This window comes from Argopecten irradians, chromosome 16 (assembly GCF_041381155.1).
Source record: "Argopecten irradians isolate NY chromosome 16, Ai_NY, whole genome shotgun sequence".
NCBI lineage: Eukaryota > Metazoa > Mollusca > Bivalvia > Pectinida > Pectinidae > Argopecten > Argopecten irradians.
Genome location: NC_091149.1, coordinates 8,304,175 through 8,434,964, shown reverse-complemented (window position 1 = coordinate 8,434,964; position 130,790 = coordinate 8,304,175). Strand labels below are relative to the sequence as shown.

The 130,790-nt window shown below is 36.4% G+C and overlaps 7 protein-coding genes across 8 annotated transcripts; 1 reads left to right on the top strand and 6 right to left on the bottom strand.

Moving 5' to 3' along the window:
• Window positions 1-9,382: 9,382 nt before the first annotated feature.
• On the bottom strand, window positions 9,383-41,002 carry LOC138310444 (outer dynein arm-docking complex subunit 2-like). 2 transcript variants are annotated; one of them, XM_069251666.1, is made up of 21 exons: window positions 40,852-41,002; window positions 40,010-40,273; window positions 39,474-39,646; window positions 38,574-38,826; window positions 38,256-38,362; window positions 37,633-37,775; window positions 36,907-37,020; window positions 35,651-35,883; window positions 35,045-35,098; window positions 34,498-34,654; window positions 33,971-34,117; window positions 33,240-33,449; window positions 32,439-32,672; window positions 31,837-31,947; window positions 31,418-31,633; window positions 30,663-30,844; window positions 26,911-27,025; window positions 23,820-24,008; window positions 16,592-16,621; window positions 11,412-11,633; window positions 9,383-10,738 (listed from the first exon to the last, which is right to left on the bottom strand). In XM_069251666.1, exons 2-21 carry the CDS (start codon window positions 40,237-40,239, stop codon window positions 10,625-10,627), a joined length of 3,234 nt encoding a protein of 1,077 aa, XP_069107767.1. In that variant the 5' UTR covers window positions 40,240-40,273; window positions 40,852-41,002; the 3' UTR covers window positions 9,383-10,624. The 2 variants fall into 2 exon arrangements, with proteins under 2 accessions (XP_069107767.1, XP_069107768.1); XM_069251667.1 differs by lacking the exon at window positions 16,592-16,621 and having other exon boundaries at window positions 40,852-41,001.
• A 3,203-nt stretch (window positions 41,003-44,205) lies between these two features.
• Window positions 44,206-45,971, bottom strand: LOC138310446 (protein N-lysine methyltransferase METTL21A-like). Its single transcript, XM_069251669.1, has 3 exons — window positions 45,648-45,971; window positions 45,005-45,116; window positions 44,206-44,607 (listed from the first exon to the last, which is right to left on the bottom strand). The coding sequence occupies exons 1-3, from the start codon at window positions 45,915-45,917 to the stop codon at window positions 44,207-44,209; spliced, it is 783 nt and encodes a 260-aa protein (XP_069107770.1). The 5' UTR covers window positions 45,918-45,971; the 3' UTR covers window position 44,206.
• Window positions 45,972-46,127: 156 nt separating this feature from the next.
• Window positions 46,128-56,091, top strand: LOC138310445 (uncharacterized protein C7orf57 homolog). Its single transcript, XM_069251668.1, has 7 exons — window positions 46,128-46,277; window positions 48,674-48,856; window positions 49,678-49,801; window positions 50,556-50,858; window positions 51,558-51,782; window positions 53,636-53,755; window positions 54,531-56,091. The coding sequence occupies exons 1-7, from the start codon at window positions 46,241-46,243 to the stop codon at window positions 54,601-54,603; spliced, it is 1,065 nt and encodes a 354-aa protein (XP_069107769.1). The 5' UTR covers window positions 46,128-46,240; the 3' UTR covers window positions 54,604-56,091.
• Window positions 56,092-56,762: 671 nt separating this feature from the next.
• Window positions 56,763-64,788, bottom strand: LOC138310447 (uncharacterized). The gene is made up of 5 exons (XM_069251670.1): window positions 64,397-64,788; window positions 59,994-60,162; window positions 59,320-59,456; window positions 58,104-58,257; window positions 56,763-57,080 (listed from the first exon to the last, which is right to left on the bottom strand). The coding sequence occupies exons 1-5, from the start codon at window positions 64,443-64,445 to the stop codon at window positions 56,906-56,908; spliced, it is 684 nt and encodes a 227-aa protein (XP_069107771.1). The 5' UTR covers window positions 64,446-64,788; the 3' UTR covers window positions 56,763-56,905.
• Window positions 64,789-66,483: 1,695 nt separating this feature from the next.
• Window positions 66,484-68,883, bottom strand: LOC138310703 (uncharacterized). Its single transcript, XM_069252035.1, has 2 exons — window positions 67,975-68,883; window positions 66,484-66,944 (listed from the first exon to the last, which is right to left on the bottom strand). The coding sequence occupies exons 1-2, from the start codon at window positions 68,447-68,449 to the stop codon at window positions 66,529-66,531; spliced, it is 891 nt and encodes a 296-aa protein (XP_069108136.1). The 5' UTR covers window positions 68,450-68,883; the 3' UTR covers window positions 66,484-66,528.
• An 18,052-nt stretch (window positions 68,884-86,935) lies between these two features.
• On the bottom strand, window positions 86,936-91,617 carry LOC138310563 (uncharacterized). The gene is made up of 2 exons (XM_069251832.1): window positions 89,241-91,617; window positions 86,936-87,374 (listed from the first exon to the last, which is right to left on the bottom strand). Exons 1-2 carry the CDS (start codon window positions 89,710-89,712, stop codon window positions 86,959-86,961), a joined length of 888 nt encoding a protein of 295 aa, XP_069107933.1. The 5' UTR covers window positions 89,713-91,617; the 3' UTR covers window positions 86,936-86,958.
• A 362-nt stretch (window positions 91,618-91,979) lies between these two features.
• LOC138310971 (nicotinamide N-methyltransferase-like) lies at window positions 91,980-101,770 on the bottom strand. The gene is made up of 4 exons (XM_069252347.1): window positions 101,168-101,770; window positions 98,639-98,788; window positions 97,562-97,763; window positions 91,980-92,506 (listed from the first exon to the last, which is right to left on the bottom strand). The coding sequence occupies exons 2-4, from the start codon at window positions 98,772-98,774 to the stop codon at window positions 92,077-92,079; spliced, it is 768 nt and encodes a 255-aa protein (XP_069108448.1). The 5' UTR covers window positions 98,775-98,788; window positions 101,168-101,770; the 3' UTR covers window positions 91,980-92,076.
• Between the last annotated feature and the right edge of the window lie 29,020 nt (window positions 101,771-130,790).

The following is a 130,790-nucleotide window of genomic DNA, read 5'->3' as shown; positions in this document are numbered from 1 at the left end:
GTAGAAATGCCGCAATCTGTAATATATTTCCCCATCTGGTCCATATCGGGCAGGTCTTCAGTAGTGTACTCTTCGTCTTTGCCATGACTCCTACAGAATACAAATGTTAAAATTTCTTTAATGTGGTGTATATGTACAAAAGGTATCATGATTATATATATCTGACCTCATTTCATAATGCTGGTAGACGCATAATGTGTACTCTGCCTTGTATTCGCAGGGTTGGGGACAACAGAGTCTTTGGAAACGTGGGCTCGAATCCCACCGCTACCACCAAATTTCTGTAACATGCCGGCAGAGGGTTCGTACCAAGATATACTTGGGCCCTTGTTATGAATCACTTACTATACTAAATCAGTAAGGTTACCACCAGTAACACTACACAGAGCTCTATAACACTTGTTATATATACGTTTGATGGTAGAATACTTCTCTGAGCTACAACTAAGGACATACGTGTAACTGAGAATAGCGTGTTGTAATGAACACAAACTACTGAAATGGCCATACAACTATTCAGTGCCAACGTAACACGAAAATCTTTTTTCACTGGTTGTGATTTTCAAATAACTGTTGCATACATCATTTGACTCGAAGAAAGATTTATTTTATTACATGTCATTGATTAATAGTCAATTATTTTCTTTTAAATACATTCTAGTATTATAATCATCCTTAAAATTAAAATTCCTTAGAAGGAATTCTGATGTCTTCCTAAATCTTCGCGCGATATTTATGAAGAAACATAAAGGCACCATTCTTATGAAAGAATATATCTCAATTGTGTCGTATTTTTTGCATACGTAATGTATTACACCAATTATATTATCTATTGATATCAACGACAATTTCCACAAGGAAATCTTTGTGTTCTTCCTCTTAGGAATATTATCAGATATACGTAGAATCAAACATTCTTTAGAAAACAAAGATCCATACCTTGAACGCACGGAGAACGATAATGAATAAGTGAGAATAAATGATGATAATATATTTCGTTATACTGTAAACGAACTTCTTGTCGCGTGCGATTAAATTCCACGTGTTGCGCGTGCGTTTAGATTTCCACGTGTTGCGCGTGCGATTAATTTCCACGTGTTGCGCGTGCGTTTAGATTTCCACGTGTTGCGCGTGCGATTAATTTCCACGTGTTGCGCGTGCGATAAAATGTAACTTGTGATTAGAGATAGCGATGCTATTTGTCGCGAAGATGTTTCAAGCAAAGATAGAGTAAAGTTGTACGAGTCTGAAATCGCGAAAAAGAAACTCGCCACGAAGAATCGCGACATTAAATCCCCACGAAAAGTTTATTTACAGTAACTACTAGATTTCATATAGCTGTAAAATTGAGTTATAAGTATATTCTGTAATCAATCCCATTGAACCAATCTTTCTATTGAGTACAAATTGATAGTTACCTTTAAATTTCTTGTTGTTATGTTTCCCTGTTGTCATTGTCTTTATCTTGTTTTTCAATGTTACATATATAAATATATATAATTAAATAGTTAATCCTCTAAACTATTTTAATAATTATAATAAATTTGCTGTTCTCTTTATATCGTCTTATAGTTTTGTGTGAAGGACGGAATGATATTTTATAGTCAAGACAGAAATAAGAACAACGGCTCCTCCACGCTGCCATCCTCAAAACTCCAGGGGTTACTATTACTATCGTAATATCCACCCCGAACTTTGTCATAGCAAAACTGAAGACCCTGTCTGCGACAAAGGATGAGCAGTTAAACTAGTCCTTTGATGCCCATCAAAAGAATCGAAAAATAGTGCACTCTGGTAAACTCTGTAGCTCTAAAGTTGGGCGTCGCTCTCTAATATTCAATGGAAGTTTCTGCTGGCCTGTTATTTGTCAGTTTTTCTCCTTAACTGCCTTCAATTGTACTATGAGATGGTCCAAGAATTGATGTAACGACATTTATAGCACCCCTGGAGTATGGCGGTTGGTCCAGGGGGAGATATAACGATAATGAAAATAACCTGGAGTATCAACGATGTTTGGCTGAACGACGCTTTTGAAATAAATTTCGTACGATGGAAATGGAACTACGAACTGTACGGATCCACTTCAGGATCATTAGAAGTGTGTCTAAAACTGGAATTTTCGTAAGGGTCTCCCGACGCGTTCTCAGATTTGGTCTTTTAGGTTCATTTCGGAAAGAAATGCCTCATTTTGTTTCCCGACATGGACCATTCCTTAACAGTACGGAATTCCCCCGAACTTATATTCTTCATAGAAAAGCATTGCAGTGGTTAAAGAAGTCTCATTAATAAATAACATAAGAAGTTTTCCTTAACTTCTGTAATACTTTACTATGACAAATTTCAAGTTCAGGAATATTTCTGAAACTGGGCCCACGATATCAACACCAGTCTAAAAATCGATTACTTCACCTGCTTAGTTGATGGGTTATACTTATATGTAGTTATAGTGCCAAAACTTACACAGTGGTATCGAGGTACAGTGTCTATATATAGAAAGACGTTGGTGTTGATGGATGTGAAAACGAAAGCAAATACTTAAATCTTCCACGTTTTTACCGAGTTAGTCACCCCTAATCTTATATCTTCTGTGAACACACCTAAATTGAGGGAAACATTTGATATCAATACCCTAGATTTGATATACAAGATAATGTCTGATCATGTTAGGGTATTCGGACAAGTTAATCATATATTTATTACATTGTAGTTCCTAATAATAAAAACGAAACCAGAATTTTTTATAAGCCAGACTGTCTTTACACCTACACAATTATGTAATCTGGTTTTCAATGTTTGAATAACGATATCTAAGTATGCTTGTGTACACCTTGTAGGCACAGAAGGCTTGTTTACACTGTTTATTTAATTCAGTGTATTGATTTACCCAAATCTTACAAGTACGTAGGTGCATTGGGCAGCAGGTCAAACCGGATGTCCTGAACATGACATCACTATGACTATATAGGAGGCTCCCCACAGGGCGCAGCAATGAAAGTTTAAAAATTACAAAACATTTGTTGTTTACGCAGATATTAAATCATTATGATTTCCCGAAAATTTTTGAATTAATGTTTCTTGTTCATATCAACCAGGGCACACCATTTGACCTATTTTCACCGAGAATTGCTTGACTCATTGGCCGATGACCATGCAGTGTTCTTTGACAATAGGATCATTGCATTGTCCCTAAATCGACTAATCAACAACCGATTGTTGACGTATAGATCAAGAAATACTGTATATCTAGATACACGGACGAGTGAATGGACAAAACAAAGTGTTTTCCAGTTAGATCACAACGTCGACCTTAAAACTTCCACATAGTCTCCAATAACCTGTATTTCTCAAACGTCTTTATGTCGACCACATGGAAGACGAGTCTCTGACTCAAAGTGTTATCGACTCTAAATAAAGTCTATTATTATTATCATTATTATTATAACCTAATATCTTTCATGTTTCTTTAAATCCGACTTTCCTAAAGGGGGAGTGTCAATTTAGGCCCTCTGGTGGCTATGACGATAAGCATTATTTTTGTTCACAGATACCCGGGGGTTAGGACATCATGATATGACCAATGATTAAGGTCAGGTAGGATTCCCTTGTCAGTTATGTGGGGTTAAACAGGGAGGTCAATTTTCTGTTTTGTCCAATTTTGCTGGAACCAAATGATATTTTTGAATGATTTTATCATGAATTATAATGCATTGATATGTTGATAATAAAACATATCGGAAAATATAACTGAGTGTTAAAAATAGGTCACAGTGACCTAATTTCGTAAAATGACAATTTTGCAAGAATAAATAATTCGCTGTTTTGTCTCTATGATTTTGGTGATTTGTATTTACATGTCTTGGTGGTAACGTGAAGGGATGACTAGATTCCTACATTGGTGACTGTACTACATTCGATTGTCGATCAGTTGTCTGTGAAGTTTCTGTACAGCAAGTATTAGTATGGAATTTTAAATGCTAAAACAACAGTATTTACATACACTTAAAACATGTTTACATTTGTATAATGCTAGGTCTAAAAATAGAAACCAATTACACTGGTAACATATTGTTTAGGTTTCCACTTGGCCAGAAGCGACCTTCACAATAATTTATAAATGCAAATTACTTTCACTTGCGCCCTTCAACTATTGACAAGTGACAGCACAATTGCTGTATACCTTCAACAAACGTTTGGCGTACATGGATAGTACAAAGTATAAGTAGACAATTGTAAGTAATGCTAACCTAGCAAATGCTGAGTCACATGTATTGATTTCCACTGTATAGCCTGGCAGCTATGACTGCATTTCATATTTATTTACCGGTATTAACTACAATTGCTCCGAAATGTCGACGCACAAATCTAAAAACAAAGCGATAGAAAACCAAATGTCAAACGTTGGGGATTCGTCAAGGTTAATTAGTTTACAATAAGTGGCCAATACGAGTGTGTAGAACTCCGAGAATGTCTGTCGGTCTGCTACAGACACATGCTGGTATAATAATGTTAAAAGGGTCAAGGACAACGATTTGATGACTTATCAATAGAATTTTATGCAGCATTTGGTGGTTGTGTTGGTTATGCTTGGCGTTTTATTGACTGACAACTATTGTCATTTAAAGCTGCCTTCCAATGTGTAACGCATATGAGTACTTGTGTATGCTTTAGGAGGCTGCAGTATATTCATGTTGTGTCACCTTGTATAAGCAGGACTTTCCTCATTTTATAGTGTCTACAGCACTGCAACATGCCGCCAGAAATACCGAATAACACACCAATCCGGTCACATTATAAAACGATCGAACCAGTCGTTCCACTCCTTTTGTGATGAGCGTTTTTATAGACTATGGTGTGTCTCGTCAAAGGGACAGAAACCAAAGCTTCATCTCGAAGTCAAAAGTGAGGCTGTGCTAAGGGAGACATAAGAATGACTTAATCCAGGTAGAACGAATAGAAGAGATCCCAGATTTAGTCGCCTTTACGGTTTAATTAATGCCTAACATAAAAAAACGAATAAAAATGCTTGTCACTTGACTAAATATGTTGAATAAATCACGAAAAAATATAACAACAATCATAATTATTGATCCGTAGTAATCATTAAGAAAATAATTAAAGGGATTTTGATTGGATGAGTGATATTTGCATGAAATAGAACAATTCAATACATTTTGTTAGGTTAGGTTTGATTGGTTGAAACTGAACTAGTGAAGTGAAATTTCAAAGGGTGCGTCCTATATAAAAACACTTAACATCATATTTTATTTATTTTCATTACGCTTGTGTCATATGGCTGTGGCATAAAAAGTTATATCAAAGCCTTGGTCATTTCATTTTTATTATCTGTATGATAAAAATCATATAAGATAAATATACAAGGTTATACATATATTCATAACCTGTTTCAAGCATACACAATATTAATATTTTGTTGCATATTTCAGTTGTTTATCACTTTAGACGTTATCATTAATTCACAAAACAGTCTGGATCGTCATCACATCATCTCTATTATCTTAATGATAAAATTCTTTGAAATGAATATATAAATCCACATCCTGTTTCAACAATACATAATATCAGTATTTTGCACTCTCGCATATTTCAGTTGTTTGTCACCATAAGACCTTATATTAAAATAAGCTAAGTAACCATTACATATCACATTACACATAATGTCATCAACAGGACAAGACTGACATTATCACTGCAGTCCAGTAATTACCAACTTTAAAGTAAGTGGACTTTTCTAGGCGTGAATTTACTTCCGAGATAAAAATCTCACCCATGTCACTCCTATAATGAGGGTGTGATTTTGCTTCAGGAGAAAAAAGTACATCTCATGCATATCACACTATCATATTAATAATTATGCTTTGTTTGATGTTAAGGATGATTAACATGTATTGTATAAAGCAAATAAAACGAATTATAATAACTTATAAAAGCCATCGCCTCAACTATTTCTAAGTATATAACAAAATATGTGAAAGAGACGTATAAAAGTTGCACAACAAATATTATATTATAATCAAAACGTAGATATATAGAAAAAAACAAAAGACAGTGAAAGTGAAATTAAAGTTTGATATAATAGAATGAACATTGAAGTCCTTTTGACATTTAGATGTACATATTTACTTTTTGTCCTTTACAGATTTTTCTAAGCAGCTCAACTAATCACGTAAAATCGGTAAAGCATACTAATGATTGATCAAAGTTCTGTTCTTCAAACGCACCAAGAAATCAATCCATTAGCATTCAAAATATTACAAGATTTACACTTCATATGCACCTTAAAAGATATTCATATACAGTATGTAAAGTGAATATTCTGTAAACCAACTTATTTTTCGCGTGGATTTAATTTCACGTTTACAATAATCAACTTTTTTCACAACAACTTAATTTCGCGATCTAGATTTCTTTGGAAACCTGCTTTAAAATCTTTTCGCGGATAACTGTTTTCGCGATTTTGCTACTGCCCGCGGAATACGTGAAAAAACCGTACACGATATGTTATACATATACAATAGATAACCGAGTCCGAGTGATTGCATAAAAGTGTTATGTGAGTGGAAATACCAGGGATAGTGGTATAAAGCCAGTTATGATTTGACAAACGAGTACCAGTGTAAAATGAGTACCAGATCTAGAGGTGGTAGTATATTTAGGCAGATTTGCCGTTTGTAAAGCCCTCCGGATAGATAACCGAGTTCAATCGATGAAATGAAAATGTTAAATGAATGGCAATACCAGGGATGTTGGTATAGAAACCCCTCTGAATAGATTACTGAGTCCAATTGATGAAATGAAAAAGTTAAATGAATGGCAATATCAAGGATGTTGGTATAGAAACCCCTCTGAATAGATAACCGAGTCCAATTGATGAAATGAAAATGTTAAATTAATGGCAATATCAGGTATGGTAGTATATATAGGCAGATATACCGTTAGTGAAACATTTCTTAATAAAAGTGTTAAATTTGTGCACCAGAGATGGTAGTATATAGGCAGATTTAGTGAAACCCCTCTGGAATGTCGCTATACATGTATATTGATTGTATGGCAATCTCACAAAAGGTCAGACTATAATCTGGGATAGTCATGTTCGGGTCTTTATAGTAGAAATATAATCCCGATTGGCCACCAGCCCTTGAAATATTCTACATAATTGGCCAGCTGAAAAATTCTATAATAGCACGCTACACCAAACAGACCAGCCGTGACGTGTCACTTTATTGTAATCTTACATGGTGGGTTGTGCGTTTATTGGAAATTTATTATGACGTCATGTCTTGACGTCAGTAAACAATGACGTAACGTTTGGATTTAGGACGTCGTGACAAAATGGCGACCTCCGCTTGATTTTTGCAACGTATTTTGACGTCGAATTTCATCGAAATGCAGGTTGTTGTAGATATGTGATAAAAAGTATCTGAAATTTGTGTTCTTTTTATATAAGCTTTTATGAAACTCGTGTCGAAGTTCCTAAAATTAGGCCTAATCGTGACACGTGGATTCACAGTTCGGAAAAATATTTTTCATATCCCGATGAAATTAACAAATAGTGACATTAATACTTAACTCGATATTTCACGGATCTTTTCGCGATCATAGCAGTTTCCGAATATAATCGGTTATTCGGCGAGCTTAACACTACTACTGATTAACTTATCATAACCAGTTGACATTTGACTTTTTGACTCCACTTTGTATTGACATTTTCATCTGACTGTAGTTAATATGTAATGGTGAAATTGTCCCGACGCCATGTAGATGAACAAGAATAATTCAATACATGTATCAGAATTTAGAAAGTAAGCAGAACACTCTACTGTTTACTAGTCATAAAGAACAGAATGTAGTTTAACGAAGCAAACAACGACCATTGTTAAGGCATTTTCAACAGCTGAATAATTCCAGAGATAGGGAATTGTCAGCATGAGTCTGAATAGACTGAATTATTTACGAGATAGTGAATTGTGAATATTAGACATAGGTATTTGTTCTAGATGATTTTATATGTAGCCTTGTTATAACCCACAAACTATACAAAGCAATAATTTACCAAAGGGATTTGGTTCTATTCATCGTACTAAAGACATGGTGCAAACAAATATGTACAATGTATATCGTTTAAGTCAAATAGTCCTTTTCCAAATACATTTCAATGCTGTTTTTTTTTTGAAGTTTTCCAAGCGAATCGTTCTGTTACACCTCAACGTTCCATTACGCTTCTTGTCTTTACGTCACGGATCACTGAACAAACCAAGGTAAGGCACTTTTATGGACACAAATGTACATTTACCCTATTTATTGAATATGGTCAGCGTATACTGATCTAAAGATCTAACATTCAACTATGACACCATCTTATTTTTATAGATATACGTAAATATTTTCATTTGCTCGGAACTGACATTATATAACCTTTTCAAACTAAAGTCATTTCCTTAATACATTTCAATGTTAATATTCCAGGCGAATCCTTCTGTTAATTCAACGTTCCATAACTATACTTGTCTTTAAGTCACGGATCACTGAACAAACTAAGGTAAGTCACCTTTATCTACACACACTAACCCTATATATGACACTCGTTTCAGTTTTGCTCAATATACATACACGTATAAATTATAAGCTATAATTTATTAGCAATTATAAGCTATATACCACTACAAAACTCCCAGGTAAAAATTAACTATTCTAATAGTTTTTGACAATTTTGTTAATTACAACATACTTGCTGGTTTCGGAAATATATTGATTGATATCATACAGCTGTATCATGGAAATGTTCGGTAAAATAAATCCTGTGCTGTTTGTTGCCACTAAATAAATATACAAAATCAAAAGGTTTGTCCCCAACATTACTTGAGAAGTAATTTGTTTGAAGGTTCCTTGTTGTTGAATGAAACGTGTGGTCACTGTAAATGTGATGCGGGGTTCATAGCTTATACAATCAACACCTGAATGGAAGTTCACATTTCTCACATCCGTCATATAACGAAACATTTCTCGTAGTTGGTCAGCAAATTTTAGTTTATATACGATGTTGAATTTGCTGATATCGAAGGTCACCTGTAACCTGAAAAAATTCCTAGTATATTGGCGTTTTTGATGTTTTTTGAAGGTCAATGAAATCTGTTCAGAGGTATAAGATCTCAGTAATTTTTTTGTGTAACAGACCCTTTTACCTACAAATGCATGTTTGGTTTAAGAAACGCATGTCATGCATATTCATGAATATAAAATACATAGAAAGGGTACAAGTGATATTACGTGATAGACCATGACGTGATGTGAACGTATCTTCTTTTTGCAAATTTTCGGCCTCTTGACCATCTTCTGGCACATGGAAAAGTCAACATAACAAAAATTTTATATCGTAAAAATAGTCTTTATTTCGTTCGGTGTCAATACATTCGCAGATAAAAATTCTTTTAATATAAAACATGAACCAATAGACTAAACAGGTGTTGTTTTCAAGTCTATTAGTAAAACATATAGTTTATAATTTGATTTCTGAACTATATTCTGAGGTTTGAACTTCTCATGGAATATGTAATCGATCTTTCCTACTATTGTTTTAAATATGCCACGGAATATTGTTGACTACGTCACAATAATTTTATAAATAATTTTCAAAATAGAATAGCTTTAGATATCGACTTATTTCATCTGATATATGAAAGTACAAGATGTAAACATTGTATTTAAAATAATCTAGAGTAGTGACGTTTTATGTCTAAATTCTCTCCTTTTAATTGTTTTTACGTAATTGGAATATTTTTTGACTTATAACTTATTGATTTGACTCGTATTAACGGTACAACTTTCGATACCTCTCGTGTGTTTACCATTGATTTTACTCGTATAACGGTACAACTTTCGATACCTCTCGTGTGTTTACCATTGTATCTGTTATTACTGATTATTCAAGTATTGTACCGATGATGTCATAATGCAGTATCTAGATATTGCTCGTGACCAATTTATACCTTATATATATAACATGTTCTTAATTGCATGGTCACTCGTATTTTGAAAGTAAGTTCTCTTCGAAAAAAAATAAATAAAAGAAATAAAAATAAACTTCTCAATATTTAAAATAAGTACATAGATTAACAATTGATACATCAGAAATGTTCGCAACAAATACTCCTACACATAAATATAAATATCCCCCTCCCCAACCACAATTATTATCAATCTAATGAATAGGATTTGACTTCTGACTTGTATTCTGAGAATTCTTTATAACTTAGATTAAAGAACTGGTGTTAAGAGCTACATTTGTATACATGTATGTATATTGCGGTTTTCGGTCTAAAATTAATAAGCGTTTCTTCACAAGTAAACAAGCAATTACAATACACAATTAGGACGGAAAGATGACCACAGATGAAAGTCTTTTTGCAATGACAAGTAAAACGAAAACAACAGTTATCACAGGTATTGGAAGTTCACTTTTGTCACTTTACCGAAAAGGATTTCGAAAATCGCTTTGAAGCTGTTTGCTTCTGTCGTGTTTTGGCTTCTACTTTATAAATGTATCAAACTTCATGTTGCTGCCCGAGTTTTGTTTCACACTTTGGTCCATTGTTTATATTATTATTGTCTATGAACATCTAGCTTTTTCGTTGGCCAGCGCTAATCGTCTGATGTTACCGATACAACCGGCAGCCGACTCCTGAAGATCCTCATCGCTCGATCCAACCATTACCATCAGAGGCTGCAAAGTACAAACATTTTGGCTATGAGACAATGCAATTAAAAAGGTATAACATAAAAAAAACTTCATTTCAGAACAGGTAAGCATACATTGTATTGGTGATTTCAAAACGAAGGCAAAAATAACTGTAGGTTTATCAGTACCAAGATACGGGTTGTTTGAACACCTTAGCAAATAACTACATGTAGAGTCATGAACACAAAATCACGAGTTGCAACGTATGCAAATAACTGGTTTTATGAATACAAAGTCACGACTTTTTTGAAAACGAACGAAAATACAATTGTAACTACATTAATCACCGTAAAATCGTGGGTTGTTTGAAAATGTAGGCAGATAATCAGGCGCTAAGTATTCTATTAGGATTAAAATCTATACACACAATGCATTACATTGCATGATGATATTGGTCATGGGTTGGGAACAAAACATTGTTTATTAAACATCAAATGAAAGCCGCACTAGATTTTCATCTTTCACCACTATCGTTTTAGTATAATGATGACCAGATATGACGTCACAGTTACCAGTACTAGTTTTTTTCATCTTTCACCACTATCGTTTTAGTATAATGATGACCAGATATGACGTCACAGTTACCAGTACTAGTTTTTTTCATCTTTCACCACTAGCGTTTTAGAATGATGATGACCATATATGACGTCATAGTTACCTGTACAACTCCCGCCTCGTGCATTGTGATACAGTTCTCTGGAGTTTTGGAGAGCTGGAACAACGCCCTGGCCGTGGATCTGTGTACATTTTCATCCTGTGACTTTAGGTATCTCACTAAAGGTGCTACCGCCTTCTCCCTACCAAATGCTATCCTGTTGTTCCCCCAGTTACAGCACCTGGCGATCGCCTCCGCTAACGTTCTCCTCAGCTTATCATCTGTCTGTAATCACAAAATCAAATAAAACACGTTCAAATTCGTTATCAAGGAAACGTGTACTACATTTCAATGTTTAAAATTAAAAAAATACCAGGTACATGACATTCCGATCACAAATTTTAAATAAGAAAAAATCAAATAAAAGAGGTTTAAATTCGTTATCAAGGAAACGTGTACTACATTTCAATGATTAAAATTCAACAACATCAGGTAAATGACATTCAGATCACAAATTTGAAATTACCAAATTCAGCTCTTCAAACGAATTCTTTATTTCATTTTTTTTTCGTTTTCAAAGTTGCTGCACGACCAATCAAAAGGTAGGCAAGGTATAACATAGAACAGTAAGGCATGGAAAGGCAAATTATACATATATGATTGATACAGGTGTCTAGAATTCAAATACATATAGAATGAGGTCGTATCAATTGCAAGTATCTCAATTTTCAATTAATGGGTTGAAAGTCCATTGATCTTTTTCATCACTGATACAGTTTGTTTTATGCCATGCACGTTACTGTCGACAGTTACTGATGAATAAGGTCAATAATATCCCTTACTAACACACAGTAGAGATATGTGAAACACACAAACACAAGTGTTCAAACTCGCTCTAGTGAGAAGAACATCTCTTGTTACAACACACGTGACAAAGACACATGATATACATTTTTTTCGGTTCCAGAAGACTGAACAAAAAAGTAGTGCAAACCATTGTTGAGCCTTTGGTTCCATTACATCACAAAACATTCTATATACTGAGACTGGAGGCATGTTGAATAAAACATTACCGATTGTCCTAGATAATGTGACATAGGGTCTCGTGCTTATATTGAGCCAGTTACTGCAGGTAAAATAACGTTATTCTATCAAACAAAAGAGAATGGCAAACTGATGACAGTTTTAACGACTCGATTTTACCTGACTATCTAGCGCAATATTTGGATCGATACTAACTGAACCTTTTTCTCTTCTGAAACATACATTTCCTATATTTTATGGAAATTAGCATGCAGTTCAATAAAGAAAGAGCACACAGTACGGCCTATGGTTAGCAATGATGCACATCAACAATTGTTCAATTTAGTTATGTTTCACTGTACAACAGATGTGTCCTATAGGCATGCACTATAATAAATGAATCACGAACTCAATATAACGTCGGGGTAATACATTTTATGAAGGGATTGATAATGGTTCTGAAAAGATCCATGGTTTAAAATAAGTTATGTTTATATGTTAAGTTTTACACGGCCAATAAATGTTGTATGTCACTTTCATTGATTATATAGAGGAATCTTTACTAAAACAGGTGGTATCAATGTTTATGAGATATTGATCACATACATACACATGTACATGTATCCAGTCATGCGTAAACTGGCTATAATTTTAAATATATGTAATGGCTGTCATATTACGTAATCAGCAAATCCAGTCATAAATTAACGATTATAGTACACGGGTTGTCGTTTAGAAATACTGCTGATGTAGCTTTTCCTTTCCATCATATTTTAATGTGTTCTAGATAACGCAACTCTTAACGCCTGATAGACACAGTCACGAGACATTTATCACAAACGTTTACCGTCACCATGCTGTTCCTAACCACAACGTCCGGACACCCTTACACTTTTATTTATACGTATTGATAAGAAGTGTCCCTTCCCTGCAGACCATTACACTATCTAGTACCAGTATTGTCCAACACCACACCCTGTATCTAGTACCAGTATTGTCCAACACCACACCCTGTCTGAAAGTCGCAAAGCTTACACTATTTAGTACCGGTACTGCCCAATACCACACCCTGTCTATAAGTCGCATAGCTTACAATACAAAACGTACCGATAAGAGGTGGTCCTCCCCCGTACACTATTCTTCAGTTCCTAATACCTTAATGTCTAATACTATAGCCTGTTTTGAATCATTGTAGATTACATCATACTATCGCGATTTAATTAAAGCTGCTTACTCATGATGTTTTATAAAGTATCAGGATAAGTTAATTGATGAAAATGATAAAGTGTTTAACACAATCAGATTAAGTTTATAAACTATACTTTCACGTTGTATTAGCGAGGTCGCAGACTGGAAATTCTCAAATGTAGGGACCAAAACGTTGATTAAACATGAAAAAGATAACCATAAACAATTGGTATCAAAATGGTAAATCGGGATGGGCGATATCGTTAGATATGAGCCATACAGCCAATATATGAGCAAAAACGCTGGAATCTAATAAGTATGGGAGATAATAAAAACAAGAAGTATGGGGGGATACTTGTCAAAAATATTCAGGTATGAAAAACTAGAGGTTTTTAATGTTAGGCTAGTAAGTTATGTAGGTCAGGTGAATAGATAATAAAGTCTGCAAAAAGACCACTCAAGAGACAGACAGCGGGAAATAGGCTTGGATATTATTCACTGCCAGGGAACCGTTTAAGAGGTGGTCGCTAATGAAGGTTTTACAATATGTTGTGGAAACCAGAGGTTTGAGTGGTCGTTAACGCAGATTTTACTATATGTTGTGGAAACTAGAGGTATAATATGTTGTGGAAATCAGAGGTATAATATGATGTGGAAATCAGAGGTTGTGTGGTCGCTAAGACAGGTTTTACTATATGTGGTGGAAATCAGAGGTTGCAGGGCGTCGACAAACAATATGTACCAACACATCCTACACAGGTTTTATGCGGATCTATAAATACTGTCACTGAGCCTAACGTTAGTCATACTCGTATATACTGTTGTTTATGCCAGTCCCGCGGTATTCTATTGATTTTTTAACATTTGATTTCCACTTTGATATGTATTCAACTGTGTTTGATCAGTCACAGCATCCTCACATAGTCAAACAAACAGGGCTAAGTACTACAATGTTTATGTTTTTGTATTTCACAATGCCATAAAAAACTTTATTAAAGGAGTTTTTGTCAAACAGTGGTTACATTTGAATGATATGCCAGGTATCGAAAACATTTGCATCACCATTTATGTTAGCGGGTTCTTTGATGCAGTATCTTTAATATAGTACCTATGAGTTCTGTATTTTTTGGAACTAAAATAAATGCAGATAATTTTTTTTTCATTAGAAAAAAGTTTCTGATTCGGCAAAGCCAGACAAATTATGTTAATATTATCAGCGTGGTCATCTGTACACCTGTAGGGAAAAGTGGCAGTGACTTGATATTAAACACATTGTAGGGTTGCATGGGAATACATGTCACGTGAGTTATTTATTGTACTGCACTCTTAACGAGAATATATCTCATGATGACTGCTTGTAGTACCTGACTTAAAACAAGCTCATTGAACAGGAAAGAAAGTATTAATCTGCACAGCAGTCCTTAACAGCTGCATGACATTTAAGATTTATAAATGGTTTTGCTGATAAAAGTAAAGTCTGCATGGGCTTTTAAAAGGAAAATTAACAAGACGGATTGTCAATCCGAAGCTAATCCGTAAAATCAATCTATGTTACAAGCTAACAGGTAGTTAAAAAGACACTATTGGATGATTGCTATCCATTGAAATCACTAATGATTCAGTTTTACCTTCTTCTGAAATCAGACATTCTTACACGATGTACACACTTTCAGTCTAGGAATCACAGTCATTTTTTCATTTCTACTTTAGTGAATTTTATCTTACGATCTTACGAACGTATTTTTTTGGGAAATCAAGCGGATGAAATTAACAGCAGAATAAAGGTATGGGATACCCATGAAGAAAACAAAGAAAATAAGAAAACTTTTAGATAAATGAGGAAGAATGTAGATCTCTGACATCGTTTACAGGAAGTTTTGTTTCAAGTAGTTGTAAGGGTGTGTGTCTAAACACCAGGAAATCGTACAGCCCAGCAACGCAGATAGCTGAACAGTTCGAGGTGTACTGCGTCTGCTATTGTCTATGCTTTCTTAGGTTTAATACCTATCTATTGTATATTTAAATAGTGAATTTTCATGTTAGATATAATTTTTTTTCCATTCCTTCTTTAAATAATTCGCTTCCCTATTTGTTTCTCATGTATCATTTATACTTTTACTCAATTTTGCAGGATAAAGACAGAAATTCTAGTAGCTACATGCAATTTCCTTTCCACAAGGAATGCATTAGTAAGTATCAAAATGCATATGATAGCTTATGTGATACAAGTAAAAGTCACATAGAATGTTAATATAACAATAGGCAAAACTATAATCTACTTAGAAAAAATATCTAAACAGAAATTTTAATTCCATGATGCATGATTGTATATATTGTATATTTCATATTTTTCTTGGCTATGTGTGTAAGATGAGCTGCTAAATTCAACATGTAATCAAGTTTAAATAAAGTCTATTATTATTATTACAATGATGATAATATAAATAAGTTGTATTACGTTGTTTTACAATTTTTCATACAAATGCAACCACGCGTATTGATTATAGAGAACTCTATATAGGCCAAGTGTATTATATAACATTATATACTTATGTATACATATCATTATTGTAATGATATTCGTTACAGGCATGATTACCAACCATGTGAACTTCAGCAACTGGTGCAATCAAAATGCCTTAATTAATTACCATAATCATGAATATTCATGAGCAAGGAAAATAACATGCATACAGAAATTAACATTTAATGGTATAATCAATGAAAATTGACAAATTATTTATTGTTATAGCTTTAATATTATGTTAATGAATAACTTTATAGCTATATGGTAATTTGAAATATAGAATATTGAATTTAATATCTTTCATAACGATCAAGAATGTTACATCAATACACACTGCATTTTGTTCAATCATTGTTGGATCTGGATTCGAGGAGTTTGGGTTTAAAGGTATTATGCAACAGTGTAGACATTAGACTTCACCACATAACTCGTGTAAGGTGTTTCTCAACATATTCTGTGAATGTTATGAACAACACAAACAACATGATCAACAGTCATTGTTTACCGGTTGTGCCTTTTTCCCTCTCATGGAGTACTGCAATATGTATAGCAAAAGGGGTAAATAAGGAAAATCATTTGCTAGAAAAAGCGAGTTACCAAATTCTGTATTTGCATATTACAGAGTTATCTGCCCTTGCGGGTAGGTATCGATTGTTACGTCATGTGTTTGTGAGCGTAACGTCATACTTTTCGGAGAAAACGACGTGAATTGCGCTCACAAAATAATGACGTAACAATCAATACCTACCCGCAAGGGAGCTAACTGTGTAATGTGCAAAGACGGAATAGATATAGCAAGAAATACTACCAGTACTTAATGTAGTGAAGTGTTCATGGAGTACTGGAATATAAATAGCAAATGTGGGTAAATAAGGAAAATCATCTGCCAGAAAAAGCGATTTACCAAATTACAACAGGTAGAATGACTAGCAGTAGTGAAGTGACATTTCCATCATAGCGTAAGTAATTCAGAAAAAAAACACCTTTACATATCTTTATCTTCTAGAAAAAGTTGTTTGCCAAACGGCAGCATAAACATAAAGAATGACACCAGTTGTTAATGTGATGTGATTCTTTTCTCTCACAGTTTAAAATATCTTTATCAGGAAACTATGTTTGTTTATTAAGGAGAGGGCTAGCGGAACTAGATTTGCTAGTGTGTAAGAAAACGAAACTTCACGTACAAATTGATATTCACAAGTAAAATGAATAGCGTATACATAGGTATCTGTGGCCTATGGCTGTAAAATGAAATGATATTACTAGGTATCAATCACATGTACAGCTGCACGGATTTCACTGTCCATCACATGCACAACATTTATGTAAACGTGACTTTGTAATATATATAATCTTACTGTAAATATACAACACAAACATTCAACACTATATACAGATCTACAGCAAATAGACATATGTCTAAACCAATGTCACTATAATAATATCACACAAATACTGAGCTCAGCAAACAAAATAAAAGTTTGAATAAGGAAATTCAGAAAGTACGATTTATATAGTTTTACATGATTACTGAGCTCAGCAAACATTAAATAAATCGGTTTGAATAAGTAAATTAAGAAAGTCCAACTTAAAGCTCCATATCACTTGCAATAAAGCTAAATCTGATTTTTTTTCTCTCTTTTTTTTAAGGCCTGATGGTGTTTTATTAATTGGGCAACAGTCAAGGGTAAGAATAAAGATAAACAGAAACTTTTCAGAACAAGTCAATCGAGATTTTTATAAGTTCATCATGATTAAAGACGAACACTAGATCATGTGTCGTTCACCTCGTAAACATGGAAGTTCAGAGGTAGGTCATAATGAGGTGATTAGTAGACAATCAGTGTACATGGGTCAAGTTACGGAACTCGCCCTCTGACGGCCTCACGAGACTTCCGTACACGTGTAGGGATATCACACATAGTCTGTCCAGTACAATGACGTTGATGGATACCATATTTGACCAAATTAATAATAGTTTAACCCGTTGACCCCTGAAGACGCATTAATAGTCCATTGATGTAAATAATGGTGAATTGATATACCCACTTATCTTCCTCATTCAATGTCTAAAAGGGCTAAATCTTATCACATTTGATAAGATAGAAGTTTTTTTGTTGTTTATTATACATGTAGTATCTATCAATATCATAAACACACATTTGTAGGGGATACATTGTCATCATACATGCATGGCAGCATACACCAATAAATCATAAAGAAAGTACAAAGTACGCCAAATTTATTCTAAACCGATTTTCTCTGACTTCAGGAATCTAAGAAAATATATACATGCAGACCCTTAGAATACTACCATCTGAAGGATGTCACAATAGAAAGGCAAAGTGCTATAACTCATTCATTGCTTTAAATAAAATTAATACCAGTGAAAATGGAAAATCCCACTGCGAGTATTAAGATATATCTTTTTTCTTCTTCTTCTCATAAACAGTACATTTAACCATTGAAAACGTATGAAACATCTTTGCACACAATAACAACCTACAGTTGTTGTCCGAGGTTATGTACCGTATATGATGAACTGTTACCTGTATATATACTGCTACAGATCTAGACGTATATATAGGGGACCATGAGAAAAGCAGACAGAACCTTTTTCCTATCAATCCTGTGTATAATCAGTCTATCTGGACAACAGGTGGACGATAATAAAACTAATGGAAAAGTTGAACTGATAACGTCATTTGCATATATTATAATTAGTGTTCTGATAAATTCATTTATATATGATAATTAGTGATCTGATAACTTTAGTTACATATCATTAATGATATGATAACTTAAGTTACATACTGTATTACATTTATATATATATAGTGATCTGATAACTTTATTTACATATTATAATTGGTGATCTGATAACTTCATTTGCATATTATAATGAGTTATCTGATAACTTCATTTGCATATTATAATGAGTTATCTGATAACTTCTTTTGCATATTATTATAATTGTATATATACATGTATATAGTGATCTGATAACTTCATTTACATATTATAATTGGTGATCTGATAACTTCATTTGCATATATAATGAGTTATCTGATAACTTCTTCTTTTGCATATTATTATAATTAGTAACTTCATTTGCATATTATACTTAGTGATGATAACTTCATTTGCATATTATAATTAGCGATCTGAATACATATAATAGGTTCATAATGAAATCATGCTTAATAACATTCATAATAAATGTTAGAAGTTAAAACGAGAATGTAGTACTAATTGAATTACAGTACTGTAAATTCCTTTGCCTTAAATAGTATTTGTAATGTATATCAAAATATGGTTGAAACTTTAACACTTGAGCAACTGATACCAGCACTACAAGTAAGTAACAGCTGATATTGTAATTGTTATATTATATAGCATTAATTCTAAAAATAACCACTGGTAATAAAAATTTAAAGTAAATAGATTATATCATAGGTAACATACATTGTAGATATAGATATCTGTGTTTGTGTAAGGTAACATACCTCCTTAAGTCATCTGATACATAAACTCACCTGTATGTTACCTGTTGTCAAACTACATCTATAAGGACCACCAAAGGGAGCAAGAAAACAAGGTCTATAATAAAGTGACATTTATACCAAGGACAAATTGACCATTTGGAACCCTGAGGAAATGGTATGTCTTATTACACAGGTGGTCTTTATACAGAAGTGGTCCTTAAGTTAGGTTTGACTTCATGTATCATAAAGTCAATAAAGTTTATAGTTCATATAGCCTTAAACCCTAAAACAAACCATAGGTATTGTTTATATGTAGGTACAACACATTGGTACCATGTATACAGGTGTGATTGGAATATACATGAATATATCACACACAACATATGTCTATCTTTAACATCAGTACCAATCCTTACCTATATATATATATGAAATCTACATCTCATGATCATATCAGGTTTACAGCACAATAAAATCAGGTGATGAATATTGAAATATCAGCTTATTTTCAGTTTGTTTCCACAAGTAAGAGGGCCTATTTTCTGACCTCTTTGGAGTTATTCTCAAAAACCAATCTGATGAGTCTTGCTTATTATAAGCTTATTTTGTTTGGTAGTCATTTGATTGTTAAAAGCTTATTGAGGTAGTAAGAGCAAGTCTTAATTTTGATCAGTAAGGACAGAACTCTGGCCTTTAAGCTTATTAGAATATTATTTATATTATCTATTTTGGTAGTTATTTGATAATTTTGGCTTATTGATGTGGTAACAATAAGGACTTATATTCACCAACATTGTCTGTCTACAGGCCGAGTGACCAAGTCATATACAGGAAGGACTGTGATCTAGGGACAGCAGTTTATTACCATCAGATAGGAAGGATGTATATGTACATCAACATTATAACTTTATTTTGTATTCAGTTAGATTTAAATTTTACTTTCTGTTCAGTTGGAGGATTATTTTCTATTTTAATTATAATAAGCTTATTTTCCAATCAGTTATAGATATAGACATACCTAGCTCCTATAAAGGACACTTTATAATAATCTTATTTTCCAATCAGTTATAGATTTAGACATACCTAGCTCCTATAAAGGACACTTTATAATAAGCTTATTTTCCAATCAGTTATAGATTTAGACATACCTAGCTCCTATAAAGGACACTTTATAATAAGCTTATTTTCCAATCAGTTATAGATTTAGACATACCTAGCTCATATAAAGGACACTTTATAATAAGCTTATTTTCCAATCAGTTATAGATTTAGACATACCTAGCTCCTATAAAGGACACTTTATAATAAGCTTATTTTCCAATCAGTTATAGATTTAGACATACCTAGCTCCTATAAAGGACACTTTATAATAAGCTTATTTTCCAATCAGTTATAGATTTAGACATACCTAGCTCCTATAAAGGACACTTTATAATAAGCTTATTTTCCAATCAGTTATAGATTTAGACATACCTAGCTCCTATAAAGGACACTTTATAATAAGCTTATTTTCCAATCAGTTATAGATTTAGACATACCTAGCTCCTATAAAGGACACTTTATAATAAGCTTATTTTCCAATCAGTTATAGATTTAGACATACCTAGCTCTATAAAGGACACTTTATAATACTTATTTTCCAATCAGTTATAGATTTAGACATACCTAGCTCTATAAAGGACACTTTATAATAAGCTTATTTTCCAATCAGTTATAGATTTAGACATACCTAGCTCCTATAAAGGACACTTTATAATAAGCTTATTTTCCAATCAGTTATAGATTTAGACATACCTAGCTCCTATAAAGGACACTTTATAATAAGCTTATTTTCCAATCAGTTATAGATTTTGACATACCTAGCTCCTATAAAGGACACTTTATAATAAGCTTATTTTCCAATCAGTTATAGATTTAGACATACCTAGCTCCTATAAAGGACACTTTATAATAAGCTTATTTTCCAATCAGTTATAGATTTAGACATACCTAGCTCCTATAAAGGACACTTTATAATAAGCTTATTTTCCAATCAGTTATAGATTTAGACATACCTAGCTCCTATAAAGGACACTTTATAATAAGCTTATTTTCCAATCAGTTATAGATTTAGACATACCTAGCTCCTATAAAGGACACTTTATAATAAGCTTATTTTCCAATCAGTTATAGATTTAGACATACCTAGCTCCTATAAAGGACACTTTATAATAAGCTTATTTTCCAATCAGTTATAGATTTAGACATACCTAGCTCCTATAAAGGACACTTTATAATAAGCTTATTTTCCAATCAGTTATAGATTTAGACATACCTAGCTCCTATAAAGGACACTTTATAATAAGCTTATTTTCCAATCAGTTATAGATTTTAGACATACCTAGCTCCTATAAAGGACACTTTATAATAAGCTTATTTTCCAATCAGTTATAGATATAGACATACCTAGCTCCTATAAAGGACACTTTATAATAAGCTTATTTTCCAATCAGTTATAGATTTAGACATACCTAGCTCCTATAAAGGACACTTTATAATAAGCTTATTTTCCAATCAGTTATAGATTTAGACATACCTAGCTCCTATAAAGGACACTTTTATAATAAGCTTATTTTCCAATCAGTTATAGATTTAGACATACCTAGCTCCTATAAAGGACACTTTATAATAATCTTATTTTCCAATCAGTTATAGATTTAGACATACCTAGCTCCTATAAAGGACACCTTATTATATAAGCTTATTTTCCAATCAGTTATAGATTTAGACATACCTAGCTCCTATAAAGGACACTTTATAATAACTTATTTTCCAATCAGTTATAGATTTAGACATACCTAGCTCCTATAAAGGACACTTTATAATAAGCTTATTTTCCAATCAGTTATAGATTTAGACATACCTACTCCTATAAAGGACACTTTATAATAAGCTTATTTTCCAATCAGTTATAGATTTAGACATACCTAGCTCCTATAAAGGACACTTTATAATAAGCTTATTTTAATCATTATAGATTTAGACATACCTAGCTCTATAAAGGACACTTTATAATAAGCTTATTTTCCAATCAGTTATAGATTTAGACATACCTAGCTCATATAAAGGACACTTTATAATAAGCTTATTTTCCAATCATTATAGATTAGACATACCTAGCTCTATAAAGACATTTTAATACTTTTTCCAATCAGTTATAGATTTAGACATACCTAGCTCCTATAAAGGACACTTTATAATAATCTTATTTTCCAATCAGTTATAGATTTAGACATACCTAGCTCCTATAAAGGACACTTTATAATAAGCTTATTTTCCAATCAGTTATAGATTTAGACATACCTAGCACCTATAAAGGACACTTTATAATAAGCTTATTTTCCAATCAGTTATAGATTTAGACATACCTAGCTACTATAAAGGACACTTTATAATAATCTTATTTTCCAATCAGTTATAGATTTAGACATACCTAGCACCTATAAAGGACACTTTATAATAAGCTTATTTTCCAATCAGTTATAGATATAGACATACCTAGCTCCTATAAAGGACACTTTATAATAAGCTTATTTTCCAATCAGTTATAGATTTAGACATACCTAGCTCCTATAAAGGACACTTTATTATAAGCTTATTTTCCAATCAGTTATAGATTTAGACATACCTAGCTCCTATAAAGGACACTTTATAATAAGCTTATTTTCCAATCAGTTATAGATTTAGACATACCTAGCTCCTATAAAGGACACTTTATAATAATCTTATTTTCCAATCAGTTATAGATTTAGACATACCTAGCTCCTATAAAGGACACTTTATAATAAAGGACATGTGTCTGTAAAAGGACAGACTCATCATCCCAATTTGGTGCCATTTGCTTTATAATTAACCTCTGTATAGAGACCCTTCTCTATAAGGGACTTTTTTCTATGGTCCTTTGGCATCTTTTATGGAACGGCTAACCACATTTTCCAGGCCGTTATTAGCTTATTTAAGTCAGTTACAAACTTATTTGGAGACCAGTAAGACGACTTTACATAAAATTAAAGACTTACTTTCTTTTCCCACAGCTATATTTAGTCGTTAAGTACAAAGGGCTTAGGACCACTGGGCACCCATTCTGATCTACCAGAATTACTTATCTTTATTTCATTCTGTCAGTACTGAAGAAATGCAAAAAGGGAAGTAACTCTGAGAGATCAGAATGCTGGCCTCCTGAAAACTGCAGGTCGAATGGAAACTTACCGTATTTGTTAGTTTGGCCAGCATCGGTACCACTCCATGATCTGTGATGACAGCTAAATTTTCTTCGTCCTTGGCGATATTAGCTATGGCAGCACATACACTAGCTAGCACTTCCTTATCATGTGACTTTAGCAGGCTCACTATCAACTCCAGACCACCGACAAACGATCTCACCATCTCACCCGCGTCCTGTCACAAATAGATGGCTCAATTAATTATAATCAAAGAAACTTCTATTCCATTTGAGTTCTGTTTGGATTGTTAGTGTTCACTGGAAAAAAATTAATTTAATTGAACAAAACAACCATAACCTGTTATTTGAAATATTTTTATTTCATTTTCACGGTCAGTTAGGAGATGCATGGCAATCGTTGATTTCTACAATTTTATTTATACAGTGTGTTAAAAATGAAGAAATATATAGCATCTACCGTAATAGAATGAAGTAAGTTTGTAATCTAATAGGTATGATTTGCACTAGAGAAAGAGTATAACTAAACTTTTACTGTAAATGTACTTAATATAATGAAAATTTAAAAACTGAAATATCCTTTAATAGCGGAGATATAAATTAGGGCAATTTGTTGTTCAATACCGGAGATATCCTTTGAAAAAGTTTAACGATGTACATGAATTAGCGCTTCAAAGCTAGACGCAAAACCCGCTAAAATATAACAACCGCTTAAAATATATATTTTAAGTACATTTACAGTCGCTACCTATTCAAAAAATACATTTTTGAATGACTCATGGTAAATTTTGACCTCAATATTTATTATTATGTTATAAGATAAAAATAGCTGATTTCAGCTACATAGCTGAAAAATACCATGTCTGAATTTTAACAAAACAAAGATTAGTTTGAAATAAGATTATTGGATTGTATCTTATATTTAATGAATCTATTTAAAGGTGTGTATGTGTGGTACAATGTCTATCAATATGTACAATGTTACATGCATGCAAAGCCAACATAATGTATGGAACTGCTTGTTACGTAAGATTTACAACAAAAGTGCCCTGATATCTGTTACAGCCCTATTGTGACACATGCATTTAGGTGGGAGTGACATTATACTGAAGCTGTTGCTATTTGCATCAATATCTCATTTATTTCCTGAATGGTAAAACCTATACACCACAATTACATACAGATCTACCTCGAATCATTGTCAACAAGCTGGTCAATACAAAGTAGTCTTCCAATTACATGAAAAAGTATACACAAAATTACTGGGGAAATCTTTGATATGTTGCAGTTTGATTTTGATTCGAATCTAACAGGAGTACAACAGGAGTACTGGCAATCTTGTTTATCAATTACCCTATTCGACCCAATAAGCACCTGGGTCCAGTTTCATTCCTTAAATTTAAGGAATTCCTTAACTTAAAATTCTCTATAGGAAAGCATTACGGATTTTAAGGAAGACTCCTTCACATCTGTAATGCTTTCCTATGGAGAATTTGAAGTTAAGATATTCCTTAAAGTTAAAGGATGTTCATGAAACTGGACCCAGGGGAATTAAGAAATTGAAAAAAATGTAAAGGTGCTTAATAAGATTAAATTATTGCAAACCTATACAGTTTTGTGTAGTTTATGCCCAGAAATTTGAAATTGAGGAATGTAAATGATTGAAAAAGAATTGTAAATTGTGCAAAAAAAAATTCAAAAAAAAAAAAAAAAAATAGCAAATTTAATCTTAAGAAAGCTGATAACATTTACATTTATTTGCATATTACCTGATTAGAAAAGATAATTGAAAAATAACTGTGACCAGATGTGGTCCATCTTGTGCCAGAATGTAGGGGAGACATAAATACTTAACACAATTTCATGTACAAATAAATGACATTGCAGGTTTCCCATGAAAACCTACTGTTAAGTAGCCCTGTGTAACGACATAATTGTGTTGAACGCGTTATCGACGGATCTGCGTGAACGCGTTATCGACTGATCTGCGTGAACGCGTTATCGACTGATCTGCGTGAGAATATATCCGCTGTGACACATGCAGACAGTAGTCTACTTACCACCTCTTCCTCCTCCTCCTCATCCTCATCATCTGGGTCAGGCTAATATTTATAACCCATACATTGGTTAAAAAAAGGGAGACAACCCATACATTGTTAAACAAAGGGAGATAACGAACCAAAGAGAGGCAACCCATACATTGTTTAAACAAAGGGAGACAACCCTCAAATTGTTCAATAAAGAGAAATAACCCAAAGGAAGAGAGACTGTCCAAACCTTGGTTAAACAAAAGCGAGACAACCCATGCACTGGTTAAAAAAGGGAGACAACCCATACACTGGTTAAAAAAGGGAGACAACCCATACACTGGTTAAAAAAGGGAGACAACCCATACACTGGTTAAAAAAGGGAGACAACCCAGTGTCAAGGGAGACAACCCATACACTGGTTAAAAAAGGGAGACAACCCATACACTGGTTTAATTATTGAGCTAAACTGTACATCTACTAGCATCCAATCATTGTTAAGGATATAGATATTAATTTATCTTAGAACTTTGTTTTATAATTCAATAATAGTTACAAAATGACCCGACTTAAGTACGATTTATCATCAACTAGTCCAACCTTCCAGAGATTGTGACGTCACAAAAATCACTTCAAAATATGAAATCACAAACAGAAGGTGGGACGATATTTGATGGTAAATCTTACTTCACCCACGGTATATCTCAATACCCTGTATTGAATCTTTGACAGAGAGCCAATCATAGGGTAATATTGTACTACCAAATCAGCTCTCATGAATATGAAGCCAACGACAGAGCTTATCCAATCAGATCTTACAGTCAGGCTGAGCAAATAATTATTAACTAGCTGTTTTCGCAAGATGACACAATCTACCGCTGCCTAACTGCAGTTTATAGGAGCTTCAGATCAAGATTAGATATTTTACCCAAATAACTGTACTTTTTATTTTGTGATTTATACAACCTAGAAACAGTAAGTTTATTGAATTTGTATGGTATCAAACCAGATTTACAGGGGTATTAGTTTTAATTGTTCAATGGAATTTATTTGTACCTCGAGGTCCGACTGAGAAAATATTTTTTTGGCATACCTTAGCTTTCTCTATACAAGGACAGATGGCCCAGGCAGCACTAGCTTGGACTTCAGTATTCTGGTTCTTCAGTAGAGACCATAACAATCTCACACCATCCAACTTCTCTATGATTCTGTACAAATGAAAACAAAAGAAAGTAGACATTAATTTAATAAAATAACAAATACATAACCATAAAAGGTTTCCAAGACATACCGAGGCACTGTGGACCAACTGATTTTCACTAAATTTCATATTCTTATGTCTTAACAACTTTTTCACAGCGATTTTAATTTCGCGATTTAGAGCAATATGGCTCTATTTCACATGTGCTTTGAACATATTCGGGGTGAATAATTGTCACGATATCTTAATGCTTGCGAAATAAGTGAAATTTAATCGCACAAAAAAAAAAGTTGGTTGACAGTAAATGGCTCCGCCTTTCTGAGGGACATGATGGGACAAGATGGTACAGGGCATAGGGGATGGATGCAAGTATCATCATCCCCCGCCCCCATCCATCTTCCCTTCTCCCTCCCCACCTCCTCCTTCATCAAATTAACATCGGACCACGTAAACTCAAGACCTGCAAGGACAGAACAGACTAGGAAATGTGCCAGGTTTATTAGGTGAAGGAAAGCCGGAGTCCCTACAGAAAACCCATCGTCCAGAAGCGAGTACATGGCAACTGCCCCTCCTGGATTTAACACTTTTGTTACACAGATAAGACATTGGAATGCATTTCCCTCATTCAGCCCTGAAGACACATTTAGACTCTTCTAAATCAAAGATTAGACCAGTCCATTATAAAATTTCAGGGGTGAATGAGTTAATTGGCATTTTTTGATATACATTTCACAACCTGTGACTATACGTGAACCCATCCTAGTAGACCGATGTCATGTGCTACCTGATCACATGAGAATTTGTTCCAAATTCACCTTGACACTGACTACAGGTGTGTTATGACAACAGACTAGTAACAATCTTGGTTTGTAAACAAAATATTTCAGGCACATGACTAGAAATAAAGGATCTGAAAAATTTATGAGACAAAAATATTCTAAAAAATTCTAAATAAATGATAGATCACAGCACAGAAACCAGGTCAAATATGTCAGGTGCTCACCTGTAAAACTGAATTTAATTCAGACATAATAACGCCTAATGTTATCATGTTGTTATCATTGAGAACATATTGATTGTTTATTTGTAGCCTGACAATGAAGGTTAAATCATTAGAACTTTTATCAAGTTCATACACTGTTATCAGCACAATATCAGTATGGAGCTTGTTGATTAACTACACGGCATCAACTTATCTAAAATATCTGATATATATCAACCGAATGACAAATAGTCTCAGTGTTTTGAAGCTAAAAAATACACCCCAGAATTGCCAAATATATATATCACTATGTGAACTGTGCATGTACGTGCTTCCCCCTCTTCTACTTTTAAGCCAAATTATTTATTTTCTTAAATTTCTTCTGTAAATCAACAAATTGTAATTTATTTGAATATCAAATGATTTCATTTTCAAGATCATTCTGAAGGTCATAAAGTCATGATTTAATAAAAACTTTTGAATTTAGACTAAAACTTGAAAAAAGATAAATGTTTTCAATGAGGAAATAAGTGCTGTGACAATTAACACTAGACCCAGCGGTATCTGGAAGGTAAAATAATAAATGTAATTTATTCGGATATTAACTTATTTCATTTTCAAGGTCATTTTGAAGGTCACAATGTTGTAACTTAATAAAAAAATATATAACTTTTTGAATTAGACTTACACTTGAAACTAAGATACATGTTTCTAATGAGGAAATAAGTACTAAGACTAAACTAGACAATCTAGCCCAGTGTTATCTCGATTGAATGATATATAATTAAAACATTAAACAATTAATCCTAAATAAAACTATAATCACACCTATCAATCATCAGATTAAAACCCAAAGTAAAATCACTGATTTTAAATCGAGAATCAGGAAGTCACAAGTCGTATCGAAACGTGATAGAATAGAAACGTTAAATAGTGTTGACAAACTACCAGGCAGTGTCATGATTAGTCATTAGTCGGGGAAATGATGTCACTCTGACATCAATATCTTATCATCACGAGGGTAAAAACACGGGTGATATACTTATACATACATTGTGTATATGATCAGGTTTACAGACCTATGATCTTCATACAGGGAAGTTACTGCATAGATTCTACCATTTTTTATTAAAAACTTTCAAGGTTTGTGCAGGGTGTTCCAAAAATGAGGTCGGCCGCCTCATAATAAAATGGAATCACCTAAAGTTATTGGAATGGAGTTTCAGAAAAAAGTGAGGTCAATCATTTGATTATTTATGTTTATAAAAATGATATATGGGGACAGCGTAAACACAAACCCTAACTATGATAAAATCATACAACTGACCACTGTCCACATCATCTGACCACTCTAACGCATTCTTATAGATTTCTAATTTTCAAGCATGTTAACAAACAATAGGATACACAACTGAACACATAAAAGATCAAAAGATAAAATATATGTTTCTAATGAAGAAATGTGTACATTTTGAGTAGTAGTTGATGTCGGCCCAAGTGGAATAAAGTTGGTCTCAAGTGGGTAAAAAGTCGGCCCCAAGTGGAGATAAAGTTGATCCAAAGTAGGGATAAAGTTAATAGTCCCAAGTGGGGATAAAGTCGGCCGAAAGTATAATAAAGTCAGCCCCAAGTGGAGAAAACTCGGTCCAAAGAGGGGATAAGGTCAGCCCCAAGTGGGGATAAAGTCAGCCGTAAGTAGAATAAAGACAGCCCCAAGTGGAGAAAAACTCGGTCCCAAGAGGGGATAAGGTCAGCCCCAAGTGGGGATAAAGTCAGCCCCAATTGGGAATAAAGTTTGCTCCAAGTGGGGATAAAGTCGGCCCCAAGTGGAGATACTGTTGGGTCCAAGTGTGGATAAAGTCGGCCCCAAGCGGAGATAAACTCAAGTGGGGATGAATTCGGCCCCAAGTGGAGATAATGTTGACACCAAGTAGGGATAAAGTCAGCCTTAAGTGGGGATGAAGTCAGCCCCAAGCGGAGATACAGTTGACACCAAGTGGGGATAAAGTCAGCCTCAAGTGTGGATGAAGTCGGCCCCAAGTGGGGATACTATTGGGTCCAAGTGTGGATAAAGTCGGTCCCAAGTGAGGATACTATTGGGTCCAAGTGTGGATAAATTCGGCCCCAAGTTGTAGGGATAAAGTCAGCCTCAATTGGGAAAAAAGTTGGCTCCAAGTGGGGATAAAGTCAGCCTCAAGTGTGGATGAAGTCGGCCCCAAGTGGGGATACTATTGGGTCCAAGTGTGGATAAAGTCGGTCCCAAGCGGAGATAAAGTTGACCACAAGTAGGGATAAAATCGACCTCAAGTGAGGATAAACCAGTTTTCAAGTGTAGATAATGTCAGCCCCAAGTGGACATAAAGTCGGCTCCAAGTGGAGATAAATTCAGTGAAGATCAAATTGGCCCAAAATGGGGATAAAGTTCCATCCAAGTGGGGATAAATTTGGCCCCATGTGGGGATAAAGTCAGCCCTATGTGGTTAAAGTTGGACCCAAGAAAAGATAATGTCGGCTCCAAGAGGGGATGAAGTCAGCCCTAGGTGGGAATAAACCCCTTTCCAATGAAAACTTAGAAGAAATGTCACTATTTTCACGAAGCCTTTTATCCAGTGTTATCTTGAAGAATCTTACAAAAGACACAAAAGACACTATCTGAACTCACCCCATATTGTCCTGCTCCTCAGCACACTGACCGACAGCCTTGGTTACATTGACCAGCAGGGCCTGGTTTGTACCGGTCAGTAAATTGACCAAGGATGGAATTCCACCGGACTTTCTGATGGACAGTCGGTTTGGTGGGTCTTTCGCTAGTTCACCTAAAGCACCTACTACATTTACTAGTACCTGTGGGATAGACAAAAATTTCAATAGAAAATCATGTTATTTTTCATCAATTGGCAATTCGTTATACTTTTGATGTGACCATGGGCAGTAAATCTGATTTCAAATACATCGTTATACAATTTTTAACTTTAATATTATAAGTAAAATGATAACTTATTTTACACAAAATATTTTCTTTTTCATTTATTTCACATTTTCTTCCTATTAAAACAAACTCATTTAAATACATAAGTACTTGCTAATGCAAAAATCTGTTTTGATTAAGAATACACCCGACAGATCTTTAGGAAAGATTTATCTTCAAAATTTCAACATATATATATACACTTTCACTATAGTTATTTTCGCAAAAAGGGTCAACAATGCACTTTATATTTTTTGAAGGTCAAAATACAAAATTAGAATTGGATGAGATTTCATTTCCAAATTTTGATTCCAAATTGCAAAATTTTAAGGAAATGTACAATTTAAATTGCTTAAAAATTTCATTTTCAAAATCTTATTCCAAATTGCAAAATTTAATGAACCAAAAAAATATTCAAGTTAAGTAATATACTGTAAGAATATATTTACCTCCTCTGGTTGATCGTTGAGTAGAGCTACAAGCATCTCAATGGCTTTCAGCTCCTGGAATCTCTGTACATTTTCAGGACTAATGGCACATTTCCAGATAGCCCCTGTGGCTGCTGCAAGGAGCTCCTTATTTTCCGTCTTTTGTAGTAAAGAGACAAGCGGGTCTAACCCGCCATACTCTCTCACTAAATCTCTCGTCTCCTTCTCCTCGGCACACTGGAGGAAGGGAGATAATCCAATTAATTTTTCAAGTTTTCATTTGACAGAATTTACCGGTATTAAATTGTCTATGCCTTCTTGTAAGATTAACTTTTTTTTCTTTTGATGCTCTTTTTATCTCTTTATTTATATGACTGGACATCAAAACATTTTTTTAATTTTAAATAAAATTCATTTAAAAAAAAACCAAAATAACATACCTTAAATATTGCTGAAGCACAATGCATTTGTAGTTCATCTGTTTCACTTTTGATATTCTTCACTAAATCTTCAATCATACCTTCCGTACGAATAGCTAATCGATAGCTCGGCTGTAATATAAAAAAAAAGAAGAAGAAAACATTATAAATCATAACTTAGAATTAATGATTGCCTAATAATTAAGAAAACTAAGTTATAAGGGGAAAACTATAGCAAATCTATTGATTTAATTTAATAAAGACTCATGGTGAACTTAATTATGGAAGCATTGAGCTTCATTTATTGATGCAGTTGTCACATTTAAAAACGAGTCACGAGGTAACCCAATAAAAACACTAGACATAGATTTGTTTGCTTCTTTGTTTAATGGCCGATCAACTGCCAGGGTCATTTCAGGTCCAAACTTAAAAGTAAAAGGCAACAAAAATGAAAACATAATACTGAAAATTTGACAGGTGGAAACAATTTCTGTGGTAATGAAGTGGGAAATGGATGATATGGAAAGGGATAAAAACAGGCAGCACAATTCGCAACATCCTTCGTGTCATATCAGAGACACAAAAACAATTTCTACTTTTCGGCATATTGTGGCCGTGCTTACCTCTGATGCACATTCCTGAAGAGTTCCTACGACTGGGATGAGCATGTCTTCATGGACAGACTTGAGGAGTTTGGCGAGGAGTGGGATGGCGCCCGCCTTCCTCATGGCCTCTTTGTTTTTCTTACTCTTACTACAGCTCCACAGGGCCAGGGCACCACACCGCGCGACCTCAATATCCTTCTCAATCTCAGGGGTCATGTGACTGGTCAGTGACGCACAGTCCAACAGTCCAACCTATTACAGAGAAGGTCAAGTCAGTACTGTCTTGATTCGCTAAAATCAGGATTTCAGGATTTTTTATGTATTTGGACAATATTTGTTGACTTAAAATTTTTGATATCTATGTTCAAGGCCTTAAAACTGAACATCTATTCAAGTAATGTTGAAATAATTATAGCATGAATTTCATTTCAAAATATTTTATTAAACAATACAAGTTATACAGGAATTACAGAGAAAGATATTATATTATTGTATTGATAAATGGATTAAGACAACAGGCAAAGCCTATATAGGTTCTCTCCAGTAGGAATAGCATGAATCAACTGATAGACAAGATAATTCATAGGAGGCATTTTACAATTCTGCAGTGTTTTGTTGATTTTGGTTATGTCTTGTTGAAAGTGGGATGAGATACCCATAAATATAAAGTAGTTATAGAGGATTGGCAATTTTTTCATTACTAATCAGCAGACTATAATTTGTAATTTTTACTCAAGTTTCATCTTAAAAATTCAAGTCATTAACCATAGAAGTTACAGAATTACTCCTGATAAAATTTTGTTTCTAAACTATAATTACCAGTTTCTTTATTCCTCCATGTTGCCTGACTGTCCGTCGCGCACGGCGGAATTTGGCTACATTGGCAATGGTTTCGGCAGCCAAACATTTGAGATCCTTGTCAGGGTCACGGAGAATCTTGACCATGGTCTGTAGCCCTCCGAGATCAGCTATTGCACGACGAATTTGGGTATTACGTGAAATTTCTTTTAATATTTTAAGAGAACCAATCTGTAAAAAATAAATAAATAAAAAATATTTTAGTGATTCCTGAAAACACAGACTAAAAAAATCCTTCATCAAGATATGATGTCTACATTACTGGAGGGTTGGATAAATCAATGGTATTGTACTTTAACTGCATCATTTTTGGATTTTGAAACCCTTGTGTCACAGAGTGAATTTAAATGGAGATGTGTTTGATATTTTCCATTAGCTATCAGTAAAGACTTCAGTCTTGTCTTGGAAGCTGTGGGAATGGCCTGATGAAATTGTTGAACTAAATTTTTTGTAAAAGTTTTAAATTAGATATTAAACAAACTCTTAAACTAAAATGATCTCCCCCTAGTTTATATAAATATAGAAATGACAAAGCCCATTTTTATTGATAATATGAATCTGCTGGCCAGTATATAGCTATACAAAAAGCTTATCAATCTAATAACATAAATTAGAAATAAAAATAAAATAACCGACATTTAAAGAATGATATACGGTATACAATATGTATGTGACAGTAGCTTATATCTCACCTTGCATTTGATATCCTCAGTGTCCAAGAGATTGATGAGTACTTCAAGTCCTCCAACGTCCCTAATGGCTAACTGACAGGTTTCCTGAGCCAAGTTAAAGTCCCGCATGGCACATAGAGCGATGATGGTGGCAGTTTGGTTACCTCCCTTTAACAAATAAATAACATTATGAAGCAAAGTAAAATAACTTTCCCCTAACAAATAAATGTGAAACAAAATGAAGCATAGGCAATGTTACATCCTTTAAACAAATAAGTTGATGAAGCAAAGTAAAGTTACCTCCCTTTAACAAATAAGTAACGCAACAAAGCAAGGCAAGGTTATCTCCCTTTAACAAACAGGACCACACTTTCTTTTAATAAACAAATGGCAAATTTTATCACAAGTGATGAATTTCTTCCCTTTAATGATGAAATAAGATTTTTGTTCATACAATAACAATATATGACATTGGATAGACTGACAATAAAACAAATAAGATTAAAAAAGAACTTTAAGAGACCTTAAATCTTATCAAGCTTATATACCTTGAGATACTTGACAAGTTTCTGGATCTGCCAGTATTCTGATGGAAGGTCGGCGTTAGTCTCGCTCCGTCGCTCTACAGCCTCTTCCTCTTCTTCGCTCTCAGTAGAGCTCTCACTGAACGAGTCCTCGGCGTCAATGGGGGTCTTGGTTTTCATCCTACAAAACAAGGCCAGATATATGGAGATATGTTATCATCAAAATATTGGAAGTATATTTCATTGAGCTACAGTCAAACTTGCCTTACCGACTACCTCTGTATAAAGACCACTTGCTTAATAAGACCACTTTCTCACTGGGTCCCAAATGATTATTTTCATTACAATTTGGTTTTATAGACAGTTTTAACTATAAATAAATAACTACTACAGTATAAAATGGTTTTCGATCTAATAATTTTAAAAACATGATTCTTAATTTGGCTATCCTTTTTCGTCATATTCTATTGGTCTGAGAAAAAAGGGGAAAGTAAGGTCTAAATCCAAGATTATAAACGTGGAAGGCACACTACCCTAAATAAGGAGAAATGGGAATCTTTTTCACTCTTACCTTGGAGTTGTTTTCTTTTTCTTGAGTCTTCTGTTTGGATCACCTCTTCCCTCACTATAAATATGAACAAATCATACATGTATAAATGAAAGAACACAACTACAGCAGCACAGACTGTTCTGTTCCTCATTGTTCTGAGATATGATTCACAAAAAGCAGCACGGGTAGGGAGTGATGCAAGTGCAACATGCACATATTATATGAATATTGTTAATGTATATATGTTAAATTAATATATATATTAAATATTGAGAAATTAAATTAAATTAAATATTTGTTGGTACATTCTTTAATATTTTACTGTAATCAACAACTGAGTCTAATAATAATGAGTAATAGATACGTTATATGTAAATATATTATGAAATTGTACTTTCCTGTTATTTATAAGTCAAAATTCTGTTATTTATAAGACAAAATTGCAATTTTATAAACTCACAGAAAATAATTGACTGTAAAACACCACTAAAAACTTAATACTTTTCATTAAAAAAGCAATTTAACTACAAAAGGAACAATAATGGCCTTTTAGAACTCTTTCTATATTTTGTATTCTTTCCAGCTTCTGTACCAGAATTAGTTATAAGTCTGAATCTATATACTTACTCAATTTTGTACTCCTCCATCCCCAAGGCTTTCCATTTGAGTGATGGTTCCAGACGTTTTTTCCTCTGTGTCTTTTGTTTTGTTTGTTTCTCTTTGTCCTGCTCGTCAGCTTCTTTCTTCCTGCGCTGCATGTCTGTTCTCTGAGTAGCCTGATCCACTTCATCATCCATTGTATCTTCATGGCGATGGTCCATAAACTTTTCCTTCTCATCCTGAACTTTTAGGGAGAAATCCTGCAAAAAAAAAATCCCATTCCATAACAGAAATATAGCTGAATTTCAGTAGTTGCAAAATGACTTTTTTTTTAATTTGGATTAAATGTTAAAAATAAGAATTTAACCTGTATTTAAATGAACAGATGTACAGTGTGTTTTTTTCATAAAGATTCTCCATCGCTGACAAATGATGTTTTTTCACCATCAAAAACAGGAGCAGACAATTTAGTATTTTTGTTCAGTTACAAATGTTACTTACTTTACACCATTACCACCATTGAAAAGTTTGAGCTTCTAATTTTACTTCAAGTTAAAAATATGAAAAAATAATTAATTGCATCCAAAAAAAATGCTGTGGCACTATATCCTATATGGAATTAAGTACTGATTACACATGCACCGAAGGCAAAATAAATAATTTGATACTAATTTTTGTGTTAATTAGACATAAATATACATGATTAAATACCAATTAATTACTGTTCAAACGATAAATATCATTTATGGTGTGTCGGCGGTGGAGCATCTTTTAAATATCATATTTAAGAAAATAATCAGACATAGAACCCAAATAAGAAAATTCTTTGAAATTTTCCCTCTCCACATCAGGTCAATATATTAAACAAATAAAATTTCTCAAACATGAAAATTACTGAAGTCAATCAATATAAACCAGATATAGGAGATATCATTGGAAATTTGAGGTAAAGTACAGTTAATCCTGTCTATAAAGGCTATCCAAGGTCGAACCAAGAAAAATGATCTTTATAACATAGTAGTCTTTATACAACGAATAGAGCAAATTGTGTTCCAATGGATCATTTCAGACCCTGAGAGGGTTTTATTAAGCAGGTGGTCTTAAAACAGAGGTGGTTGATAAGGCAGGATTGCAGACTGTATATATGTATTTTGTTAAGCACCTTCATTATTTTATTTTTATTTTTATCAAAACATACCAAACTCTGTTCATATGATACTGGAAAGAAACTTGATGAAAGATCCTCTATTTATGAATATGAAACTCTTTTATTAATACCGTACCTGGTTATCAATCATTTCTGCAAACTTTGGACTTTTCTGTTTGAGAAGCAGAACAAGCTCACGGCATGGCTCTCCCTCCCTATCGTACTGCATCTCACCTAAACCGTCGGGACCCTAAACACCAAAGGGGAATAAATATAATTAACTATTCATATTGTCATAGTTCCAACTTTGCATATCATGAATTTGTAAGAAAAATGTACATTCTTATCTTATTTCTAATTTTCTCATTTGATTTTTTATTTGATTTTTTTTTTTTTAACCAATGCCGCTATCATCAAACAATCATGGTTTATCTGAAATTTATCTGTTTAAATATTATAGTAGTAGTCAAAAGTCAAAACCTAAAGGTCATCAGTCAGAATATATAAAATGAACATGTACTACCATATATATTTGTATTTCGACATGTTCAGTTGACAGCCAAAATTATTTGTTAACATTAGACTTCAAATCTATCAATTGTAAATAAGAATCAGCAAGTGTTATGTAAATGTACTTATTTTAGCGTAGTCAAATTTTAATAATGCAAAAAAAACCCTGTAGATTATGACTCATTAGTGCAATTTGATAGTTCAATAACAGAAATAGCATTTACAAAATCTTGAGGTGTACATGACTTAGTGCCTCAAAGACAACGTGAAAAGTGGTAAAATAAAACTACCGCTAAAACAAATGTGTTTACAGTAAATATAATCTAATAGATTGAAATGGTTATTTTCTAACCTTGAAAACATAATATCCAGATGTGTTAGCCATGATGTAGAGAACGCCTGTATCAAATGGCTGGGCCTCAATGTAGGCGATATCACCATGGAGTTGTCTGTGTGTGGGGGCACGGCATCCGTTCTCAAACACAAATGTTGGGCCTACAAGGTCGCAAACATAAATAAACTTATACATTAACACTTCAGGATGTGAATTTTGTGAATTTCATTCTATAGAGATTTATTCAAAACCAATCACATTGGCCAGATTGTTCAAAAGGTGATTAAGCTTAATTATTTTATTAGTGAAATTTTCATTTCTTGTTTGTGGTGTGTGATTATAACTTTAATAAATTCAGCAAGTAAGTAAAGTAAGATGTTCTTAATAATCTTATAAAACTGTATAAAGTTGGTATATAACAAGAAATTATTTTACCTTGATTTGTAAATTTATCATCATTAAACTGTGATAAGCTTAATCACCTCTTGAACAACAGGGCCCAGGTTTGAAGCAGAAGCTTTGGTTTTGATTATACTAGAGAAACCAAATTAACAAAATCTGGGAATTAATTTGAAGAAATATAAAGGCATGCAGTTACATGTAAATTGTTCTAGCTGCTCTGACTCACAATGTTTACTTACCATAGAAGTCAATGCTTTTTAAGACACAAGTTTCCTCTGATGGACCGGATAGATCTCGAAGGTTTTTGACTTCTCCATCAACAGTGGATGGATTAAGACGAACTTCTCTGGAAGTGACATTAAAAATAAACATTTCAAAAGTTTGCCATAGAAATAAATTCAATATCATATAAAAAAAATGCTCATGAATGTATTCAAATGTAACTTCAGGCTGAATTCAATGTATTTTCTTTAAATGACCTAGTATTACTGTTAGTCTTCGACCAGAAACAAATTTAGTCATCAAATTCTGAATACTCATTCATGCGTTAGACTTACTTTGATATGAGAGAGATGCTCGTGTTCATCAGATCCTGATCAAGTTTAGACAACTGTAGTTTCAGTTTGAGTGTGGCTTTTTTCTCCTCGATCTCAGCCGACCTATCCTCGTTACCTTCTCCCTCACTGCTCTGCTTGCTCAGCTGTTCAATCTCCTTGGTGATTTCTTCTGTGAATCTGTAGATAGAGTTGTCTTCCCCTTCCACCGTAGCGAATCTGTCACCAAGTAAGTTTGCGACTGGATCTCTGTTGGCTGTGAGGAATAGATGGATTGTTATTGATATAACTTTCAGGCAATAATTGAAAAAGGTGAATGCTTAATGTTATATTTCGACTTAACAGAAAAAAAACATACAATAATTTAGCAGCTGACTCAACTTTTGTACATTCAGAACATTTTTTGTGACATTCTGACATGAATTCTCTATCAGTACTCGAGTGACTAGTAAGAAGCCTGAGCTTCAAATTCTTGTTGCTGTATAAAATGCACATGTTAATTTAGAAAAGAATATTAATACACAGATTTATAGCGATATTTCCTTATACATAATATTTATGTACCATGACATGAATGCTAAATTGTAACTTGATCTATCTTTACTATGTCCATATTTATCAAAACTCTCTAACTACATTGTGATCATTTCTGGCCCTTTATTATAATGTTCTTTGATATTTTCCATGTATTTCTCTTCAACATTTTTAAAGTTCATCTCAAAATTAAGAAGATTACAATATATGTCAATTGACTTAGTAATACCCACATAGATCAGTTTACAAGTACATGATGTTGTTTAAGAAAAATTCTCAGAAGCTTCTTCAAACGATTAATAAATAAGATCATTAATAGGTGCCAAATTCACTCTACACACTCACTGTTGATATATTTTGTATAATTACCTTCCAGACAGGCACGGATTTCATGTAGTTTCTTGTCACCAGCTGACTGAGATACTTTCTCCGCCCATTCCAGACTCATCACCTGACATTCATAAGATGAAGCATTCACCTTGATCAGTGAGAATAGATGGTTCTCCTTATCAGCCATCTCATCTGACACCAAGTCGTCTCCCCTAATTGAATAAAAAATAATCAAAATGACTAAGCAGTGGAAATGATGTTTAAACAAATTAAAACAAAAATTATTAATAATAAAAAAAAAACAAGAACAACAAACAAAGCATACACAAGTCTCCATATTATTTCAGATAAAGTGATAAATTATAAGTTATTTCAACAAGGTCAATTTTTCTGGTTTTTCTTTTCATTCAGAATAAAAGAATTTACGTCACTACCAAACTATATACTATATAAGCTCTCTTCCTCAAAAGTATTCACTAAAATTGAACCCAATAAAAATGAATTAATTTACAGTACATGTACTTAGTCTGGTTTATTTCTAGGAATAAGATTGATTAACAAGACAAATTTTTTACCTTTCTGAACAGCCTGCTGCTGAGAACTGACTTGGTTTTAAGGATGATTGCCATTTTAATGGTTTCTTGAACACAAGTTTTGATTCTGAAGGAAATTTGCTGCTGTATCCATCGATGAATTGTACAATGCGGTTCAGTAGTTCTTCGTTAATTTTTGTGAACTCTAATTTGCCTCCTGTTCCATCTTTAGCGGAGGTCCACTGGGCCGCTCTTGTGAATGCCTGACCCATCTTTGTGGTCAGTCAATCAATCTGCCTGGTAGACCTTTTCAACATAATTGACAAAATAAATTTCAATTTCAATTTTACACTAACATCATCATTTTACAACGTGCTGGCATCCATTTAAGTACATGAATATTATATGACAAAGTAATATGAAGTTGTTATAAAATATCAGTAAGCAAGTGCATACACTCAACAGAAAGTTTGGAAAACACTTGCACTCAACTTACTGTGACAACAATTCCAGTCATGCATAGACAAGCAAGTGAAGGAATTTTAATTGAGATACATATTGTACAACGTTGGGAAATTGTTCCTTATCTTCAATAATTATTTGCATAGCCACTCAAAATCGACTTGGCTAACAAATTGTTAGCATAATTGGTATCTGGATTACATTATCATTAGAAAAGAAAGGATCATAAGACAATATGACCTCGTAGAAAATTCGACAATAAATTTTGCACAGGCAGCCTAAACAATATTTTTTCTGTGATATTTTGCAAGAAATATGTAAAACTGTATGAACATATTGAATCCTTTGCTGTTAAAAATCTATTTAAATAAGAATGAGCTTTTGTTGTCCCTATAAAACAGTAGACATAGGTCGTTGCTTACCTTTTCTTCTTTCGTTAACTCTAATGCAGACAGCTCTAATAACAGGATGCCGCGTCGTTGCTAAGGTCATAACGCATGCGTTACCGGAAATCCAATATAGTCAGGGGAAGGAACTGTGACAATTTACTTATAGGTAGCGTGTATGTAATTCACAGGTATTTAGCCTTGTCGGATGAAAAATAAGTGTACATGTACATTGTATGTATTTTAACAGTTAGACGTATATTGGTATAAATTATAATGATATGTGTCTACTGTCAGATTATAAAACAATTATGAAAAAAAAATAAAAAAATTAACAACACCTATATCAAGGACTATATCACTTATAAATCCTTGACCTTTATTAATTCACAAAAATAATAGAAACACAGACTTATTTTTATTTCAATAAAGCACATACATTTTTACATGACATTATATTGCAATGTGGGCCTATGAGTTCAAATTAAAGTAAGTAAACAATACTTATAAGAATCTGATTCCTTAAAAATATAATGACATGTGGATGTACGTGAATTGTAACGCTACCCAAATTGAACCAGTTTTGGGGGACATCATATGCAAAGTAATTGTTTAAACATCTTTGTTGTAGTTGAATCAGGATTTTTATCCGATTTTTATCAAAAAGACGCCTTCAGTTTTCCGTTCGTGATTTGTTTAATTGTAAGAAGATTTATATAAAGAGAAATTTTAAATGCCCGGTCCATCAAATCAGTACATGTAATATGTAAATACCGAGATTTTTGGCGACATCCAAAAATATCATTACATGCCTATATATATATGGTATCAAGTGCAGGAATCAATATTACTGTCATGTGGAAAACGAGTTGAGTATTTTTTCAAATTGAAATAAGGATACATTGTAGTATCGTTTTTCGCGCACTTAAAAACTTTAAAGTCGGTCTTTGTAAAATAAAGAAATAAAAGAAATCACAAAACACATACATTAATTCAATGCTGAGGATCAAGTTAAGGTGATTTTAATACCTTCCCTTGTCCTATATACATTGTATCTGGCTGACGACTAACATGATACTTCAAACATTGATGACCGTAACATACATGTATATTATACTACGGTCACCAGTGTGTGCACATGTACTGCGGTTGCCGACGACATAATTTTTCTCGCACCTCACACATTATTTAAATATCACTTTGTTTTATTGGTATTATCTATGAAAAATAGATTACTTCTAATCAAATTAAGATAAGGAAAATGGCCGGTGATACGTGATTTTATCAGTATAAGTTTTTTTTTTTATTTTTTTTTTTTACCGTTTTCAGATATTGTTTTAGTAAAATGGCAAACAATTGTCAAAATTCAAAAATGTTGAAAGATGTGTTTTATTTTAAATGCAAGACATTCCATGATTTGGATAAAAGCAAAACAATAATGCTAAGTTGTAAAATATGAATTTTTGAATGATTTTAATAAAATTTACTGATAACAAAATATTGCCTTTAAAAACAATTTCTCGATACAATCGTCCATTTAACACTTGACCCGAGGTGTTCCTGACATTTCTGCATATTATAATGTTGCCGATAACGTCTTGCAATTATTTTTAGGACTGAATACTGATATTGGGCCTATGGCATATGAGCGAATGGGGAGCTACCTAAGTGTTCAAATGAATGACCTTGACATGCATTCAAGGTCACAGAGGTGAGATAAACTGAACTTTAAACTACGTTCTGTCAATAACTAAAATGTATAGAGACCTGATATGGGATTGTAGCATGTTGGGATGTAGGCCAACTATTGTAAAGTTTGTTCAAAAGAATAAACTTGACCTACATTCATAAATGTAGGTCACAGAGGTCAATAGGCTAAAAATAAGAAAATGACTTATTACGAACAAATAAGAGATCTAGAGATCTGATAATAATCCTGTAGTATGTTGGAATGTTTAATATATACATCATGTTTGACCTGTAATTTGCTTGTATGGGTGAATAATCTTGTCATATTGTCATTAAGTCTTTCACGTTCAGAAAGGTAAAACAGGCTAATATCTTTCAATGACTTCTAGTGAACAACTACATGTACATGTAGTAGACATAAAATGATCTGATATTTGGCCTTTAGCAGGGTGGGTAGAAGGATTAACAATTCATTGAAACTAATTACCTTAACCTTCATTCAAGAGAACAGGGACAAAAAGGACTTTAAATAACTTCTTCTTGGGAATAACTAATATAAGATCAGGTCTAGAGACTTGATATTGGGCCTGTAGAATGCTGGAATGAATGGCTACCAAATGAATGACCTTTTAAACATTCATTCAAAGTCAAAGGGATCAATTACCTAGTAACAAAAATCTTAAATGGGGAGCTAGAGAACTCCCTTGTAAAAGTTACCTACTTTTAGAATTGCTGACGTGTTAATTTCGTATGCAATGAGTCCTGTAGCATATATCATTTTTGAACAATGAAACGCAAAACAAATCTGTATAATTACTCCCCAAATACTATTGAGGATAGAAAGTGGGATTTTGTACATCTATCTGGTTGCATTGACACAGGCTTTATTTTAACGTAAATTTTCATAATCTACAAGTACTGCAGGTCTTGTGCTGCAAAAACTGTGATTATCTTTAAAAATATGTGTGTGTGTGTAGAAATATGCAAAGGTTCCTTGCGGAGATAAAAATTTAAATTAATTTTTTTATTTGTTTCCAATTGACCAATGTACATTTATGTAGCTGCCATATAGTAATGATTGTTCAAGTCCGGGGTGGATGAGTGGTTAAGATATGTCACGACATATTACAACAAGCAAAACAACCCTGGCTCTTAGCAGGACTTTAAACTAATTCAATAAGAGTTGTTCAACGTCGGAAAATATCAAAACCTTTTTTGATTGTGGACTTTTCGTCCTTTACATCTCTACTAATGTTGTCAGCTCAAAAAAGTTTCAAATGTTTTTTTCCAGAATGGCAGTTGTGAGGGCAATGGGCAATGTTGGAGACAGACTCACCAAAACCAGGATTAGTTTAGGGCAAGTTTCGGATTAATCCATCAGGTGAGCAGTACATAAAATGTGAAAACTATAAGGATGACTAATTCAAAAGTCTGATATGTTTTTTTTTGGTTTTTTTATGAATTTAAAACGAAATATGTTTTTGGAGGTGATATGTGGAGGCCATCATGTATTTTGGAGAACTAGAAAAATAATAATATTTGAAAATGACTAGCTTGTGACATTATCATTTTAGCTCCAACCAACATGTAGAACTTTATGAGAACAAATGTGAAAAATTTACAGACAAAGCATGATGGTTATAGGTCTTCCCGATCCTTTGAGTCAAATACGTATCAAACAAAACATATTTAAAGCATGGAATTATTTTACTTTCTCTTTATTTTTCTGTATGAGTTTCCCAAGATAGATCTTCACATCACGAGATGAATCATAAAATATTTCCTCTAAAGTGAAATGTTGTCTCATCATTTCGAGGAACTGTTTATCCCGATCATACCTGTAACGCCAGGACAAAAGCACCTTGGTATTTTCATGACAAACTTGTAAAAAAGTTTTCAAGAGATCATCAAACAACTCCTCGATGTAGATGATATCTGCCCCAAGCACAATATCATAGTCTGCTGAGTAATCTGGCCAGTCTTTAGTCCAGTCAAGGCTTTGAACACGTACTTCTAAACCAGGAATGCTCTTTATGTTATCATCCACAACTTCGTTTATATAATCCAAGGCTTCATCTAGATCTGTAATTGTCACTTTTCCGCCTATAAAACAAAAGAATTTATGAAATTTTATCTTCATTGTCATATAGTGATGATCATGTACAGATAATCACTATTAAGGTTCATTTGATTACAATATGCTGAGAACTGAAAAATAAAATGAGATTCAGTTTGAAGCATATTTAAAAAAAGTTCCATGTCAACAAAATTAACTAGAAGAAATAATTATCTTGACAATAGCATGATAAAACAGTATGAGATATACAAATACCTGAGCATAACAAATCTGCATTATTTTTTCTTTATAAAAATTGACTCCATATTTTGGTAGAGAACTCACAAATTTCAATTTTTTGAGTCCCAGAGCTCTTTAAGTCAAAGCTGGAGAATGTGATGGTTTTGGATTTATTAATGAAACAGAATGAAAAAAAACACCCACCTAACAACGCTGCCACTATTCCAACAATCCCAGATCCTGCTCCAAGCTCTATGATAAGTTTGCCATTGACAATATCCTTATTCTTTTCCAGATACTCACACAAAACGACCGCCTGTCAAAGAATGTCAGGGTACAAATAACAATTAAAAATTAATACACATATATATCAATATAAATGTAGATTGCATAAAGTCTATAAAACCAAGGAATGAAACACCCAGACTTATCTAACTAATAGGCTTGACAAAACTTTAATACAATAATTAAATTAGTAAATAATTAATTTAGTGTTCAGAGGTGCTGGGTTAGAATTCTGGTCTGCCCACTTCATTTTCTCCATGAGAAGCATTGAAATATATGTATTGGTTCTGAATTTTAATACAAGAAAGTGTATATATATATATATACTCTATATTACATTCGTGTTGACTCACAGTCCGGCCCAGGACTCAAACTCATCAGCTATACATAAAATGTATTCAGTCTCCGGCGTGAAAAACTATGGCTCTACGGACTGAGCCAAAGACTCAGACGACCATATTAATTTTAACATTGTTAGGTAAATAAATAAATAAATAAATAAATAAATAAATAAATAAATAAATAAATAAAATGAGTCTTTGATTATCTTTAATATACTCACAGCATCCCAAACAACAGCTGCAATGCCCAAACCTTCCCAGTCTTGTTTTATAACTAACTCCTTGCCTACAAACAAGAATTTCCTGTTTGGTTTGTGGAATGGGGATATCTTGCTTTCATCATAAATAACTACCGCCTGTGACGCCATGCCCTTCTCTTCAGATACACACCTATCTGCATCACAACTACCGTTATCGGCACAAACGAGTATAATCTGAATCAAAAACAACAAAAAACATCCTAATGTTTGCCCGTAAATATACGTGACCATGTGGTAAAATGTACAATGTACCTATCGAGCAAAAGTGAAAGTAGAACAAACCGGAAGTAATTTGTAAGAATTAGTTTCGTAACAAGTTAATGTGGCGAAACGTTTCTAAATTTTAGTGGTCATATTATTTTTGTAGTCTTTAATATTATCTTATCTTTGGCTGTTCCTAATCTTTGTGTTAAAAGTGTAATTGATCAACATATTGAGAAATACGAAACTAACATACTGCTGTGAACGTCGTTTCCATGGAAGCATGTACACGAATCTGACGATTGTCAACATTGTAAGCACACTATAGACAGTCCACGGTACCATTAAATACAATGGCTACAACAACAGCCAAGAAAATAAAGGAAGCTGGTAAGTTATTTATTTATCTCTAGATTGTGTCGCTGCATGATAAGTAAATTAAATAGTCAATGGAATAAATTACAGACAAAGTCTAATCATCTGTACAACTGTACAAATCGACTTGTCATGCCTGTCGCGAGTCCGATCTGTTGATCCATCTGTAGACACATCTATCTACCAGGTACAGCGCAGATGACATTGTTATACAATACCATAACCCTTTGCAATGCATTGTAAATGGGGCCATTCTAATAAAAAAAATGGCGTCCCTCTGCATCATGGACATTCAGAAAAAGGAAGGGAGCCCTTTTAATTTCTGTGTTTAAAAAGGATACTGACAGCACAATCTACTGTATGATACAGTAAATTAAGTCTACTGTAGGGACGGTGTAAACGCAAACCCTGTTGTAGTTTAGTTACGTCAGGAGTACCTCAAGGAACCTCTTTGGGCCCAATACTCTTCCTTATATACATAAACGACTTCCCAGAATACATCAAACACAGCACCCTCAGACTCTTTGCCGATGACAGCATATTATACAAAACCCTGCATAACACACAAGATGCACTTAAATTACAAGAACATCTAGACGCAGCAGGTAGGTGGGAGGAAGATTAATTGGTTAATGTCCTTCCACCCGGACAAGTGTAACGTCCTCAGCATCTCAAACAAACGCACATTACCACAAAGACCAATTATACATACAAACTCCACGACCATGGAAAACCTCAGCTGGACCTTACTACAAACCTGCAGAACAAGAACACGTTTAATTTTATTTTATAAAATCATACACCATCATGTGGCAATAAACTATATTCAAATTCTTCATCTGACAGACTACAGGACCAGACAATCACACCCATTCACATATAGACTTATATAGTTGCCACCAAGGACATATTCAAACATTCATTTTTTCCACACACAATTAAACAATGGAACATCCTACCGGTGGCTACTGTACACTTGATGTCTTCAAATCACATATCCTAAAAACAGAACTTGAAGACCTAAACCCCACTCCCTAAAATTCTATCATATTTTTATCTTATAAGTATACTATATAAAAATAATTTTAAATTATTATAAATTTGTTAATTTGGCATCAGGCATGAAATTAAGTTTACTAATTATTATGACTTCATCAATGTTCAAATATCTTAAAAAGATTGTTTTCTGTGAATGCTGCTCTCCAGTTTGTAAATTAAGCAAAAAAAAAAAAAAATTAAAAAAAAAAGGAAATAATATTTATAAATTATATTATTATACCTCATGTTTATAACACTGTCTTTGGAGTCCTTTTGTATCTCTGTGCTTATAAAAAGGATATGGAGAGAACGTAAGTTACGCAACCCTGAAAGTGACATAAATAAAACCTTAAAACATGTGCAGACATGGACAGCGCTTAATTAATTCAGTACATGTACAGAGCCTTCAGTAAATAATTTCTTTCTTCTTTCCCAAAATTGACATACATGTATCTATAGTCACTTGAAAAACTGGATTAACATATTGTTTATAATTACAGATATCGTAGGTATTTTGTAACTGATTATCATTGATAAATGAAATGATGACTTCATACACTATATACCTACATGTATTCAAAATAAAGGGCGATGACAAATAGAGAGAGATATGTATCTTAAGAAGCATGTATCCCTACTAGTTACATTATACTGACAGTAAACACACTGAATCTCATTAAAGATGCTCCACCGCCGACAGAGCATTAATGATATTCATCAATTTAACAACAATTGCTGTTTAATCGTGTATATATACCGGTATGCCTAACAACACAAAAAATGATTTATTTTGCTTTTGGTGCATGCCCAATCAATACATCATTTCATATTGAACATAGTGCCATGGAATTTTTTCGGGATGCAATTAATTATTTTCAATAATTTTGTCTTGAAGTAAAATAAGAAGCTCAAACTTTTTAATAGTGGTAACGGAGTAAAGTAAGTAACTTTTGTAACTAAAGAAAAATGCTAATTCCTCTGCTCCTGTTTTTGATAGCGAAAAAATGTCATTTGTCAGCGATGGAGCATCTTTAAGCAATAATGAATATATATGTATATCTTTGGTGTGACTTAACCAGAGGACAGAACCCAGAGCCTTACCAGATAATTTCTCTCAAAGGCAAATGTTCAACTCAAGGCCAAAAGTGAGGCAGTATAAAAAGTGATATTAGGATGAAGGGAAACTTTACAAAGAACCCAAAAATTAAGTCACCTTTTACAATCATGTAATTAGGCAGATGACACAACTCAAAACTTTGCCTAATATTCATTTACAACCTGTGTATTTACTGTTTACAGATATCACAATTCAAAACTTGGTCTACGTTCATTTACGATGTGTATTTACTATTAATTAAACCTTGTTTCTATAGGCTGGTTCTACCATGCCCCGGCCAGGAGGAAGAATGTTGAGCCAGTGTTGGTGCCACCGACCTCCCAGATTCCAGGGCTCAATGATCCTATAGAAGGAGAAATGGCCGGAGATCAAGTGAGACCGCTGTACAGAGACACAGACACAAAATATATACGGCTGGCTAAACAAGGCGGCAGACAGAGTAAGTTTTAAGGGTAGATGTTGGCTAGGTATTCAATTTGTTTTAATACCTGGAAGACATTTTGAAAGAAAAAACATGAATCATCTAAAAGAATGAATTATACATATGATTGTAGAATAGTGATGGAATCACTAATTCCCAGTTCTTATTTTGAAGCACTGCAAAGGACTAGGTATGGTAAGGGTCTTTTGTGGCCCCCAAATCCGCTATTTTTCAAAGTCTGTTATTTTAAGATGTTAATCTTGCATTTGAAATATTAACTACATACCTGACATATTTGATAGTGCTATTAGGTAACATAGCAGTTCTAGTTGGCATAGCAACCATTTTTATTATTCATAAATTATGCAAAATGTGAAAATTTCATCGAAATTGGCCTTTTTTATGCAGTTTTTCATCTAGTTAACATAGAGCGCATTCTAGAACAAACTTTATATTTCTCTAAATGATCTATTCTTTGTGTCTGCTAATTCCCTTAAAATATAAAGATTGTTCTAAGTTGCGCTCTATTGCTTTTAAAAGAAAAACTATCAAAAATATGCCAAAATTGACCAAATTTTCAAATTTGCATAATTTATGCAAAGTTACCATGGTTATATAGCAAAAACATACTTTCTGTCAACAAAAATATTGTGAAGTTTTTATCGGGGGCGTATTCAATATTTCAAACGCAGTAACTTCATTTCTAAATACTTAATTTGAAATTTGGTAGATTTAGGGGCCAAAAACAGCCATTACCATACCTAGTCCTTTGGTGTTTTCTTTTCTTGTAATTTCATTTCAAACTGAATAATATTTAATTCTTTCACCTGCAATTTCAGATTTGCTACAGTTTAAAGAAAATCCTAAAATGTCTGAGAAGCCATGTGTTGGATACCCACGATCAGAATGGTTCTATCTGGAGGACAATGCTATAGAGGACGCTGCCACAGAGCCAGATACAAAGTAGGTAGCCAAGCCAATTTTAAATTTATTGAAAGCAAGAGTTGTTTTCCATGAGTCTTCATTTTCATCTATAATATTAGGGACTAAACATTGTGACCTCTAAAGCTAGCAAACTATATAATGCATGTCTTCACACTTGGAAAATCAAGAAGTTTTTTTTTAGCTCAGAGGTATTTGTAGCTATTTACATCAAGGTCATAATACATTTACCCCATCCAGGAAAAATTCATCCTCAATTTTTCTAAAGTTAACAGCCTTGCCCCTGTGGCAAGGCTGAGTATCATCGTAATAGACCATATGATTTTACATGAATTTTATCACAGTGTCAGCTAGAGAATCAAACTTAGGAATTCAGCCCTGCTAGTCTTTACAATAATTGCCTGATTAGCTTTAAGTTAGTTAGCCTTGAATTGGTATGTCACTTGTATATCACCGGCTTCACAAAACATGTTAAAGTTTAATTATAAGTAAAATCATATATACACTTTATAATAAGCCGCAGTCTAATTCCTAAAACACACACAGCACTTCATACACGCAACACACCCAATACATGGGAGGCCATCCTTACATGACCTTAGTTGTTGTTACATGTAGGACGTTAATTAAGTCAAACAAAAGGACAAACAATGGATATTAGGATTCTCTTTCTACAGTTTGATCTTTGACAAACATACAGAAAACACTATGTACATGATATTTGATAAAACTTAAATGCATACTGACAATGAATGAATTTGCATTTTTTTCTCAGTAAGTATGAGTTTCGTGTCCCTGAGTATATGGCCCATGATGTCCATCAGCCATCGACAGATGATGGCTCCCTTAAAGGACGCACACCATATGCGTATGATAGACTGTCTGCATATGACAGAGAAGGCAAGAGTCTGAAGGACAAGACTCTGAAGCTACCAGAGGTCAAAAGGTCAGGGTATGGGGTGAGGATAGCCAAACCCCCCAGAGTAAAGTCCCAGCACCAGGAACGTACGAAACCTTCAGATGTAGCTAAGATATCTCAGCTGGAGAGAGAAAGACCACATCTTAAATATCTACCTCTGTAAGAATGAACTTTGTAGTTGTTTTTTTTTCTTTATTAAGCATTACAGTAAAACACGTTTCTAACGAACATGCTTATGAAGAATTTTCATTCCCCATCAAGGTTTCTGTAAGTTATTACCAATATATGTGTAACAAACTTTGTTTATAGCGAAGCAATTTTGTTGGTCCCCAGAGGCTTGTTAAACCATGTTTTACTGTTTCTAACAATACTATGTATATTAATGAAATGTATGTTTAAAGGGAGGATGAATGTCAAATGGACAATATAGCAAGTTAAAGCAAGCGTGCTAGCCATTATTTTTGTCGAGTAGATAGAAGGTTATGATTGACCGGAGAAAAAAGCTCCAAATTTTGTACATCTCTTAAAAATGATGTAGAAGAAATAAGATGTGGTCACTATAGTGGCTTAGTTGTTCAAAGGTTAGTAAAATTTTCAGTTCTCATTTGCTGCAAAATTTGTGATTATATATGTTCTAAAATCAGCACGTAAGTAAAGAATGGAGTTCTTAAGAATCTTATAAAATTTTGCAAGATTTGTATAACCAGAAATTATTTAATATTAATTTGAAAATTGTCCCTAAACTGTGATTAACCTGATCACCTTTTGAACAACTGGGCCCAGCCCTTTTAATCAGGTTGTATATATTTTGCTTTATATATGTTTCAATAGTTTTTCCTTTGACACAAATCTTTTCAGACCAGAAGAAGAGAAGGATAAAGCCAAAATGTCCAAACTCTTGTCATTTGCATATGACAAAGAATGGCAAGACAGGATTACTAAATGGCAGGCACAGCAGGACAAAGTTCGAGACAAACACCGTGCCCTCGTGGCAGCGGACACTCAGATGGACAAAGAACCAATCAACACAGAGTACAGAACAACAATTGGCAAACAGCTAGGCAGTTCTTACAGACGTTCTGAGTAAGTGGACATATCTATGCAAGATATTTAGTAAGAAAGTGTCTATAAAAACATAAAATTCCTAAATTCAGAATTTGTTTGCATTTCCTACACTCAGGTATAGCTAAGTATTAAGTGTCAATTTTAAGTTTTGGAGTTCTGTGTTCACTTTTATCACATAATCCACCTGATATCCAGTGATTTCTCCCGTGTAATATTTTTGCGTATGTCACAAGTGTGATATGACCTGGAGTAATTTTCATTGGCTAGAAATTCATTCATTGTGACGTCAGACAGAAACAATAAAATGATGTCAGGATTACGATGACGACGGATCAAAATGGCGGCCTCTGCTTGATTCACCAAATACTTTTTGACGTGAATTTCTTTGTTATGTAGATATTTGTAGTTATGTGATGAAAAGTATCTTAAATTTGTGTTCATTTCATAAGAGATTTTATGAAACTCGTCTCGAAATTTTAATTTTTCCTCGCTGAGGCTCGCAAAAATTAAAACCTCTTACGACTCATTTCATAAAACCTCATATGAAATGAACACTCATGTAAGATCCTATATGTGAAAAGACTTTTGAGGATAGGAATTCCCTCAATCATTTGTAGTCGATAGATACTGGTCCTGGTGCTTGAGATTCTTCTCCTTTCTTCACTGTTTTACCTCAGTCAGAAATTTACCTTCCATCACTCACTGAGTTGTCGCAATAGTTGTTTTGGCGACCATAGAGTTATCTCCCCTATATCAGGCAACAACCAATTGAGTTATCTCCCCTATATAAGGCAACTACCCATCGAGTAATCTCCCCTATATCAGGCAACTGCCCATTGTGATATCTCCCCTATATTAGGCCACCATCCATCGAGTTATCTCCCCTTTATGAAGCCACTTATTGAGTTATCTTCCCTTTATCTGGCCATCACCTATCAAGTTATTTCCCCTTTATCTGGTCATCATATGTTAAATTATCTCCCCTTTATCAGACAACCACCTGTTCACTTTTCTCCCCTTTATCAGACCACCACCTATTGAGTTATCTCCCCTTTATCATATCACCACCAATTGAGTTGTCTCCCCTTATCAGACCACCACCCATTGGGGTAGATCTCCCCTTAATCAGGCCAATCTCCCCTTAATCAGGTCAATCTCCCCTTAATCAGGCCACTACCTGTTGAGTTATCTCCCCTTTATCAGGCATTTATGTATTGAGTTTTCTCCCCTTAATCATGCCATCACCAATTGAATTATCTCCCCTTACCAGCCCCCCAGCCATTGAGGTATCTCCCCTATTTCAGGCCACTGCCCATTTATTTATCTCCCTTTTATCAGACCTATCAATTATTGAATTATCTCCCCTTGATCAGGCTGCCACCTGTTGAATTATCTCCCCTTTATCAGCCCACCACCCATTGAGTTATCTCCCCTTTATCAGACCACTACATGTTGGATTATCTCCCCTTTATCAGATCACTTTTCATGGGGTAGTGATCTTTCTGTTGGTCTTTACCCAACAATAATATCAATCTTTTTGCAAACTAAGGAGCAAACTATCTGATGTTTCATGTACAAGATGTGGTTTAAGATTTGTGTCAATGTCATTGGATACTTTAGTTTCTCTGCCAAGAAATAGATGGAACACAACACAAAAGTTACTTATTGTTTGTCCTATCAACCTATTTTGTGCTATCATTTTTGCCCAGGCATGTTTCACCTATATATACAGTGCTTTTAGGCATTTATATCTTAATATAACTTTTCAATTTAAATAGCTGATTCCTGCATGTGTTGTAGCCTTACCCTACTCTACCATAATTTTACTGGTTCTGCAGCTTCCAGCTATTAATTGTAATGTTCTGTTTAAGGAAAGGGAAAAAACAAGGTGAACAGTCTTATTCTACACAATCAAACCCAGAACAACAACCAAGTGATCGCAGTACAAAAGGAATGTCAAAGAAAGAAAAAGAATTGTTTAAATTGTCCAGGTCAGTTGTTATTTCAGTCTTAAATGTTCACTGATTGCATAAACGATACAGTATAAATAGTGTAATATTAATACGTTAGATCATTTACTGGGATTTGTGACAATGTATGTGGTATTTATAATAAATAAATTACATAAATAGTATACCATAAAAAGTATAATATCAATATATTATATCATTTATTGGGTTTCGTTGCACAATGTATTTGTTATTTATTACAAATTATTAGTATTAACTTAAAGTGAATAGTCGGGCAATAAAACCAGTCTAAATGCGTTCATTGGCCTTCCAAAAGTTCTCACATATGAATACAACGGCCAAGTTCTGCTTAGTTCTGACCATTAAAGTAAAAAAAAGTTGAAAGCATTGAAAGCGAGGCTGCGTGGAAATGTAACAACGGACATAGTGAACCGGGAGGACGTTTTAGAATTTCCATACTTTAAATTAATTTCTTCGTACGCAGACAGATTTTGACGAGAGATTTTATTTTTCCATTTCATAAGAAATTATACTGGATACATTCACACCATTTTTACCGACATTAGCCATCCTTGCCCGACTGTTCACTTTAACTTATCTATGTAAACCAATGTTAACATTACTTTATTACTATGATGCTATCAATTATCTGATCTACCTGCAGTACAGATAAAAAAAAATTCTCGTCAAGCTGCCCTCTCAATTCTGACCCATAATGTACCATGAACATGTTTAGAATGTCACTGATTAGAGAATTCTCCATTTTTATAATTTTTTTTTCTGAATTTGCTTTCAGATTCAAGAACGTACCTTCCAAGGTTGACTCATATAACGCTGTAAAGGACGTGCCAGTGGTCACTGCTCATTAATCTTATTAGAAACCAACATAAAAAAATAATAATAAATAAATGTCCCTTTAAAAACAAAATGTATAATAATGACAATGTCAATACACTGAAGAAGGTAAAACTTTGATGAAACTGAAGGAAAAAAACTATTTTTATTACTTTTACCCCATTCTTTTACTTCCATTTTTTTACTAGAAATATTGATTCTAAAGAATTGATGTTTACATTTAACATAAGTGCAATATAAATGAGGTAATTTTCTGTTGTCCCATTTGTAAGCCAGCTGGTATTGTAACACATAAAAAGTCTTCTAAATTCATGTTTTATGAAGAAAAACATTGCATTCTTCCTTACAATAAACCATCCTTTTATTTTATTCGTTACTTTGAAATTCATTGAAAGAGAATAATAGTAATAATATGTATTTTACGCTCCTTAAAACATATTAATTACCTTTCTGGTTATACAGATTGTGTTATTACTCATATTTTACTCAGACTTCACAAAGAAGTGAAACGTTATACTTATATCTGTTAATTAAGAACTTACATTTCTGTGTGAGAGACGACATATGTGAAAAGAATGAATGGCGAATGCGTGTGCTATATTTGTAGGAAATTTCCAACATAGTAAATTTCAGTGCTATTTTCTATATTCATAATTTTGCATAAAAATGTGAGCCTACATGTATATAATGTTTAACATTTTGTAAGTTAAACTTGATTTCAAGACTATTTTAGTATAGACACAGAAAAGTAATGTCTAATGTAGGGTATATTAATTTCATGCGTCGCAACTACCAAAATGGAAAAATACCAAAAATTAAGTCTCTGTCAAAAATTTCCTAAAAAAAATTATGTGGTAGAAAAAGAATCATCGCTATACAAAATATTGTTATTAATTGTCTTCCTTGTGGTTTATTTCATTCTTCTTTATAGTACTGATTTTGCGTTTAATTATTAAAAGCATTTTATTTGAATTTGCTTTTAATTGTTGTTAGTGACAATTGTGTATTTTTAACGCTCGTTACTCGTATCACATTAGATGAAATTATGAAAATAAATTGTGAGTAGATGTCAAAATATTTGCTTAACGATATGAGAGATGAATGGAAGGGACTAAAGATATACTGATTACTGACATACATTTAGTTAAAAAAGGAAAGATAATTATATATGAAATAGAAAAGTATAAATTATTAAGCCAAAACCGGTTTGATATACAGTACAGTATATTAATTTTATTATATTTCAAGCCAAAGTCCATGCTATTCTTTTTAGAAAACATAAGTATTACTGCTTGTTTTAGCCAAAAAACATGCTCAATTTCTGAATTGAATTTTGCCTCCCATCGAACGGAATGGACAGTAAGCGATTTAACTGTTATACTGTTTATCTTCAGCATAATGAATTAAGACTTGTAGATGTATTTCGCAATGTCCAAACTCGGTATCAATGTGAAGAACTACGATCCTATGAGATGGTCAATAAAATTGAATATATATGAAAATTTCAGACAAATTTTTGTATTTGATTTTTTTTTTCAAAGGGACATGGTTCAGACAATCCGTCATGACATCTTTGATCGTTCACATGGACATGGCTTTCCTTTTAGCCGTCAATGAACGTACACTTCTCACTGAAAAGTCGACTTTTATGAAGTAAAGTGTTTCTGGATTATATCCCATTAAATGACATAATAAACAATTCTCAACTTTCAAACAAAAATCATATCTTTAGGTCTTACGAAACAAGCATCATTTCCAATATATTTGAATGAAGCTTTATTGATTTTATCTCTAACTGTTTCAAAGCAAACACCATCTTCTACAACATTTTCTCATTTAGAAGTTAATTTCATAGCAATTGTCAAAAGCTAAAATGCTGAATATTGACTAGTATTCCTTAAATAAATCATATTATGCCTCTTAACTTTCTAAGTTATCATGACTTTTTACCTCAGGAGAATATTGATAGAATGTGTTAGTGTATTCATATTTTAGAAGAAAAATAAATCCGCGCGTTATTTGATTTTAACCTTGTAAATCCTTTGTTTTAAGATAATGATGCATCACAAAATAGTAAGGACGCTCTGGAGTAAGTAAACGTACTGCAGTATCTGCCAAATATGATAAGTTTATCTACGAAATATTTCTAAATAAAACAAGAACTACACGTAGCCTGACTTCAATGGACTTTATTTAAACGATACATTAGGAGTACACGTAGTGCATTTCAAAGACGGAAATCCGTCTTGATGGGGAAACAAAATCTTTGTATACAAGAACTGACGAAAGAATAATATCACCATCAGCGTTCTGAAGTTAAATCTGATCGAGAAACTCCGATATGTTGACGTGCGCTCCAATACCGTAGGGTTCTGACCAAAGGTTGTCGAATATTGCGAAGATTTTGGCATCTGTGACAGTTCCTTCGCAATTTTCTGGAACGGCTGGTGTCGCCATTTGTACGATGCATTGAATAGTTTCTCTCCTCCGTCTGCAAATGGAACACACGTTATAAGGATCCTAACAAATTCACATTAAATATTTTTTTGTTATATAAAGATGGTACACTGCTGACAAATGGCATTTTGTCTCTATCAAAAACCGGAATAGACGAATAAGTATTTCCCTTCGTTTACAAACGTAACTTACTTTACACCTTTACCAAAAGTGAAAAGTTTGAGCTTCCAATCTAACTTTCAAAATAAAAACATTAAAATTAATTAGTTGCGTCCGGAAAAAACCCCCATGGCAGTTTGTCCAATATGGAATGGCGTACTGATTGCGCATGCATCAAAAGCAAAATCAATGATTTTAAACATGTATTATTCTTGTGCTAAAAAGACATATATACATTCACATGATTATACACAAATTATTGTTCCAAACAATGGGTATCATTATGTTTTGTCGGCAGTGCATCATCTTTACAGGAGTTGTGCCATGAGTTTTTAAATTACTTCCAAAAGCAACAGTTCATTCATTCAAGCCTGGCGTCAATCTATCGACAGTCAAAGTTGACTCCAGATTGTTAATGGAATTTTGTCGTTGAGGGAACATAAAACTAAATGAAAAAAAGCCCAGGATAGAATTTTGACCACGGCGCTGATTGGCTGGCTAATTATGAATTTCAAAAGTAAAAAAGTTTTCTTACAGATGATTATTCCTAGATAATCATGATATGAATTTAGAAATTCAGATTTAGGTTCAAAATATCATATGATAATGAATAGGTAAAAGCATTAGAATTTCAGGATTTTTTAGTGCAAAATGCGCATGATTTCAAAATGGCTACACTGGTTGGAGTTTGAATTGAAGGACCTTAATATTTTTACTCTATCTAGTGTTATATGAGAACCTAGACTTTAATTACAGAACACAATAGCTAACTAATATTCAGCTGTTTTATGATACATTACAAAACTTGTAACAAATTTTAACACTGTGGTCTAAGTTAAATTATTTAGTTCTCTTGATAGGGATTTAACGAGTCAGCTTGAATGGTTATTATACGCACGCTGTCCACCACTCGATGCCCTCAGAGATGCCCAGTGAAGGATTCGGTCTGTCTGGGGTTTCACTGCTTCCGAGTGGATAGCAAGAATCAAAGGCGCTGTTCCAGAACTCGGCACACTCCCCACTGATGGCTCGGCGCTGGAATCTCTGTAAAACTGACAACAACACGGATACTGCTATAACGATAGTAGGTATGAAATCAAAATCAGTGCTGAGGTGTTACTGTTATATCTAAATATACAAATATGGTTGGATATTAATGACACAAGCCAATTATAGAAATATATAATAATATATGTAGGTAATAATTCAGGTTTCGAAATACAACGGAAAAGTAGTTTTCCAACTGTATTTACAAGCATGCCCGTGTTGGCGACCCCAGTACTGTAAACAGCCAACTAACAGGATGTCAAACTCCATGGATAACATGAATACTATATAATTAATGTAGACCCTGTTATTTTCGCACGGATGGTATTTTTTCGATTTCGCGGCACATTGCTATGATCTCGAAAATTTGATCCAAAATAATGAGAAATGGTTGAATCGTATGCACCCTGATAGCTATATAATTTGATTCATTCGATTTTAACCGATTTCGTTAAAATTTTAATCCGCGTAAAAAAACAGCTACACGGTATTTAATTTCGCAGGGGAACATTTCTCATTGATACTTAGTCATGGAGAGAAATGTTGGCGCATTTAATACTTCACAATGTTCAGTGATGAGCTATGCGGGTTATCTTATTTTCTACTTATGCTATTCGCGGGTATTTAAAAATGCCCCACCGCAGGCAGAGCATAAACGATACTTATCATTTGACCAATAATTGATGTTTAACCGTATGTACATATGTCTTATCAATACAAAAATAATTTAAAATGATTTATTTTCAAATGCAGTTAGAACTTCATTCCATAAAGGACATAGTGCCATGGATTTTTTTCGGGACGCAATTAATTACTTTTAAGATTTTCAATTTAAAGTAAAATCAAATGCTGCTCAAACTTTTCAGGAAGTAACCTTTGTAACCGATGAAAAATACCAATTCGTCTACTACTATTTTTTGATAGAGAAAGAATATCATTTGTCAGCAGCTTAGCATCTTTTAGTTCGAGGAAATGAACTTAACCGTTAAAAAGCGAAATTTAATACTCAGTGCATAAAACAATTATACAGTACCAAGACTATTGTTTTGATAATGAATACGTATTACATGGTGTAACTTGAGGGTCGATCTGCCCGCCCGCCGTACACAATCCTCCGTTCTGCTGATGTAGCTGTCGCAGTTCTACCTGGTTCATGCAGTGGTACGTGTTATCCGCTATGCATTGTTCGTACTGGAGCAGTGAACTAGATTCAATGTACAAAATGAGATAGATATTGATTTAAAATGCAACTACGTATACCGGTAAACCATTTTCACCAAGTTGTTTGTTTTTTTCTAGCATGGCTTATTTTCGTGAATGGCTTATTTTCGTGAATGGCTTATTTTCGTGAATGGCTTATTTTCGTGAGTTTTTAGTGAATTGCAGGATGAGATTGTTACACATGTCAAAGCGAAATCACGGACCGTTATGAACTTTAGAACACATTGGCTTTTTGAAGTAAACTAAAACATTCGAATAATATAAACGGTTCCGTTTACTTGTTTGTTTGACTAATTAACGTACTATTAACAGCTATGGTCATGTAAGGACGGCCTCCCATGTATGCGGTGTGTTGCTTGTATGTTGTGCGAGGTGCGTGTTTTGGGAGACTGCGGTAAATTCATGTTGTGTCATCTTGTATAGTGGAACTGTTGCCCCTTTTATAGTGCTATACCACTGAAACATGCCGTGATCCGTTGATGCGATGACTTCGATATAATGAGGCCTTATTGTGCCTTACCTACACCAGATATGAAGAAAAACTGCCAAACCTTCCCTGGTGAAATAGCCATTGCCGAATAATTTTTCTGCTTCGCTTGGTGTAGGTTGTCTAATCTCCAAACAATACAGTCTCTGTATGGCTCTGTACGAGTTACATACAGCGTCTTCTTGGGCAGATCCCAGTTCCACTGGTTATGAAAAACAAAGTTTAAATGTTATCTAATAAAACAAACATGATTAGTCTCGAAACAAACATTTGGAAATCCTGAATGAAACTTTATGGAAATTATCCAATCGAAGAATTTGAATTATGGGCCTGTGACGGCCGTCTCCATTAAGATGTATTGTCTTGTTTTAGACACCTGGCTCCAGGATCATGAAACAATCTTAGATTTATGTTAAGGATTAGCCAATCAGAAATGACGTAACTTTTTGTAACGTCATCTTTGATTGGCTAAGGCTAAACTTAAGACAGGTTTGGACATAAGATTGTTTCATGATCCCGAGGCCTGGCCACAAGATCATGAAAAGGTCTTAAATCTAAAACAGTCTTAAGTACAGACTTGGCCAATCACAGATGACGCTACAAAAAGTTTGTCAATATTTGATTAGCTAAGCAAACACTAAGACTGTTTCATGATCCTGGGGCTTGGAGTTACATGGTCATGGTATGACATAAAATGAAGGTAAGGCCGGAGTTCCGATCGAGTTATGAGGAGTTGAAAAAAGAGGATAATGTCCAGCTTTGTGAGACAAAATTATACTTTTATTTCCTTTTTCCTAATAAGAATAACCTACAGTCGACAGGCTACATCGATTTAATTTTTCAAAATGTCAATTATGAAATGATAGTTATATAAAATCAATAAAAAAATGATATTTCTAAACTTAAAGGCCCACTCCCTTTTGAGAAACAAAAAATTAAAAGTTTCATAAAAACAATAATGATATACGAAAATGCATATGAATGGCCTAAGAGGATGTTATAACACCGACCAAATGCTAGATTCCCTGCGTAAGGTATGTTAACAGTGAAGATCCATTTCGCTGTTTCGCCGTCTGCCACAGTGATATTCAACCGACGTGCTGTAATTAGGACGACGGCGGGAAACATAAAACGACCCGCGTTATGAAAATTCACATGAATTTATCTAAATTAAACTGTTCAGAATGTAATGGTAAGTGGAGTATGAACGGTATGTTAATAACTTTAGAACCTATAAAAATATCAATTTCGTTTTACAATCCCACTTGAAAAAATAAAAAGTGTTTCCGAAAGGAAATTCCGTGAAAATTACTGAGGTCATAAAAACACGAATATTAAGTCGCAACAAAAATAAAATCGTTTACAGAATTCGTTAAAGTCCCACTACCTTTCCAAAACGGCTTTTGATTTTTAAAATTTGAATGTAAAACGAGATAATTTTGCAGAGTCGCAAAAGTTCTTAGCTAACCATTAATACAGCACCTGTCACCACAATCTGAATAATTAAATTTAAATAAATTGAACGTTCATTTTCATAACGCGGGGGGCCGCGGTGGCCGAGTGGTTAAGATGTCCCGACATATTACCACAAGCCCTCCACCTCTGGGATGCGGGTTCGAATCCCATGTGGGGCAGTTGCCAGGTACTGACCGCTGACCGGTGGTTTTTCTCCGGGTACTCCGGCTTTCCTCCACCAACAAACCTGGCACGTCCTTACATGACCCTGGCTGTTAATAGGACGTAAAACTAAACAAACCAAACCAATCATAACGCGGGTCGAATTATGTTTCCCGTTGTCGTCCTAATTACCGAGTGTTAGTTGACTATTACTGCGCCAGACGGCAACACAGCGAAATAAATCTTCACTGTTAACATAGTGAACACAGGAAATCTTAGTTGGTATATTGTTATATCATCTTAGGCCATCGATATATATATTTTCTTATGTTATCAATGTTATTTTTTGTTTCGGAAAGGTATTGGGCCTTTAATGAATATGAGCCTATGAACAGTATACTGCAATATGTAATTACACTGGCGAGAAACGACCTCATATCATACCTATTGTGCTGATTAGACATAATTAAGGTTGTTGTGATTTTCTGCTACCAACGGAAAAGAAACGGGAAGCTGTCTTGTCCGTTAGGTCATATATCTGTTAGCACATATATTTGAAAATGAATTCAATCACGCATTGTGCTCGAAAGTATCAGAACAGGATACAAGTCGTAAAAAGGCCGTTAAACTCTAGCCGATTTTGATATGTTATTAATATTTCTAATTATTCAGCTGTAATAAACAACCAGAGCTACTATATCTACTGAAGACGATAAACAAATCCCATGCTTTATAAGAAACTGCTGCATCGGAGATTAAGCTTTGGGCTGCCGATCACATCAGAAGTCATGACGTCAAAATTTGTGAGTATCGCATCTGGCTTTCTGTTTTACTGGAAAGTGTTATATTTTTGGGCAGTACCCCCGACGGCTTGTTTAAGCATTGTAACCAACAGTGTTATGATGCACGCCATGCGAAAGGTCGGTAAATGGGACACGACGACTATTGTATTTTTTTGTTGACAGCGTCAGATTTGGTGCATGTTGTTTTAGCCTTGTTCGGGTCAGTTACTCGTGCCGTCATGTATTTCAATAGCGAGACCCTCGTCAGACTTTACCCTGTCATGATGCCGGTATTCTACTGGTATGTGTATCCTTTACCATTATACTTCTCAAAGACATTATTGACCATCATGGCGGTGGAGAGGTTTATCGCCGTCTGCTACCCTACTAAACTGAAACAGATCTGGACAAGGGGTCGCATGATCTTCATGATACTTTCCTGCTTTGGACTTATCATAGTAATAGGGATTCCTAAAACAATCTTCACGTCACAGTCAGTCAAACCTAAAGACACATCCGTAGATGCCGCTGATGTTTTCTTTTTGGACAATAGATATTCAAACATATCGCACGGAATTTTCGTGATTGTGTTTGAAATCATACCCATCGTAATGCTTGGTGTATCCAGTGTTGTTGCCATGGTAATATTGCGTAATATCATGTCATACAGTCATAACGTAAGACACACATGTAATAACATTATTGTGACGTCACATGTTATGATGAGGTCATACTTAAAATGTGACGTTGTACGATTTTCTCGGAAAACAGAAGCGTCACATCCGATCTAAGCCTTATTCCGTCTTTTAATGTTAAGAGTTAGCTCCCTTGTGGGTACGTATCGATGGTTACGTCATTATTTTGTGAGCGCAATCGACGTCGTTTTCTCTGGAAAAAGTATGACGTTACGCTCGTAATAACATGACGTCACAATCAATATCTACCTACAAGGTCAGATAACTCTGTAATATTCAGATACAGAATATCGCCTCTCATAGAAAGAAACGAAATTGAGTTTTGCCTGTATTTCCGTTAACATTAGTTAATATGTGATAGATAAATATAATCTTACACACGTTGCTACGTAATCCGGCATAGCAACACGTGACAATATATATTTATGCTTTCTAAATACTAAGAATGAATAGCTTACTAGCTTAAGTTTGTACCAATTTGGAAATGTTAGAACAAGATAATTACTTTTGTAATTATCTGCTATGTTAAAAGAATAAACACTAAACTAAATAGGGTAACTTATATGACCATAACTTTGGCTTGTAAACGTAAGTCGTAAAAATCATTCAAATTGACAGTCAAACATGTATGATGCCTTATATGGTTACAATACATAATTTATTCATTGTAATATTCTCGTTTTATGCCTTATGTATGTTTAGATGGAAGCATACTTTCAGGAATCACTTTACAATTACAAGTAACACTGTACAAATGTGAAATAAACTTATAATTTTCAACATGGCCTGACCGTGCGTACCCATTTCAATGCACTTTAGAAGTATTTATAATGATTTCTTCCAGTTCTGCAATTTTTTTTCCATCTCTTAATTGTAATGATAATTGTACTTGTAAAACAAAAACATTTACATTGTAAGTTTTTATGAAAAAGAATGTCCGTCCGTTTTTTGTCTATTACTTAATAACCTCAAAAGATATTGAGAATAATGCTTATAATTTAATTAACATAACCCACTCATGTACTAATTATGCGTCAATTTCAGTGGTTTTACTTACTTTTACAATAAAACAAATTGAGTTGTGGCGCTGTGATATCTTATCCAATAATTCAGTTTGGCCACTGACTGTGTCGCTTTTAAAGTTCCATGCGAAACCGTTTTGTATATATGACATCACTATTCTTGACGTTGTTCTGTCGGTCTATGGAAAAATAACCTCAAAGATCTAACCAATAGAAATGAATGTAACAAATGAAATTTAATGATATCGAAATATCGCATGAAACTACCCAGTCTATTTAGGCAGAATAACTGATAAGGACATACCTAAGATCATACTTACCATCTGTTATCAGTAACCATAACCCAGCGACGAGCAGGATGGCGTGCATCTTATATTGTGATGTATGTTTTATTGGTTGTCACCTCCTTCACGCTACATCACCAGTACGAACTCTACCTAATGTTCGGTGGTAATGAAATTTAAATATCTCTGGTGTGGTTGACAAATTGAACCTAATTGTATATTATTTGGTCTTTTGCTCTTTGACCTTAACGTTACATCCGGTCTGTACTTATTTTCGAAAGAATCATGTTGAGGCAAACATTATTCCGTATACACATACATCTCGTGATTTGGTTATCGTTTACAGATAATACATTGAGCGTTAGGTTCAACAACAGCATCGTATATACAGAGGAAATTACACGAGTGGCTATGTAATGTGACAAATATATAGACAAAACTTTCAATTCCTTTTCTACATAAGAGTGGCGAAACCAGGCTCGGATTTGACGTTTCCGTCTATCGAGACAATCGTGTGACGTCATATTTTGAGCATGACGTCGATATTACATTGTACATGTAACGTGTTATTACACGTGTGTCTTACGATCTTTATGACATTACTGGACGGGTCAGTTATGTGATAAAGCCTTTTACAAGTGTTCACAGGTCTCAATATTGTGTAACACTTTAAATTCGTTAGGTCCATATCTCGCGGTTTCGTAAACGGAATTTATTTGCGGGGGATTAATTTCGCGGTACACCTCTAAACTAATGGTGTTAACAATGTTATTAAAATATTCTTCGCAAAAATTGTTTAACATAATCGCTTGAGAGCGGTGCTATTTTGAAAACGATAATGTACCAATTACTTCACTGGTGTTTTGAACTTGCGGAGTTCAGTAAAATCGTGAATATCGCAATAATAAACCAACCGCGAAATTTACATTGTATACAGTATATATGAATTTGTCTGTTTGTTTGATTTAATTAACGTCCTATTAACAGCCAGGGTCATGAAAGGACAGACTCCCATGTGTGTGTTGTGTAAATTGTATGAAGTACAAGTGTGCGTTTTGGGAGACTGCGGTATATTTTTGTCATATACGAGATCGTCAACAAAGCAACTTATAGAGCCCCATATACCCTTATCTGTGTCCTCACGCCATGAAATAAAGTCTCCATGTTGGAGACATTATAATATTTATCTCCTATATGTTTAAAATCAATACAGTCCACTCAAATATGTTCCATTGTGAGAGGAGAATCATATGCATAGCATGTAGGAGGATCCTCCCCTCTCAACAAATAGGAATGTGTAAGATATAGGGGTCCAGTTCGAAGCCGAGAGAGAACAATTTCCTCTTTACGGTCTCTCCGACTGGGTAATTTAGGATTAAGTGTAGGTTGTATCTTAAATAGTTTGTTTGTTTCGGTAGACCACCTTTGTTGCCAATGGTGTTTGATGGCTAACTGAATTGGAGGTTTGAAGTCAGTGTATGGTAGTTTCAAATCTGTTTGTGCTAGACGAAGTAGTCTTAGCTGCTTTATCGGCCTTTTCATTCCCCTTTATACCCACATGACTGGGAATCCAGAGGTAAGTAACTGGTGTTTTACCAGATAATCGAAATGTTCGGATTAAAAATTTTTGGATTAGAGCGTTTCTGTGGTTTCTTGATTTCAGAGCTTAAATAACTGAAAGAGAGTCGGAACAGATGTCTGCCTTTACAGAAGGCCAAAAGTGAGACGGTGTCAAGGGAGACGTTAGGAAGAACAAAGTTGGTTAGGAAGAAGATAATAGAAAAGATCCTAAATTCAATCGCCTTTTACGATCATGCAATAGGAACAGCAGGTACAATTCTAACGCCATACCTGCAGGGTCGTAGAACTCTTTGACTAGTAGCGATTGAAAGGAAATGTTGACGGACGACGGAAGGACGACGTGCCATGACACAAGCTCACCGGCCTTTCGGGCCAGGTGAGCTAAAAATGGTTTGTGGAATGAACATTCATTTAAGATCTAATATTCATGTCGTAATTACACAATATGATATTTTGAAAAATGCTATTCAAAAGTTCTACCATTACAAAACAAGTTTTTTTGAAAGAACAAAATACACGTTCGTCTATTTAGAACATTTTTATTTTTCAAAAAATTATTATTGGATGTTGACAAAACCTTAAATCCTTTAATAGAGTTTCCATCCTGAAAACGTTGGTTGGGAGTAGGTAGGACTGCTGTAGATTTTACTGTGATATATTTGTCCCATACGAATATACAGATGATCCCCCTGATTCAGGTAAATAACAACCGTCCCAGTTACTTGGTGAAAATCATGTATTTCCTCCGAATCTGCCCAGGACATCCCTGTCGTCGCTCCGTTTACAATTAATAGAGTTTGAAATGCGTTATGAACGTAGCATACCATGGTCCATGTGATGACGTAAGTTCCAGATTCCGGTACGGTATATATTCCCTCACTTGGGTTGTATCCATCCCCCTGATCCAGTGCCTCGTGGTCAAATACTACTGTGGCATGAGACCCAAGTGTTACAGTTGATGAAAGATAGGCGTGGAAGGCGATAGGTAGTTGAGGCGCGACACCTGTGAGTCAAACATGAGTTTATGTGATAAAAATGTCCATTTGCATGATTTAAATTGTGTTACTTAATGAAATATACCTTCCATAAATCTCTTAATTATCGCGTCTTTGTCATTTAAAAAATAAATGTGAATTCATCAATTCGCAATCATGAACGGTTGACCGTATTTAATTTGTGGTCCAACCAAATGTTGACATCAAATGGAACAAATATGATAAACATACTTTATATGATAAGGATGTAATAATGTAATAATTTTATGCAATACCTTTGAATAAAACTAACTTCAAAACAGCAATTTGATTTTTATTTTGGGTCTTCCTTCGTCACTTGTAATTTTTGTGTCGCCTGCAAGGCAGGGGCGACACTAAGTTATCAATATGTCGGCGTCGGCGTCGTAGGTGTCGGCGTCGGCGTACGGTTTCCGTGCGATAACTTACTTATTTATTGTCCGATTTCAGCCAAATTTGGTATATTGCTTTATATCAATGAGATATCGGTGGATTTCGATAATGGTCAAAATCCGTCAATATTTGCAAGATTTACGGGGCTTTAAATTCATTAAAACAGATAAATCCATGATTTCCGCTCGATAACTTTAGTATTTATTGTCCAATTTCAACTAAATTTAGTATATTGCTTTATATCAGTGAGATCTTATATGGCTTTGATACTGGTCAAAATCCGTCAATATTTACAAGAGTTACGGGACTTTAAAATCCTTTAAACATGGTTTCCGCTTGATAATTTTAGTAATTATTATCCGATTTCAACCAAATTTGGTGTATTGCTTAATATCGATAAGACCTTATATGGGTTATATACCAGTCAAAATCCATCAATATTTGCAAGAGTAACGGGACATGATAACTTCACCTAATAATTCACAATATTTTTAACTGTAAATAACTATTTTTTGTTATGCTGGGCAGGCGACCCATCCAAGTGGAATTCTTGTTAGATGTTAATATCAAATAGATTTGGCCTTGAAAATGTCACATTAAAACATGGAAATTCAGACAAAAACATACGACTTAATTTTGGCGATCTCCGCACTAGATCAGACACTGCCGGCTTCTTTTTGGTTCGGACTTCTCCACGTTCGTTGCTCGGTGTTAGCACACTTAATTCATCGTCCTCAACATCATTAGTAGAGTTGGTCATAGTATGGAATTCTCCTGGGATTAGCGTTGGCAGGCTTTCGCCAAAGGCGTCATCATCAGAATTATCCGCACGTTTCTGTAAATCTGCAAATTGCCTAACTAGCTTTGCCACAACCGTATCTTTGCCCTCTATCAAACGTCGAAGCGTCAATATTTCAGAAGCTTGATTTTGTAATTTAGTTTCAAGCTGATCGATTCGTTGATCTTTCAAGCTTACAAGGCTTTCAATGTGACTAATTCGTGATGCCATGACCTCTTGCCATTGTCTATCCTGGTCTAGTTCCTGCCCATATAATCCATTTCCGGAGACCAACACCAGTAGCAAGGGGAACAGTGTATACATGATGTTCACTTCACACTGTTCTTCGGGATGATAATATTTAACTTGTACAGATAGTTTTGCTTTATACGATGTCTAATCTCCTACACAACTACTATTGGATTCGTTCGTTATCTATGAGCAGTAGGTACACATGTTGTTCAATATTCTAAATCTAAATGTGCTATCAGTTATGTCGCCACTTTGATGAAACAGAATTAGTCTGAGGTTCAAACGAGGAAAATTAATGACCAATGAACGTTTTACTTGATTACACTAAACGTTTGCGCTTTCACATTTCAATAGGGTAGATGCATGGTTCAAGGGAAACAATGACCGACTGTCAGTTGTTTTATAGAATTGATTTTATTCTGTTTTATCACGGTATAACGGCAGGGTAATTTATTTCAATTTAAACAAGAGGCCCATGGGCCTTAACGGTCATCTGACTGATGGCACAAAACAACAAGGTCACAGTATAAAGTAGTGTTACCAATTAATATCAACAATACAAGGAACTCCTTAGCTGAATATGTAAGTTTCGAGGAATAGGTAAATGTCATTTGTTGAACAAACTTGGTAGCCCTTCATCCATATATGGTTGTTACCCATTCGAGGATTAAGGAGGAGTCAGATTTTAAAGTCAAATTTCAGTAAAGCTCCCATTTTGGACCCCCGCCGTACTATCCCCATGGGTCTTACCTCGGTCCTTTATAAAATATGATTGTCCTCACCTAAAGTTCCCCCTTCTGAGCCCCGCCCCTCTGTCCCCAACGGTCGGACCTAACTCGTTTATATTAAATATGATTGTCCTTCCCCAATGATACAAATATGGATGCATTAAACCATTCAAGGGCTAAGGAGGAGTAGGCTTTTAAAGCCAAATTTCATCAAATCCCCCTTCTGAGCCCCGCTCCTCTTTTCCAAGGGGTCAAACCTAACCAGTTTGTATAATATATGATAGTCCTCCCTTTATGGTGTTTTATAACATTTTTAAGCGTTAAGGAGGAGTAGCGTTTTATAAGTAAAAGTTTTATGCACGACGAAGGACGAAGCACGCTGACTGACTTTTCAAGAAACATAATTGCAATCATGAAAATTGTGCCCGAGTGATTTACTGAGGCAGTCCTTCACTAGCACACATAGGGGCCATTTTGAAGCTGGCCGAATAGTAATAGAATTTCCGATATGGTAAATTTAATTTTCGATATCGGCAATAGAATTTCCGATATCGGGAAATAGAATCCCCCATATCGGATTCGGCATAAAAAGTAACTTGGCTTGCCATACATTTAACTATATGTACATGTATCAGTGTACAATTACGCTAGATTTTTATTAGTTTGTTTGTTTGTTTGTTTGATTTATTAACGTCCTATTAACAGCTATGGTCATGTAAGGACGGCCTCCCATGTATGCGGTGTGTTGCGTGTATGTTGTGCGAGGTGAGTGTACTGGGAGACTGCGGTATGTTCGTGTTGTGTCTTCTTGTATAGTGGAACTGTTGCCCTTTTTATAGTGCTATATCACTGAAGCATGCCGCCGAAGACACCAAGCAACACACCCCACCCGGTCACATTATACTGACAACGGGCGAACCAGTCGTCCCACTCCCTGTATGCTGAACACTAAGCAGGAGCAGAAACTACCACTTTTATAGACTTTGGTGTGTCTCGGCCAGGGGACAGAACCCAGAGCCTTCCTCACAGGGGCGAACGCTCAACTCAAGGCCAAAAGTGAGGCGGTGCCAAGGGAGGCATTAGGAAAGATAAAGTCAGTTAGGAAGAAGAGAAAAGATAAGATCCTAAATTTAGTCGCCTTTTACGATCATGCAATAGGGGCAGCAGGTACAATTCTAACGCCCTACCTGCAGGACCTAGATTTTTTTTTCATTAGATCTAAATTACTAGTATATGTTTTTTTTCAATAATATAACTGCTAATCAAAGCTACATCAATTACGAAATGTAAACTCAGTCTACTTTGGCCGTGTTCCAAGTGTCTTTAGCCAATCAAATGCCGTGTTACAATATGATATCACACGCAAATTTTACGTCTACTCCTAGGTTTACGTGCATAGTTACACACATTCGTGAAACTCATTTTACACACACGTTTACGTTTATGTCCTTTAGTAAAACTCCTAGACGCTTATTAGGTCGAATACGGTAATTAATTTGTATCAAATATCAGGTGACCGTTTGTATGGTATTAACTGAAAATTTCAGTATAAAAATGTTTGCTGATGATATATCATTATATACACTTACAGAGTAAGACAGACATGAATTCTGATCTCAGAAAAATGTCTTTGTGGGCAGATACGCTTGGGGAATTGTATTTAATCCGAAAAAGCGTATCTCTTTTATTTTCAAGGCGGTTTGGTTCCCAGAGTTTACATCCTAATCTGGTCTTCAATAATATTACAATAACTTACCACAAATATCTTGGTCCCTTCTTTAATTCTACAGCTAATTGGTCAACTCATATATTTTTTTCTGTTTATGAAAAAGTATATAAAATATAAATATACTCAAAATGAAATACAAAATTGAAAGAAAGTATTTAACAACTACATATACACAATACGTGCTAATGATGCTGCCCCTATTGCATGAAAAAAGGCGACTATTTTAAGGATCTTATCTTTTCTTTCTTCCTAACTTACTATTTTCTTCCTAACGTCTCCTTTGACACCACCTCACTTTTGGCCTTGAGTTGAGCGCTCGCCGCTGTGAGGAAGGCTCTGGGGTCTGTCCCCTGGCCGAGACACATTAAAGTCCATAAAAGTGATAGTTTCTGCTCCTGCTTAGCGTTCAGCATAACGGGAGTGGGACGACTGCTTCGCCCGTTGTCAGTATAATGTGACCGATGGGGTGTTTTGCTTGGTATCTTCGGCGGCATGCTTCAGTGATATAACACTATAAAAAGGGCAACGGTTCCACTATACAAGAGGACACAACACGAACATACCGCAGTCTCCCAAAACACGCACCTCGCACTGCATACACACTACACACCGCATTCATTGGAGGCCGTCCTTACATAACCCTGGTCGTTAATAGGGCGTTCATTAATCAAACAAACAAGCAAATTTATACGAACTATTCTTGAATATGCTAGTATCGTGTGGTCATATTGTATCCAGGCAGCATGTGATCTCTTGGAGTCAATTCAACTCATTACGTATAAATACATTATATTATATAATGAAATTGGTATTGTACCTCTCATTGAAAGAAGACATCTACATCAAAATATTGCTTTTTATAATATTTCCTACAATAACTGTCCAGACCAAATGAAAGTCCCGCTACAACCGTTTGCTACATGCATATATGTCTAAGCACATGAACTCGTTCCTTTTGATGACTTATAAGATATATCACGGCTATTTGAATATTGATTGTGCAATTGGTAATGTATGTAATTAGACGTTACCCATCCTATATATATAAATCTCTCCCCACCAGGAAAGAGTCCAGAGAAACTGTTTTAGCCTTAACTTGTTTTAAACTTATCAGACGTGTAATTCCCTTCTCTCAAGTCTTTGTATCAAATTACGCAAAATTCTATCGTTTCTTAGAAATAATTGTTGGGGCTGTATACAGTACAAGTAGGGATTTTCATAACTTCTTGCGCTTATCTCTGTTGTCATTTATTTACAATTTTCAGATTTGTTCTTTACCGTATAGCTGGTAATTTACTGGTATCAAAATTAAAGTAAAAATGTCTTTGTGGGCAGATACGCTTGGGGAATTGTATTTAATCCGAAAAAGCGTATCTCTTTTATTTTCAAGGCGGTTTGGTTCCCAGAGTTTACATCCTAATCTGGTCTTCAATAATATTACAATAACTTACCACAAATATCTTGGTCCCTTCTTTAATTCTACAGCTAATTGGTCAACTCATATATTTTTTTCTGTTTATGAAAAAGTATATAAAATATAAATATACTCAAAATGAAATACAAAATTGAAAGAAAGTATTTAACAACTACATATACACAATACGTGCTAATGATGCTGCCCCTATTGCATGAAAAAAGGCGACTATTTTAAGGATCTTATCTTTTCTTTCTTCCTAACTTACTATTTTCTTCCTAACGTCTCCTTTGACACCACCTCACTTTTGGCCTTGAGTTGAGCGCTCGCCGCTGTGAGGAAGGCTCTGGGGTCTGTCCCCTGGCCGAGACACATTAAAGTCCATAAAAGTGATAGTTTCTGCTCCTGCTTAGCGTTCAGCATAACGGGAGTGGGACGACTGCTTCGCCCGTTGTCAGTATAATGTGACCGATGGGGTGTTTTGCTTGGTATCTTCGGCGGCATGCTTCAGTGATATAACACTATAAAAAGGGCAACGGTTCCACTATACAAGAGGACACAACACACGAACATACCGCAGTCTCCCAAAACACGCACCTCGCACTGCATACACACTACACACCGCATTCATTGGAGGCCGTCCTTACATAACCCTGGTCGTTAATAGGGCGTTCATTAATCAAACAAACAAGCAAATTTATACGAACTATTCTTGAATATGCTAGTATCGTGTGGTCATATTGTATCCAGGCAGCATGTGATCTCTTGGAGTCAATTCAACTCATTACGTATAAATACATTATATTATATAATGAAATTGGTATTGTACCTCTCATTGAAAGAAGACATCTACATCAAAATATTGCTTTTTATAATATTTCCTACAATAACTGTCCAGACCAAATGAAAGTCCCGCTACAACCGTTTGCTACATGCATATATGTCTAAGCACATGAACTCGTTCCTTTTGATGACTTATAAGATATATCACGGCTATTTGAATATTGATTGTGCAATTGGTAATGTATGTAATTAGACGTTACCCATCCTATATATATATAAATCTCTCCCCACCAGGAAAGAGTCCAGAGAAACTGTTTTAGCCTTAACTTGTTTTAAACTTATCAGACGTGTAATTCCCTTCTCTCAAGTCTTTGTATCAAATTACGCAAAATTCTATCGTCGTTTCTTAGAAATAATTGTTGGGGCTGTATACAGTACAAGTAGGGATTTTCATAACTTCTTGCGCTTATCTCTGTTGTCATTTATTTACAATTTTCAGATTTGTTCTTTACCGTATAGCTGGTAATTTACTGGTATCAAAATTAAAGTGAACCTGAGAAAATTTAAGTTTAGTGGATTTTGTTTCGGATTTGGTCTTCAGGGTACAGTACAGTTATATGTGACTCAATCTCTTTCTTTAGTGCCCGTCTCTAATTTTCGTTATCAAATCAAATTTCCCGTGAAATCACGCAAATATAGGCTTTACTCACGAAAATATAGGCTCTCACGAAAATATAGGCGTTCTCAGGAAAATATGTGGCCTACTCACGAAAATAAACAGCTATATATGGTGCATCTTGTATCGATCCACAAGTATGATACCAATTGGTATAAAACTTTGACGATTTGACTGACAATATGATCCTACCCCCGGATTAACAAAGACTGTCTAGTAAATTACAGTGTTAGGACAGACTTACTGCGTTTCTGTTTAACGACTAAACTGAAAGACCATCATCAAACGCATGCATTGCCAATTTGTTAATTATCGAATATAATTAAAGAGCACATGCGAAACGAACAACCAGAATAGTTGCACCGAGAAAGTGTATGATAGTGTATGAAATGTTGTTTTCCGTTCAAATAAGCTCAAACAAATGTATGTTTAAAGGAAAAATCAACTAGCTTCTAAACATATTTATTATCACCTAAATACTAAGCCTTTGTGTTTTCTTCTGCACTGCAGGTCCCACAAAACGTTCAGGTTAATACTATGAAACCTTAAATAGGTGCAACCGATACATAGTAGTTTGCCATTCTGGGGTTCGATCCTGGACACCTCAATTTTACTGGAGGCTCTAAAGTTACGGTGTTCAGTTGGTTCAAATCCTGCTATAGATGTACAAACAACATACTACTGAATGAATACAAGCTGTTTTGAAAGCATGGAACGTTCAATAACCCAATAAAAAGTATACTAAGGAGCAAACTGGTACAGCATCATGAAATATGGCATTATCTCGGCAATCAAATAGAAATCTGCTAAAAGGTCAAATGGCTCTCAAAATATTGAATATGTCTAATAAATATAAGAATATCCATCCAAACCGAAGAATTTTCAAAAACCGTTGCTCTCCATTTCAAAGTATGGTTTTCTATTTATAGAGTGACGTCATTGAAGCGGTGCTATGAGATCGAGCTGTCCCATGGAGGAAAGTGTAGCGTAGTGTAGTGTAATCAACCGTGGGTCACCGACAATGATGATGAACATACATGATATGAAAACAATGTACATTAATAATTGTAATAATTTTAGGTAAAACCTTTGAATAAAACTAACTTCGAAACAACAATTTAATACCTACTTTTTCAGAGTCTTCTTTCGTCACGTTTTTTTGGACATATTAATATTTCCATCTGCGCAACAAACGAGTGCGATCCGACCCGTCAGATCAACGCATATGGGTGTTTTTTGCATTTATCACATACCGGGTACCGTTATTATTATGACGTTTTAATGAAATTTAGAGTTTTGTAATTTTGAGTTAAAACCGTTTTGCTTTAAGTTTACTTGTCAGTATCGTGACAAAGTTTCCCAAGAATGTAAATTCTCCTTACTATTTGCCAATCACGCGAAATATAATCTGATTATTTAAACATCAAATTTATGTGATGCTGGTCAAACTGTAATTTAAGGAATGGATACATCAAAATTCCTCAAACTAATGTTTTCTCATCTATAACATAAATTCTCGAAAAAAAGTCACAACGTCATAGCTCGTCAAAATGCGTCACAATTCATTTATAAAAAAGGAAACACAATGATGGAGGTCACTTGACAAAATCATGTGTCATATTGGATTTTACTGTGGTTCTTGTGTGCTATGAGAAGGAAGATGTGCAAGTATATAACAAGTAATACGAACGTTTGCGATATCTACATAAACATCTCCGTGGCACTCATTTTAGTCGCTAGAACAACCTCGTCATCGCGGCCGGTTCATGCTAGTTGTAGTTTTCGTAATTAAATGTTCTTGTCTAGATTAGTGCAGATTAAAAAAAATTGGATAAATTCGTTTCTTATCAGGTGAGTTGATAAATTTACAGTTTGTTTCTTAAATCATATCGGCTAGGTTTCATATCTGTACGGTACGGCGGGCTCTACTTATTCGGCGAATCCGTGTAGATCGACTTCTGTTTCCACGTTGATATATCAATATTGATATTCTTCAGTCGTCCCATCACGAAATCCCCGAGGTTTGCCACGGTGGTGGTCTCGATGATCGTGTGGATCGCCTGGGAAGAGGCACGGAACGCTCTGTTTACCTGTTCCTCCTCTATAAGAGAGACTTATGTCATCTGAATCGACTTCAGTTTGGATGACAACTGTGTCATCAGTACGACCTCTAGTAGCTGCCTCTGGAATATCTGGTATATTGGTATCATCTACTAGTCCTCCCTTCTCACTAGAAACTGGTCGTCACCAGGCGGACCAGCGGCAAGTACAGGAGAGCCATGATCGTCATCTGGTCCCTGCACTGCCTTATCGCCTTCCTCATCATCTAACTCCGAACTGCCAGCTGTACAAGGCACCAATACAACATCTTCATCCTCCATATCAGAGCTATCAGGATCTGCAAGGGTCGGTTCCGGTAATGATTCAAAAGTTTTGACCTCAGTGTGAACATCCTCACTATCCATCTATATCCTCACAAGGAATGTATCCTATAGGCAGTAGGTTTCTGTGCATCGTCCTTGTTCTTCCTTCTGTAGATTCAGGCTCTACAACAAATAATGGAATGTTAAAGTTTGGATGGTTAATGACGATGTAAGCATCTTCCTCCCAAAGTGTCTTCCAATTTATGCTTCCCATCGAATGCCAACGCCAACTTTTTAACCAAAACTCTATCTCCAAACTTTGACTGGGGATCCTCAAACCTTCAAGTCATAATATGCCTTTTGTCTTCTCTTAGACTTTAAAACGACATCTTTGATGCTAGGTCGTAGCTGTAGGTTAATCGTTCTTTGAGGTTATTGGTGTAATCAGAAAGGGTCATTAATAAGACTACCCAAACCAAACACAATATCCAAGTGTAACCGAGGCTCCCTACCAAACATCAGGTAGAACGTTTCCGGACGATACTTTGGTAGATTCATGGCGAGCTTTCGTGTAGTTATAAGCATGTACAGGTGGTGGGATATATGCTTTCCAGTTCTTCTGCTCAGGCTTCAATGTCCGCAACATGCTATAATGAGGGTACGGTTAAAACGTTCCGTAATCCCGTTCCCAATGGGGTGTTATGGCGTTTTGTAAGAGACTTCTCCATCGTCCCCAACTGATCACATAACTCAGCAATGACTTCACTTTCAAAGTTTGGCCCTTGATCTAAATAGATACGTCGTGGTATTCCGTAGTGGACAATGAAATTGTTGTATAAAGTTTCAGCCTTAGTCTTCGCGTTCTGATCACGAGTTGGAAACGCCTGTGCATATTTCGTAAAGTGGTCCGTAACCACAAGTACATTGGCAAATCCTCCTTTACATGATTCTAATGACAGAAAATCCATACAAACTAACTCGAGTGGATGAGGTGTATAAATTCCGACCAACGGTACACGTTCATGTGTAGACGACTTCGCTCTGATGCAACGAGAACAGTTATTAATTCTCCACATCCTTTGTCATGTTCGGCCAGAAAAATCTGTCTCTGAGAAGACATAACACTCTGACCCTTCCAGGATGTCCAAAGTCACCATGGAGTCCTTTTAAAGCTTTCTGTATATATAAAGAGGGAAAAACCAGCTGGTAGCTGTATTTCAACGCCTCTGTGACTTCCTTGAACAGAACTCCACGACGCATGGTTTGTTTTTTTGTTTGATTAATTAACGTCCTATTAACAGCTATGGTCATGCAAGGACGGCCTCCCATGTATACGGTGTGTTGCCTGTATGTAGTGCGAGGTGTATATTCATGTTGTGTCTTCTTGTATAGTGGAACTGTTGCCCTTTTTTTATAGTTCTATATCACTGAAGCATGCCGCCGAAGACACCAAGCAACACACCCCACCAGGTCACATTATACTGACAACGGGCGGTCAAACTGCTAGCATCTGAGAATTCTCCTTCCTCTTAGGGAAATCATGACGGCTTGGTCGCTTGTATTTCGATATCAACTGCATCCAAGGTCGAAGTAATACATCTTGACGATGAGCTTTTCTCCAGTCTTTTGATGTCATTTTCCTATTTCACCCACGCAAGGATCATCTAGTTCATCTACAACCTGGGCGGGAGAAGATAGGCTCGAGCTCTTATATGCGTATGTGGTGAAGTTATGGACTGGTTAATATATCCATGGTGATAGGTAATCTTGAGAGGGCGTCTGCATCAGAGTTTTTCCTGTGCGATAGTAAATATCGAAGTCGAAAGCAGCCAGCGCTGAGACCCATCGATGTTAACACGGGTTGTTGTCCGTGAACACTGTGAGAACCGTTGTCCATATAAGTAGTCATTGAAGTTTATGGGTAGGATAATTCCGCTCAGACTTAGATAGTCCTCTACTGCCAAAGCTTATCAACCGAAGATTCTCCTCCTGGCGTTGGTATAACACAGCTCCTGGCCCTTGTCCACACGCGTCGGTATGTAGTTCAAACGGTAAGTTGGGCTGAGCATAAACAAGTACTGGTGGAGTGGACAAACACTTCTTCAACTTCCCAAAAGCATTATTCTCAGCTTCATTCCATTTCCAAATAGAACTTGCTTTAGTCTTTGCCTTCTTTCCCTTTTTCTTGGCACATGTTGGTAATAGTTCATTCAACGGTCTAGCAATCTTAGCAAAGTCCCTGATAAACTTTCTATAATAACCAGCGAATCCCAAAAATGAACTTCTTCTGGCTGAGGCCAATTAAGGACTTTCTCGATCTTACCAGGGTCAGGTGAAAATCCATCCTCCGAAATCATATGCCCCAGGTATACTGCTCTTCTTGGAGATAACTTTAAACCACATTCTCTCAGCCTCTGAAGTACCCTTTCAAGTCGACGGAGATGTTCCTCAAAAGTGTCAGAGAAAATAATCAGATCGCCCAAATATATGAGACAAATACTTAAATGAAGATCTCTCAGGCATTCTTCCATAAGTCGCTGGTAAGTGGCCGATGGCCCTACTGTGAATGCTGTTCGCTCTTTATGATCTTCCTCCATCTCTATCTGGTGATATCCCGATTTCATATCCAACACCGTAAAGTACTTCGCCCCAGACAAGCACTCCAAAATGTCTTCTATTCTTGGGAGAGCATACCAGTCGCGTATAGTCCTCTTGTTAATCTCTCGAAAGTCCATGCACATCCGTAACTCCCCCATTCTTCTTTCTAGCTAGAACCACTGGCGAAGACCATGGACTATGTGATGGGCGAATTATTCCAATGTCCAGAAGAGTATGGAGATGATTCTTCACCTCCTCATACATGAATTATAGTATTCTCCTGTGCCTCTACTTGATAGGGGTTGAGTCATGCAGATCTACCCTGTGTTCGACTGCACTGGAAAACCCAATGTCCTTGTCGTTCTTCATCTTCATCATTCTTTTCCATCAACTTTTCTATCTCCTCCGCCTCATCAGTCTGTTCATCTTTATCCAAAATGGTGACTGGGGTGACTTCATAAAGTAAAGCTCGTGGTGACACCGATAAGTACCTGCTGGAAGTGTTAGCAAGTTCAACTTCCACACTCCTATTCCCCTTATAGTGATAAGAAATCAATCCAGGCGTGATGTCGAGGCCATCTGATGTAATACAGTCTTCAGCTGGCTGGAATCAGGCACAAGTGGAATGATAAGGTAGTTCCATGTCCAAATAAGACTTTATCTTCACCTGGCTGTTAGGCTTGACACTAATGACCTTATCCTCTGCACTGCGGAGAACTCCAAGTCGAAAACTCCTCCTATTCAGTTCCTGTTCTCGAAGAGACAAGGCACCTAAAAGCTAAAAACCAAGGAGTAAACAAATCAGCACTCTGTAGAAATCGAGCTCCACTCCGCTTACAGAACTTATCCATTAGTATGGTTAAAACATTTGTTTCTAATAAATCTGGCACTCTAGAATTGTAACCACTGTCAGGTACAACTAACAGTATACAGTCCTGTACCTTGGTACCACATAATCCTGACAATTCGCAGTAATCTCTATCACGTCAGTCTTGTCTCAGATCAAAACCCCTTTTTCCTTTCCCCGCCAAAACCGGACAAAGACAATGACAATGACCACAAAACAGAAACGAGACAATAGAAGGACAGAAACAGGTAAACTGGACACACGTACACAGGTATACACAACTGTAAATACAGGTGTTGTGTTCTTTTTATTTCATGCTTCGACTGCAGAGGATATTTCCCTAAAATGCGTGTGTTGTGTGAAAAGGAAATTCCCCGTGGATGTAGTTTCGGCTAGCTAGTAGGGTGATACAAGATCTTGCATCACACATGTATCATACAAACCAACTAAAAATATTCAACGAATTTAATTGTATCACTATTGTAACATAGCATAGGTATGAGATAATACCTATTTTATCACCTTTTCAGAATCTTCCTTCGTCACCTATTTTTGTTGTTGTTGAGATATTCATATTAAAAACATTTGTCCTTGGAAAAGAAGGAAACTCTGACAAAAACATACGAAAAAAAAAAGATTTCGCTCCGATTCAAAACATTGGTCCGAATGTTAAAGAAAAGTACAGAGCGTTGCAACACAACTAAGTTATCGGTTTGTCTAGAATTCTGTATGGATATACTTGTCACTATAAAATGCCAACACAAAGAGTATTTTCAGTGACTTACCTCCTTCTCTGCCAAAACTGCTGTTGGCCGCCATTTTGATATGTGTAACACACCAACTACAGACCACGTGATTCCCCACCGTGGTGAGGTAGAATAAAGGAATTTGGAAAAATGATATCTTAAATTTTATCGGCTTTTACACAGGCAATAGACTTATAATGTGAGTGTAACTTTCACGACGAACTTTAACAAAGTATTGTTATTGATTTTTTGATAAGGCATGAATTTGATTTTATGTAAATAATCATGAAGACACTACAAAGCAATTTACAATATGTCATGGAAATGTAGCAGCATTAGCATTCGATCATTTTTTTTTTTAATTTATAAGAAAACACCTGAGTTGAAAATGATCATTTATTTAGAAAAATCATAATTGCATATTGGCAAACTCTTAAATGATTTCCATTTTTATTCAATTGAGTTTCCATCCTGAAAACGTTGGTTGGGAGTAAGTAGAACTGCTGAAGATTTTACCGTGATAGATGTGTCCCATACGAATATACAGATGATCACCCTGATTCAGATGTATAATCACAGTTCCGGTTGCTTGGTGATAGTCGCCTATTTCGTCTGAGTCGGTAAAGGACATCCCTCTCGTCACTCCATTTACAAGTAGCATGGTTTGAAAAGCGTTGTGATGGAAGCATACCATGGTCCATGTGATGACATAAGTTCCAGATTCCGGTACGGTGTATATCCCCTCAGTTGGGTTGTATCCATTCCCTTGGTCCAGTGTCACGATTAAACACTACTGTAACCTGTGTCCCTAGCGTAATAGTTGATGAAAGGTAGGCATGGAAGGCGATAGGGGGTCGTGAAACAGGAGGAGCGACACCTGTAAACCAATCATGAATTAATATTTACATTTCCATAGTAGTCCATTTATGTAACCTTACCGAGCGTATTCTTTCATCATTATCATTGTGACGTCACAATGGCCGTGCGAGTGTTCACAGAAAATGACTGTTTCGGCTTTGACGAAAATGAATAATTTATTCATAATAGATTAAAAATATCTCGAGATTTCATCACAAAATTGTTATCAAATGTAAATGTAAGTATTGAACTGCTTTCAGTTGGCAATTATTGGAGTATGAATGACAACTAGACACTGGCAATTTTATCAGCGCGCTTTATAAAATTAAATGTCACCATGCATGACAAATTCTATATATGTCGTAGTAATTGACTGATGATTGCAAATTCGTGTACCATCTCATACTGATAATTCTGACAACATAAGACTCATTTCCTATAACAAATGGTAAAGTTCTCTCAAAAATATGTTTTTCCAATATAAATTATAGCAAAGACAGACCGTCATCCAAGGAGGAAACATGAGACCCTTGGCATATATATATAAAAATTGTAAAGAACCTTCAGACCTTTCTATCTATGAAGAGTATTTGGTTCTGTTCGAGGTTGGCCAAATTTGGTAACACTCCACTTATGACTATGAGCGATTTACCACTGCTTATCCCTAAGGGTCACAACCAAAATCTATACAAACTCTTTGCATTCCCCAATTAATTTCCTAAAGAACGTTTCTGGCCAAATTTGGTTTTAGTCCTTGCAGAATCTTATGACTAGATTTGTTTGTTTGTTTGATTAATTAACGTCATATTAACAGCTATGGTCATGTAAGGACGGCCTCTCATGTATGCGGTATGTTGTGCAAGGTGCGTGTTTTGGGAAACTTCGGTATATTCATGTTGTGTCTTCTTGTATAGTGGAACTGTTGTCCTTTTTATAGTGCTATATCACTGAAGCATGCCGCCGAAGACACCAAGCAACACACCTCACCAGGTCACATTATACTGACAACGGGCGAATCAGTCGTCCAACTCCCTGTATGCTGAGCGCTAAGCAGGAGCAGAAACTACCACTTTTATAGACTTTGGTGTGTCTTCGGCCAGGGGACAGAACCCAGAGTCTTCCTCACAGGGGCGAACGCTCAACTCAAGGCCAAAGGTAATGCGGTGCCAAGGGAGGTATTGGGAAAGATAAAGTCAGTTACGAAGAAGAGAAAAGATAGGATCATAAATTAAGTTTTACGATCATGCAATAGGGGCAGCAGGTACAATTCTAACGCCCTTCCTGCAGGGCAGCTTATGACTAGAAGCATTTTTAAAGAACGAATGGAAGGAAGAGAGATACGACCGACGCCCTTCGGCCAGGTGAGCTAACAAGAGGCCCAAGTGCCTTAAAGGGACAATTCAGTGAGGCTAATTCTGTTATATAACCACGAAGAATAATATGTCATAAATGTATTGTTCTATATTCCTTGTGACACATCTAACAAGAAATATTGACAAATTCCACAACATTGTTAAGTATTTAAATAGACACCGTTGAAATTCCAAATCGTTGATCAACACGATTAAGCAGGTACAACATGCAAGCTGTACCCATACCCGAGCCAAAATCACGTACGTTAATCAAATGCAATACACAACCATTGAGGAGTTGGTGAAATAATATTCAGACAAAGAACATGCACCTATAAAACGTAAACACAGTACTTTATGTAAGAACGCGATTTGAAGAGTTCTAGACAAAAAATTCTTTACTACACTGGCAAGGGCCAGGGTTCGGCATACAAGACGTACGACCACAATGTGTAATGGCGGACAACAAGCAAGTTTGTTCATTTTACATACATTTCACTACAGTGGGATTTTCTGGCATATCACAGTAAAACCAACTAATCTAATTTCCATTAGAATTGGTTTGTTTCCGATGAGACGCAAATTGTAATGTACTCTTAGACTCAATTGTCCCTTTAACGGTCATCCGACTTCCTTGGCAATAGTCATATAGGAAATTAATTAGAACTTGAGAAAAAGTTCAAAAAAAAGTTGTTAAGATGGCGGCCGTTGCGGCCATCTTGGATTTCGGATTGACCTGAAAAATAACAACACTTTGTCGGGACTATGTCAGGCTCATTTTAGGCAAATTTCAATTCAGTCGTATCATCGGTATAACTTACGAAGAAGCTCAAAATGTGTTTTCAAGATTGCGGCTGTGGCGGCCATCTTGGATTTCGGATCGACCCGAATAAATAAGTTTGGTAGGACCATGTCATGATCATTTCAGGAAATTGCAGCCAAATTACACTTGTAGAACTTGAGAGAAGTTCAAAAATGTGTTTTCAAGATGGCAGTCGTGGCAGCCATCTTGGAACTTCGGATCGACCCAAAAAATAACTCTTTGTCCAGGACCATGTCCAGGATCATTTTAGGCAAATTTCATTTAAATAGTATCATCGTAGAAATTGCGAAGAAGCTCAAAATTTGTTTTCAAGATGGCGGCTGTGACGGCCATCTTGGATTTCGGATCGACCCGAAAAAATAACAACAGTTTGGTAGGACCATGTCAGGATCATTTCAGGCAAGTTTTCAGCTAGATCGCACTGTTAGAACTTGAGAAGAAGTTAAAATGGTGAAAAACTTACGGCGCTCGGCAGACTGCGCACGACGAACAGATGAACATGATGACTATAGGTCATCCCTGACATCTAAGGATGTAAGTAGCATTTTCACACATCGCACACGACCCCATTTCAAAATGGCCGTAGAAGGTGTAGGGTAAAATTTTAAAATTATATCAAAACAGTTCTTCTATCTTAACATAATAAAGCACTTCAACCTTTTTTTCCAGATTACAACTGTAGCCTCAAAAGAGCATTATCTATCAAAAAACACATTAATGGTATATAATGACACTTTGATTATATTAACATCTTATCAACAACCAGTGTTTATGTGTGGACGGCCTCCTATATAAACAGTGTGTTGCGTGTATATAATGCGGTAATTAACGTGTGAAAATGTTAGGAAATTTATACAAAAACAAAACATACGACTTTAAATTTTTGCGATCGTCGCAATATATCAGACGCTTCTAGTTTCCTTTTGGTCTCGTCTTTCTTCACTTTCATCACTCAACTTTTCACATAGTATGGAATTTTCTTGGGATCCATCATTAGAAATATCCACACGTTTCTGTAAATCTGCAACTTGTCTTACTAGCTTTGCCACAACCGTATCTTTGACCTCTATCAAACGTCGAAGCGACGATATTTCAGAAGCTTGGTTTTGTAAATTGGTTTCTAGCTGATCGATTCTTTGATCTTTCAAGCTTATAAGGCTTTCAATGTGACTAATTCTGATGCCATGATATCTTGCCATCGTCTATCCTGGTCTAGTTCCTGTCCATATAATCCATTTCCGGAGACCAACACCAGTAACAAGGGGAACAGTGCATACATAATGTTCACCTCACACTTTTCCTCGGGATGATAATATTTAACTTGTACTTACAGGTCGACTTTTTTACGATGTTCTTGTTATTATCACCTCACAATGTCTGTCTGTGATTTAATGATCCCAAAACTCGCGCATGTGTATATTCATATAACTGTTCCATGTCCCTTATCTTCTAAACATTTATGGATTGCGTGTTTACTCGTTGGCACCAGGTCCACATAGACGTGGACAATTCTATGTGCTCCTCGCAATATCTATTTCGGCGAAATCAAATCGATGTTCCATGTCCCTTATCTATTACACAACTATATATTGCGTTTTTATCCGTTGGCACCAGGTGCACATTTCCATGCGCATGTTGCAATACCAGTGTATTCATTTCGGCGAAATCAAATCGAGAAGTCATTGTTGGTTTCGTACGTAACCCCCAATTGTATATACTATAATGTTCCTGTGTTTTATTTCCCTACACCACAGATTTCCAAAACATGCTAATTCAATTTGTTTTCAATACAACAAGAAACGTTCTTGTGTTTAACTCTTTATTTTTTCAACGCATGGATGTACCCTGAAAGTCTTTGTTTGTTTGTTTGTTTGAGTTTTACGGCCCATCGACAACTAAGGTCATTTAGGGCCAAACTACAAGTCATGCATTAATATCAGGATAAAAGTTCAGGGTAAGAAAAAGCAAGTAAGGACTAAAACACAGATTGTAAACGTTAATTTGATAAAACAAAAAGGAGGTTTGCATGGGATAAAATAAATTTGGCTAAAACACATGAGAAAACTCATGCACAATGTTGATGAAACGATGAAATGTTGAGTTGATACGATGTATGATGAGAAAACGTTCATATTTTGCTTAAAATACCGATCTCTTTGAGATAATTAAAAATACGATTATGTCTCACGGCATGAAACAAAGTGTACATGTCGGAGACATCGTAGTATTTATCTCGTATTTGTTTAAAATCAATACAATGCAATAAAATATGCTCCACTGTGAGAGGAGAATCACATGCATGGCATGTAGGAGGATCCTCCCCTCTCAATAGATAGGAATGTGTAAAATATGTGTGTCCAGTTCGGAGCCGAGAGAGTACAACTTCCTCTCTGCGGTCTCTCCGACTGGACAGTTTAGGATTAAGTGTAGAGTTGAATTTTTAAAGTCATTCAATGGCTGACTGAATTGAAGGTTTGATGTCGGTGTATGGTAGTTTCAAATCTGTTTGTGCTAGGCGAGTGCTGCTTCATCAGCCTGTTCATTCCCCTTTATACCCACATGACTGGGAATCCAGAGATAAGTAATTTGAGTTTTAGAAGATAATCGAAATGTTCGGATTAAAAGATTTTGGATTAGAGTATTTCCAGTGAAATATGCAGTTTACACAAACACCTACCGGAAACAAAGAATTATTCGCTAATGTTGCATATATCTCTTTTATCCCTCATAACAGTTTCCTGAAATTCAATATTACTTTATTTTATCAGTTCATCCTGTTTTCATATATTTTCTGTCGCAATCTGATTAAAATACAGATCCTTATCCTTATTATAACTACGTTTGATATTGAACGGAGTGGTTATAAGGATCTGTATTTCAATCAGATTGTTTCTATCTGCTCTCTCTTCAATTTTGATATTGAAATTTGTCATTTTAACCTATTATGTAAATGAAAAACCAATATTCGTCTGAGGTAAAGCTGTCCGTAAATTAAAATCTTTCATCATATATACTAAGTGTATTCTTTAACAGATGTGATGTGTGTAAAAAAATAAATATTTTCTTTCTCTTCATACTTTTCAATTTTAGTGATCTGTTTGTTATATGAGGTAATAAAAAACCCACAATTCTCTCAACCCCCTTAAAATCCTAACAAAAATCAACACAGATCAAACTTTTTCAAGAAAACTAATAGAAAAAATAGACTTGTTTGCTTTTATTCAGTCCATTTTCAAGAATATATTGAACCACGATTTAAGCACCATAAAAACTGTAATTTGCCTGTAATCAAACTATATAATTACTAATTATATATGTTTGTTTGTTTGATTTAATTAACGTCCTATTAACAGCCAAGGTCGTAAGGACGGCCTCCCATGTATGCAGTGGATATCGGTTTGTTCGTAAATTTAAAAGGTATTTCCTTGTTATAACTTAGATATCAATATCTTTGATCTTGTTCAGCATAATGTAATTACATGAATCATGGTCATGTAATTGCTTAAATATGTAGAGGCAGCTGTATTAAAGCGTTCGCATGGGAAAAAATGTATTTTATCCCTTTCTACATTTCGTATGAAACTAGTGTTGACCATGTTACATGTGTGTTTTTGTACGTGTAATCATAACAGAAACTAATGTTAAATCAATGCAGTGTATTTAATCAGTATATTTTCCATCCAGAAAACGTAGGATTCGCGTACGAAGAATCCGCTAGGATACCACCGTGGTATACGTGACCCATGCGGATAAAGAGATGGTCGCCCTGGTTTAAGCTAAGTACTACGATCCCCGTTGCCTGGTGACTGTCGGCGATCTCTTCAGCATCAGTCCATGTCCTACCCCTCGTCTGTCCGTTCACAACCAGGAGGGTTTGGAATGCACTGCGACCCAAGGACACCATAGTCCACGTGATGACATATGTGCCTGTTTCTGGTACTAGGTAGATCCCGTCTCTAGGATTATAGCCATTACGATTATCAAGCACTTCGTGATCAAAGATCACAGCGGCCTGTGTGGGTAAGTTTAGACGAGAGGTGAGGTATGCATGGAAGGCAACATTTGACTGTGTGCCCACACCTGTCAAACATTAACATTAAAGTTATGTAAAACAGAGTTATCTGTAATTATTTGAATTAATAATTTAATTAATAATCCGGTTTATTACTGCTTAGCGTTCAGCATTAAGGAATTGGGACGACTGGTTCGCCCGTTGCAAGTATGATGTGACAAAGTGGCGTGTGTTCGGTTGCATGCTTCAGTGATATACCACTATAAAAAGGGCAAGAGTTCTACTATACAAAAAGACGTAACAAGAATATACTGCAGTCTCTCAAAACACGCACCACACATTTCATACACGTCGCATATATGGGAGGCAGTCCTTACATGACCCTGTCGTTTGTTTGATTGAGTTCACGTGATATTAATTGAAATTAACATCTAATTTCATGGAAGGACATCCTGTCATGTATGCGGTGTGCGTTTTCGGAGAAAAAGAAGAAACAGTGTTAAATACATGTGAAACAAAAATTAAAATTATTTTTTGAGATTTGGTTGATTGAATGATATATCATATAAACATCCCATTAACAGCAAGTATGATTCGTATGTTAAAAGTCCCAAGACTTATTTCAAAAATTGTCTACAAACTAAATATCGATGTTCCCTGCGAATATATCTTATTTAGTTTTGTTGAAATATTCACAGTTTCGACAAAAATGCAAATTAAAAATATATGAAAATAGAATACGTAAATGTGTATGTCTAAAATTATTCTATTGGCCAGTACGTCCCCGGATAATCAACAATGTTACCGACATTCATTCTAACGACTTAAAACACGCGAAAGACAACAAGACAGCGAAATATGTATCGATACGTAGACAATAACCCCAAAGATGTCTGTGAATCGCGCGCGTGTGTACTTGCTTAGCTTTTACCTGTGTACTGTGACTTTTATGGTCTCATGTAGATATGTTTTTTCTGCTAAATACGGAGATATATATTCAACAATTGGCTTTTTACACAAAACTGTCTTCATACAACGAATATGAAATAATAATTTGAAATATATATATAAAGGTTTTAAGATAATGTTTAAGTATTTTCATATAGACTTACTTCAAAACAAATGATGACAATAAGATATTTATTCCTTGGCAAGAGTTGAAAACCACAATGACATTTGAGGTAAAAGATTATACAAAGCGTTATTCATGTGCGATTTTTCCCACTTGTGGACTGTTGCATCAACAATGCGAAATCAAGATTCCCCCCCCTTGTTTTTGATAAACACTGTCATCGGTATTGTGGTATTTTCACGATAAAAATATTACAAAAACATAAAGGGACTTTAAGAACGTTTATGGTTTGCGTGCGTTTTATATATTTTGTAATACTAAATAGTGAAACTCTCGCCTGTTTTATTGTGCTATTTCACTGTCGCATGCTGTCAGAGGCACAGAAAAACATATTTTGGAGAATAGTGGTAAAAGTTTCATAATTCAAATTTCAAAAGACTCATGGAAGTTTTAACTACATTGTCTGAAAATTGAGATACTAATTCAAAAGATAGTTAATTGTACCTGATATAATGAATCTGTCACCTTTCAACGATTAAGGTATGTTTTGCTCAATTTATGAAAATAAGGCGCGCTTCTTAGAAATACATAAACAAAAGATGTATAATGCAGCGGCAGAACAGTGGTAATTCTATTATCTAAATAACGATTGGTGTCTTTCATGTGGTTTGCCATGCCTGTTAGAAACCAAGGAAGCCACAGCAAAATATATAACGCTTCAAAATTTCTATATTGATTCACAAACAAACAAAAAGATGTTTTTCTTTTTATTCACCAAATATTATAGATTACTAATAATGAATTTCGAAAAAAAATATAGGAATTACATCAAATAAATTATACGAAAAATAATTGTACTTACGGTTTTGATGTCTGGATCTCGTAATACCGTGATTTCTGTTGTCCTGGGCATTGTCATCAGGTCCATCAAACTCCATAGAATGACTCGCGACGACATAGGCTAGGTTTGGTATTTCCTCATGGAACTTTGTGTTGTCTGGTGGGTTTAACTCCACGTCTCCGTTAGAACTGTTACTGTTATTTACACGTTCCTCTACACCTACAACTCGTTTCATCAAATTGCTAAAACTACCATCCCTTTCATCCATTAAACTTTCAAGAGTTGATATTTTGGATGTTTGAGCTTTCAATTTAATTTCCAATTGGGCAATGCGCTCATCTTTACTATTCATAACACTTTCTATTCGTCCAATTTTCTGATTAATTAATGTCACGAGGTCATGGCACTGTATTGGTACACTTGATGGATCTAGTATTAGTCCATTGGTACCGTATCCACTGACCAACAGTAACAGTAAGGCAGCAACAAGCATGCTGTTTCCTCGTGCAGAAGTATCACTAATGAAAGTATTTCTCTACTCTACGCTTTATCAGTGTTACGCGAATGCTTATAGCCGTAAGTATCTGATGATAGTACTTTCTACTCTAAGCATTATCAGTATTACGAGAACGCTTTCGAAGTGCTTGATAACCGTAATAGCATATAACAGCCAGGGTCATGTACGGACGACCTCCCATGTATGAAGTGCGTGGTGAGTGTTTTGGGAGACTGTGGTATATTCGTGTTGTGTCTTCTTATGTAGTGGAACTCTTGTTATACTTCCTATATATCACTGAAGAATGCCGCCGAAGCCAGCAAGCAACATCAAGCTCAGTAAATTTATACTGACAACCGGAGAACCAGTCATCCCACTCCCTCTATACTGAGCGCTCAGTAGGATTAGAAACTACCACGTTACTGAACTTTAGACTCTGTGATTCTCTGCCAGATGACAGAACCCAGAACCTACCTCACAGGGGCGAGCGCTCAACTGAAGTCTAAAAGCCAGTTGGTGTCAATGGAGACGATAGGAAAAAGAAAGTAAATTAGGAAGAAAGGGAAAATATCCTAAATTTAGTGGCCATTTATGATCATACAATAGTGGCAAAGGTAAAATTCTAAGGCCCTTACGTCAGGGCCAGAAGTAAATGTCACTGTTGAAAGTACTTTTGTACTCTACGCTTTATCTACAATGTTACGAGTATGGGTGGCCATTGCGCGTCAGTGAGATAACACATTTAAAACAAGAGTTGTTTAAGGGACCGCTGAATCAAACCAAAAATAGATTCCTGGAATCCCCGTTTGGGCACAAGATTTCATAGAGGGGTGAATATTTCGGTGGCTGCTGATTAGTTATTCAGGGTGGATCAGATTCAAATGTTTAATTTGTGGGTTGGGCAATACATTTAGATGTAAAATGTGTAAAGAAATTTTAAAATTCTGTCAAGTCTGTTTCTGACAGGGGGAGTTAATAAAGATTGGAATTTTATGAAAATTATGGTCAAGTTTTGGTGCGAAATTCAACATAAGATGGCACCCCCCACTTAAAAGTTTAGCAAGATGGTAGATCTTAATTTTTTATTCACATGTATGCGAGATGATCTTCAAAATTAGTGTAAGTGACCAGACTTGAAAACTTCATTTAACTTGTACAGTGGCAAACGTTAACATTGTCGTCTATGGGAAATCACTTGGTTCTGTGGTCTCTATAAGATTAGCAAAACTCACTTCTACCAGCCGTCAAACCTCATAATGCGAGTACATGTTTGACCACTGGAGTGCTCAAAATCCTGTATTTACCATATACATGTACATAACAACATATTATGTACCATTAATCTTCAGTCCCTATATCAAGGCAGAAACAAGTAAAAAGTTCTTATTACTCCATCCTAAAATATTAGTCTTCCAAAAGCAAGACTTATAATCCAATATTAATGTAGAAATGCATGTCAGTTGTTATATAATAGCATACCACAATATGCACCAACACCTAAACCTGACCATTTTGGTCCATTGTTCGTAATCCAGCATTTTTTTCAAAAATGGTTGTTCATAACCATCACAACACTTACATATAATTGCAATGTAGAATTCAACGTTTGTTTGATTAATTAACGTCCTATTAACAGTTATGGTCATGTAAGGACGGCCTCCCATGTCTGCGGTATGTTGCGTTGTCCGAGGTACGTGTTTTGGGAGATTCTGGTATATACATGTTGTGTTTCTTATGTAGTGGAACTGTTGCCCTTTTTATAGCGCTATATCACTGAAACATGCCACCGAAGACATCAAGCACAATAATTTTATTAGATTTGAGGAGCCTTACCGTGACATGACAACACACTTTTGCGTAAGGTGAACTAAACGTAGGTGTTACCTTCAGTGGTATAACGAATGAAATACGGGAGCGGATGCATTAATATGTTTTCTTTAATAACATAAGTTACTTAGTTTACAATAAGAATTTGAAACAATCACTGAAAAGCATGAGCTTCTATATTTTACACCACCTCAATATTTTAACTAAAAAAAATAAAATGTTAATTTTCAGTAATTTTTATGAGTCTCGAATGTCGTTATGTTCATAATGAGATACTGCCTACGCTGACAACAAAAACAAAAAACAAATTATATCATATATATTTAATTACTTATTTTACACTGCATATGCACTATTAAACATCAATTGTTGTCCACATTTCTAGAGATACGATAAATATTATCTGCTCACTATTAACGGTTGGTGTCACATGGATAATCTTTAAAGGGGTGATACGGATAACATTATGTACCACTAGACACTATATAACGACGTATAAAGCCTAAGAATCTTAAAAAATACTCAGTTATTGCATTACATTAATTTCCGTGCTAGTATGTAGTAATAAGAGTCAAAAGTTAGATATTTGGAATCATAATCAGTTTCTGCCAATTCCTCGGTTGCTATGACGACAAACCCGGCCTTACGTAAACACGATAGTATGTCGTCTTTTGTTAGACATACTGCCTTATACTTACACTCTCCAACCTGGTAAGTATCGCCGTTCAAACAAGCAAAAAGAATGAGGAACCCGTCCTTGTTTAGAAGGGTGGATATGTTTTCTATACATTTTCCATATCCTTCAACAGTGAACACGGCTGTCTCAATGCAGTAACTAGATACAATGATGTCCAGTTTCTCATCGCCGAAAGCATCTCCGATTGGTTTTGATGACGTCACATCTACAGGAAGGATTCCTTTCACTTTGCATCTTAGATCCGACATTCTCTGACTAACCGTCTTTCTTTAATAGAAACAAAACCAATGATCTGTATTTGAAATAAGTCCGTCCATTTTTTTTAATTATTTCATTGCAATACATGGTGATGTTATATTTCCTAGTTACGTTACACAGTATCGCAGATCAGTTTTATGCGTTGATGGCCCCGGCAGCAGTGTGATATGAAGGTTTTTTTTTACCCTAAGGTGTCATGATGGTGTAGTATTTTCTGTGGGAAATATTACATATTAAGGTAAATAAACGTTCATAACACACTGTCACCGGGGGCATCAATTGATTACAATACCAACAAGAGATCCCAGAGGGATCTTGGCGCCCACCAAAGAATGATCTATGACAATGGAAAGAGGGATCTTTTCTCTGCTTTTCAGACTTTTGCAAACATACTACACATAAAATTTGAGACAGATCACTTCAGTGCTTTCTGAGAAATAGCAGCAACAAACTTCAACTATCAAAATCCAAAATGGCTCCTTGGCGGCCATCTTGTTGACGATCGGTCCCAAATCGAAATATGCACAACTATGGCCCTAGGGGAACCTATAGATGAAATTTGAGACAGATTCATTCAATACTTTCTGAGAAATAGTGATAACAAACTTTAACTATCAAAATCCAAGATGGCAGCCTGGCGGCCATTTTGTTGACCGATCGATCCAAAAACGCATTATACACAACTAGAGCCCTAGGGAAACATAAATATGAAATTTGAGAAAAATTCCTTCAGTACGTTGTGAGAAATAGCGATAACAAACTTTAAGTATCAAAATCCAAGATGGCTGCCTGGCCATCTTGTTGACCGATTGATCCCAAAACGCAATATGCACAACTATGGCCCTAGGGAAACCTACCTATGAAATTTGAGGAAAATTCCCTTCAGTACTTTCTGAGAAATAGCGATAACAAACTTTAACTATCAAAATCCAAGATGGCTGCCTGGCGGCCATCTTGTTGACTGATTGGTCCCAAAACGCAATATGCACATCAAGGGCCCTAGAGAAACCTACATATGAAATTTGAGAAAAATCCCTTCAGTACTTTCTGAGAAATAGCGATAACAAACTTTAAGTATCAAAATCCAAGATGGCTGCCTGGCGGCCATCTTGTTGACCGATTGGTCCCAAAATACAATATGCACAACAAGGACCCCAGGGAAACCTATATATGAAATTTGAGAAAAATCCCTTCAGTACTTTCTGAGAAATAGCGATAACAAACTTTAACTATCAAAATCCAAGATGGCTGCCTGGCGGCCATCTTGTTGACCGATTGGTCCCAAAACGCGCAATATGCACAACTATGGCCCTAGGGGAACCTACATATGAAATTTGAGACAGATCCCTTCAGTACTTTCTGAGAAATAGCAATAACAAACTTTAAGTATCAAAATCCAAGGTGGCTGCCTGGCGGCCATCTTGTTGACCGATTGGTCCCAAAATGCAATATGCACAACTAGGGCCATAGGGGAACCTACATATGAAATTTGAGAAAAATCCCTTCAGTACTTTCTGAGAAATAGCGATAACAAACTTTAACTATCAAAATCCAAGATGGCTGCCTGGCGGCCATCTTGTTGACTGATTGGTCCCAAAACGCAATATGCACATCAAGGGCCCTAGGGAAACCTACATATGAAATTTGAGAAAAATCCCTTCAGTACTTTCTGAGAAATAGCGATAACAAACTTTAAGTATCAAAATCCAAGATTGCTGCCTGGCGGCCATCTTGTTGACCGATTGGTCCCAAAATACAATATGCACAACAAGGACCCCAGGGAAACCTATATATGAAATTTGAGAAAAATCCCTTCAGTACTTTCTGAGAAATAGCGATAACAAACTTTAACTATCAAAATCCAAGATGGCTGCCTGGCGGCCATCTTGTTGACCGATTGGTCCCAAAACGCGCAATATGCACAACTAGGGCCATAGGGGAACCTACATATGAAATTTGAGAAAAATCCCTTCAGTACTTTCTGAGAAATAGCGATAACAAGAATTGTTAACCGACGGACGGAAGGACGGACGACGGACCACAGACAAAAAGCGATTTGAATAGCCCACCATCTGATGATGGTGGGCTAAAAACCCGTGATTGCTATTTTGGGGTAAATATTACATAAATTTACCATGAGTAAAAGTTGTCATTTTGCTATATAATCGGAAGTGGAAGTGCATTTGTGTGGAAGAGTTGCGGTCACCATGTAGGATGCGCCTCTGGGAAATACTGTTTTATTCCCTTGTCTTCTGATGTATTTCGATTTATCACAAACACTAATCAACATGAAGAATCAAGGCATCGAGTTGACCGTTCACTTTTAGCAGATTCAGGAGACAAATCACAAATCTGAAGTTAACAAATATGACAAATAGACGTGTACTTCAAACTCAAAGCGTCAAATCTGATTTTTGAGAGTCAAAACATGCTCGCAGGGGTCTACTATACGTTCTGGGTATAAAAATATGATATGACCCTTAACCTTAGTCGTAATCAGGGTAGTATAATCAGTATATAGCATTTGTTTGTTTGTTTGTTTGATTAATTAACGTCCTATTAACAGCTATGGTCATGTAAGGACGGCCTCCCATGTATGCGGTGTGTTGCGTGTATGCTGTACGAGGTGCGTGTTTCGGGAGACTGCGGTATATTCATGTTGTGCAGGGTTATTTAACGACGTGAACACGTACAGAAGTTAACACATAACTAGAACTGTCGCCAGAGTGGACGACTAGTAAGCCCTACAAATCTAATAATAACTCAATTAATAGGGGACACTGCACAACTCTATATAGCTCCCTTTATTTCAGGGTTTAGTGTACCAAAATGTATAAAAACTAATCTGTCGAACAGTTTAGGAGGACGTCGCCGGACGAAGTTGTGTCTACTGACAGACTTTTGAACAACCGGATTCCAGTATATTCACCCTACTTCTGCTTCAGTGTTCGTTGCGGGGGTATAAGGATGTGAACTTATAATGATTCCAGTATATTCAACCCTCTCTGCTTCGGTGTTCGTTGCGGGGGTATAAGGATGTGAACTTATAATGACGTAAACACAATAAGCATATGCTTGTAATTGTGAGAGACGGAGAAGTTAAGATGTCTCGAGTTACTACCATGAAGGCCCTATAATGGTAAGGAGTTCGAAATCAACGTCAAACTGATTAGACTACCTTGGCAATAGTAAAATTAATTACATATGGGGTCACTTTGTCAGGACCATGTCCTGGATCATTTCATGCAAGTTTCAGCCAAATCGCACACTGGTAGAACTTGAGAAGAAGTTTGAAAATGTGTTTTCAAGATGGCGCTTTTGGCGGCCATCTTGGATTTCAGATCAACCCGAAAAAAACAACACTTTGTCAGGACCATGTCAGGATCATTTCATGCAAGTTTCAGCCAAATCGCACAGGTAGAACTTGAGAAGAAGTTCAAAATGTGTTTTTCAAAGATGGAAGCTGTGGCGGCCATCTTGGATTTTTCGGATAGACCCGAAAAATAACAAACACTTTGTCGGGACCATGTCAGGATCATTTCATGCAAGTTTCAGCCAAATCGCTCTAATAGAACTTGAGAAGAAGTTCAAAATTGTGTTTTCAAAGATGGCAGCTGTGGTGGCCATCTTGGATTTTCAGATCGACCCCGAAAAATAACAACACTTTGTCGGGGGACCATGTCAGGATCATTTCATGCAAGTTTCAGCCAAATCGCACAGGTAGAACTTGAGAAGAAGTTCAAAAATGTGTTTTCAAGATGGCGGCTGTGGCGGCCATCTTGGATTTCAGATCGACCCGAAAAATATACAACACTTTGTCGGGACCATGTCAGGATCATTTCATGCAAGTTTCAGCCAAATCGCACAGGTAGAACTTGAGAAGAAGTTCAAAATGTGTTTTCAAGATGGCGGCTGTGGCGGCCATGTTGGATTTTTGGATCGACCCGAAAAATAACAACACTTTGTCGGGGACCATGTCAGGATCATTTCATGCAAGTTTCAGCCAATTCGCACTAATAGAACTTGAGAAGAAGTTCAAAATGTGTTTTCAAGATGGCGGCTGTGGCGGCCATCTTGGATTTTGGATCGACCCGAAAAATAACGACACTTTGTCGGGACCATGTCAGGATCAATTTCATGCAAGTTTCAGCCAAATCGCACTGGTAGAAACTTGAGAAGAGTTCAAAATGTGTTTTCAAGATGGCGGCTGTGGCGGCCATCTTGGATTTCAGATCGACCCGAAAAAAAATAAAAACAACACTTTGTCGGGACCATGTCAGGATCATTCATTGCAAGTTTCAGCCAAAATTGCACCGGTAGAACTTGAGAAGAAGTTCAAAATGTGTTTTCACAGATGGCGGCTGTGGCGGCCATCTTGGATTTCAGATCGACCCGAAAAATAACAAACACTTTGTCGGGACCATGTCAGGATCATTTCATGCAAGTTTCAGCCAAATTGCACTGGTAGAAACTTGAGAAGAAGTTCAAAATGTGTTTTCAAGATGGCGGCTGTGGCGGCCCATCTTGGGGATTTCAGATCGACCCGAAAAATAACAACACTTTGTCGGGACCATGTCAGGATCATTTCATGCAAGTTTTCAGCCAAATCGCACCGGTTAGAACTTGAGAAGAAGTTCAAAATGTGTTTTCAAGATGGCGGCTGTGGCGGCCATCTTGGATTTCAGATCGACCCGAAAAATAACAACACTTTGTCGGGACCATGTCACGATCATTTCATGCAAGTTTCAGCCAAATCGCACGGTAGAACTTGAGAAGAAGTTCCAAAATTGTGAAATGTTAACGCACGGCGGACGGCGCACGGCGCACGGCGGACGGCGGACGGCGGACGACGACGGACGAAACATGACGACTATAGGTCATCCTGACCCTTCGGGTCAGATGACCTAAAAATTGCAGATCCTTATTATCACTGCGTTGGATAAGAGGATCTGAGCGATCGCAGGTCGATGGTTTTTCACCAAGTACTTACTGGCTTCAATTTATCTCCTTAATCCTAAACGTAAGAGATACACTATACAGAGAATCTGTCGTGGTTTAACTTACGTTCTACCTTCTAGTTCCATGGCATAGTCTATTAGAGAAGTACACTGGTTTTCTTCCCCATTTCGCCAATTCTCGAGATATTGAAGATTCTGTGGAAGGAATTCCGATAGATAAATCTCGTCCACGTGATTACAAGCCGTGATCAACGTGTGAACAGTCGGGCCGGTACCAACATCCAGGAGCCGTTTACCACTCAACTTGTCTGAAATTACAAGCAAGCAAACTTGGCGTATTGGAAAATATATCAAATTCATAAAGATTGTGTAATTATTTTAATCATAAAATCTGACTGATATCCGACGACGTCGACTATCTACTATTTTTGCATATGTCACTAGTGTCACTGGGAAATTTTTCATTGGCTGAAAAGTCATTTTGACGTCATAATTGGAGAAAATGACAGAATGGGGGCCTCTGCTGAATTTTAGCAATACCATTGTCATTGTAGATTGTGGCAGTATAAGTCAATCTGATTAAAATACATATCCTTATTATCACTACGTTGGATAAGAGGGTTATAACCCTCTATTGAACGGAGTGGTTATAAGGATCTGTGTTTTAATCAGATTGCAGTATAAGTATATTTAAAAAATATCGTATGAAATAAGCTCTTGTTTAAAAACCTATTTTGTCTTTGCATATTACATATAAAGAGTTCTCTCCCTGGCGGGAAGTTCTCGATTATGACGTCATTATACTGTTTTCAAAATCGTGCCAATCGTTTAATTGGGAAAAGATGTCACTATATTCAACAAGAGGCCCAAGACGTCACATGCGTTATTGATTTAACTTGGTAATATACTACGTCAGTCAGGACAGTCTCAGATGACTTAAAACATGTGACGTCACAATCCACTACCCTCTCTCAGGGACAGATAACTAGGTAATATGCAAAAAGGGAATATTTGTTATGTTATTCACTGATCGTAATTAGTAAACGCAAATAATAAATACAGATGTGAGAACATATCATTTTTAGTTATGCTATGCGTAATGACGTTAATTTTCCCCCCAATTTACCATATTTAACCTTTTTAAATCTTTAGTACGTAAAATTCAATTAAATGATAAACTTACGACTGTTAAACAATCTATGCAGTATTTCAATTTCAGGTTTCAAATTATTTGCAGCTTCTTCTGATACAACATAATTGTGCATGTACGAATTTGGATCGAATGTTTTCAAATCCCCTTCTTTCTTCAAATTTTCCATTGTTAAAGATTCCTCTGAAAGCAAATAATGGAATAGTAAATTAAAAACAAACAAAAGTGAAAAATTCAAAACATCAAAATGATGTGCTGCAAAATTATCGCATTATCTCAAAGAGACCAGAAATGTCGATATATAAATATATTAACATGTGTTTATAATGTATCGTACAACTGAAAATAAAAGTGTCGTAGAAATCGGCGTATATGTTTTTTTCCATTGAATTATCAAATATATGTCCACGCCAACACATATCTACATATGATAAATTTAGACTAGATTTACACAGTGTGTGAACTAACAAATAGTTAGCTCATTTTATATCAATATTTGTAGTATTGTCCGAATTAAAATGAATTCCCTACAATGCATAGCAAGTGTTATTGGATGTTTTTTTCCATTATATTGTTTAAAAAATTACATCTCCTTAAGATACATCCTAGGACTAGAAATTGTCTTTATCACAAGACCATTCAGTTATCGAATTTAACATATGTCACAAAAAAATCTTGATTAGCCCTGATTTTGTGTTTAAGAGTGCCTACTGGGAGTTTTCGCCAATCAGCCGACTAGAAGGTCGGAGATTTGTATGAAAGCAAAGAACAAAAGACCCAATGGGCCTTAACGGTCACCTGACATTTTTTGTTTGTTTGAGTTTTACGGTCTATCGACAACTAAGGTCATTTAGGGCCAAACTACAGGGCAGGCATTAGTACCAGGATATAAACAAGGACTGTATCTAAAAGATCAGGATAAGAAGAAAAGGCAACTAAAATCTAAAACACAAATTGTAAATGTTGATTTAATAAACAGAGTTGCACAAGTTAAAATTTGATGGCCCATCGACAACTAAGGTCATTTAGGGCCAAACTACAAGGGAGGCAGTAATATCAGGATATAAACAAAACTGTATCTTAAAGGATTAGGATAAGAAAAAAGGCAAGTAAAAACTTAAACACAAATTGTAAATGTTGATTTGATAATTTGTTTGTTTGTTTGATTTATAAACGTCCTATTAACAGCTATGGTCATGTAAGGACGGCCTCCCATGTATGCGGTGTGTTGCGTGTATGTTGTGCGAGGTGAGTGTATTGGGTTGATTTGATAAAAAGAGTTGCATAGGATAAAACAGTTTAGGCTAAAATACATGAGAAAACTCATGCACAATTTTGATGAAACGATGAGTCTTGCGTTGATATGATTAGATGAGAAAACGTTCAATTTTGTTAAAAATGTTGATCTCTTTGAGATAGTTGAAAATACGATTATGTCGCATGACATGGAACAATGTGTACATGTCGGAGACATCGTAAAACTTATCTCGAATGTGTTTAAAAATCAATACAGTGCACTGAAATATGTTCCACTGTGTGCTTGTTTGATTATTTTTACGTCCTATAAACAGCCAGGGTCATTTAAGGACGACCTCCCATGCATGTATGCAGTGTGTAGCGTGTGCGAAGTGCGTGTTTGAAGAGACTGCGGTATATTCGTGATGCGTCTTGTATAGTGGAACTGTTGCCCTTTTTATAGTGCTATATCACTGAAGCATGCCGCTGAAGACACCAAGCAACACTTTTGTTTGTTTGTTTGATTTATTAACGTCCTATTAACAGCTAAGGTCATGTAAGGACGGCCTCCCATGTATGCGGTGTGTTGCGTGTATGTTGTGCGGGGTGAGTGTACTGGGAGACTGCGGTATGTTCGTGTTGTGTCTTCTTGTATAGGGGAACTGTTGCCCTTTTTATAGTGCTATATCACTGAAGCATGCCGCCGAAGACACCAAGCAACACACCCCACCCGGTCACATTATACTGACAACGGGCGAACCAGTCGTCCCACTCCCTGTATGCTGAACGCTAAGCAGGAGCAGAAACTACCACTTTTATAGACTTTGGTGTGTCTCGGCCAGGGCGAACGCTCAACTCAAGGCCAAAAGTGAGGCGGTGCCAAGGGAGGCATTAGGAAAGATAAAGTCAGTTAGGAAGAAGAGAAAAGATAAGATCCTAAATTTAGTCGCCTTTTACGATCATGCAATAGGGGCAGCAGGTACAATTCTAACGCCCTACCTGCAGGGCCCTAGCAACACACCCCACCCGGTCACATTATACTGACAACGGGCGAACCAGTCGTCCCACTCCCTGTTTGCTGCGCGCTAAGCAGGAGTAGAAACTGCCACTATTATAGACTTTGGTGTGTCTCTGCCAGGGGACATAACCCAGAGCCTTCCTAACAGGGGCGAACGCTCAATTCAAGACCAAAAGATAGGCAGTGCCGAGGGAGGCATTATGAAACATTAAGTCAGTTAGGAAGAAGAGAAAAGATAAGAACCTAAATTTAGTCGCTTTTTACGATCATGCAATAAGTGCAGCGGGTACAATTCTAACGCCACTCACCTGCTGGGCTTATTTGTTCCCTTCGGGTCAGATGACCTAATAAAACATAAAAACAGACTGTTTAAAACACCTACCTGAACCTGATCGTCACGTAACAGGTTTTATCTACTTTTATCTCGGCTTAATATCCTGACCTTAATACAATTTTTTTTTACATATCCTGCTTTTTCACCTCAGCAGTGAACTAGAACACTTGTTTAGTTCATAAGTATTTGATCATTGTCAATACAATGTATGATGTACCGTAAGATATTGAGAGTTTAATGGTTTTTGACGTATTTGTGGCAGCTTTGTGGAGGATATTTATCACTTCTTTCTATTTGATTTTATTAATTAATACTATTAATTATATATTAATGTGTGCGATTTGTATTAATTCTAAAAGTGATTAAATGTTATATGCTTTTAAAAATTTGCTATAAAAATATGTTGATCCTAGCCATGAATGTTAAGCGTAAAATATATACGAATTGGGTATACCTTGATGGCGTTTTGATTTGTTTATTATCTTTTTATGTCCCATAAACAGCCAGGTATTCTAAGGACGGCCTCAAGTGTATGTGGTGTCATGTGCGAGGAGCGTCCTGAAGTGACCCTGGTTGATACAAGAGATCCCAGAGGGATCTTTGGCGCCCACCAAAGAATGATCTATGTCTGACAATGGAAAGAGGGATCTTTTCCCTGCTTTTCAAACTTTTTCAAACACGACTACACATAAAATTTGAGACAGATCGCTGCAGTACTTTCTAAGAAATAGTGGTAACAAACTTCAACAATGAAATCCAAGATGGCGGCCGTGCAGCCATCTTGTTGACCAATCAGTTACAAAATGCAATATGCACAACTAAGGCCCTAAGGAAACCTACATATAAAATTTGAGAGACATCCTTTCAGTACTTTTTTTTAGAAATAGCAATAACAAACTTTAACTATCAAAATCCAAGATGGCTGCCAGACGGCCATCTTGTTGACTGATTGGTCCCAAAACGCAATATGCATAACTAGGGCCCTAGGGGAACCTATGTATGGAATTTGCTTGAGATCCCTTCAATACTTTCTGAGAAAATAGTGGTAACAAACTTCCACTACCAAAATCCAAGATGGCCGTCTGTCTTGTTGACAAATCAGTATCAAAACACAATATGCACAACTAGGTCCCTAGGGGAACCTACATATGAAATTTGAGAAAGATAACTTTTGTACTTTCTCAGAAATTGCGGTAACAAACTTTAACTATCAAAATACAAGATGGCCACCTGGCAGCCATCTTGTACACCGATCGGTCCCAAAATGCAATATGCACAACTAGGGCCCTAGGGGAACCTATATATGACATTTGAGATAGATCCCTTTAGTACTTTCTGAGAATTTTGTTTGTTTGTTTGTTTGTTTGAGTTTTACGGCCCATCGACAACTAAGGTCATTTAGGGCCAAACTACAAGTCATGCATTAATATCAGGATAAAAGTTCAGGGTAAGAAAAAGCAAGCAAGGACTAAAACACAGATTGTAAACGTTAATTTGATAAAAAAAAGAAGGTTTGCATGGGATAAAATAAATTTGGCTAAAACACATGAGAAAACTCATGCACAATGTTGATGAAACGATGAAATGTTGAGTTGATACGATGTATGATGAGAAAACGTTCATATTTTGCTTAAAATACCGATCTCTTTGAGATAATTAAAAATACGATTATGTCTCACGGCATGAAACAAAGTGTACATGTCGGAGACATCGTAGTATTTATCTCGTATGTGTTTAAAATCAATACAATGCAATAAAAATATGCTCCACTGTGAGAGGAGAATCACATGCATGGCATGTAGGAGGATCCTCCCTCTCAATAGATAGGAATGTGTAAAATATGTGTGTCCAGTTTTCGGAGCCGAGAGAGAGTACAACTTCCTCTCTGCGGTCTCTCCGACTGGACAGTTTAGGGTTAAGTGTAGGTTGAATTTTAAACAGTTTATTGTTTGTTTCGGTAGACCACCTTTGTTGCCAATGGTGTTTGATGGCTGACTGAATTGAAGGTTTGATGTCGGTGTATGGTAGTTTCAAAATCTGTTTGTGCTAGGCGAAGAGCAGTCTTAGCTGCTTTATCAGCCTGTTCATGATCCCCTTTATACCCACATGACTGGGAATCCAGAGATAAGTAATTTGAGTTTTAGAAGATAAATGAAATGTTCGAATTAAAAGATTTTGGATTAGAGTATTTCTAGGGCTTTCTTGATTTCAAAGCCTGAAGAACCGAAAGAGAGTCTGAACAGATGATTGCCTTTTCAATGCGGTGTTCTTCGATATGGTTCAAGCGCCAGACCGTTAGCACATGCTTCCGCAGAGAAAATGGAGGCAATATCCGGGAGTCGGATAGAGGAGCAGTGATTAGATGTACAGCATGCTGCCGCAACTTTATCACTATCTTTTGATCCGTCAGTGTAGATCTGAACATGTCAGGGAAAGCCCTAATGCACTCCCCGAAAGGAGGATTTGTGTTCTTCGGGTAATGCACTGGATTTTGCCCTCTCATGTAGAGATAAAATTGATATCAGGTGTTTGAATGAGCCATGGTGGTACCTCCGATACGGTGTACTCGTCATGGTGTCGAAAGTTATATTAAGTTCCCAGCAAAAATTTTGAAATTCTGATGCCAAATGTTGGTATGAGCTTTTGATTTTTGTGTAAAATATTTCCTTGGTGTTGTGGATTGAATATAAGGTTAAATGCAGGATTTTTGGGGGTTGGATTTCAGTTGAGCATGCATACTGTAAGGATAATTTTCTTTCGTCGATCGTCTAGAGCTATGGCTCATTAGCTTCCACTTGGAGACTCTTCACAGGTGTTGTTCGAAAAGCTCCAAGTGCCAGACGCAGTCCCTGATTCTGTATAGGGTCAAGCATCTGTAGATAGGAGCTGCGAGCCGATCCATAGACAATAGAGCCGTAGTCAAGTTTTGATCTAATAAGTGCCCGATAGATACGTAGAAGCATTTCACGGTCTGCACCCCAATCAGAATGGGAAAGAACTCGTAGAATGTTCAGCGCCTTCGAGCACTTTATCCTTCAGATGTTTGATATGTGGAACAAAGGACAGTTTCGAATCAAATATTAGTCCAAGAAATTTAGTTTGTTCAACTACTGGAATTTTAATTCCATTGAGTGTGAGGTCAGGATCATTGTGTGGTTTTCGTTTTTGACAGAAGTGCATACAGACCGTTTTTGATCTTGAAAATCTGAAGCCATTTTCGTCAGCCCAATTTTGTAATTTGCCTAAACATTGTTGTAGTTGTCGTTTCTATAGTGTGCATGTTTTCTTGATCTGTAACAGATCAAGAAATCATCCACAAATAGAGACCCTTCCGTAGATTGGCCAAGACATTTGGTTATGCTGTTAATTTTTAGTCCAAAAAGTGTGACAGACAAGATACCACCCTGAGGGACGCCCATCTCCTGTGTTTCTGTTTCTGAATAAGTTGAACCCGTTCGAACTTTGAAATGCCTGTCAGATATAAAATTTGATATAAACTTTGGCAAATTACCACGTATACCGATATCATGGAGATCGTTCATGATTCCATATTGCCAAGTTGTGTCGTATGCCTTTTCAAGGTCAAAGAATACGGCCACAAGATGTTCTTTCTTGGCAAATGCTTCTCGTATAAATGTTTCTAGTCTAACATAAGTGGTCTACCGTTCCCCTGCGGTTTCTAAAGCCGCTTTGCAAAGGACTTAAAATATTGTTTGATTCCAGGAACCAAACTAAATCTGGTATTTATCATACGTTCTAGAGTTTTACAAATACAACTCGTCAATGAAATAGGACGATAGTTATTGGCATCAGTAGCATCTTTCCCGGGCTTCGGAAGGGGTATAATAGTAGATTCCTTCCAAGACTCAGGAATTTTGCCAGAAGAGTAAACTTGATTAAATATAGTTAAAAGACATTTTAGTGAAGAGTCTGGTAATTGTTTTAAAAACATATATGGAATTTCGTCTGGTCCAGCTGCCGAGTCCTTTGATTTCTCAAGGGACTCGAGCAATTCTGGTATCTCGAAAGGCCTATTGTAACTTTCACTATTGGAGGATTTAAAAATTAAGACGTCTCTTTTTCCTTTTCCTTTTTAAATTTTTGAAATTTTTTGGAATGATTTTTGATGGATGAATTTTTAGCAAAAATTTTGGCAAAGGCGTCAGCTATTTTCGGATTTTTGAAGAAAATATTTTTATTGTTGTTAATGAGGTGGGAGGATGGTGTTTTGCTTTTCTTTTCCCACTGAATTTTTCCAATCATTTCCCAAACTTTCTATCGAAGATGTATTGGAATTAATTTTGAGACGTACTCTTTCCAAGTACTTTTCTTGTCGAATTTGATAGACCTTCGAGCTTTTTGCTCTCCAAAATTTTAAAATTGTTTTATAGTATGAGACGGTTTGGGCGAAGCCAAGTACCGCCATCAGAGCGGAATTTCTACCAGATCTATTGAATATATGAATCATTTGAGAGACGAAACTTGTAGGTTTTTGGCACGGATTTTTTGAGGTATGGTTTTTGTAGCGATAGAAGTGAGCGCTTCTGTGAAAATTTTAATGGGGTCATCGAGGTTTAAAAATTTATCCTCAATGAGCTCCTCTGCGCACAAATTTTTAAAGGTGATAAAAACAGATTTTAAATATGCTATTTTTGTGTTGATATTTGTTTATTGTGGTGCACTTTATGATTTCCAACAAAAAAATACAGGTTGTATTTGACGTAATTTCCATAAAATGTGCTTGAAACGAAGTCCACAACGACCCTTGTCTAGAACGATCGCCGCATCGCTTATCGCCCCTGATATCACCAGGTGCCGTAGATTCGTGACGTCATCTGAGACCAACAGCTGTGACAAGAGCCGGGAAACTCAATGGGGGCAGTGTTTGCGGTATTGGCGATTATAGATATTTAAAACAGTCGCGCTACGTGTAATGTTGCACTATATCCTGAATAGTGGAAGAAATGAATCCGTATATAATATATAATCTATAACATACAATGATATAATAAAAAACGGATAGCTTACTTCATTCTTATCGTCATATTCCGGGCTATAAAATTGTTATGTTCAGTATGTTAAAGAATGCTCCGCCCGCTGACAAATGGTAAATTTTTTTAACTATCAAAAACAGGAGCAGACGATTTTAGTATTTTTCTTCAGTTTATTTGATTACAAAAAAGTGTACTGTACTTTACAACCATTACCTGCCATGTGAACAGTTTGTGAGCTTCTTAGTTTTACTTCAAAAGTTAAAAACATGAAATTAAATTAAATTGCATCCGAAAAAAAATCCGTGTTACTATAATCCTATATGGAATGAAGTACTGATTGCGGCATCACACCAAAGGCGAAAATAAATTATTCTATATTATTGTTTTGTGTTTAAATTAGACATATATATATCACGATTAAACACCAATTATTTGATTCAAATGGTGAATATCATGTTATGCTCTGTCGGCGGTGGATGAAGCATCTTTAAAAGCCATTTGACACCGTTGTAGTAGCGTGTGGTGCCCACTGACACTCAGGAATTCAAGGGGGGTTGCGCTTGACTTTTGTCTGTAACTTAAAACTCAAAAACATAGGACTTTAAAGTTAAACCAACAAGAAGAAATATAACTTTACAAGAAAATGGACCCAATATTACAATGAGACTACAATGCTACATGTTTTAAATAAAAAAAAACCCGCTCCACCCCTCATATTACCCTATCCAAAACCCCTATCAGGGGGGGATCACCGCGATAAACGTGCCCGCTATCCGCCTTATGTACGTACTGCACACCTCTATATTTCCTATTTGAAGCTTAATCTTTCAGAACACCGCACAGAAAGGGCTAGAGTTATTTATTTTCTTAAAGTTATATAATGAGTTTTACGGATGTGTACGAAATAGAATAACAATGTACAGTAGTAACAATACACGCACGACCGATAAAAAAAGACGGGACACAAAACACAGAAACTAGATACAATGACCTAATATGGATGACATGTACTCGTGGACAAGATGCACATGTAATAGTTCAACCTAACACAGGACAATGAAACAACATTATATTTCTTATAAAACACAAATCTTCTAACCGTGCGGAGTTTTGGAAATAAGAAACATGTCGACCTTAGTAAATTTTAAAAGTATACGCACAGACCACAGCACACTAGATAGCCTATTGACCATTATGAGACGATCTAGGGGTCTAAATAAAAAAAAATCGGTAAAATTCGCACTCTACATATATATACGCAAGTGTACTATGTAGAAATATAACAGGAAATTAATGAGTACTAAAATTAGCCAAATTTGCGAGCATTGTGGTGTTTTGGGGGTTCGGGGGGAGACCATGATAAAGATATTACAATTTAGAATGACTGAGATATGAGTTTCACGATGTATTTTGATGATTTTGCGAGGGCTTAAGGCGAGATATTTTGTTTTTTGGGGGTCCTAAGGTCTCCCCCGAGAAGGAAAAATATTACTAAATGTATTTATGATTGCTGAGATGAGTTTTACGATGTATTTTGATGACTTTAGAGAGCGTTCTTAACATGGTAATTTTTCGAATTTAAATTCCTGCAATTAAATAATGATAACTGTGAATGTCGTCATATCATTATGCAACCCTGCTCGATCTGAACTAGTCCGCTAAACCTGCCTATATTATTAGGCTTTTTTCCCCCTATATATTAGGCAAAAAAAAAAATAATTAAAAAAGCCTAATGATATGAGCAGGTTTAGCGGACTAGATCTGAAAGCATACCTGTTTCACACCACCACCGGCACATTGTTTGTGTAACCCAAAATAAATATGAAAATCCCTAAAATGAAGTATGAAAAATGTGCAGAGAGGACCTCTTTTATTTTTAATGCGCATTTTGAGAACATTTTCAGTCGAGGAAAATGGGGGGTCCAAAGGACACAACTTATAAATTATTGATTTTTTTCTTTTAATCTGCATGTATTTTTCATGTCTCCGTATGTTTGTAACAGATGATTTTCTATTAAAACGTATGTCTAAAGAGGGCGGGCCCCAATAATTGTCCCATTTTCGCTACGATCTTATTTCGCTCATAAAAATTACCAGTAAATTACATACATGCACAGTCGTATTACTCCCAGGGTGGACTGAATAGGAAAGAACTACTTATTCATTCGTGGTTTAACCCCTGGCACACCATAAGCCACAATGACATATGTACCCGCGACATTAATGACATCATTATTTACATGTAGTGACGTCATTTCATAGGTTATGACGTCAAAAATGTGTCATTATGTAGGGGATAAATCACGCTACCCAATAAGTCGAAATATAACATATTTTTCTCCGTGTGTATTTCCGTAAGTACTAAGACATGTGGCTAAAATGCACATGCATGTTGACAGTTCCGCGATCGCCGCCACACCGGCTTCCGGTAGTTGAGTGTCTCAGATGACGTCACAACTCATCGGAACTCAAGGGAGGTAAGTCATAGAAAAAAAATATGTCGTCCGAAAAGATGTGAAGATTGCTTTCATTAATTTTACTATTTTAGAGACAAAATATAAGTAAATATCAAACTGGTATATGTTTAGATAGGCATTACAAATGTTTCTAGCGTATTATCTCATTTTTCCATGTCCGTTCTGTTTTTTATCACCTTTAAAAATTGAACCCAGTCCCGCCTTATGTAGATTCCAACGAGGAATAGGCTCCTTAAGTTATGGTGACCCAAAGTTTTTAAGTATAATTGGAATAGTGGATCGAGCTCCCCAGTAGATCACCGTTGAACCTTTCAATTCATAATCCTGAAGGAATGATTGATGGCACAACGATAAAATCAATGTGGGTTAAGCGAGGCAGTGGCAGGGGTGTAAAATATGTAGGGGCATAGTTGTTATAAAGACATAAATGCTGTTTTTATATTAATAAAAACTTCCGATTAGTATACTCTATTCTCTACGTGCCTGGGGAGCCCCAGGAGGCTATTAGAGATGAACCGTGAGAGAGATGACCCAAGATAATATTATTGCACTGTTAGTTTTGATTACTAATGTTTAACTCATTTCATCACAACTTAATGGAGTATTTGGAGGTAAATATATAGAACAGACCAGTTTCTGTTTTCGAGTCGTAGCAGCTGCGCTTATTAGCAACAGCTTGTAAGGTGGTATTTAGCTGAATGTGCTGTGAGGAACGTTTTTTATGCACCGCCCAACCGCCACACCACCTGATGGGACGGCCACCTGTTGTTGGAGTTTGGTGTATAGTGTAAATTGTCTGAGATTTGATGGTGTCTTTCAGCATTATTTCTTGAAGGCAGAATATGGATGGGTTTTTTTGTTTGTATATAGATGTTTTTAATTCTTCTATGTTCGCTTTAAATCCGCGTATGTTCCATTGTAATGATAGTGTTTGTCTCTATGTTGGTCCCTGAGGATAGTTTGTCGGATCGACAGGACTACTTTGAAGTAGGTTGTTTGGTGGCGATAAATGTGTTGTCACCAAAACTCGCTGTCGTCCCGATAGAACATCATAGATGTTCCGTCCAAGGATAGGGTCATATCTGATCCCTTACTGGGTTTGTTGTTTTATTGCAGGGAGCCTCGCCAGCTTTACCTTGGTGGTTTTTGTCTGGCGTGTGCTCCTGAGGTTGGTGTATTTGCTGGTCGCTTTGGCTTTCTCTCAGGGAGTTTTTTTACGTCAATAGACGGTGAAGATGTAGCACGTCTATGACGAGCGGGGGTAACTTTTTTTTCTAATGTTCGGTGTTTGGTGTTGTGTAAGTTTCTGGAGACGCCGGTGGGATTGGCGTTTTTAGCTCCAGGTGGTTTTTGTTGTGGTTTGTGTTGGGGCTTATATGGACCAGACTTGAACCTGTTCGGGTCCCCCATGATTATTTTTGCAGGTCTTAGCATCAGCCATAATCTGGGACATCATTGTCCCAGTTAGGCTTGTCAACCCAAGCTGGACCGACGCCAAGTTGACGGTGACACTGTCAACAAGTGCTGTCTTTGGCGCGGGTGATCTGAGCATAGGTTGCCACATTCAGATCTGAACGCTCAACTATCCTACCTAGCCTCGGAGTGAAAGATGGGGAAAAAACACCCTTGGGTATATTTGACCCGTAATATCATCCCTCTTCAAGAGTCCAGGCGGGACATGTGCGAGCAGACGCAGCATGGATCACCCCCGGCAAATTGACGCAGAGCCGGTTGGACAAATGTCACATGTTCTTCCTGTTTCGTCGTGGACCTTCACGGGCCACAGTACAGACATTAACCATTTGTCCGTCTACAATTGTTCTCATTATGTTCCGTACCTCTGGCATTATACGGCACCTCAATGGTTAGGGATGTAGTCAGTGACATTGTAACGTCGTTGGTATCCAACAGTTTACGCTCTGTGGTAATGTTGGTGTAGCGAATGTTAAGATAAAAGTGTGTGTTGGGACCAAGCTCCCACTTTTTCTCGTCATGATTATGCGTTTAATACCATGAGAGACCGGAATGTTCTCGCTCTTGGAAAGTATGAACAGTATGTCAGCCTCATTGTCATTGCGCAAGGCTGGGCACCTGATTACCCCCTTGCTGCAATTTAATGAAGAGTGTGGTTTTACACACACACTGAGGCCGGGCAAAAACTGTATGGTTCCAAGGAGGTTCTCTCCGCTTGTTGCTTGCGGAAAACCTCTATTAGGAGATCACCCGATCCCAAAAGGCTTAACAGATTTGACATCTCCAGCAATGCCTTTTGGGGGATGCCCTTTCGCAATATTAAGGGTGATAAAACCTGCAGTGGTCTTGCCACTCTGTGTAGAGGACATGACCAGAAACTGTGGGAATGTGTTTGTTGTACCGCTTTTTGTTTGTTGATTTGTGGTTGATTCCTTTTGGGGAGATTTTGGTTGTAGTTCATTTTGTTTGTTTTTGGAAGCCATCTTTAGAGTTAATTACAATTCGCTAGCTGTGCCCCCACCACACCTCGGAGCCCAACAGGGGACACTCATGATGACATGGATATCCAATGTCAAAGTGTCAGGGTTACACAGATAGTATACTCGGAAGAATATTTCGAAGAAACATAATTCAAATCAAGCTTGCGACAGCACGCTCGCAAGATTTGTACACCTGCAAGATCGATCAGAATCAAGACAATCCAAATTAAACTCACGATTGACCCTAAGCCACCGCCTTCTTGGAGATCTACGAACCAAGGGCTCGGCATGACCAGCCGATTGATAATACAGGGCCCATCTGAGAAATGTGAAAGCCTTCAGCTACAGCAGTAACAAACTTTAACTATCAAAATCCAAGATGGCCGCCTGTCGGCCATCTTGTTCACCGATCGGTCCCAAAATGCAATATGCACAACTAGGGCCATATGGGAACCTACATATGAAATTTGAAAAAGATCCCTTTAGTACTTTCTGAGAAATAGCGGTAACAAGAATTGTTAACGGACGGACGGACGGACGGACCACGGACCACGGACGAAAGGCGAATTTGAATAGCCCACCATCTGATGATGGTGAGCTAAAAATGACATTATTAACCCTGACACTGTCGGTTTGTTTGTTTGTTTGTGTATCTAAAAGATCAGGATAAGAACAAGATGCCCAGGGGCCTTAACGGTCATCAGACTCGTGGCACAAAACAAGGAACTCCTGAGATGAATATGTAATTTTCTGAAAAAGATAATTTGTTTGTTTGAGTTTTACGGCCCATCGACAACTAAGGTCATTTAGAGCCAAACTACAGGGCAGGTATTAGTATTAGGATATAAACAAGGACTGTATCTAAAAGATCAGGATAAGAAAATGGCAAGTAAAAACTAAAACAAAATTGTAAATGTTGATTTAATAAAAAGAGTTACATAGTTTGATTAATTAACGTCCTATTAACAGCTATGGTCATGTAAGGACGGCCTCCCATGTATGTGGTGTGTTGCGTGTATGTTGTGCGAGGTGAGTGTACTGGGAGACTGCGGTATGTTCGTGTTGTGTCTTCTTGTATAGTGGAACTGTTGCCCTTTTTATAGTGCTATATCACTGAAGCATGCCGCCGAAGACACCAAGCAACACACCCCACCCGGTCACATTATACTGACAACGGGCGAACCAGTCGTCCCACTCCCTGTATGCTGAACGCTAAGCAGGAGCAGAAACTACCACTTTTATAGACTTTGGTGTGTCTCGGCCAGGGGACACAACCCAGAGCCTTCCTCACAGGGGCGAACGCTCAACTCAAGGCCAAAAGTGTTGAGGCGGTGCCAAGGGAGGCATTAGGAAAGAAGATAAAGTCAGTTAGGAAGAAGAGAAAAGATAAGATCCTAAATTTAGTCGCCTTTTACGATCATGCAATAGGGGCAGCAGGTACAATTCTAACGCCCTACCCGCAGGGCCAGACAATGATCATGGTAATGATGATGCGAATTAAGTGATGATGTTAGTGTGCAAAGCTGTAACATGTAACTATAGTGATACTGTTTACCGAGTTTGTTTGTTTGTTTGTTTGATTTATTAACGTCCTATTAACAGCTATGGTCATGTAAGGACGGCCTCCCATGTATGCTGTGTGTTTGCGTGTATGTTGTGCGAGGTGAGTGTACTGGGAGACTGCGGTATGTTCGTGTTGTGTCTTCTTGTATAGTGGAACTTTTGCCCTTTTTATAGTGCTATATCACTGGAGCATGCCGCCGAAGACACCAAGCAACACACCCCACCCGGTCACATTATACTGACAACGGGCAAACCAGTCGTCCCACTCCCTGTATGCTGAACGCTGAAAGAGTGGGGCCCAATAGGGGAATTTGAGGTAAATATTCAAATTCCTTCAGAAAAGAAACAATGAATCTGTATTCAGAACTTTACTAGGCATTACAAACCAGGTGAGCGATACAGGCCCTCTAGGCCTCTTGATAAGAAATAGTGATAACAAGCATTGTTTACGGACGGACCACGGACGCAGGGCGATTTGAATAGATATGCTTTTAAAAGGCCATGTAGGGTGTCCGTATTTCTCCATTTTTACTTGCTTTTCGCGGAGGCGAAATATAGACACTCGCTATGTAAGTGAAGAGAAGAGTTTTACGTGCCGTCACGCTATATATATAGCTATATATATATCGTTTCGGGGCACGCGGAAAAGTGTGTAAGAAACATACACGGTTATATCAAGGACGTATATGAGAAGGATAAGTCACACTGGGTTTTGGGGAAGTCCAAGGCAGGCGCTTTTGTGTGTGTGCACTGACCGTGACGTTGGGCGACGACTGATTTTCCTTTGATATCGGCCGGCGCAGCCTTTGATGTAGCTTGCGGGTGCGAGGGTTACCGTCTTACTTTCTGAAGCGGTGCCGTCATTTCACGAGCTGTCGATTTATTTTAACGAAAATTTAAGACATATCCTCTAAATATTCCGTCTTTAAATCAATGTAATAAACGTTGTGAAATTTAATAAAACATGTTTACAATGGTGTTTCGTTTGACTCGATAAGACAAGTATTTGTTGAGAAAAACGGTTTTTAATTCCCGGTTCATAGGGGCGGTCATCGCGTGGTGTTTAGTAATGTAGAGACAGACACGAATCCTTCTCACTTATAAATCCTTGGTTATATACAGCTATAATAATTTCTGTAGTCTGCGTCTGTATAGGCCGAGTCTGCAATTGTCCTACATCTCCCGAATACCTCTTGGCCCATGAGACATTTCGCCATGAAGTTAAGGTCGAAATGGCTTATATTCCCACACGGACACGGAGCATGTAAAAACACGTGTAATGGGAACGAATTGGTCTTGGATTCAAAACAAGGTCTGGTCATTTCGGCAAGCCACTTAGGACAAAAATCAATATCACAGAATGCAGAATTTGGTGTTTTATCTAAAAATTACAATCGAAATTATCTGGTGTATCTGCGGACACCCATGCCTTTGTCTGTGACCCAACACGAAACCGACACTGCTAAAACTTTTTTTTTGGGTTCCGTCCGTAAAGTATCTCCAGTTTGATAAAAGAATCTTCAAGCTTTTTTACGGACCACAGGCGCAACGATTTGTAAATATGAACACTATCGCTATGTCCGTATTTCTCCATTTTTATTGCTTTTCGCGGGATGGCGGAATAAAGACAATCGTCTATGTTGAGAGAAGAAGGTTTTACGTGCGGTCACGCTATACTATATTAGCTATAATATATATCGTTTCGGGGCACGCGGGAAAAGTGTGTAAGAAACATACACGGTTCATATCAAGGACGTATAAGAGAAGGATAAGTCACACTGGGTTTTGGGGAAGTCCAAGGCAGGCGCTTTTTGTGTGTGTGCACTGACCGTGTACGTTGGGCGACGACTGATTTTCCTTTGATATCGGCCGGCGCAGCCTTTGATGTAGCTTGCGGTTGCGAGGGTTACCGTCTTACTTTCTGAAGCGTCGTTGCCGTCATATCACGAGCTGTCGATTTATTTTATAACGAAAATTTAAGACATATCCTCTAAATATTCCGTCTTTAAATCAAGTAATAAACGTTGTGAAATTTAATAAAGTTTACAATGGTGTTTCGTTTGACTCGATAAGACAAGTATTTGTTGAGAAAAACGGTTTTTATTCCCGGTTCATAGGCGTCTCGCGTGGTGTTTAGTAAATGTAGAGACAGACACGAATCCTTCTCACTTATAAATCCTTGGTTATATATATAATATTTCTGTAGTCTGCGTCTGTATAGGCCGAGTCTGCAAAATTGTCCTACATCTCCCGAATACCTCTTGGCCCGAGACATTTCGCCATGAAGTTAAGGTCGAAATGCCTTTATTCCCACACGGACACGGAGCATGTAAAACACGTGTATGGACGAATTGTCTTGGATTCAAAACAAGGTCTGGTCATTTCGGCAAGCCACTTAGGACATAAATCAATATCACAGAAATGCAGAGTTTGGTGTTTTATCAAAAATTTACAATCGAAATTATCTTGGTGTATCTGCGACACACCATGCCTTTGCCTGCGACCCAACACGAACCGACACTGTAAAACTTTTTATCTGGGTCCGAATCCGTCACGAACTTATTGCTCTATGCTCCGCTATGCACTTCCATTATAAACCGTAATTATTTCTTAAAGTTTGGGCGAAAACGACAGTAGGCTTCTGGATCACCTACAGTACCACTACACGTGGGGGGACAGTATGAGACGAAACAATGAAGACATTTCACGTGAAATCACTAAAGCATAAAATTAAGAAGAGCTAAAAAGAGACTTCACGTTTAAATTACATTTATGTAAAATTGATAAAGAAATATATGTGGGGAGACTGTAATTAAAGGGTTTGAGGCACAAAAAGTGATTGGCCCCCTGTAAGTTCACCGAAATAATCCACTCCATGGGGATGGCAAATACACACACTGAGATACCAGGCTAGACATGGGAAATCTGGGCAGCTGACCGATATGCTAAAATTTATTGCGATAAGGAGGCTGTCAGCCAGCACACGTCACTGGTTCACCGACTGGCTCACTGCTGCTGATGAGACTGACACGAATAAAGCTAAACACCTAAACTTACAGTTATCTTATCCTGTGTTTCACATGAAATAATTACAGGCTGTCGTTATAAATTCAGTGTGGTGCAATGTGTTGCTTATGGCTGCTGTAACAATCACAGAAATAAAATAAGTTTAAATGAAATTAGTTTTTTAAAACAAGTTCTTTCGCTTTCCAAAAAAGAAGAGTATTCAAAATACATGGTTGCATGACATAAGTGTCAAGTTTGAGCTGACAGAAAAATCATCATTTGTGTTAATTAGGTTTTATATGGAGCCATTAAATTCAGGGTCAATTTAATTCTTGTTTGAAAATATGACCTATTATCTATGACCTGATAATGGTATTTATTGTACATTTATATTATAATTACTCAGCCCTGTTTGTTAATAAACATTATACATGGAATGTGCGTGTTTCAAATGTGTGTTTGCCGGTAACAACTTAGGACAATTTATCATCACCATTGCCTGCTACTTAAATACTCGTACCAATGCTACAGTACACATTATCAAATAGGTAATTGCATAATATCAGTAACAGCATCTGGCTATATAGTCATATAAATACATAATATCGAGAGGAGGATTGATGTATTTATATAAATACATGTATTGCAACAAAAGTAGTATTTCGGTAATAATAGATCTATCAATAGGTAAAATTAATAACAATATAAACAATTTTCAGAGATGTTTTTATAGAAAACTATAGAATTGATATCATTTATCTCACGACAGCACACCGTAGATTCCGATTCCATAACCATTGGATCACAGAAACCACACGAACACCTGTTGAAAATACAAAATATAACTAAACGTATCCACAACATAAAATGGAAAAATTGACTTTTGGTAATTGAACCATGTAATTAGCTTTGTCTAACAGTAGTAACCAATGTCATTATCATATATTCCTCTGTTATAAGGCCAATCAAAATTGTGAATTATATGGTCCCCATCCCCAAGGGGGCTGTGGGAGGGGCCAAAAAGGGTAAAATTGAGTAAAATTTCAAAAATCTTATTCTCTACTCACAGATGTGGTAGAATCAAATACTCTTCATAGATAGAAAGGTCTTAAGGTCCTTTACAAAAATTGTGAATTATAAGACCCTGGGGTCTCTTAAGTTTCCCCCTGGGGAGGAGGTTAAGTTTACTATAGTTCATATTGGAAAATCACATTTTTGAGCAATATTTGGTCATTTGAAATAGGAAATGAGTCAAATGTCGTCCTATCAACAGCTATGGTCATGTAAAGACGGCCTCCCATGTATGTGGTGTGTTGCGTGTATTTGTGAGAGGTGCGTGTTTTGGGAGACAAACAAACAAACAAACAAAACAAATTTGGGAGACTGCGGTATATTTTATGTTGTGTCTTCTTGTATAGTGGAACTGTTGCCCTTTTTATAGTGCTACGTTTGATAAGTGGATCAGAGAAAATCCCATTAGGGGTCGTGTCCAGGTGACCTTTGAAAATGGCCAATCAAATTGCTACTTGCAAAATTTTGACAGTGAATTTCAGGGGACGAAATTGTTTGAAAAAACTGTCAGAATTATTTTGGTTTACGTTGTCATATCGCCCAAAGAGCACAACAAAGTTTATTGTGTATATTTACTGCGACAAAATATCATTTTCAATTGATGTAGCAAGGTGTAGAAAAAAGATTTGGTATGATTCCACGTGGTATTAAGGTCATCTGGACGTGACCCCCCATTGGATTTTCTCAGATCCTCTATTTGACGGAGTGGTTATAAGGATCTGTGTTTTAATCAGATTGAAAAATCTTCTTATGAAATTCTGGAAATGGTAGAATCAAAATACTTTTCACAGATAGAAAAGTCTTAAGGTCCTTTACAAAAATTGTGAATTATATGACCCTGGGGTCTCACGTTTCCTCTTTTGGAGGGGGTCAAGTTTACTATAGTTTCTATAGGAAAAACACATTAATGAACATTTTTTGTTCAATTTTCATTGGAAATGAGTCCAACTTGGTAAGGATTATTAGCCTGAGACAGCATTTAATTATCATATCCATATTGGTCCTTGCCGACCCCCGGGGGCCGAGGGGCGGGGCTAAAAAAGGGTCAAATAGGCTAAAACTTAAAAAATCTTCTTAAATTCTTGAAATAATAGAATCAAATTATTATAGATGGAAAGGTCTTAAGGTGTTTTATAAAATGGGAATTATATGACCTTGGGGTCTCACGTTATCCCCTGGGGAGGGTCAAGTTTACTTTAGTTTATATAGGAAAAACATATTTGTGATCATTATTTGCCCAATTCATAGGAAAGTAGTCAAACTTGATTAGAACTATTAGCCTAATATTTAGCATTTTAACATCCATATCGGTCCTCGATGACCCCCTGGGGGACCAGAGGGGCAGGACCGGACCAAACAGGGTTAAAATGATTAAGATTTCAAAAAATACTTCTTAGTTCACAGGTTTGATGGAAGCAAATACCCTTCATGGTCTAAAAAGTCAAATTTATAAATTACTGACAAACTTCAAGGCCCAGCATATAGTGTGTAAATGTCTTTAATTTGTTTCATTATTTGTTTCATTATATATTCTTACTCAGGTGACCGTTAAGGCCCATGGGCCTCTTGTTTTAATTGTTATTCACTAGACTTAATATTTAAACCCATGCATTGATATTTAGTCTAGTTAATAACGATGAAGATAGTGAAGTCATAGCATATTCTGAAACATTATTTCGGTGTTCCGATTTTGTTGAGGAAAGGGATTCAGGGAATAGCGGGGGAAATTAAACCTGTCAAACCTATGAGATCGTGTTGGTCGTGTTGCTTGATGTTCTCGACAGCATGCTTCAGTGAACACTTTCAACAGGGCAAGAGTATCACTATACGAGAAGATGCAACACGAATATACTGCAGTTTCCCAAAACCATGCTCCTCGCACTTCATACACACACGCACACACACATCCTTATTAATCAATCAACATATAACGAGGACGATTAACGACGTATCACAGTTTAATAATAATAGAAACAATAAAACTTTATTATGATGAAATGAAAAAGAAATACAATAAATATCATGGTTACTTAGTCATCACAGGTAACCAGAGAGCTCAGTTTCTGTACCGTATCAACTCAAGCCACGTCAACTGATCTTTCACCATGATTGACCATGTACAACGATATTAATTGTTAGATCATTTCTGTATGGTTCTAGAAATTTTTTCGGGCATGTGCATGTATTACCAATTATGTAACAAATATTGTTCAAATTTTCAGAAGTATGTTGGGATTTTCTTTCAAATTGCAACCAAAAACATTTAAAAAAATTTTCGGAGGGACTTCTAAATGACTATAAAGAGCTGCATAAGGGTCTTTTCTACCTTCAGCATACGCTATGTGAAATTCATAGCAATGTCTGTTTAACAGACAGAACCACTAAGATGTAGATCCTCTGACTGAAATCTGTGCTTTTGAAAACAGTTGGACCAGGTCTCAAAGATATGGGATTATCATGAGATTCTTTATTCATGGCTGTCTTTCCCATATTTATTGTAAATAAAAAAAACTACACTATCATAGTTTTAGCACTAATAATGATAAAACATTTTTAGTAACAACGATCTAATCTACGATGCAATGTTTGATTCTATTGTAAACGATGGTTTACAAATATTTACATATAAAACATCTACAATAATAGTCAATAACTAAAATGATTGACTCACCAATTTAGGGACACGTCCGTGTCGTTTGACAGCTAAGAATGAAGAGGGCGCACCACACTCATATAACCTCTCGTCTAACCGGAGTCTGAAGCCAAAGTAGTGTGTAGCAGTAAAAAAAAGGAAGAAAAAAGAGCAAAACCTATTCAACCACCAGGACCTTCTTCCCCCGGATACGAGATGCAACCCACGGCAAACAGGTTGGCTCAAATTGGAGCTGCTGTGAAAGCCTTCACCTACACCGATATCACGCGGACGCATATCACATCCCCAAAAGTGGTGTGCATCCGCAAGGGACCAGTGCACCCTGTCTCGGGACGTGGACCCAGCTTTCATGGAGACCTAACCAGCAAAAATTTTAATGATGTCATAATCACCAGTATTGTAAACGGTACGCTTACAGCATATTTATCTACAGTACATGTAAAGTATCTACAGTAATAGTCAATAACCAGAGTGATTAACTCACTAATTTGAAACACGTCTGTGCTGCTCAGAAGCCAGGTAAGACTAGCGGATGAAGTTGAACCTGTCAAACCTATGAGATCGTGTTGGGTGTGTTGCTTGATGTTCTCGACGGCATGCTTCAGTGAACACTTTAAAAAGGACAAGAGTTTCACTATACCAGAAGATGCAACACGAATATACTGCAGTCTCCCAAAATCATGCACCTCGCACTTCACACACACACATCCTTATTAATCAATCAACATATAAAGAGGACGATTAAGAACGTATCACAGTTTAATGATAATAGAAACAATAAAACTTTATTATGATGAAATGAAAAAGAAATACAATAAATATCATGGTTACTTAGTCATCACAGGTAACCAGAGAGCTCAGTTTCTGTACCGTATCAACTCAAGCCACGTCAACTGAACTTTCACCATGATTGACCATGTACAACAATATTAATTGTTAGATCATTTATGTATGGTTCTAGAAATTATTTCGGGCATGTACATGTATTAACCATATGGAACAAATATTGTTCAAATTGTCTGAAGTATGTTGGGATTTTCTTTCAAATTGAACCCAAAAACATTTAAAATGTTTTTCGGAAGGTCTTTTCTACCCACAGCGCATACGCTATGTGAAATCCATAGCGATGTCTGTTTAACAGACAGAACCACTACGATGTAGATCCTGTGACTGAAATCTGTACGTTTGAAAACAGTTGGACCAGGTTTCAAAAGACATGGGATTATCATGAGCTTCTTTATTCCTGACTGCCTGTCCCACATTTATTGTAAATAAAAAAAATCTGTACACTATCATATTTTTAGCACAAATATAGATAGAACATTTTAAGGAACAACGATCTAAACTACGACGTAATGTTTGGTTCACTGTAAGAAAGAGAACCTTTCAACAGTTCCACTATACACAAAGACACAACACGAATACACCACAGTCTCCAAAACACGCACCTCGCACACATACACACATCACATCGCATGCATGGGAGGCCGTCCTTACATGATCCTGGCTGTTAATTAATCAAACAATCTGGACGTTAATTCATCAAACAAATCAAAAGCCAATCTCTTTTTGCGTTCCACATGTTAACTGGCGTGGTGTAAACTTGCACGCATCGCATAGTTTCCTGAAATCAATATGCATGTTTGATGGCTTGATGAAACATCATTTAAAAAGAAAACTTTAGGGTCCATAAAACTTGGATGACGTCTGATATAAGTAGGTGTCATATTTTTGCAAAACCCTGAAAATGTTGTTTTCTAATTCACAACCATCCAACCGATTTCATCACCTGCAAATGAATTGGAGCTATACAAAAGGATGCATGTTTCCCCTTCATCCCATGGTAACAAGCAAGCTGTACATGTACGAGTGTGAATATGACCTAACACTGGGCCGATCTCGGAATACAGGCAGATGCGTCTTTTTAAGATAGTAATACCATCAGAAGACACAAGACGAATATACTGTTGTCTCCAAAAACGCACTTCATACACGCAACACTCTGCATACATGGTAGGCCGTCTTGATATGACCCTTGCTGCAGCTCCGATTTCAATTTCTATACAAGAACTTCCAATTATTTCTTGACTTTCTTTCATGAGTCTTTCCCGATAGTTTGGCATTAACATCTAGGGCACAAGCATCTCGTTTTGTCTGTTCTCTTCCGGCATGTGTATGTACAGCTTTGCTGGCCTAGTGTTGAAGTGAAACCACTTTCTGTTATAAATATTTTATTAAATCATGCCAAATCACATTTCAGTATAGATATTAGCATTGGTGTGTGAATAGCCATATTGGTAGATTATACAAACAAGTTCCATGTGTAGATGTCGGCCCCATCACAAACAGCAAGACGCCTTTTGTTGCTCATTGAACACTGAAAAATTTCTTTATCTCATGTGTTGTGACAAAACAGTAGATCACAGTTATTTTGCAGTGGTTTCGCAAACTTGAGACTTGTGGTAGGCTACCACATGGCATTGGCTCATGACGCTAAATGGTTTGCCTATTGACACTACTTCAGCATTCTGAAACATGAAGTTTCAAATTACGTTTTCTTTCTTTGGTCTTGAAAATAAATTTATAGAATAATTGTCAGAAAAAAATAATAAAGAAAACGGTCAAGATTTGCCAAAATATTTAGTCTCATTTTAAACAGGAATGCCTTGTCAATTTCAGTCGAATTCATTTATATTAAAAAAAATTACGTATATGAAGTATGTGCTTGGCACATGAAATACTTCTATTTTTAACTCACGCGGCGTCCGTATTGTCTCTCAGTGGAGCATGTTTTATTGCATTGTATTGATTTTAAACACATACGAGATAAGTACTATGATGTCTCTGTACACTTTGTTTCATGCCGTGAGACATAATATCGTATTTTCAATTATCTCAAAGAGATATGTATTTTAAACAAAATATGAACGTTTTCTCATATCATCGTATCAACTCAACATATTATCGTTTCATCAACATTGTGCACGAGTTTTCTCATGTGTTTTAGCCAAAACTATTTTATCCCATGCAAAAAAGCCCTGCAGGTAGGGCGTTAGAATTGTACCTGCTGCCCCTATTGCATGATCGTAAAAGGCGACTAAATTTAGGATCTTATCTTTTCTCTTCTTCCTAACTGACTTTATCTTTCCTAATGCCTCCCTTGGCACCGCCTCACTTTTGGCCTTGAGTTGAGCGTTCGCTCCTGTGAGGAAGGCTCTGGGTTCTGTCCCCTGGCCTAGACACACCAAAGTCTATAAAAGTGGTAGTTTCTGCTCCTGCTTAGAGCTCAGCATACAGGGAGTGGGACGACTGGTTCGCCCGTTGTCAGTATAATGTGACCGGGTGGGGGTGTGTTGCTTGGTGTCTTCAGCGGCATGCTTCAGTGATATAGCACTATAAAAAGGGCAACAGTTCCACTATACAAGAAATCACAACATGAATATACCGCAGTCTCCCACAACACGCAACACACCACATACACGGGAGGCCGTCCTTACATGACCATAGCTGTTAATAGGACGTTAATTAATCAAACAAACAAACAAAGACCTTAAAACTATAGAGATTTAGAACTATACTCCACATATATGTTAACGCCAAATGCAGCAAAAAAGACCAGGCAGAAATGAGAAAATAATTTTCTGTTAATATATCAACAAATAACATGACACATGAATTTTAGCTATGATATACATTTATTTTCTCTCATACCTGCACACGTAATTCCTGCTGATCTAGGGCAATATACTCATGTTGTCTTTGGCTACAGTCTGGTGACGTCACAGCGTCAACAAAATGTACAATTTAACTTGTTTTTAGGTCATCTGACCCGAAGGGTCAGGATGACCTATAGTCGTCATGTTTCGTCCGTCGTCGTCCGCCGTCCGCCGTCCGCCGTGCGCCGTCCGCCGTGCGTTAACATTTCACATTTTGAACTTCTTCTCAAGTTCTACCGGTGCGATTTGGCTGAAACTTGCATTAAATGATCCTGACATGGTCCCGACAAAGTGTTGTTATTTTTCGGGTCGATCTGAAATCCAAGATGGCCGCCACAGCCGCCATCTTGAAAACACATTTTGAACTTCTTCTCAAGTTCTACCAGTGCGATTTGGCTGAAACTTGCATGAAATGATCCTGACATGGTCCCGACAAAGTGTTGTATTTTTCGGGTCGATCCAAAATCCAACATGGCCGCCACAGCCGCCATCTTGAAAACACATTTTGAACTTCTTCTCAAGTTCTACCTGTGCGATTTGGCTGAAACTTGCATGAAATGATCCTGACATGGTCCCGACAAAGTGTTGTTATTTTTCGGGTCGATCTGAAATCCAAGATGGCCGCCACAGCCGCCATCTTGAAAACACATTTTGAACTTCTTCTCAAGTTCTACCAGTGCGATTTGGCTGAAACTTGCATGAAATGATCCTGACATGGTCCCGACAAAGTGTTGTTATTTTTCGGGTCGATCTGAAATCCAAGATGGCCACCACAGCTGCCATCTTGAAAACACATTTTGAACTTCTTCTCAAGTTCTATTAGAGCGATTTGGCTGAAACTTGCATGAAATGATCCTGACATGGTCCCGACAAAGTGTTGTTATTTTTCGGGTCTATCCAAAATCCAAGATGGCCGCCACAGCTTCCATCTTGAAAACACATTTTGAACTTCTTCTCAAGTTCTACCTGTGCGATTTGGCTGAAACTTGCATGAAATGATCCTGACATGGTCCTGACAAAGTGTTGTTTTTCTGGTTGATCTGAAATCCAAGATGGCCGCCAAAGCCGCCATCTTGAAAACACATTTTCAACTTCTTCTCAAGTTCTACCAGTGCGATTTGGCTGAAACTTGCATGAAATGATCCTGACATGGTCCTGACAAAGTGACCCCATATGTAATTAATTTTACTATTGCCAAGGTAGTCAGATGACCGTTGTGGCCCTTTGGGCCTCTTGTTTTCAGAATCTAGAGTGGATTAACTAAGATACACACACAACGGAATCAACATTGAAAATATCATGCAATTTTCATATATGGAATATTGAATTGTTTTTTTAGAAATTATTTCAAAATGGCAGAGAAAAATAGTTATAAAATTGCAATAAAATATTGAGGTATGAGAGAAAAACACTCTTTCATACATGAAAATGAAGTATACGGATATTGTTCCCTCGGGATCACAAAATGTAAAACCCTCGACAAGCCTCGAATTTCATAACATTTGTGACCCTTGGGTAGGATATCTCTATCATCATATTCACATACACAATGTATGAAAGAGGCTTATTATACTCTCATATCAACATATTAAAAATATGACAATATATGAAGAATAATAAAAGATAAAATTAAAAAAAAAACTAGAAACATCTGAATAAAAAGTTACATGCACAAAGAAAGGTAACTCGTAAATGAACAAAATTAACAAGCTTGGTAATGCTTAATATAATGTGCTATTTCAGGTCTTGTCTTTCAGAACTTCACATGAAGTCATTTGAAGATTTTAGGAGTTTTGAGCCCTGCAGGTAGGGCATTAGAATTGTACCTGCTGCCCCTATTGCATGATCGTAAAAGGCGACTAAATTTAGGAATTTATCTTTTCTCTTCTTCATAACTGACTTTATCTGTCCTAATGCATCCCTTTGGCACCGCCTCACTTTTGGCCACGAGTTGAGCGTTCGCCCCTGTGAGGAAGGCTCTTTGTTCTGTTCCCTGGCCGAGACAGACCAAAGTCTATAAAAGTGGTAGTTTCTGCTCCCGCTTACCGCTCAGCAAACAGGGAGTGGGACGACTGGTTCGCCCGGTGTCAGTATAATGTGACCGGGTGGGGTGTGTTGCTTGGTGTCTTCGGTGGCATGCTTCAGTGATATAGCACTTTAAAAAGGGCAACAGTTCCACTATACAAGAAGACACAACATGAACATACCACAGTCTCCCAAAACCCTCACCTCGCACAACATACACGCAACACACCGCATACATGGGAGGCCGTCCTTACATGACCATAGCTGTTAATAGGACGTTAATTAATCAAACAAACAAACATTGTATATACATGAGAGGCGGGCATTTAATGATTATGTTGATAGGTCATTAGTCTAAACAACTATAATCTTTATATACATGAGAGGCGGGCATTAAATAATCCTGTTGATAGGTCACTAGTCTAAACGACTATAATCTTTGTATACATGAGAGGCAGGCATTAAATGCAAGCGATACAAATCCTCTGGACAGAGAGATTGAAGTTTACTTTCAGCTAATAAAATGCCAATTTAGTCAATATAAGAAAATTTGGTTTAGAAAGTAGATGCCAAATGGTTATGATTGGCTTATTAACATTTAAAAAATTACGAAAAAATACTTTCAACTTAACCTACTTTTCTGCTGTCAAACATCAATTAGATATCCTTGGGTTTTTTTTTACAAATAAACACAATTAGATTTTTAGGTCATCTGACCCGAAGGGTCAGGATGACCTATAGTCGTCATGTTTCGTCCGTTGCCGTGCGCCGTCTGCCGTGCGTTAACTTTTCACATTTTGAACTTCTTTTCAAGTTCTACCAGTGCGATTTAGCTGAAACTTACATGAAATGATCCTGACATGGTCCTGACAAAGTGTTGTTATTTTTCGGGTCGATCCAAAATCCAAGATGGCCGCCACAGCAGCCATCTTCAAAACACATTTTGAACTTCTTCTCAAGTTCTACTGGTGCGATTTGGCTGAAACTTGTATGAAATGATCCTGAAATGGTCCCGACAAAATGTTGTTATTTTTCGGGTCGATCCGAAATCCAAGATGGCCGCCACAGCCGCCATCTTGAAAATCACACATTTTGAACTTCTTCTAAAGTTCTACCGGTGCGATTTGGCTGAAACTTGCAGGAAATGATCCTGACATGGTCCCGACAAAGTATTGTTACATCTTTGGTTGATCCCAAATCGAAGATGGCTACCATGACACTATATCTAATTAATTTCCTATATTTTAAGGCCCTTGGGCCTCTTGTTTGAAATAAAAAATTTTGAAAGAAATTGAAAATGATCCTGACATGGTCCTGACAAAGTGACGCCATATATAATTAATTTTACTATTGCCAAGGTAGTCAGATGACCGTTAAGGCCCTTTGGGCCTCTTGTTAACAAATGTACACAATTATCCAGTTTTGAATTACTCTCGCCACAACCAAACTGTTCAAAATTTCAACGTCCTGAAATTTAAAAGCGACATTCATCATTATGATGATAATCTGAACGGTCTTTAAAATTACATTAATCTGATTAAATTGTAGATCCATATGATAACTCCGCTTCGGCGGCATGCTTCAGTGATATAGCACTATAAAGAGGGCAACAGTTCCAATATACAAGAAGACACAACACGAATATACGGCAGTCTCCAAAATACGCACCTCGCACAACATCACGCAACACACCATAGTCTCCATGAAGTCCCAGAGACTGGGTGCACTGGTTTCTTGCGGATGCACACCACTTTTGGGGGTGTGTGATGTGCGTCCGCGTGATATCAGTGTAGCTGAAGGCTTTCACAGTAGCTCCAATTTGAGTCAACCTGGTGCCGTGGGTTGCATGTCGTATCCGGGAGAAGAAGGTCCTGGTGGTTGAATTGGTTTTGCTCTTTTTTCTTCCCTTTTTTACTGCTACACACTACTTTGGCTTCAGACTCCGGTTAGACGAGAGGTAATATGGGCCCTGTATTATCAATCGGCTGGTCATGCCGAGCCCTTGGTTCGTAGATCTCCAAGAAGGCGGTGGCTTAGGGTCAATCGTGAGTTTAATTTGGATTGTCTTGATTCTGATCGATCTTGCGGGTGTACAATCTTGCGAGCGTGCTGTTGCAAGCTTGATTTGAATTATGTTCGTTCGAAATATTCTTCCGAGTATACTATCTGTGTAACCCTGGCACTTTGACACTGGATATCCATGTCATCATGAGTGTCCCCCTGTTGGGCTGACGAAAATGGCTTTAGATTTTCAAGATCAAAAACTGTCTGTATGCACTTCTGTCAAAAACGAAAACCACACAATGATCCTGACCTCACACTCAATGGAATTAAAATTCCAGTAGTTGAACAAACTAAGTTTCTTGGACTAATATTTGATTCGAAACTGTCCTTTGTTCCACATATCAAACATCTGAAGGATAAGTGCTCGAAGGCGCTGAACATTCTACGTGTTCTGTCCCATTCTGATTGGGGTGCAGACCGTGAAATGCTTCTGCGTATCTACCGGGCACTTATTAGATCAAAACTTGACTACGGCTATATTGTCTATGGATCGGCTCGCAGCTCCTATCTACAGATGCTTGACCCTATCCAGAATCAGGGACTGCGTCTGGCACTTGGAGCTTTTCGAACAACACCTGTGAAGAGTCTCCATGTGGAAGCTAATGAGCCATCTCTAGACTATCGACGAAAGAAATTATCCTGACAGTATACTGCCCAACTGAAATCCAATCCCAAAAACCCCGCATTCGATCTTGTATTTAATCCACAACACCAGGACATATTCAGACAAAATCAAAAGCTCATACCAACATTTGGCATCAGAATTTCAAATTTTTTGTAGGAACTAAATATAAATTTCGACGCCATTGACGAGTACACCATATCGGATGTACCACCATGGCTCATTCAAACACCTGATATCAATTTATCTTTGCATGAGAGGGCAAAGTCCAGTGCATTACCCGAAGAACATAAATCCTCCTTTCGGGAGTGCATCAGGACTTTCCCTGATCATGTTAAGATCTACACTGACGGTTCAAAAGATGGTAATAAAGTTGCGGCAGCATGCTGTACATCTAATCACTGTTCCTCTATCCGACTTCCAGATGTTGCCTCCATTTTCTCTGCGGAATCTTGTGCTATCGGTCTGGCTCTTGACCACATCGAAGAACACCACATTGAAAAGGCAATCATCTGTTCAGACTCTCTTTCGGTTCTTCAGGCTTTGAAATCAAGATGTCCTAGAAATACTCTAATCCAAAATCTTTTAATCCGAACATTTCGATTATCTTCTAAAACTCAAATTACTTATCTCTGGATTCCCAGTCATGTGGGTATAAAGGGGAATGAACAGGTTGATAAAGCAGCTAAGACTGCTCTTCGCCTAGCACAAACAGATTTGAAACTACCATACACCGACATCAAACCTTCAATTCAGTCAGCCATCAAACACCACTGGCAACAGAGGTGGTCTACCGAAACAAACAATAAACTGTTTAAAATTCAACCTACACTTAATCCTAAACTGTCCAGTCGGAGAGACCGCAGAGAGGAAGTTGTTCTCTCTCGGCTCCGAACTGGACACACATATTTTACACATTCCTATCTATTGAGAGGGGAGGATCCTCCAACATGCCATGCATGTGATTCTCCTCTCACAGTGGAGCATATCTTAGTGCACTGTATTGATTTTAAGCACATACGAGATAAGCACTACGATGTCTCCGACATGTACACTTTGTTTCATGCCGTGAGACATAATAGTATTTTTAATTATCTCAAAGAAATTGGTATTTTAGATAAAATATGAACGTTTTTCTCATCATATCATCGTATCAACTCAACATTTCATCGTTTCATCAACATTTTGCATGAGTTTTCTCGTGTGTTTTAGCCAAAACTATTTTATCCCATGCAAACCTTTTTTTTTTATCAAATAAACGTTTACAATCTGTGTTTTAATCCTTACTTGCCTTTTCTTACCCTGATCTTTTATCCTGATATTAATGCCTGACTTGTAGTTTGGCCCTAAATGACCTTAGTTGTCGATGGGCCGTAAAACTCAAACAAACAAACAAACAAACAAATGTTGGGCTCCGAGGTGGGTGAGGGCACAGCTAGCGAATAGTATAAACTCCTAAAGATGGCTTCCCAAAACAAACAAAATAAACTACATCCAAAATCTCCCCAAAAGGAATCAACCACAAATCAACAAACAAAAAGCGGTACAACAAACACATTCCCACAGTTTCTGGTCATGTCCTTTACACAGAGCGGCAAGACCACTGCAGGTTTATCACCCTTAATATTGCGAAAGGGCATCAAAGGCATTGCCTGCGATGTCAAATCTGTTAAGCCTTTGGGATCGGGTGATCTCCTAATAGAGGTTTTCTGCAAGCAACAAGCGGAGAACCTCCTTGGAACCACCAGTTTTGCCGGCCTCACTGTGTGTTTAAAACCACACTCATCATTGAATTGCAGCAAGGGGGTAATCCGGTGCCCAGCCTTGCGCAATGACAATGAGGCCGACATACTGTCATACTTCCAAGAGGAGTGCATTCCGGTCACTTACGTGAAGAGAATCATGACCAGAAAGAGTGGGAACTTGGTCCCAACACACTTTAATATTGACGTTCGCAACACCAACGTTACCGCAGTGCATAACTGTTGGTTACCAGCGTTATGCTGTTACCGTCTACATTCCAAATCCATTGAGGTGCCATAACTGCCAGAGGTACGGCCATTATGAGAGCAATTGTAGACGGAAAACGGTATGTCAGTTCTGTGGCCGTGAAGGTCATGATGAAAAAGACGAATGTGACATTGTCAACCGTCACTGCGTCAATTGCGGGGGTGACCATGCTACGTCTGCTCGCACCTGTCCTGCCTGGACTTGGGAGAGGGAGATATTACGGGTCAAATATACCCAAGGTGTCTCTTTCCCCGAGGCTAGGAGGATAGTCGAGCGTTCAGACCTGAATGTGGCAACCTATGCTCAGATAACTCGCGCAAAGACGCCTGTTGACAGTGTCATCGTCAAACATGCGTCAGTCCAGGCCTTGGTTGACGAGCCTAACTGGGACAATGATGTCCCAGATATGGCTGATGCTAAGGCCTGCAAAGTAATCATTGGGGACCCGAACAGGTTCAAGTCGGGTCCCTCTAAGCCACAACACAAACCACAACAAAATCCACCTGCTGGGCCACCTGGAGCTAAAACGCCAATCCCACCGGCGTCTCCAGGATTTACACAACACCAAATTCTAACACCAAACATCAGGAAAAAAAGTCACCGCCGCTCATCATAGACGTGCTACATCTTCACCGTCTAATGACGTTAAAAAACTCCCCGATAAAGCCAAGCGTCCAGCAAATACACCACCGCAGGAGCAAAGCCAGACCAAAACCACCAAGGTAAAGCTGGCGAGGCTCCCTGCACTAAACAACAAACCCAGTAAGGGATCAGATGACCCTATCCTTGGACGGAACATCTGTGATGTTCTATCGGACGACAGTGAGTTTGGTGACAACACATTTATCGCCACCAAACAACCTACTTCAAGTAGTCCTGTCGGTCCGACAAACTATCCTCAAGGATCAACATAGAGACAAACACTATCATACAATGGAACATA

What these genes read in the sequence shown, in the direction of transcription:
- LOC138310444 (XM_069251666.1), bottom strand. Translation starts at nt 40,239, where the DNA reads ATGGGTCAGGCATTCACAAGAGCGGCCCAGTGGACCTCCGCTAAAGAT. An exon ending in GCAGCAGGCTGTTCAGAAAG is followed by an intron (nt 39,647 to 40,009) that starts GTAAAAAATTTG and finishes TTATTCAATTAG; the next exon opens with GGGAGACGACTTGGTGTCAG. An exon ending in AATCCGTGCCTGTCTGGAAG is followed by an intron (nt 38,827 to 39,473) that starts GTAATTATACAA and finishes TATTCCTCACAG; the next exon opens with CCAACAGAGATCCAGTCGCA.
- LOC138310446 (XM_069251669.1), bottom strand. Translation starts at nt 45,917, where the DNA reads ATGGTCACGTATATTTACGGGCAAACATTAGGATGTTTTTTGTTGTTT. An exon ending in CAGCTGTTGTTTGGGATGCT is followed by an intron (nt 45,117 to 45,647) that starts GTGAGTATATTA and finishes ATTCTTTGACAG; the next exon opens with GCGGTCGTTTTGTGTGAGTA. An exon ending in AATAGTGGCAGCGTTGTTAG is followed by an intron (nt 44,608 to 45,004) that starts GTGGGTGTTTTT and finishes TTTGTTTTATAG; the next exon opens with GCGGAAAAGTGACAATTACA.
- LOC138310447 (XM_069251670.1), bottom strand. Translation starts at nt 64,445, where the DNA reads ATGCACGCCATCCTGCTCGTCGCTGGGTTATGGTTACTGATAACAGAT. An exon ending in CGACCCTCAAGTTACACCAT is followed by an intron (nt 58,258 to 59,319) that starts GTAATACGTATT and finishes TGTTGTTGTCAG; the next exon opens with TTTTACAGAGATTCCAGCGC. An exon ending in GGCATCGAGTGGTGGACAGC is followed by an intron (nt 57,081 to 58,103) that starts GTGCGTATAATA and finishes TTCCATTTGCAG; the next exon opens with ACGGAGGAGAGAAACTATTC.
- LOC138310563 (XM_069251832.1), bottom strand. Translation starts at nt 89,712, where the DNA reads ATGCTTGTTGCTGCCTTACTGTTACTGTTGGTCAGTGGATACGGTACC. An exon ending in GAGATCCAGACATCAAAACC is followed by an intron (nt 87,375 to 89,240) that starts GTAAGTACAATT and finishes AATGTTTGACAG; the next exon opens with GTGTGGGCACACAGTCAAAT.
- LOC138310703 (XM_069252035.1), bottom strand. Translation starts at nt 68,449, where the DNA reads ATGTATACACTGTTCCCCTTGCTACTGGTGTTGGTCTCCGGAAATGGA. An exon ending in GAGATCGCCAAAATTAAGTC is followed by an intron (nt 66,945 to 67,974) that starts GTATGTTTTTGT and finishes TTTGACTCACAG; the next exon opens with GTGTCGCGCCTCAACTACCT.
- LOC138310445 (XM_069251668.1), top strand. Translation starts at nt 46,241, where the DNA reads ATGGCTACAACAACAGCCAAGAAAATAAAGGAAGCTG. An exon ending in CAAGAAAATAAAGGAAGCTG is followed by an intron (nt 46,278 to 48,673) that starts GTAAGTTATTTA and finishes TTGTTTCTATAG; the next exon opens with GCTGGTTCTACCATGCCCCG. An exon ending in TAAACAAGGCGGCAGACAGA is followed by an intron (nt 48,857 to 49,677) that starts GTAAGTTTTAAG and finishes CTGCAATTTCAG; the next exon opens with ATTTGCTACAGTTTAAAGAA.
- LOC138310971 (XM_069252347.1), bottom strand. Translation starts at nt 98,774, where the DNA reads ATGGAAAATTTGAAGAAAGAAGGGGATTTGAAAACATTCGATCCAAAT. An exon ending in GCATAGATTGTTTAACAGTC is followed by an intron (nt 97,764 to 98,638) that starts GTAAGTTTATCA and finishes TTGTAATTTCAG; the next exon opens with ACAAGTTGAGTGGTAAACGG. An exon ending in ATGGAACTAGAAGGTAGAAC is followed by an intron (nt 92,507 to 97,561) that starts GTAAGTTAAACC and finishes TTTCTATTAAAG; the next exon opens with AAAGACGGTTAGTCAGAGAA.